Here is a 144,179-nt window from a genome sequence, read left to right as displayed (position 1 = left end):
AACTCTGTCACACAGAAGGGGAGAACACATTGACATTATTGGTTATCCAAGGAGATAGACAGATTACAAAGAGTAATCTTGGGCTAAAGGATATGCAAAGTTGTTTTAATATGATTGCTATCGAAACACAACAATCATTAGAAGGAACCTAATTCTAAAACTTACTTTACGGAAAAAGCGCCGAGGCTGAGTCCTGCTCCTACAATCACGCCCCCTGCAGGGTAGGTGGGTCGAAAGGAGTTTTTTGTTACCTCTCTCGCTGAGAGCGTCATCCCTGAAAACTATGCACTGCTTATACGATAGGCTGCAATTTGGACATAAGATGCATAAGAACACACAACTTGCATACACCCTCTGACACCTTAAGGAAAGTTCCCCAGTCCAACATGCTCAGGTTCTCTCTCTGGAATAATGCAAATCGGCTACGAAAGTTTTAACACATGTTTTGCTGGTGAGTCAGCCTGAGCCAAGGTGCTCTATCTCTCAGCTAACAAGTAACTAAGATGCTACTCAAATTAGTATTCATCATTTTTTCCATTGAACACTAAATTGCATCATGGCTATGAGCTACATGGGCTAAGAGACATTTGTCAGGCCAAAGGTAAGACCTAATCCACTGGCATTCTTGGGTGATTGTTTACAAGATCAAATAACTCTACCCAAGGGAGTACACATCGACATTATTGGTTAAGTAAGATTCTTGACAGTACGGAGGCCTAGGGTGTCATTTTCACACTAAAAGGTGCTCAAGTTGAGTTTTTGATACTCTTACACTCTATACCATGGGGTCTAGAGTCAGCAAATAGTTAAGATAGCATGGCTGTTGATACGAGCTAGGCATATCACTTGTGTGGTTTTCTTGCTCTCTCCGTTGCACTACGAGTGTCTATAACATCCCAGTTTTGGGGTATGACCCCGCGGGTGCTTACTAAATCATCACATGGTCATGGGGGATTCCAGTTTGATCTAGTTCCGTGATACTTTCAAGGAAAGACTTTAGCAATATACCATGCGGTAGCAGAACAAATCAACTTTTCAAGATGACTCTCATCATTTTGCACATGGTTAATTATGTTGGGTACGGTTACCTGTTAGTCGAGAAGTTTCTACCAAGGTCTTACCAAACGGTTTGACTATGTAGGGCCTAATCAAACCCATGCCAAGGGCATGTCAAAACAAGTATTTTGGGCCGTAGTGTCCAATGTACATTATGCTGTTATTAATCCACTTGTAGGATTCAATTTGGCACATGCTGTCACATGGGATATAACATGGTCTAGGAACTCAAGGAGTTCAGTTTAGCCAGTGTGGAGCAAGGATAATGAGGGTCCCTCTCACTTCCATCTTAGAGTGTTTGCAATTACCTCCACGCACAAGTACATCTTGTACGTGAAGACTGTTCTTTTTTAGACATTCTTACATGAGACATATTCCACATGTGGAGGATATGAGTCTCTGGGACTGACACGGGTGCCCACTATTTCACATTTGTGTCACGACAAAGTCCCTAAGTGCTGGTCCAATCAATTTTCTCGACCATTTGTAGCAAGACGTATCAGGAGCAATTTCAGTGGCTAGAAATTGTCGGATACTTGGAATGAAACAACATTATAGATGGTTGTTTACACATATAGAAAATAAAAAGGTTTCATTGTTTATACCTAGAAGTGATCACTGTTTCACCTTCTACTATGGTTCATACGCAAGGCTTACACAAGATTGCAACTGAAAGTAGTCAGTTTCTTTCTAGACTTTTTAATGTGTGCTAGGCGCATCACATTTTCCATAAGTATTGGCAAAGATCACCATGGATATACAGGTTCGGATATGTTCTTTTTGTTAAAGCATGCACACTAGGTGTTATGGGCCCTAGTGTTTAGTAGAGGCTGATTTGAAACGGCATGCACATTCCTAGAAACTAGTTTACTTTTTCGGTCTACCAATCACCATTCGAGATCATGGATTGGTTTGGGTGTTGGTGGACTTTTCACGTTAACCACGATGGTTATACAGCCAATTGTAGAATTCTCAGCAATATGGTACGATATTGTGATCCCCGTTTACTAGCCATCTAGAACGACTGGCTGTAAACCGTGGGGGAAACACTTTAGTACGGTCACTTGTCCAAGGGGACATGCACATTACAAAGTGTAATTTGGTGCTCAAGGATATGCGAGTGCGTACGTGTTGGGTTCAAGCCCTGTGGTCTAAGCCCGTGGGAAATTCCCCTTATGGCATGCAGAGGAAAGTCTAGTCTATGTAGAGTGTGCATGCAAAGTCTCCTTTATATAAGGCTTTTTGTTAATACAAGTATATACACAAGCGTTTTTATTTCTCTGTGTCGACTCCTTCTCTCTCGCTCTCTTTCTCGTTCTTTGCACCTGCACCCGTCTCCAAGCCATGGATTGCCTCAGGTTACACCCTCCATAGCACTCGTTCCAACAGTACGTGCAAATGATCTAATTAGTAAGCATTTATCGCTCTACTTGGAAATTGCTTACCATAGTTAAGCATGTTTGTGATTAGGTATAGTCCCTTCATGTTTAGATCAAGTTCTCAACCTTGAACACTAGTTACGGTGGGGTTGGCAACCGAAAAACTCAAATAGGTTAAGGATTTTCTCCAAGACCATATGGATATGCTGAATCTGGCTCGCCAGAATGTCCGGCAAGCACAGGATCGGTATAAGAAATACGCTGATGAGAAACGTCGGCAAGTTACCTTTGTAGAAGGGGAGGAAGTATTTTTATGTGTGCCAGAGCATTCAGAAAGTCTGAAAACTGGACCGACACCTAAATTATCTCCCCGATATTGTGGGCCTTTCAAAATACTCAAGCAAGTCGGTGATCGTGCCTACAAACTATTACTACCTTCACATTCTCGCATTCATCCGGTGTTTCATGTAAGCCATCTACGAAAGCGGTTACATGGGGACGACAATGTCATTGACCAACAGGTTTGGTTGATTACATTGAACCTCCTACATTACCGCATGACGTGAACGTGTTCTTGATTATCACGAGTTGCATACACGTCATCACGTACGACAACAAGCCTTAATCAAGTGGAAAGACCAACCTAAAGAAGTTGCCACTTGGGAAAACATTAGTGTTCTTAAGAAGAAGTTTCCCACTTTTGTTTTCAAGGACAAAAACTCTTCTTAAGGGGGGAGTAATGTCAGGATACCGGCAAGGCCGGACTAGATAAGGCAGGATCGGGCTAGGCGGTGTGGAACGGGGAGTCCATCTAGGGCAAAGGGCCAAGGGCATGCCTATATAAGTGTGGTTGGGTGGAGGACTCTCAGGCTCTAGTCACCCCTGTCTTACACTCAGTTTGAGGGGTTTGGAATGACTTTGGAAAGTAAAGCCTTAACTTGGTACCATACCATACCTCCTAATCAATCATTGATCTATCAACATTGGCCATGATATTTGTTGCTGCTTGTTCAAGAATGGGAATCAAACATAGCACAGAAGCACAAATCTAAAGCTTTAAACAGAACAAGGAGAGACTATGAGAGATTGCGTGAGTTGAATGAGGCAATACATGGACATATATTTGGAGTTGGAAATTCCAATTGAGGAGAGACTTGTTTCATTATTCCTAAAAGGTTTACTCAACAAAGATTTGCATGCCATTATGTATAGCAAGAAACATATAACCTGGGAAAGCGTGCAACCTAGATGTAATAGACTTGGGCGATAATTGTGAAATCTTCAATGAGGAGAGCACTGTTAAGGACACTTGAGTGAGCGTACCATATCAACTATACTAGCATAGGAAGGGCCAACTGTGACAACTCGTGCAAATGCTACTAAAGATATGCTTAAACACATGAATGATATGATGACTAACATGCAAAGGATATCAATGCGAGGTCCGAGATAGGGTCCACCACAAGGGCGACATATGGGACAACCTAGACCATCAAAATGGTGTGCCATTGAAGGAAAATGGACAAATTATGAAAGAATTGAGTGTTATTATGAGCTCAATTATGACAAAAATGTTCAGTATGTGCCGATGAGGCAACAGAGATAGAGAACCATTGTATAGGCTGAAAACAAAGGTTGGTGGTACCAAAAAAGGGCCAAATTCTTTTCCACCTATTTGGTATTGTGGAGGGAAAGTTCGGAGGCAAATGGAATTTCATATCTTTTTTCTTAATACATATGATGGTATTTCTAAGAACTCTTTGTACAATTTCACAATGGGCCACCATGTGTGAGAGTAGTGGTGTCATGAGTGGATGTAGCGGCTCCAAAATTTTTGCCCTTTGTGTGAACTCAAGGTGCTTTGCATGCTCTCTCACTCGTTGTGTTGCACAATCCTGAGCTCTCCCTCTCTCTCTCTCTCCTTACCATTGCATGCACTTGCAACAGCTCTACTCTCTCACGTCAGCTCTCCAATGATGAGAACCCCAAAGGCCAAGGGAGCTGCTGCTATAGCAGAGCGTCACCTTTAGCATGAAAACTGAAATCAGAGGTCAAGGAGAGAATTTCCTCCCTTGGAAGAAGCAATGACAAAGGTGTTACCACCCTATCCCCCTAAGAAATAGAGTCGGAGCACAAAACTAGTCCCAACACAAGGGCTAGTGAAAAATTGTGCAAGGTTGCAGATATCAACTCCACTCCTCTTTGATAAAGATGAATCAAAATTTTCCAACAAGTCAAGATGTGGTACACTATTCATTGAAATCAAGATTGTGTCCATTAAACGTTGTATGTTCATCCCTGTGCTTGATGTGACATTTGAAGTAATTTGGTAATGTAGGGCATCACAACACATTCAATCTCTATCTCAACAGCTTTCTTTGATGTTTTTCACATTTCAAGTAAGAATAAATGGAGGAGTACCCTCAACAAACCAAGTTTTGTTACACGTCAGAAGACCTACATGAGGAGTACGGCCTCAGTAAGGACCTGACTGATGAAGAATTGCCATCCGAGCAGTGGTTAACTATTTTCAAGTACAAGTACCAAAAGAATAGCAAGATCTATTTAAACAATTTGCAGCCACATCTGGTGGAAGACTGTAGATTTCTATTCTCCAAAGTTTATCAGGGGCCACCTTCATGTGGTGAATTGACCAACAAATTTTCCAGGTGCTACGCTTTCAAGAAATGCCATGCAACACAAAAAGATCCAGCAGGGCATAACATAGCTTGGTCCTGGTTTGGGGAAGGAGTGTTGAAGATGATAGCATCTAGGAATAGCGAGCTTGATCGTAAAATTGAGGAATGTAGGAGCCAAAATGATTCCTCCCTTGAAAGTGTCCTACATTCAAATAAGAAGACACGGAGAAGTGCAGGATATACTAAAAGACTTTGATGCCAGCACAATAGAAGGGACAGATGATGAGGGCACTATGGACTCAAGATTGGAAGAAGAGCAATTAAAAGTGATCCTATTGAGGAAGTTGCTGAAATGGAGATTGACCAAGGCAAGAAGATCAACAAAGAAATTCCCATTGAAGAGGTGGCAATTGAAGTTCTCTTGGCAGCAGAGTTTCTGGATGCGACATCGAAAGTTGCAGAGGAGAAGGTGGGTAGAAAGAGGAGGAAGAAGGCAAAGTGGACGGTAAAAGTGCACAAGAGGTTGTAGGTTATGAGGAGCCCAAAGATGCAGAGGAGGCCAAAGAGGCTAAACTTGCAGAGGCGGCTAAAGGCGTGGATGAGGCCAAAATTCTGGGGAGGGCAAAGGTGTGGATGAGACACCTGATACGATGCCCTTAGAAATAGGTGATATCATTGACTCATCCACTCTCTCCCAACTCTTCAATGTGAAATCTAGAAAGTGTCTTGTTGGTCGTTGCCTTAATCCGCGAACCTACAAGAATTAGCTGTTGTTGTGATAACATTTTGTACTTGCTTCTGGCTTAATATGAAATACAAGTCCATTTTTCTTATGTTAATGCGTTTGGTGTCATGTCACTCTACTCTTGAAAGATGTCAATGTGTTTGTAAACTATCATGTCCTAGTGTCAAAAATTGGTAAACTTTGATGGTGACTAATGTCCAATTTTGCTATTGCAAAAAGGCTGTGTTCTTCTACTCATATAGTTTAGTGGTACTACAACCAAGGATAATTGGTGGCTAAATGACGAAGGACCATATACATCAATGACGACAGATGTAATGGCAGGCAATAAGCACCTTGTTATTTTGGATGTCAATGGAGTGGTACTGAAGGATTGTGTTGAAGAACCCAGAGATTTGTGAAATATCCCATTCCCAATGGGATGTAGGCCCAGAGGTGTGCAAGTCTCCCAATACAAATATTGTGTGATTAGATTTGATGCGGAGGACTTCATCATCAACTTGAGGAAGCGATGCTAGGTGATGCTCTAGTCACCTAGCCAAAGGAAGAATTTGATGAATATAATGAATGCTTGCTTCTCTAAATTGATGAAGAGGAAAGACCTCTTTTTAGGTATTTATCCCTTAACTTTCAAACTGTCTTTACTGATTTTGGTACTATTTGCACTTTGCTACTAATTTGTACACATTCTAGTATTATATGGTACTTTGGTATTTTTGGTATTGTTTATTGTTGTGTACAAAATTTGCAACTATTTGTGTCTTTGGTTTTCTAGTTCTATGGTACTTTGGTACTATGTTTGGTACTATGTACACAATTTCCTACTATTTTGTACTTTGGTTCTTTGCTCATTTGGTACTATGTGTTTGCTGCTTTGGTAGTCTTATTTGTATAGCTGTTCTAACTGCTTAGTTTATCTATCACATATATTTTTGACCAGTCTCAATGTGAGATGTGGGCTCCCACACTCAAAGATGTGCCAACATTTTTGGAGGAGTTCGGTGACAAGCTTATTTTTTAAAATCTCGTAAAAAGAGTGTGGTGCAAGCATCTGCAGTTCAATGAAGCAAACACCCTCCTTGTGAACAACACGAGATACAAGTTTTTGAAGAATGATTACAACTCGTGCTGCTACATTCGTTCATATGAGTTATGACCCGAAAAAGCCAAAGTATCTTATGGAGGTCATTTTCCATTAATCTATGGGTGGCTAGATGAGAAATTCCCCATTGCTTACAACCACCACATACCCTTGTTTGATGTCGAGGATGACATTTTGTTGTACGTTGCAAACTACTTTGTAGCTTTGGAGGGGTATTTGTACCGCTTTAACCCCTTGATGTGTAAAGGATTGTGTAAGCTTGAACATTTCCTTTGGCATTTTCATGAAAATTATGAAAATTATCATTGCAAGTATATCTTGGAACCCTGAAAAGTTTTACTAGTGAAATTTATCTTTTGTACATGTACTTTTTCTTGCTACTGCTTTGGTACTTTTCTGCTACTACTTGGTGACAAGTGTGGCTTTGAAGTTAGTGACAAGGGGGCTTTGCCAGGTTAGTAGTTCCTCTTCAAGGCTAGATGAGAGGAGGGAAGAGAACAACAAGAAGCTAGGGGAGAGAGATGATAAGAGCTAGGGAGGCAACGATGAGAAATAAAGAGGAAGGGGATAGTTTTTGCAGAGTACCAAAAAGGGTTCTTATTACACAATAAGATTGGGCTTTATAACTCTGCCTGCCGCAAGAACTATGCACAAAAGTCAGCTAAAACCATTTAGCATAGTACCAAGATTTGATACTACAGTACCAAAAGTGGTGGCATATTACCATCAAAGATTGATACTGTATAACACAGTAGTAACTGAATGATTGTAAAGTGTAGCAGGATAGTACTAAAGGTGGGTAGTATAGAGTATCAAATTAGGTACTACATTACTATAGAGTATCAATTTTGGTATGGTAACATAGAGTATCAAATTTGGTACTACAACATTCAACTTAGCACAAAAAAACGCATTACCAAAATTTAGTGCTATAGTAACACAACTTTCAGCTAAAAACTATAAAGCATAGCATCAAAGTTTTGAACTGTAGAGTACTAGCCTTGGTACTATGGAGTACCAAAGTTTGGTACTGTAGAGTACCAAATTGATAACACAACAATGGCACTAGACAATGCTGATCTCAAGTAAAATTCTATTCAAGAGAATTACAAGTGTTGGTTGTGGTTAGAATTGTAGTTGGAGTAAACATTGTAAGGCTGCCCCCCCCTGCACACTTACTTCTTCATATGGAATACTATTGTAGATATTTTCATATATCTATGAGGATAGTTTGAAGTGGTTATGCAAGCTAGGGATAGCCTCCATGGGGAACCATATGGCTCTAGCTAGATGGGAGTAGATCATCACCGGTGGTTTCATATTTAATTGGGTATATGTATCAACTTTGCCCTCAACCTGGGCATAGTACAAAACCTCAACTAGAGTTCCACCTTTTATGATCTTGTTATGCCAAAGGTACTTCAATACTCTTGGTGCTTGGTACATGATTTTTGTGCAATTTAGAAGGTAGAAGTCTACTTTCTCCTTGGCTTCCTTCATTGTAAATTTATTCCCAATGGACAATAATTGGCTCAACACCTGAGGGTCTCCTTCATACATAGGCATGCTTAAATCCTGACTCATTTGAGAGGAGAACATATAATTGTAGTTTTGCTCACATCCTCATCCTCATCACTATCTTCTTGCATCGACTCTGTCAATGGCTCGATGGAGACATATTTCCATTCTTCAATGTGATGCTTATTATTGCGTCTCCTCCACTACCCATTTACAAATGGATCACAAAAGCATGACACCGTCCAAAAACGCACATCAAATGGATTCTGCATTGAGTAGATGTCAAGACAATGGAATGCGTGAGAGCTTGCAACTAGTTTACAGTCCCATAGTGGAGAATGCAACACCTCATTCGGTGAAACCAACCAAAACACCCTCTTTGTGCAAACACTCCCACCTTCCCTTATTTGTTGAAACCTTGCGTTCAAAAAATTGACCACATACACTTCATCGTCCAACCATCGGGTTTTAGCTCTTCATGTGTAATAGTTCTCTTGATAACAATATCTGCACCATCATGCTCTTCTTTTCCATGTCCCGAAGCAAAGAAGTTATGCATCATATGCAATCCTATCAACTAATAATACCTAGCTACAAAATAATGTGGTCACGGTGCCTTGAATTGCAATGAGGCACCACTGACCACACCCAATGATAACGCAAATTGTGTCCTTTTGTTTCATCCAACATAAAACAATGCTGAAAAAAGAGCGTGTCATGGATCTTATCATTCGATATGTAAAAATGCAGACTCTTCTCAGTAGCTCCTACTAAATTCGTGATATAAGAGATGTGCACCAGTATTGTTACCTATGTTGACCACCAATGCATGGACTGGATCTTGTTTCGCACTTTAAAACTGTAATTCTCTGCAAAATCAACAACAAAAACCACAACGTCTCTGGGAAACTTAAGCAAGCAAACTTTAAATTTTTGGGCCTGCCACCTAAACAGAAAGTTATGCTTAATGAAGCTTATTAGATGATTTGAAAAAAGATGAATGAAAGTTTCACTTTTCATCCTTTCCACGACCAAGTCCTCTCTCTTATTCTATTTTCCTTTGGCATTAACCTGTCAAATACCCACATCCTTAAATACCTTAACAATCACCTCCTTGCTATCTGTTGCAATCTCGTATGGGCAAAATGACAACTTTCTTACACCACATCTAGGGCACTCTCCAAGCAAGAGTCTCTTTGCATAATATTCATGATCCGTAGGGAAAGGGCACAATATGGAATTTAACAAGTTACTTATGTGCTGAAAAACTACCTAGCTTGCAGAGCACTGACCTGCGGAACTATGTGTACCACAAATGGAGTATGCACATGGATGTTATTTTGCATGATGCCCAAACTTGTTCTGGCACATTTGATTTTGAAACAATCCTTGAAGTATACCGTCTGGATGTGGTAAACACAACAACAAGTATAACGCTCTTTCAATTTTTGGACAAAGAATGGTTGGAGTGTCTCAAAGGACCTAAGTGACAACTTCGCCGCAGGATATGTGCTCTTGAATCTTTTGTAGAGCTCCACCAGTAAACAAAAAATAATTCACGTTAGAGCTCATAATATTACAGAAAAAGAGTAAAGCACCAAAGCAGTTTACAGTACCAAATTTGGTACTGTAAAACATTAACTCATTCTAGAATACCAAATTTGGCATTGTACTGCAAAAAAATCAACATATAGTACGAAATCGGGTGCAATAAAGCACCAAATTTGATTCTATGTGACCTATGAAAGGGCCTCTTAAAGCACATATGCTGTTTTTTGAACTATACTATCTTCAATGACTGGTGCCCAAAAGAATTAAATTGCATATAATCTTTGTTACTATGCTGCTTAAAAGCACCAATTTTGGTACTATGGATCCCCCATACTGGTAACCAATTTCGTACTTTTCTATGAACTCCATAGTACCAAACTGGATCCCTAGTACCAAGATGGATATTCTGGGTAGAGAAATGCGCCAATGTTGGTAATATGTATCCAGTTTGGTACTTTTTGCAGCATACTTTGAAGGCACAAAATTTGTTTCCAAACCCAGTTTGGTATTATAATACTAAGTGTGAGTGATGCCCAAAAGTACCAAATTGAAACTGTTATCTACAGGCACTCAAAGCACCTTGCATAGTACAAAATTGGGTACATTTCCTTACACTTCATAGTACCAAATTGAATTTAGAGCACCAAACCAAAACTTTTCTGCATACTTCATAGTGCTAATGTAATTCACTAGTACGAAATGGGATAATTTTCATTTTCCAAGAAGCAGCAAAACTGGTGTTATGTGTCCAAAGCACCAAAAGTCCAATTTGGTACTATACATTTGAGTGTAATAAGCTCCCAAAAGTATCAAATTGGTATTGTGGATACCTTTAGGTAGTATGTAGACACACCTAAAGTAGCTTGCATAGTACCAAGTTGGGTACTTTTTTGTATATCGCATAATTAAAAACTAGATCCAGAGCACCAAATTGGAAACTTTTCTAGATACAAAAAAGAGCCAAAATTGGTACAATCTCTCTAGTTTGGTACTTTGCAGGATATACTAAAGGCACCAAATTTATTTCCAAAATTTGATTCAATATTACACTATAGTTTGGGTGGAAATCAAAAGTACCACTTTGAGTATGTTCATCCATACCTTTGGGCATTGCAACCAAATAACTGTACTGTGCATTCTCTTGGGAACAATGCAAAATCCAAAGAAGCACCAAATTGGTAAAGCTGGGAAATAGCACCTACAATGACTGTTGCCCAAAAAGTACCAAGATGGTACTGTTTGGCCTAGAGTGATTGTTGGAAAAAAACTACCAATTTGGTACTGTACAGTCAAACCTGAATGCCGCCTAAAGACTACAAATTTTGTGAGCAACACTAATCCAACTGAAACCAAGGCCACAAGAATTGCATTGTAGGAAAAACATATTATCTGAGAGTCATCTAGAAGATGTATGGGATGTTTGATGACGCATTTTACCTCGATTTTGTGCTTGAAAATATCCTTTTTGTCAGGTGACACTCTCGTCTCAGATTTCCAGAAGGTGGTCACCAAATCTCTAGTTTCCCTTGTGATACTTGTATGCAGAGGCAATAGTTTGTGAAAGTAGTAAGAGGCAACACTTTATGCTCATCTTTCATTTCCAATTGACTGCTTACTACCGCTATATTCCATCGATGAACACCCAAGACAACATCAATTTTGGACTGGTTCATTAATGTTGTCCTCTGATCGCCATTGTTTAGTATCATCGTCAAGGAGATTCTCTTCACAAAAAGCTTACTTGAAGAGTTGGGTAATTTTAACCGAGTCAATGTTTTGCAAACAACAGAAAGAAGACTCGATTTCACATCCAAACTCCTCAACGTGGAAATGGATGATGCATGAGCTGGTCTAGAATTTCCTATTTTTGTACTGTTGTTAGCCCAAGGTCTAGCCCAAGGTCTATCGACGCCAACATCTATCCATGGCTTTGCATATATTGTTTCTTAACCTAGTCGTAGAAATTTCATCCATCTTAGCAGGATTGTTCTCCTTGCGTCCTTGGTCACGTTTCTTTTGCGCCCACTGGCCCCAAAAAATTCTTCGTTGTTGTTGTGACTGTTTCATGAAGGTTCATGGTTCCCATTACAGTACCCTCTGTAAATGCAGGTATCCCTGACTTGAGATTGCTAAAGGGATTGTGACCGGCTTCCAACATTGTCTCTGTGGATATGGTACTGGCCTCAACTGCCATGGAGATAGATAGATAGATAGATAGATAGATAGATAGATAGATAGATAGATAGAGATAGAGAGAGAGAGAGAGAGAGAGAGCTCGGTGGAATTTGAATCCCACCCACGTCTTGTAGCCCACCCACGTCAATGTGTTACGAGACATTTCAAAAAATAAGATTAAAGTAATTTCTCATTTATTTCCCATTTTCCCTCTTTTACTTTAGTCTTGTTCTACTCAGGAACCCACCAAGCCTAGGTGGTGTCAAGGACAACAAATCTTGTACCACCATCCCTTGCTTTTAGGCTATATGTATCTTCCTAACATGGGGCCGATACAAAAACCACCTATGGCTATGGAGAGACCACAACCGGTATTAGGTTAGCAACCATCTCTACTAGGAAATAATGTTATGTTGGTTAAGTACATGCTTCCTGAAGAACAAGTGGACCAGCAGGCCCTAGTACCAAGTATGCCATATAGTTAAGCAAGCTTGTAACCTTGGGAGTAGAGGACAAGTGGTACACTTAGTCAACTCCTACCATGTTAGAAAAAGTTTATCAAGCACCTCCAGATGCATCACCAATTTACTTTATTGCAAATCAAGGAGAAAAACCACCAAAGTCTTGAAGAGGACCAAGTGCAAAAACAATTCAAGTAGGCCAAAACCAATTCAAATTAGGGCTAAGGGTTACTCACTAGGCCTATAAGACAAGTGCATAGCATTGTAAGTTAAAAAAATAGAATTTTTGCAAGTCAAGATAGTAAGTGTGCTTATTATCTCTTAAATTGAAACTGGCCCATTTTTGCATTTTCACCTCATGCACTCTATCCTCATGATGCATCAAGGTCCTAAATCCCCTCACATGTCAAAAGTCACCCACATCATGCTCACATCATCCAAAAACGCACCTGAACTTCCAAATTTCAAAAATTAGCCCAAGGGAATTACTTTCCAATCCAAAAAGTACAAAAACACATTCAGAACATGGGTACACCATGTACAACCTGCACAAGCCAAGAAAACACAAAAAAGTTGAAAAAATGGCATAATAGATAATGAGTACGCTTATTCACCTATTGCCAAATGGATTCAATTTTGTTAGTTTTTGTTCCCATTAGCTTTATCATGCTATCACAAGCCAAATGTAAAAGTTGTCCTAGGATCGCCTTCTGTTGATGGGACATTAAGTGGGGTCAATCCTGAGATGCTGGGGAGCGTTCCTGTAATAGGTTTCATCTGTTGGCCTCAGATAAAATCATTTCTTCTGCCAGAGGGGTTGATTATCAATGATTGTCTGAATCTGAAGTGCCGTGACAGGAACCTCCCTGTAGTCCCCTCTGTTGTTTGGTTCAAGTTCGGGGAGCATTTTTTGTTGCCATAATTTAACCTCTTGGCGCATCAGTGGTAGGGTGATCATCTCATGCCCGAGATTCTTTACTACCTCATCTGGAGTAATCAAGAGGAGGGCACCCAATTCCAGCACCTTCAGTTCATACTGCATATATAAGCTTTGTGCGAGGGGTCCTTTACTTCTAAGATCTAGCACTGAATTTCGTCCTTTGCCGACTCCAAAGTGGATGTCGTGGTTGGATCTGCAGATCCCTGCATTCCTTTCTCCATGTTGGTAGTAGGCACCTGTGCTTGATGGGTATCAGATGTGGAAGGTTCAAATCCTCCTTCATGCTCAAATTCAACAGGGCCTTGTTGATGCTTTGGTTGACTGGCCCTCAAACCTCTTGCCTCAGCCAACGCTTCCTTAATTCTTTGATTTCTTTATTCTTGGCTCGTTGTAGGTCCCTATGACCTACTGTCATGATCTGTCTATAATATTTTTCTTGAGCCAGGGCTTCTCTCTATGTACTGCTTGAAACAAAGTGATTCTTACTTCACTTTCTCATTCTCCTTTTGCCTAAATGCATAGATCTAGGAGACAATGTTATACTTGATCCCCCTCTTTGAGAAATCCTCAGCGAATTCTCGGAGAAGTTTCTCAATACTTGGGAATTCCAAGTTGTTTAATGGTTGGAACCAAGCCAAGGCAGTACCTTCTAATGTCAACCCAAAACCTTCATATTGATTATGGGAATCAGTTACCTATTCTACTCTCAAAACTTGTTTGAAGATCAAAACATGGGCATATGGATCTCCGGATCCATTATACTTTTTGGGTACACATTTTGCCACCTGAGATGGTCCCATACGTCTGGCCTCTACAACCATTCTAACAACACCTGGTCCGCCTGGTGTGGCTTCTCTAGGTTCATAATCTCCTCTTGGTACTACCAGTGGTATTCTATCTTCTATACATTCATCAAGTTGATCTCCTGTAATAGTCGGAGGGATTCTAGTGGTGTAAGTGACATCAGGAACAGTGCTGCCTCTATGCGTGTTCATGGAAGCTCTAGACATCATTGATCCTAAAGGCCCTGTGTTTGGGACTTGTTCATGTCCAAAAGACTCCTCCACTCTGGTTCTTAAGGGGCTTACATGCACAATCTCAGGTCTTGTGTGAGTAGTCGTGGTTTTTACCTCTTCCAGATTTACATAGTATTGGTGGAGTGGTCCTCCAAAATATGTATATCTCTCTAATTCCTTATGATCCATTGGAGAGTACTTTGGCCATACTTGTCTACTATGACCACCTGAATACTTCTCCCCTCCGTGTATATATTAACATACAAGTTTTTTTGGCCAGTCAATTCCTTGATGCGGGGCTCGTCAAATCTATAATAGAGTGTGTGTTCTCCATTATTGAACTTATAAAGCCCCACATACGTGTTGTCTGTATTAAGGCGTTCTGTCTCAGTGGTGCATCTGACTACCGCGTTTTGTTTCTCCATTTTGGGTGGTTCATCAGTCAGCTCATTATCTACCTTGTCCTTAGTGCCAGTCATTCCCCATTTATCCACAATAAAAGGGTTATGAACCACTAGGTACATCATTCCCTCTCGATCGAACTATCTATCCCCGTCATAATCAACATCTACAAGGTCTCTGAACTCGCTTGGCTTATTCTCCAACTTAACATAGTAGCGGTCCATTCCATCATTTATAGATTTTGGCCTTGAGCACATTTTCAAATTGAAACTTCAAATACAGCAATTTTACATCAAATGCAGGCTCAGAAGGACCTGTCCCCATCGAAGCTGTTCCCTTAGGGTTTGACTTGTTAGAATCTTTAGTCAAGAGGCTGTATGATCTCTCTGACAAAGTGTCAGAAAATCTCTCCTCTAAAATGGGTTCTAAAGGCGGCAATGGTCTCTCATTCACACTTTCCTCCGTCGAGTGATTGCTCCCTTGGTCAAAGATGCTTGGATTCCTATTCTGGTACAATCTTCTTGATCGTAAATTAATGAAGAATTGGTAATACAAAATCCAAACCGAATAACCTCATTAAATAGTTTGAATCTCTCGTTTGATCTTGCTTGCAGGGTAGTATCCTCTAGTACCTGCAACCTGTCAAAAATTTGCTTGATAGCTGTGAGCTTACAGTCGTTCTTGTTAGTTCTTGCTTTTAATCGACAAAATTTAGCTAGGTTCTTCAGTAGCACACAATTCCTCAACCTCAAAAATTTAGGTCCAATTTAAATTTTGAAAGAACCACCAGGATACTGTGGACTAGCTCTTTATGTGGTAAAATTATGTTTCTGTTTTGACTCAGAGGTACATGAAGCACGATCTATGCTAGGAAGCCAAATGAACTTTTGTTGATACCATAAGACCTCTTAATCATGCTGATACCATCAGGTTCAGCATGATTAAGAGGTCTTATGGTATCAAAATTTCTAGAAATGAACCTTTGGATTGGAAGCTAGGTTGATTCTGTCACTTTGCTTGAGCTTCTGCCAGTTCTGGGATTTTGGGATGGTTTTTTGCATCCAAATTCAACTCTGAAAAGACCACTATACTCTTTGTGATGCCCTCTAACTATGGTGCCAATTTGGTGTCAATATGTGTCAAGGGAATATGGGTCGCGATCTATGTTCCTTAGTGTCAGTATGCACTGAAACTCGACCCACATCTAGTCCTTGGCCTAGTGATGCTAGCTATATGGTTTTTGAATGTTTAGAGTTTTTTAGGTCAGCGAATAGTCAGTTTTAGGGCTTGTTTCAGTGGTTTCCCCCTTGATCTAATTTTTGCCCCCCCTTTTGCCCTCTTTGAGAACTTCTTTGATAAGGGTCCTTTGGGAGAAAGTGTTTCAATTGCTATCACTCTTCTACCTGCCCATTATGAGCTCAAAATTCCAAAAAGGTACATGGATCACGATCCACGTTCGGCAAGATTTTGGACTGATACTTTGTGAGCTGGTCACACAAGGTATGGTGATGCTATTCCCCAAATCTTTTTGGATTTGATCAATTTTTTCCAAGTGAAAAGCAAGATTTTGTGTCTGTTTTGCGATTTTTTGCAAACAACTCCTTTTTTGGTATTTTGATTAGATTTTTTCACTTTTTGTCTATGGCTCCTTTTGGAAAAGTTGTTCAACTAGTCATTAGGAGTACACTGGTCAAATCATACTGTCAGATGTCTACCTAGAACATGGATCGCAATCCATGTTGGGAAGTAGCTGGACATGAAATTTGGTTCTGTTGGTTTCCTGCTTCTAGTTGATCCCAATTCTCATCCCTTTTTGAATTTGGACAAGTAAAGGTTCAATTTTTTCCCTGTTTTCCCCATTTTCCAAGGTTTTGCTCTGCTCACCCCAATCTTTTGATTTTTGTGATCTTCTAGCACTCTATTTCTGACCAAACTCAAGGTTCTGATGTGTGAGAACCTGTTCTAAGCAAAGGAAATATTTTTAGTACATTTTGCCAAAAAGGTACATGGATCGCGATCCATGTTGGACAAGCAATTTGGAAGTTTCCTGCACAATCTGTTTTTAGCCAGTGTTTTTATCCCCTTTTTAAAGGTTTTGCTGGGTTTGGTTCAGATTTGAAGCTCTGACCATCACTTCTTCAACTTTTCAGAGTTATGGTCCTCAACACCAAAATAAGATTTTTGACAATTTTTTCCTTGATCCTTTTGGCCCCAAATGATGGTGTAATTTTTTTCCTAACCTACTCCTATAAACTATAATAAATTTGCAAACATAAATGAACTTAACAATACAAAAATAACAACGAAGTGTGTGGTGGAACAATCCTTTCCAAGCATGGAAAAATCAAAGAACAAAATACTATCTTGTACTTCACTCACAGCTTTCTTTGCCCTTAAGAAGTAGCACTGGCTAGTCTCGGACTCTAGTCTCTACCAAGCACTAAACCTACGTGTAGCTGCTTCACTGTCTATGTGTAAGCGGAATAGGTGTCAAAATCTTTAAAGGGAGATTTTTTATTTTTTTTTGTACACTGAGTCACTCACCACCTAAGGATCGGTTTCCCCGGCAACGACGCCAATGTTAGCGGGTTGCCGCGACGGACGTCTGTAGCATAGGTCTTTTGTACTAACATAATGTCAATATGCAAGGAAGCGACTCGGGATGGAACATGGAAACTTAATGAGAGTGTTAAACTCATCAAAGTGAACTCAGAGGGCTACTCATTTTATGACAAAAGCAAATCAACCACTTCCTAGTCAGACAATCAATATGTGTCCAATCTCACCGCTCTAGGTCATCACGCGTTTTCGGCATCCAAACGAATCCGGAATGCAATGAAACTTAAGGAGAGGTATCACAACACCTAAGGGCACAACCCTACCAAGTTCTGTCACCATCTGGGAAGGTACATAAATCACGATCCATCACAAAAAATGTGCAAAAACTGAAAGAGAAGTACCTGAAAAAGTCCTCCTTAAGCATAGAAACACTTATCCATGGTCAAAACATTTAAAAAAAACCATTTTAACCTCCAAATCAATGCATTTAGCTCACAAGCAAAGCATCGCGAACCACAGCAGGATTGAAAATGATTACACTTAGATTGTAGAGCAAGAGACAAGGAACGCAATGTGTTATTCAAAAATGAGTTCTGATTACCAGTCCAAGAGAAAAGAGGATTACAATTTGTAGCAGTAAGACGCTCCCACAATGCACGTTTTTAAAATCTTCCAACTAATGATATCTCTTTGGTCCAAACTAAGGGTTTTGACTTAAAAGTTAAGGGAGCTTTTCCACGGCCATCTGGCCACTTACAAGGGTGTAGACTCAGAGAGGTTGAGATAGTATTGTCAGATTACATCATAATTAAAAATCATCATAGGTTGAATTACATGGCTTTCTTCGAAAAATCAAGTGAGTGTTTACAGGGTTTGGTGTGCATACGCCTATATCCATCGTATCCACCAACCAGTGACAAGGATCTGAAGGCCCTTTTCAAAGGTGTTCAACCACATCCATTTCTAGGCACGGATGATGATGTGCCTACTTTACTAGAAGAATGGATAATTTAGATGGAAGACTACTTTGCTCTTGCTGGTCCTTCTAGTTTGGCTCTTCCCATTATGCCTTGAGCTACTAAATTATCAGTCTCGGCAAGTAGAAGAGGTGACCCAGTCTTGGGATGAGCTACAACATCATCTCAAGGAGAGATATCTCCCCCTCAACTACTCCACTACTAGGATGAATGAGTTTCTTTCTTGCAAGTTAAGGAAGAAGATAACCTTGGGCTTGGAGAATATTTGGCTCCTGATATAGAGTCCCTTCGACCTCTCACTTGTAGACGCTCTAATCCGGTCCAAGTCAAAGCATAAAATCCTTTTCAAGAGAGGCACTACAACCAATAGTAAGCGAGAATTTCCTTTGTACTCCAGTCAGCTCAACCAAGCAATGATATTACCCTTTATACCAAATCCCACTTCCCAACCCCAATCATCACCGCGTTTTGTTCGTGTGAATGCCCTTATCGTCACTCAGAGTGGAAGGAAAATCTATAGCTATAAGTGCCTGGAATTTGGTCATAAGATGGCCCAATGCACTAAAGGAGATAAACCTAGTAATCCGAGCCCCCATGTTAACCTTCAGACTCCACCTAACAGGAGGGACAATTCAGAAACCTTGGGACAAGAGGAAGAAATGTAGCACAAGCAAGATCTCCTCCTACAACTCATTCTTGCGGTCAAAAGCTAGCTAGCAACCCACCTAGAACATCAATTGTGAACTTTGTTACAATAAAGGATGAGATAGAGGAGCAAGCTCACAACTATGCTGCCTTGGATCCCAGTGGCCAAAATCGACAATTCTCCATTCTTGAGACCAAGGAAGAATCTGAGGTTAAACCTCTTTCCTTTCTTATTGATTATCGTAGCTCATATTTGTTTTTGTAACCTAACATTTTAAAAAGATTGCAAGTCACCTCTCAACCCACATGACATAAGCTACAGGTTTCTTTAGCAATGGGATCCACCATCTTAACATATGAACAAACGGTAGATCTATCCTTTCAACTAGAAGGCCGTTCAACCCAACAAATATTTAGAATCATAAAGATTGGCCAATTTGAATGAATTGTAGGGATGGATTGGCTAAGTAGAAATAATACAAACATACATTGCAGTGAAGGAAGCATCTCATTTTCAAATTCAAAGGGCGAACAAGTTTTGGTGCCAGGCAGAGCAAGAAAATCTCCCTTGAAGGTGGTTAAAGCCAGTCATTTAGTTAATGGATTAAAGAAAGGATTTCTGATCTATGTTATATAGATCAATAAACCAAAAATAGAATCAGAAGGATTGGAACTTGAATGGTTAAATGAGTATAAAGATATTTTCCCTGAAGAATTGACAAATCTTTCCCCGCTTAGAGAACTAGAGCACGAGATCGAGCTAATTCCTAGTGCCCAACCAATAGCCAGGGCCCCCTACAAGATGTCACCTTCTAAATCCATAGAGCTAAAGAGAAAGCTAACTTAGATTTAGAACAAGGCTTCAGACCCCCAGTGTCTCTCCTTGGGAAGCTCCGGTGCTCTTCCAAAGGAAGAAAGATGGGACTTTCAGACTTTGCATAGATTTTCAAGGTTTGAATCAAGGTAACGTCAAGAACGCAATTGGGCTAGGGAGCTGACATGTGTCCCATATTCCCTTTGTGTAAAGGGAGCTTGCTAGAGTGTGTGTCTCTGTCTCTCTCATCTCCTACTAAAAGGGCTCGCCCCCTCCAAGATAGGGATGTGGGAATACTTTTGAGTCTTTCCACAAGCATCAATTTTACCTAGAGTTTGACCATTGAACTTAACCTTTGAATTTTGGAACCTTAGCATTTTGGAAGTCTTAATGGGCTGAACCTTAGGGTCTTTGAAGCCCGTTGTTGCACATTGCTCTTTTGCAAATGGCCCCTCCTTTGGATCCCTATTTTCCCTCCTTTGGATCCCTATTTTCCCTCCTTTGGATCCCTACTGTGAGCATACAATTGGCCGTTCTCTTGAGCCCACTATATGTGCTTGATAGACTATAACCCCGGACATGGCAAAGTGGTTTTTGAAGAAATCCTCAATAAAAATGGCATTAGAAGGAGACGTCTCTAACTTCTCTTTAGGAATTCCACGAATAACAATGTTCATTATCTATCCGATAGTGTTATTGTTGCTCACTTGAATCTACAGCGACATGCAAGGTTGCGATGTCGTGGTAGCGAGGTAGCAGGTACAAATTGGGTAGCCGCTGGTTTTTAGCCGAGAAGGAAAGTCACCAAGCGACAGGTGTAAAGTCCTCGGTAAATTCATGCGTAAAGTCCCGTGTAAAGTTTTGAGTAATACACCCGCCATAAATCCCAATCTTTTAGTGTTTATTCAAGTAAGCTTCAATGGAATTTTTGAATAGATCTTTGTCTAAAGTGACCAAGTCTCTTGCAATCTCTCAATAGCAGTAGAAAAAGCCGAACCATTAGCTCAATGAAAAATACCACAGTTAAAACTTGAACAAGTTTATCAACAAAAACATTTGTTTAAACCTCATGCATCAATCGTATCTTGAGTAAATAGACCTTTTACATATATCCCTTTTGACATTCTAATAAATTCATTCACTCCCTAAGATCCTCCAAAATAACAAAATGGAAGCCATCTGGGGAGGCAATCATTTTGCACAATTTGGTTGTTTAGATACTATAGAGTTCTTAGAATTTGTCAATAGAATTCATAAATTAGAATTCGTAAATATAATTCTTAGATATAATTCTCCGATCTAGAACTCATAAATATAACTCTTAGATTAGAGTTAGAAAATAGAGTTTTTAGCATAGATAAGTTAGAACTCAAAATTCCTAGATTAGTATTTATTAACAGAATTCTCATATTACTAATTGTAAGTAGAATTCTCATATTAGATTTCGTAGATAGATTTCTTTGCACAAATTTTTGTATCACTAATATAGATTCTTAATTATATGATTAGTCCACAAAAGGTGGTTAACAATATGCAAAAGCAATTTATATCCAATCCTTCTTCTTTGCATACGGAACTCGTTGTTCCTTACTCTTCTCCCATTATACCATGCTTCTTATCACCAAACCATCCGTGTATAAAACTCCTAGTCACTCTGACAAACGTTTATTCTCAAATATTTTGGAGTTTACTAATAAACATAAGAATTCTTCAGACGAAGAATCGGGGTGGGAAGACTCGAAAGCCGAGCAACAGCTTGTTAACAAGCAACAAAGCAACTTGCCTAATTTTGTGTTCGAGGCAAAAAAAGATTATATACTATTACACGTTGTCACAAAAAATACAACAACCTCATTGACAACACATGCAAAACTCCCTCCAAAGTCTCAGCAGGTGTATCGTTTGCAACGATTGATTACGCCTGGAACGAAGAATCAGATTAACCAAGATGGGATATAACCAATGTAGAATGCAGATCAAGTATAAAAGACTATGAAGTTGTATTTCATGAAGACCGGAATCAATTTGAGTATTTCTATGAAGAAATAGTCTACAATGACCTTCTAGAAAAATATATCCCAGCTCAACTTTCATCTCCTCCTTACGACTACAATTTTGGCATAGAAGATGCCAGTGGAAGTGAAATTGATGATTCACAAGTATTTATTCCTTTAATACCAAATAATTCAAAGCGTGTGCATAACTGAAGTGCCTCTACATATGAAAAAGGATGTGCCTATGGGAGAATCTTCTAGTAGTGCTCCACTCATTCTACCAACCCCCCAATTTGTGGTAGGCATTAGAAAAGTAGGTGATATCACATTCTACAACATTGACAATTTGGAACATGTCGATATCATCCTTGTTTTAGACTATATGCACAATTGGATCTATCAACAAATACTGTTTGGAAGAATTAGGCAACAAACTGCTATGGAAGCGACAATTAACGAATTCACTGGCATTCTAAAATCATGGTGGGAAATGCTTCCTCAAAAAGTTAAAAATACCATCTTACGACCTCCTGATAACAGATCCACAATGCTCGTATTAATTGAAGGAATCTATAAAGAGTTCATTGGACATGAGGAAGATCAATCAAATGTAGCTCTCCAAGATTTTCATGAAGCACAAATATGTAATCTCTCTTCAATTTGAGATTCTTTACATTACTGCAAAAAATTAATTTATAAAGCAAGTAAATATCATTATAGAGAAATCAAAGCAGAATTCCTCTACAAATTGTCAAAAGCAATCACAAAATTTCTTTTGGAGAAATTAGAAAATCAAAATCTTGGTCTTCAGTCAGCAACACTAGGTGACATGAGTCAAGCTCTCCAAATAGTGATACAGGAACTTTGCATCCAAAAAGAAAGCACAGCAAGAGTTGAAAAACTCTAAACCTTCAAAGAAGTTCTACAAGTAGAATTACTATAGTAAAGACTTTGGCTGTGTTGATTCAAAGAAGAAATGTGTCTGCAAGGACAGAAAGAAAGAACCCAAGAAGAAGAAATTTAGAAGAAAACCTAAATATCGTCTTTTCAGGAAGTGTAAGTCCACTTCTCCTAAAATTGATAACAATTGCTTCATCTATGGCAAAATGGGTCATTGGGCTTCTGAATACCCCAAAAAGAAAAAATCAATGGCATTCAACAATATAAACCTTGAAATGGTTATAGCTATTGAGAACTATCCTCTAATGAAATCTCAAATTTGGAATTCAGTATTACCCAGTTCAAAAGCGAAGCCTCTTCTACAACAGAAGATTCTTCAATTTTAGAATCGAGATTCGAAGATTGTCCTATAGCGCTCAATATGATAACTATAGAAGATTTCATGACAATACCCTTCAATCCTCATAGATGGAAAGAGTCTTCTAAACACAAACATTCTTCATGGAGATACAGGATTGAAGAATCTGAAGCAAGTGGTTCCAGCTCTACTTCAATGTTTGTAAAATCAGGTAAGAAACATCAATCTGAAATATCATTCACGAGCAGCTAAAAGCAGCTCTTAAAGAAGCAGAACAAGCCAATGCACCACATCAGAAAGAATGGTAATACCAGCCTTGGCTAATAAAATGAAGATAAAGAAAGTCAAATAAAGTAAACCTTTCTTTGATGGTAGTTTTATCAGTAATCTTGCAAGTGGAAAAGTCAAAGCTAAATCTGTCTATGATCTACCACTAGGAAGAGGACTTTCTTCTTCGACAGAATATGAAGATCTCTCCACCATGGCATCAATATCCAAGCAACCTATTCCTTTCTCTTATGATGCATTCCTCCAAAAAAAAAAAGAGCTTAAGCAAAGGGAGGAACTTCTTGCAAAACAAGAATCACTACTCAAAATGGGAAGTTGATCTTCAAATTAAAGAGCACACTCTTCACTCTTTACGGTGGAGTGAAGTAAGGAAAATATTTCCTACAACAAGAAATCAACTCTCACCCGCAATCATAACACTGCACCTACAATCGGCTTATATGCATCATCTACAACAGATACAACTGCACTAATAGAAAACCAGTCACCAAAAGGTAACCTCTTTACCCTTGAAGAAATTCAAAGGCTTAAAGAGTCACTAGCTTTGCCTAATAAACCAAAAGAACAGTCAAAAAGAAGTGCAAAGCCCGAAAGAATTATTAACTCTGTTTAAGCAATAAAAGGATCAACCACCTAATGAAAAGTTTACAGAGTTGCAACAGGCCAATCCTACAGAACTACCAGTGGCCAACGAATGCCAAATTGGCAATAAAAATATCCTACCACCAAAGACAAATATCATGGTAATTGGAAAAACTCCTCATAAGAAGATCACATCCAACTTCTTCGACAAGAGAATCATGTCCAAGCTCTTCAGCCAATAAAGGTAAAGAGTCTCAAACTAAAGATCATGTCTCCATTACAGTAAAAGAAATCACTGAAGCAGAGAAACAAGATATCTTACAATCTTCAACTATTAGTATTGATGGTACTCCTACAGAAGATCTACCATTTCTTACCCCTGAAGAAAAGAAAATTCTTCTAATTATTATTTTTAGCAGAAAGAGAAAACCATTTAAAATCCAAAATATCCTCTTAGAAGATAGACTGATAAAGATAAGGTTAAATGGATTAATATTAACATCTAAACACAAAGAGTATCAAGATATAGGACTGGAGAAGGTTCTACATCAAGTGTGCAAACTCTGATTCAGAATCAAAAATATATGAGGAAGCTAACTCTCCTAAGCAATTGGATGTTAAACAAATCAACTCAATCAATCTTGAAGCCATAAAGAAAGCATAGATTAATCCAATAAATAGACAGATTCAACAATGGATTAATGATCCTATAGAGCTTTAAGTGCTTGCGCGAATAATAGAGGAAGACCAATCCCAAAATCAAATCCCAGAAGTGTCATCTACACAGAGCAAGAGAAAAGGTAAGCAACCAATAAAAGAAAGGTTCTACCCGACGACCACCCAATCAAGAACACAAAAAGACAGAAGACTAATTCTAACTAAACCTAGCAGACTTTATCAAAAGATTGATCACATCCAAACAAGAGTATATCACAATACAAAGTTGATTATCAATAATCAAAAAAGCCTTGCAAAACAGATAGAGGAATTCATTCTATCACAATGAGAAGAAACTCACGAATCAATTAATGAAGATAATAATCTCTCACTCTTAAAAGGAGTTTCCACACTATAATCTTGAATACTAAATTTTAAAATTCCTTGAATGCTATATTGGATTCAGGGAGCCAGCTTCACACTGCCCAACAAAAGGTTTGTTCCTGAAAATTTTTGAAAAAAATTAGAAGAATTATTACTTATCAAATGTGCTAACAAATCAGAAGAAACGAGAAAATATCAAACTAAATTATGACTAATACTTGAAAAAATCAAAATTCCTATCTTTGTCTATCTTTCTTTTCAACCAAGCTATGATATGATCATCGACAATGATATTCTCGACAAATATAGTCAATCACATTCGACAATGGATATTTTAAATTCAGATGAAAAGAATAGATTACTTTGTTGCAATCTTACATCACATTCAATATACCATTCTATCACATGAATGGCAAAATACATATGTAAAAGAATTTAACCTAACCAATGCGATCATTCAACAGGAAGATGCAAATCTAATCCAAGCAGATTTCTATCCAGCAAACAGGAGCACATTCCTCAAAAATAAAAAATAAAAAAATTAAGAGAAGAAACCGTCGGACCGAAGCCAACAAAGATCTCAAATTCCGATGCCCCGACGGACGGAATCAACTCACTCTAGAGGCGGGGTGGGATGATATCATCGCTTACCCAAGCGTGAGGAATCTTATAGGTGACATAATCACTTATATCATAACCCACACGATTGTGCTAGCAAGTGTTTAGAACAAAGCGTGTGTAATAACATTCTCCACCTACCACTATCTTTTGACATGTCCACTTTGTAAAGCAATAAACCACCTTGGATAGTGACACTCACTAGTGTAAAAAGATACCCACTCATGTAAAGTGATATCCACTACTTTACCAACCAAGACGTTGGCTTGATCCTCAAACTAAGCCCTTCCTATAAAAAGGAGGCCACGCCTCATTGTACATTCATCTCGGGTTTGAGTTCTAGTTTCAATTTCCTCTCTCTTCCCAAACACCTTTAGTCGAGCGCTCCAACATCTCATAATAAGCTTAGCCTAACCCTTATATAAAGCTTTATTAATATAACCTTTCTCCTTTGTATAACGATCCACTACACTGTGTATTTACCTTCCTCCTATGATAATAAAAATACTCTAATTTCGTCTACAAATTCCTTGTGTGCGTTTCTTCTCTCTCTTTCTCTCTCTCTCTCTCTCTCTCTCTCTCTCTCTCTCACACACACACACACACACTCTCTCTCTCTCTCTCTCTCTCTCTCTCTCTCTCTCTCTCACACACACACACACACACACACACAGCGAGCTAAGGGCTCAAATACACATTAATATTCTTTCCTTCAAACTCTTGTGCCCCCATTGATGACACAATAATGAGAAAATTACCACTAGTTGATACCAATGACATGACTTTTAACATCGGATACATATAAAGGTGAAAAAGGTTCATATTTGGATCCTCTAGCTAGCACAAGAAATTATAATGTGGTATTCATAGAGTGAATAGCAGAAGAAACATGTTAAACGAAATCATCGGACAATCCAATGAAAAACGATCTATGGGCAAGTTGACTCACTGCATGCATTCTTGAAGGCAAAGGTATAACAAGTCTCAAAAGCAAATGTACATCAAAGGTATGACAATAATAATTGTTTCTTCAATCTCAAGCATTCTTTCTATCAGCATCACAAGAAGAAGCAAAACACTCTGGGCATAGTGACATGACAAAATGCACCAAAATCAAGAATCAAATCTTCACTCAAACCATTCTTCTCTGGCAAGTAGTATCCAATAGGAACCATGGAAGAACACAAGCAAACTCAATGTCCGTTGTATTTAATTTTTTTATCAAAATGATCTCAACATCAGAACTAGTTAAGCCAACAATAGATAATGAGCTACTTATGGCAATATGGAAAGTATCCCAACTTTTGCCAACATGATCTTTTGAACTTTAAATAGGTAGACATCGTTGTTCCACTTTCATACCTAAACTACACATTGTTTCTAACCAACACACTTGGCTTACATCACTTTGCTTCCTATAGCTTCTATCATATCGAATGGGCACCCTTGGATGTACTTTGAAGCGCACAGTCGTAGACAAGAAAAGCACAATTGTAGAAACACCAACCTCATCAACCTCTTCCCAATTATTGGCATCCAAACGCTCTGGCTTGACACCCTTGCATTTAATACCCTACTAAGATATGAAAGCGTAGGCAAAGCATTCAATGTAGTCAGCAATTCTACCTTTTCCACGAGAAAAGATTGGATGCACAAATGGAGTATAATTTAGGTGGGCACACTCATTAAAACAGTAAATGTCTAATCCAAAACTCTCAACTCTCGATGAATTTTTGATAACTTTGATTTGAATACCTATTCAAAGCTTTAAGAACGCCCACTATGGTTCAACCCCTACGACATGCAGGTGTGGGTGTGGGCACAATCCCATTAAAACTGGCTGATGCAAAGCATCACTGCCAAAGGGGGAAAAAAAAGATCAGACTTACTGCTTCAAACACCTCAAATAGTTGACAGATTACTGGCTGAAAATAATGAATGAACGTTAGAAAGAAACAAATGAGAATTTCCTGAGAGCACAAGACACAATGTTCCCTATGGTTGCACGAATGAGGTGGGGCAGTTTAGCTACATGCACATGTTAGTATAGAATTGAGACTTCATATTCTAGTGCCAAGGAAACTGCATCCATCGCTATGTTGACGAGAGAACAATTGTAGATGGCTTCGAATAATAATGAGCAAAATTACAGACAACGTAATAAAGAGGCACTAACCTTTGCCAAGGAGAACCCCTTGAATGGTATAATCCCCTTACTAATGATTGTCCAACTAACACAATACATATTGAGGCTTGATTTTCTATCCCAAGCATTTCTCAACGTGTGGTGCAAACCTAAAAACAAATAGCAAGGAGCTTAATTATTTATCATTCAAGTTTTCAGTCTTTTTGCTCAGCAAATAAGGTGAAGATGGTTGGAGCCTCTATTCAAAGACTACTGACAGGGTGAAACAAACCATATTGAAACACCACTTTTGTAATGCTTTTCTGCAAATTATATGATCAACTAGCAGCTTCCATTTCCATGCAAAACTTGTTCGATGCCTGCTTGATCGATGGGAGCTTGCATGAAAATGTTACAAAAAACCACTACTTAAGACTTGAAATTATCGGTCCCCACAGAGTTGGTCTTAACGGTAAGGCTTTGGCTTCTCAAACTACGGGTTGTGGGTTCAAATTCCCCGTTGGATCCCCTGTAGAGGGACACCTTGTGCTCACCTGGTGTTCACGTTGCTAGGGCTCTTGCCCTTGAACATTGGAGTGCATCCTCCTTCTGGGGTGGGTTACCTGAGGAGGAGGTTCCTAGCTGGTTGCAACGAGTTCTCTCCGTCGTTCCCAGCACGTGGTGCATCAATTAGGTGGCCATGGTGATGCCTACGCGAGGCTCTTGCCCGATTGTACACAGCCCTTGCAAACCATGTTTCATGGCGAATATTTGGAAGGGATAAGCACCTCCTCTTGTGGGCCCTCTGGTGTGTAAAAAAAAAGACTTGAAAGTATCAACAATTGTATCATGTTGCCCTAACCAGTCCAGAATAAGTTGACATAAAAGCTTTTTTATTATTGCAGAACATAAGGTTAGCCAAGTTAGACACTGTCTGTGCATGCAAACAAGTCACACGATGCACAATACTAACTATAATATGACCAACCTATCAACACACAGTTGCTTCACTTCTAATGTGACTCACACATGCCTCCAAAAACACAAAATGAGGATAACACAAACAGTAAGACTACTTGTCATATGCAACTTCCACTCTTTCCTACCCATGATAGTACCTACCCTAGCCAAAAAATCAACATTTGTACCATTTCAAAGCTGATACATAATCTGTCAAGGGGATTGAAGGTAGCCCAAGCGCAGAAAGACCTTGAATGAACCTTTTGCAAATCCATGTATAAACCCTCGTGAACCTTGGCTTATGATATGCTTGTGCTCTTTCAGTTCCAGGATGATTGTCCTCCCCCTCCAACTTCGGCCTCCCCCATATAGATAGAGAATGCAGAGCTTTTCTTTGCAATGTGTTTGTTCTCTCTCTTCTTTGCAACCTTTGATTGATTATCCATGACGGAAACCAACCCACTGTCTTCTTTTTTCCATCCATGATGAGAGCGATCTTTTGACCTCTGCGTATCTGGTTTCGGTTTGCCAATTAATTCAATGAATGGCTCACTGTCATTTTTGTCACTTGCTGAACTGTGAGAGGCTTTTTCCTTTTCCCGCATGCTAATGCCTTCATCGATAGATGCATCAAATTTTCGACGCTTTTTCGGCTTTTTCAACTTCTCTTGCTCCTCTTCAGATGTCTGGCCCTCTTGAACTCCAACAACTTCAACTAAATTACCCTTAGATGCCTTCTTTTGATGCTTCTCGATTATATGGGAGATGTCTTCAGATGTATGGCCCTCTTGGACTCCATCAGCTTTAACTGATTTCTTCTTAGCCGCCTTTTCAGAATTTGGAAGCTTCTTAATCCTCTGTTTGGAGGCCTCTCTCAAGGGATGACCATCAAGAACTCGCAAAGCTGGTAGCAAAGCCTTTAGCTGCTCAAAGATTAGTGAATAGGGGTAAACATCTTATTGACGAGCCTTGACAACAGTAAGAAGCAAAAGAAGTGGAGCTAATGGAAGTTACTTATTTTAAGTGTGGTCAATTAGAAGGTGAGGACCCTACATATCCAAACAAGCGAGAGCATGGGCAAGTTATATTATCTGTACAAGGTTTTATAATGATATACAATAAAACGTCCTTCTAGTTGCACCAGTGAGAGGTTGAGCCCATAACCTTGGGACAACCCCTCATACATCCCGGATGAAAATTTCAGGTATTTTACTGTTGTGCATTTGAATTTATGAACTAGTTTGGACCCTCTAAAGATTTTTAATGGGAAAATCCCAGTGCAGTGCACCACCTCAAGTTCTGGTCTAAAACAGAAGTACCCGGTCGCAGTGTAGTGCACGCAAGGACAAGCACATAGATGTAGATGGGTTCAAATGACCACAGAATGAAATACTTTTCAAAGCTCCGCAAGTTCCTTTAAATTTTGTTTATACCCGGGACACCAAGTAAACTCAGTAAAATAAACTCTCGTTTGGAATTGCTCTCTGGGAAAAGGAACATTCATTAAGGATTCTAATTGTGCCAAACTAATTTCTATCGCGTCCAATTTCTCTTTGCTGAATCTGACACACACACCACACACAAACACACGAGCGTGTGCTGAGAACGTCGGTTTACAGGCCGCAATGAAAAGCTTACTCACCTTTTCTTCGTAATCAGCTTGTATACAAAAGGGATTTTCTCGCACATTGAGGTTTCTCAAGTATGGGAGGGCACTCAACACCTGTAAATCCAAATTTGAGAAAATAAATAGATTTAAGCAAAAGTGCAAAGCATGACTTGGTTAGATTATGAAAGTGGGGTTGCTTACTTCAACATCTGATATATTCTTCAAGCAGTTACTTCCCACATCTATAATCTGCAGCCTACTATTCTTTGCTAGATCTTTGCTTAGATACTGGATGAAGCTATGAACAAGCTAACTAAGTTAGGCACAACATAATTCACATAAAATATTTGAATCCTTTTATTAAAATTCAAAGCCAATAAAGGTAGAATCACCTTGAGATTGTTGTGCGCGAGCCGCAACTCTTTCAATGCAACAAGGTTTTTTATTGAGCCCAACTCTTGCAACTTGCATTGTGAAAGTGAAAGCTATGTGAAAAACAAAAAATCCAGTTATGTAAAAAATGCATCATATATTGCAGCTATGTGGCATGTGCAAGATCAGGTAAGAAACAAGAGCACGAGGAGTCAGAACCACTTCAGCACTCATAATGAGCCTTGTAAGCTCACCAAAAATAAATGAATCCTCCACACCGAATTACAAGGGATCTGTACACTAGCATCTTAAACCTCAATCACTGTCATGAACTGGCCATGGACCACATGTGCATGAGGAAAACAAACACCTGGAACATACTTCAAAAGACAATTCTCAACCGAATCATATGTCTAAAAAGCAAAGCCCACAGAGGTACAGGGTTCTCGACCTTGCCTATAAGGGTAGTTGCAATAATTTTGCTTGTCTTCCACAACTCATAGTAATACAGCATACTGCTCTAATTACGCTCACAAATTACATCAAAACACATTGCAAAGGCAAGGTGCATGGGACAAAACAACCAAAATAAAAGCTGTGTTTACTCTTCAAATTTGCATATCACTTTATGAAACTTAGACCACCTTTACCAAACAAAATACACTAACCACAAGAAACCCACATGTGAAACTTTCTAAAGGAGTGGGTTGCGCTAGATAGGTGTATATAAGAAGATTTCAACGAACCTTGCTCAAAGAAGGAACACCCTCTAGGGCTGCTCCAAAACTTGAAATTGGATTCTTTGAGAGTACTACAGACATAAAGCATCAAGATTATAAGAACCTTTCCCCAAACTCAATTTCAAAAAGGAAATCAAGGTTAATATCATTACCAAGAGTACTGAGAGCTGTAAGATTTTGAAGGTTGCATAATGTGCTAATTTCATTGTCTAAGCATAAATGACAAAAAGATTAACATAAACCGTGTTGAAAGGTGATCGGTGATCCACCAGAAACATACTATCAATAACTCATGTTGAAAGGGGATCCACCGCATACCATTAACAATCAATGCTTTTAATCCGAATAGACCTTCTACCTCTCTGATACTGGCTAACTTATTGCAGCTGCAATTCAGCACCTAAACCCAACAAACACTACTAAACATCAAAAAACCCGTAAATTGTTTTTGAATCCTTAAGCAAATATCAGCACCTATATATTGTTTGTTGGGTTTAGGTGCTGCAATTCAGCACCTAAACCCAACAAACACTACTAAACATCAAAAAACCCATAAATTGTTTTTGAATTCTTAAGCAAATATACAAATAGGATTTCAGTAAATCTCACAAAGCATCAAAACACTCCTGACCTGAAGATTAAAAAGTGCCTTGATACCATTTAGACTTCGTAGCTCATTGCTTGCAACTGAAAGCCATTTTAGATTTCTGCAATTTGATAATGCCTGTGCACCAATAGAATGTTGAGACTCGACAATGCACTCAGATAAAGGGGCAACGTTCCAGTAATCAGCAATTCAGACACTTAACAGTTCAGTGTTCATGGTTCGAGTGCTAATCACCACTACAATGTTACATCAAAAACCCTTGCTAACAGTCAGATCATTACCACGGCACCAAGAACAGATCTGTGAAAAATACTCCCAAACATTCAAGATTCCAAGTGCTCAGCCTCATGGAGTCCCTATATTGAAGCCATGGTGTTACTACTTCACGAAGGTGGGAAGCCCTTCGTGGAAAGCCCTCATGCATAGCTCAAACGAACATAAGAGTCATAGCTGCTAGGATCACATACACCGAATGCCTTATGGATAGGCTTTCATGAGGCAATGACCATCATGATTGTTTGGTTTAGCCCAACTTGTTATCTATGAGTGGTGCCTAGCTATAAGGCTGGCATAAATTGGCTAGACAAAAAGGTCCCTAATACCTTAAGCTTCTAGAATCCAGAGGGCTATAACAGTTTGTGGAAATAGTAAAGCGCACATGTGCAGGAACGGTACTTGGACAGGTGACCTTCTAGAATTGGTGACCCCATGCCATATCGGCTGGTATCAGAGTCAAGTTCAAAGTCTAACCTCTGAGTCACTAAGAAGGGCCAAGTTGAACCTCTAAGACGGACAAGTTTAAATTCTGAGCCATAAAAAGTGCCAAGTTGAAACTTTGAGCCAGTGGACATGTTTGACCTCCAAGCCAGAAAAAGTGCCAAGTTTAAACTCTGAGCCAGTGTGACATGAAAACTGGTTTCATAGGTATGAAGCTCCGAAACCTCAAAACTTGCAAAACATTTCCGTGAACTTATGAAAGGTGCAATCTCCATGAAATTGAAAAATCACTCTCTATATGGAGTCTAGAGTCAGTCATTCAACCATACATCCATATATATGTATGTATGTATATAAATATGTGTGTATGTGTGTGTGCGCGCGCACGCGTGTTTGTGTGTATTTATTTATTTATAAAACCTGTTTCGCTTTTTCTATAACCTGAAACGAAATGTTTCAAAACCTCGAAAGTTTGAAACAGCCGAAGCCACAAAACATTTTCATGTCACACTGCTCTGAGCCCGTGGACAACTTCAACCTCTGAGCCAGTAAAATGGACCAAGTTAGAGACAAAAAAGTTTTTCTTCCCGAGTTTGACTTCAATGGGGAGGTTGCTGGAGCAAGCCCAACTTGCAAACTTCGAACTATGAGTGGTACCTAACTGTGAGGTTTTTATAAATTGGCAGGACCTAAGGTCCCTAATACCTTAAGGTTTTGGGGTCTCGATGGTTGGACCAGTTAGTGGAAACCTTGCACTTAAGCACGGTGTGCAGGAAAAGTATCAGGATGGGTGACCCTTCGGGAAGTGATCTTTGCTGCTACTTTTCTTTTGTAAAAAGTTGATGGCATACAAAAAAGCCCCTTTAACATGGCTAGGTAATAATACAGCCTTCCTCGATAACATCAAGGGTTTTAGCTAGACAATGATAAAGAGTGTTCTATTGCATTCCTCCCCTTCATAGGTGTGAGTTCCTCGTTTTTGGGTTATGGTTTTTGTGTCTAGACAGGAAGCACATCTGGTCAATACATAATTCTATCTAGTTACATAATTCCTCGCTCTAGATAGGTGGTTCCTAGCAAACTCTAAGTCATAGTAAGGATCTTCTGACCCACGCAATGACTCTCTCTCTGTAAACTCTCTCTTACTTGATATTCTCTCTCTAAACCTGAAATTTACAGTGCTCTCTCTCTAGAAAAGTGCAGTTTTCTCTCTAATAGCCAGGAGTTGTTTTCTCTCCTTGCAAAATTTTCTCTCTAGAATCTGCTGTTTATCTCTCTAGATTTACTCGCACGTTCTCTCTCTCTAGAACAAGGAAGATTTTCTCTTGTTGTTTTATCTCTCCTTTACTCTGTCGAGAGAACAGATCCAAAGTAGTTTATGTACGACGTATTGATTCAATCTGTACATTTTTTGTACGAACATTTTTCAATGCATATTGAGCGTTTAGTACGAGATCTCTTTCTAGCTTACTTTTTTTTCTATTTGGGCTACAATTTCACCGATTTACCTCTATTGATTTACTGGTTGTAAGCCTATAATCTGGGTTATTAGAGTAGTATCTTCCTTCAATGATTTGCTGGTTATTAGAATAGTTTGTCATTGTAAATTTGTAAAAATTAAAGGGGACTGCTTTTTGGAGCGCCTTATATGTATTGAAGTTTTTGTGTGCTGCTTTTAGGAGAGCCCTTGCTTTTGGGGGCCTCTATAAGTGAACATAGGTGCATTATTTTACAAAAAGAATGCACACAAGCTATGGTGCATGAAGTTTGACGCATGTATGAAGATGACTTTCTGCCATTTATTGTATACACACACACACACACACACACACACACACAAGCAGTAAACAAATACCCCAACTGGGGTTCTGACAATGGCGATTCAAGGCCACTGACTCGTGTACAAGGGCATCCCACTCTGAAACTTCTCCATCTTCTTTCACTCTCTTGTTTTGTTCAATTATCAGTTGCTTTGAAGTATATAAGTGTATCAAGTCTGCAGATTGTGGTAGTTCACAAAATTCCCTCAGAACCCTTGTAAGAAGTGGTTACAGTGGTATCAGAGCTCCCTCCGCAAAACCCAAGCACATTCCTTTTTATGAACTACCATGGTCGTCATGCATAAAGGACAACGAGGAGGACCTCAGCAAAATGTGAACCCACCAACGAGCCCCGCTCAACAAAATATTCCCGACGAAACTCGTGCACAGTAAGTGATTCGACAACTCTTGCACTTGGTTGATTGTCAACAATAGAACCCGAAAAATGACTATTGATTTGTAGAGTTTAGGAGGGATAAATTAGAGAACCATTCATAGTGTTAACATGCAATGATAATGCTAATTGCACAAAGGAAAGTGGAATAGAATGTAGACACAAACTTCATTGATTGATTAAGAAAAAGTGTGTACAAGGAGGCTCATTATATAGAGCTAGTGTAGGCATCTCATATGGCATCATGCATGACATCACATAGGGGCCCCAAATCAGCGTAACCAACTTGCAAACTCGTGGGTGACCTTTCGAGGCTCTTAAGTATCTCTAGGTGAGTCCACACCCACTAGTAATGACCTCCATGGATAACCACACCCCTAAGGTGCCTTTATCACATGCTACCACATGGTTCTATGCCACCTATGTATCCCAATAGACAAAAAGTGTCACACAAGCATAGGCTAAAGCCCAAAACCCTAACAATTGTCAAGGGGTTAGGCACCACGTGCCAACGGAAAAGAACAGATTGAACAACTTTAAGCACTTCAAATAACAACTGAACCGAAAGAGACGCACGACATACGAGACGGGGAGTGGCGGAGTTCCACCCCAAGAGAGCACTAGCCCCAAACCTTGGCGCCCCTTTCGATATTTCTTTATATTGCTTAAACAAGGTACAACTCCTATAGCTCTGCTCTGCATCCCCGAGGGTAGACTGCCAGAGTGAGAGCCCATGGGTCATATTTAAAGGCCCTTGGCCTCTAAAAACAGTTTACATGAAAAGCAGTCAAACTCAAAAGCTTATGGTCCAAAAGCAGGTGTCCGAAAGCAGCCAGCCCCAATTGCGGAAATCTGTACAACTGCGACGTCAGCACCTACAATGTAAAACGCGGAAATCCGTACTGTCTGCCACGTCAACATGTCAGTGCAAATTGCGAGGGTTCCGTACAACTACCACGTCATCAACTTCTACGCAAGAGATTGTGTGTGCGTGTGATCCTGCTTTATTTTAATGCCTTCAGGTCACTTGGACCCCATCGAATGGAGTCCCATAAGTTAGTGGGAACTCCTCTTTAAAAATACGCCACTCGGCAAGACTTTGCAAGTCAATAAAACTTCTTCTGCTGCTTCTTCTTCTTAGGGTTTAGGCCCCTCGGCCGGGATCTGCAAGTTGGCTCCGTTCTTCAGTGGCTTGACGTTTCAGCAATTTGTGACATCCCCCCCTTCTTGAAAGAAAGTAATCGTCCGCAATTACCGTATATCTGCAAAACAGCTCAAGTTAGCTCAAAAAATTACGAGCATTCGAAGGGATAATCCGAGAGACAATCAGTTTTCTTAATCCAGATCAAGGCTCTTGATATCTTGAATCATTGGCTTCCCAAAAAAATCTCATTCAATAAGGAGTCTCCTTCCAGATCGGAGCTTTTGATATCCCAGGTTGTTGGTTTCCAAGAAAAATCTCATCCAATAAGGAGTATTCAGTGGTTGGCACATCACAGTGCAACAAATCCAGATCCGGGCCATGAGCTGTTCAAAATCCCTCATCACTCCTCCCGCATAACCTCAAAAGGTCCGGGCCGGCGGGAGATATAGAGGCCTTTTACAACCAAACGCTCCCCAGACCGCAGCCTACGTCGTTTGGAGGTTCAAGCATACAACGAAACGCTCCCCAGACATCCCGTCTACGTTCTTCCGAGGTTCAGACAATCCAAAACAACATTTTCCACTACTCCACCTGGGAGTATCTCACCAAGGATTGAAACCAGTATTAAACCAGAGTTAAACAATTCAAATCGGCCCACCACGACAGGTTCAAAACACATACCATCCATTTCAAACAAATATCAAACAGGATCACCAAACAAGTTCTCAAACAGACTCAAACTTAAAAAGCAATCTCAACATCAATCGAGCTCAAAAAGACAACTTGTCACAAATTGCTGACGTGTCAAAGCCTTGAAGAATGGAGCCAATTTGCAGATCTTGGCCGAGGGGCCTAAACCCTAAGAAGAACAAGTAACAGAAGAAGAAGTCCTACCAACTTATGGGGACCCCGTCCGATGGGACCCCAATGACATAAAGGAAGTAAAATAAAACTGGACCCACACACACACACGCACAAAAACTGATGACGTGGCAGCTGTACGGACGCTCCACGTTTTGCGCTGAATGCTGACGTGGCAGTTGTACGGAATTCCGCAAAACGCGCTGGCAGCTTTTTGGCATTGCTTTTGGACCAGAAGCTTTTGAGTTTTGAAGGCTTTTCGCTGCTTTCCATGCCAAGGGCCTTTAAATATGAGGTTAGGGCTCATTCTCGGGCATGCTTCCTAGAGAAGGTGCAAAGTCTGGAGTATTGATTTGTACTGTATTGATGCAATATAAAGAAACACCGATGATTGACCTTGGCATGCGTATGCCGAGGTCCCACTGCCTCAAAGAAAGCACCAATCACTCTGGCACCCACCTGTGTCCACTGAGATGCCTGTCGATGGAAAGCAAACTCATGGTGCCGCTCCTCTGTGCTAACAAGCTCCTGGCGAGCCTGCTGTAACTGCTCCTCCAACCAAGGACTGTCTGAATGCTGCTCTTGCATCCTCTGCAAGGAAGCAACGCCCCGTCTGAGACGCTGCTGCTCCTCTCTCGTTGCAGCTAGGCGAGCCAAAGACTCATGGAGAAAGAAACGACTAATCTGAGCTAGTCCTGAGGCCACTCTGTCAGCAAGAGAATCCTGCATGTCCAAGCTCTCTGTCCAGAGAGCCTCTACTCGCTCCCTGAGTGCATAGTCCAACAAGACCCTCTCAGGGATGCGAAGCATCGTGCTCCTCCTCTGCCTATCTGCCACTATGAGGATCACTGGAGCATGGTCCGAGAAGGAAGTCCCTGCCAGAATGTCCAACTGTCCCACCCAAGTCACAAAAATGGTCACTAGTGTAGAAGCGATCTATCCGCGATAGATTCACACCTCCCACTTGGGGCCTCACAAAGCTAGAGTGCTGCCACACATCCGAAACCCTCAGTCATACAAAATCTCTCCCAAGCTGCCAGCTCAACTCCATGCACAGTAGCATGGCTACCACCAATCCTGTCAGAAGGGTCGTCCAACATGTTGAAGTCACCCCCTATGCACCACTCCTCTGCCTGCGGCAGAGACTCAACAAAATGTGACCAAAACTCTGCTCGTGCACTAGCCACATTGGGCGCATGTATGTTCAAGAAGCCCACAAGGCAACCCTGAACCTGCATAGTGATCCATTGAGCCCTGCTTGGCACAATAATCCCTCTGCCCACAATGGCCTGCTGCAAAGAATCCGCAATAGTCATACATACCCCACCCTGGATGCCTCCAGTTCCAAAAGCAGCTGACCAAAAAGTATCATATCGTCCACGCAAGAGCTGGCCACATCGTCTAATGCGGCTCTCACACAGATGATGCTCCTGAAGCATAAGGAGATCAATCTCTCCTCCCACAAGGCAACGTTGAAGCTCCTGACGCAGTCGGCCCTTCTGACGCTGAAATTGGGGCCCACCTAATCCCTGCACGTTCCATGAGACAATCCTCATGGGGAGCAGATGCTGCCGTAGCAGCTAAACGTGCTATCTTCGAGGCTGGCTTGGATGGGGAGTAATCCGCATCCGAGCGTCCTCTAGATAGGCGTGACTACAAAGAGTGCCTGGCCCAAGCACAAGTAGACCGAGCCGTACGTAAAGCAACCTCCTCTGTCCAGGAGTCCTCATGAATGTGTACATAGCATGGCGAGCACTGCGTATCAGCAAAGAAGTGAACCACAATGTGCCTACATCCTGCTGCATCTGGAGGAGTCACAGCAAACTTGGCCAATGGCCACAGAGTCTGAAGCATGTCTATAACTCCTAGGTCTCCCATGTGGTGAGAGAACTCTAGGGCCTGTGTGTCGAGCCACTCCAACAATGAGTCGAGAGTCCACTCAGTCTGGTCCCTGCCACAAAGGGGAAAAGAGAAGCCAACCGCTGAGTCCAAGGCCTCTATCCCCCTAGCTGCAAGGAACAGAACATGAACCTTGAACCAGGCTGCCTCAAGGTCTAAAGAGGAGTCGCCGAGAAAGCGTGTAAAGTCGTAGGCAAAGAAGTCCCATCGGCGCCGAATGTCGAAGCTCGTCAGACCACGAGGAACTGCTGCAAAGGGAGACATTTGTACCTGTAGAGGGCGTCGCAAGAAAGGTTGTCCCTCTCTTGCCAAGCGACTCGTGGCAAAGGCGTTGCCAGGAGATCTCCTAGCAACCGGAGATGGCCCTGCCCCCTGGGTCGACACTGGAACTGGAGCAAGGGGGGGGAGGGGGGGGGGGGGGGGGGGGGGGGGGGGGGGGATAGGGGAGGTGGGGGAGAAGAGGGGCGGGGGGGACCGGCAAAGGTAGAGGGGCGAGGGGCAGAGGCGGCAGGAGCAGGAGGCGGGGGGGGAGGTTGATGAGGGGGGGAACTCGGGGGGAGGGAGGACTGTCGAGGGTGAAGCTAAGGTGGGGGCTGGAGCAAGGACCGAATTGGTTCCCCGTGGGAACCCACTGCTGCTGGGTAGGCGCCTGAGGACCACTCTGAGTACCAGGCTGTCGTTGTGGCCCTTACCGTCGTCAACCACGAACCTGCTGCCATCCCTCCTCCGTTGGAGCCCCAGGCTCGGAGGGTGGCTCAGCCTGTGTGCTCTGTGTCTCTTGTGGCTGCTGGCCAACCCTTGCAAGCTGGGGCTGAGTCTGTGGTGTAGGTCGGGGCCTCCTCCGTGGACAGGCCTTCGCAAGATGGCCCATCTGTCGACAAATGAAGCACTGATTCAGGAGGCCCGAATACTCCACGCTCTGTCTAAACCAACCCCCACTCACCCGAGGAAGGAGGATGACCTTTGCGAGAGTGTGAGTGTCCCTAACCAGAACGCGAACTGAGGGAATGCCGACCGCCTCGGCAGCTACTGAGGCTGCCGTGCGAGGTGTCTCCAAGACAGTCCCAATCGCTAAGCCTATCCTGGATAAAAGTGGCAGGTACTCCCTCCGCAAACCAGGAAAGCAGACGGAGATGGAAATGTCTGCCTCCTCTACCAAAACATCTTAAGCAGGGCCAAAACCATGTCTCCATTGTCGAAAGTGGGCTCGAACTGCTCGGATGGTCAAGGGGCTCATGGCGATGACCTTGGACGCCATCTCGGAGGTCTCAAACTCGATCTGATAGTAGCCTCGTTCGAGGATCTGAACGTCCAAGATCTTGCCCACCTCTGCGAGAAGGCGGGCTGGAGAAGGTCACGTAGCTCTCCTCTGCTAGGTCTGGTGCCGAGAATCTTGTAGATGATGGAGGTCGCCTGAAGGCGCTCCACCTCTATTGCAAGGCTTGCTTGCTCTGTCGGTGAAAGAGCAAGTCTGATGGTGGGCTCTGCAAGGTCGGGCAAGGGGGCTTCCTGAGAGTCCCTCTGAGGTGGAGCATGAGCCTCCATCAGTGTCTGCTACCATGAAGAAAGGGCGAAGAGTCGTTGACGAGTGGAGGCCATCTACGATCAAGTACGTCGAATGAGATGACGACTTCAACCGAGCAGAAAACAGGGGTGGAGGGGAGAATGGCGATGCGGAGTGAGTGGGATTGCGAGGCGGGGCTAGCGGGTTGAGGCGGGGCGAAATGGGGGGCGGGGGGGGGAGGGGGGGGGGGGGGGGGGGGGAGGCAGTACGTGCGCAGGGGGAGAGGGCGAGGGCAGCAGCAAGCTCGCAGTGTCGATCGAAGCTGATCCACCCATCAGGAGCATTTTTACAGTGCACATACCTATTTTCCCTATTTTAGCCATTTTTCACTTTATTTTTAAGTGACTATTGTTGGGAACTAGGTAGGGCAATTTTGATAAGCAAGTACATAAGAAACCTAGCGCTAACACTTTCTGGCAGAAGAGGTAGCAGGAACACAAAGTTCGACAGTGCACCTTCTCAGCAAGACCCCCCGGCAGGAGACATAGCGTTTTCAGCCATCCAGAAGGCCTAGCGTTTTCAACATTTGTAGAACAGCCAACGTTTTGCAGTTGCAGATCAAGCCCGGCAGCAGTACTCAACAAATACCTAGCATTTCTGCATCAGCATGTCAACCTAGCGTTTTGCAGTTTCCGGTGACATTCAGCCCCTCTGCATCAGCATTTTCAGTTTTCAGCACCTAGACACCGTAGAAGAAGTCCCAAACCTCGCAGATCTCACCTTTCCACAGCAGATCCTCGCCGCACGGTCAGATCAGCCACAGTTTGCAGTTTCAGCCCGGAAAACACAGATTTCAGCATCTGCATTTTCAGTGCGTTGTCATTGCATCGTCATCATCGACATAGAGTCAGAATTCAGCAGATAAAGATTTGCACATTTCAGCCATTAGCGTTTTCAGATTTCAGCCCGTCTCGTCGTCATCCTCATCGTCATCAACATCGTCAACAAGTCCATAGCATTGTAGAGATTTTCGCAGTCAATAGTAGAACGCTCTCGCCATAAAGAGTGGGGCCTTCTGACGAGGGTTTGACAACATTCTGGTGTCGTATTCTTCTCACTTTGTTTGTGTCCATTGCACTCTCTCACTAAAGGAACGGAAGGCTCTCCCTTTTATAAGTAAAAGGAACCTTGAGCACAGTTCGGAGCACTCATCTTGAGCAAAGTTCAACTTTCACTTCCGCTGCACCTTACATTGGTATCAGAGCTTTGGCAGTGTTCTGTATCACTCTAGGAAAGAACCACAAGAATTTTTTTGCTTGTTGCGGTCGCACGTAACCCAAGTCCACTTGGGCATGTCGATTCCTAATCGTGTTTTTGAAGAGTGACAGGAAACCCAAGAAAGAAGGGCTTGTCCAGCCTCCCCTTGTTTCTCTTTTCACTCACTTAGCGGCCGGCCAATCGACGTTAGGTGGGAAAAAGCAACCTTGGTGTGAGCGCAAGGCCGCCAAGGGGTGCGCCCGCAAGAAAGAGAAGAGTTCGGGTGAAGAGAAGATCCTTCTCTAACACAGATTGCAAGCCAAAGAAGAACCTCAAGAACCTCAAGAACTCAAAAACCTTAAGAACCCAAGACCCACAAGAACCCAAGTTCCTCGTGCACTTAAGAACCCAAGACTTCAGTCGATGGTCATCACCTGAAGCGGAATGGATACTTCGCATGGAGGTGGTGAGCATGGGAGTGGCGAAGAAGAGTTTTCCCCACCAGGAGGTTTTTCCGACCCTCCCCCTTCCCCATCTACGCAAACGATTGCACTAACTTCTATGGAGGCTTTCGACAAGATGATGATGGACACGAAGTTAGAACATGAAGCAAGGAACGCAAAGAAAGAAAGGCAGCTATTACGCGTGAGCGTGAGCAATTGTGCTTGGCGGCCGAAGAAAGAAAGGCAGCTATTGCGCATGACCGTGAGCAAGCGCGCTTGGCGGCCGAAGAAAGAATGGTAGCCATAGATCGTGAATACGAAGAAAGAATGGCAGCCATAGAGCGTGAGCATGAGCAAGCGCCCTTGGCAGCCGAACAGAGAAACCGACCCATGCAAGAGTTGTTGCGACTCTTTTCTAATGTGCAAGCACAAATTGAACAGAATCAGGAAAAGGAGACTCTCTCAATCTCTTCTTTTCCAAAGCATGACACACATGATTTGCATGATAATGATAAGCATGATGATTTGCATGATCAAGATGTGATTATTCACGAGCATGCTGATTTGCATGATCAAGATGTGATTCTTCACGAGCATAATGATTTGCAAGATAGTGATGTGATTGTTCACAAGGATGATTGTTCACTTGTGTCATAGATCCCGACCGGGTAAATCTTGAGTCAGGACACTGGCGGCTTTGGGCTTGGGAGAGCCAACCTTTGGTACGAGTACAGTAGCCTGTAGGACCCGGAAGAATGGTTCTTGCGAGATCCTTTCTCTTGACCCAATCACCTAGGGACCCCCTTCTTCCCGTACACAACTCGTCTGGGGCGCCACATACTGGCAACACGGAGCGAGGCTGGCACTGCTGCAGCTCTTCACTGGTAGGAGGAGGGTCTCACAGCCGAGTTCTTGTCAGGGTTCTCGGAGCGGTTGTGAAACAGCACAAGAGTTACCATGTTTCAGTGGCTAGTTGCACATAGAGAGCTACTGTAGTTGGGAGTTGGTTGGTACACAATGGCTTCTCATCAGCTTGTGTGCCTGTGGCTACCCGTTGGAGAGTCAGCGTCACTCTCTGTGGGACTGCCCCAAGGCACAGCTGATTTGGCTTCAGATCCTTTGGCTCATGCCAGCACTTTCAACAGCCAGACGGTACGCTTTGGGTGTTGTAGCTCGGTCCACACTCACAGCCCTGCGATTTGAGATGGCTTTTGCCAACAAGATGATAGTGATTCAGGGAGGTCGACCTACACTCCAACCAACCACAGAACTCATTCCCCAAGAGAGTGGTGTTGGGACCTCATCTGCGGCCTAACACTTTGGTTCATCTAGCGGGCCCACTACTTTCGCATCTTCAAGGCTCGTCCTGTCCCACCGGCAGAGACTGTTCGTGACATTTGGCTAGAGCTTATCCATACACTCAGGGGCCAGTTTGAGAGACCTCAGAGCAACTCCAGCCGCATAAGGGAGCGCAGCGAGGCTTTCTTGCGACTTTGGCGCCCAGGGCCTTTCTTTACTATGGTTCAGGGCGTGCCTAGATGGAATACCGGCCACCAGTGTGGTTGTTCCCCCCTCCCATCTCGTAATTTTACATACTTTGTCTTCTCACTGGGAGAGTCTCCCCATGTTTTTGATGTAGCCCTCTCTAGCAGAGGTCGGGTGTAGCAATTTTATCAACTAATGGAAGGATCTTTTCTCGGGGGGGGGAAAAAAAAAGTTTGCCTATGACAGGTGTAATGTCGACATCCCGTCCTGGCGCCGCTAGATCTGCCTTAGTCGATGTACCCATTTCCTCTGGTGTGATTCCAAGTCGAGCCACCAATTTAGCCGAGACGACGTTGGCCTTGGCTCCTCCGTTCGAAGACGATTAGGGCTTCTTGATCTTGTACTTTGCCCCACGCACCGCACAGCTCCGTACTTTCGTCCATTTGTTCAGGGTCGGTCCCCAAAAAATCTACTAACAGTCCTGCTTTTGTCTTTCCTTTCTTTGCTCGCTCTTCCGTTGCTTTGACACTCTCTGGCTTGTCCTCTAATTGTTCTTTAGGTGCTTTGTTGAGGCACCAAGTAAATACATGCCCTTGTTCCCCACAACCGTAACATTTACCCTCTTTGAAGTATTCGCCGCGTTGCTCTGCTGACAATCGAGTTTCCCTTCCTTTTGTTACTGTTGTTCGATTCTTGTCCGGTCCGAACTGTGACGAATCTGTCTGTATGGTACGTAAGAGTGCCCCGGTGCATTGCAAACCCTTGCTTTGTGTGTGCTCTTCATCTCCTTGAAGTCTGGTAGTCGGTGAAACACTTTCCTCTTTGTCGGATTCACTGCTAGAACCCATGTGTGTTGCAGAGAAAAGCATCGGACCACAGAAGAATTGTTTGGGCTCTGATACCATTGTAACAGGGTTGGACACTCCAAGCGAGAAATTTATAGCAACACACGTGAGAAACTACCACAACAAAACTTGAAATAGCGATAGAGAAGAGGAGAGTCGACACAAAAGAGCGGAGTTCCGCTCCCAAATGCACTCGCCCCAAAGACTGATGCCCCTTTCGGTATTTCTTTCTTATTGATGCTTCACAAAGTACAACGTCCGAGGGTCCTCTCTCTGCAGAGTTTCCAAGCTAATCTGCTTGAGAGAGAGGCCCTAGTACACTTATAAAGGTTTACAAGAGGCCCTAAAAACAAGTGCCCCAAAAAGCTATGCCCTGAAAAGCTATGCTTCGAAAAGCCCTGCTCTGAAAAGCCCTACCGGCTGGCCATACAGCTGTTCGTACACCTCCGTCTTCTATGCTGCTGCCATATCGGTTTTTACACCTTTCTTTATTTGGGGTTTAGGCCCCTCAGCCAAGGTCTTCAAAGTGGTTAGGGTTACGGTTTTTAATCCTAACTCCCTAGGACACTTGTGCCACGTCACTAACTTATGACAGCCACTACCCAGAAAGCAACTGATATAAAAAGCTCACACATTTTTCCAAAAGCAACTACTTAACTTGGCACCCAAAAAGCATCTTTTGTAGTGGGGCGGAAGTGCCATGTCATCAGCCCTAAAACCGCATTGCGATTCCCGAAGGCTAATATATAGTAGTGTCACATCATCACTTTACCATGAAATCACATGCAAGCTCTTTTGCAACTCTCCCCTTCTAGTAGAGGTTGCCACGTCATCACTTTTGTGACGACGGGTGAAGAATCAATCTGAGAGTGGAAGTGCAGACGGTGCACCCTCACTCAGCACAACCCCAAGGATATTGCAAATCTCTGTAATATGTCGATGAAACTCTAACAATAATCCTCGAAGTCATGTCATACGAGTCCAGATAGCCAAACGGTTTGTTGAGGTGTTCCAATCGTTGTTGCTGCCCTGCAGAGATCCTATCAGACAAGGGGGTGGACATGGCCAGAGGGAGCTAATGTGTCCCTCCAGCTCATGGCCGCCTTCTCAAGTTTCACACCCAAGGGGTAAACCCCGCCCACGCAGATTTCCTCTGCGCTGATTGGACGTGAGCTTTTAACCTACGACACAAGTGCCGCATTGTGTGACAAGCAACACGGACATCCTTCACTCTCTCAGAATCTGTGTGCACAGGCTACACAGACACACCACGCCAGCTCACTTATGGGCGGCAGTCGTGTGTGACAGTGGCCTAGCTTTAGCTGCAAGACCCTCGCCAAGACTAGCTATATCCATCCCCTGCCTCCATATATACAAATAGCAATAAGATCAATTGAAACTCAGGGGACTATACGCCAATGCTAGAATAGCCTCATCTGATGTCTCAAACTAAACCCTACAGCAAATTCCCCCCCCCCCCCCCTCTCTCTCTCTCTCTCTCTCTCTCTCTCTCTCTCTCTCTCTCTCTCTCTCTCTCTCTCTCTCTCTCAGGTTTCTGACTACATTGAGAGAGATGGTGATAGAGGTGCACAGCTGGCAGGGACATGGATTCCACTATTGTTATATGCTGATGATATTGTGTTGATCTCCGACTCTCCGGAGGGGATGCAACGTCACTTGGATGCTTTGCATAGGTTTGCGCAGGAAAGTGGTTTGTCCGTCAACCTTGGTAAAACCAAGGTCATGGTATTTAATACCACCCCATAGTGGATCAGGAGGTCAGCGCCAGCATTCACATACAGCCAGGAGACAGTGGAGTATACAGATGCTTACACTTACCTCGGAGTGGTTTTTAGTGGGCCAGCATTGTCATTGAGGAGGGCAGCAGAGACTAGATTGACCAGAGCCCACGCAGCATTGGGTAGATTGGAAAGGATGTGTTCACAGGTTCAGTTTCAGGAGCCTCGGACGAAGCTCTGGCTCTTTGACACTTTGGTGGCTTCTGCATTGCTTTATGGAACTGAGATTTGGGGACCTTCATTGGATCATCACGGGATGACAGGCCGCAGTGATGGATGGGGGGACATGGAGAAGCCTCTGGTCTCTATGATCTCGCGGCTCATTAGAGCCAAGGCTTCAGTACCACGTGCTATTGTCCGAGCAGAGCTAGCTGCCCCCCCACTAGTGGTTGAGGCACTCACCAGATCTGTCTCCTTCATACACCGCATGTGGGAACTTCCCAGAGACAGATATGCCCGCCTTGCACTTGAGTCCTCTCGACAGTTAGCCATGCAGGGAGATACAGCATGCTAGTATGGGGAGATGACATCATGGTTTCAGGCGAATGGGTTCAACATAGACAGATTGCCTCCCTTCCAGTACTCACTGGATGCACCCTCTCTGACTCTTACACAGTCCGAGATCACCAGGCTCATCCACCAGGACTTGACTCAGCTAGACACCAGGGGCACGAAGATGGCTTTCTACAGAGAGCATCTCCTCCAGCTTACGGTGGATGGTTTTGTGATGAGGCCCAGATACATGGACAACCACTTGCCTCATGGTTTACGATGTGCTATTGGCCAGATACGCACATCTTCACACCAGGTGCGGATCGAGACTGGGAGATACAGCAGCAGAGGCCAAGACATGCCCCCTGTGTGACATCGAGCCTGAGACAGAGTTGCACTACACATGCCACTGCCCCGTCTACTACGAGATACGAGGCCGCTTCCATTGCTTGTTCAGAGAGGGCTTTGACCATTCTCCAAAGTCATGCAGTACGAGGATCAGAGATGCTTGGGTTTGTTTTTGCTCGAGCTGCGCAGACACAGAGAGAGCCTGATGAGAGGAGAGGCTAGCCAATCTCAGAGACAGATCACAGACTTCTTTAGAGCTGCCACTGGACACCCGGAGGAGTTACTACCACAGCAGAGCTTGTTGCCTTACACCAAAGGCACATTGATCGACCGAGCGACTGAGCTGGGGAGATCCAGACGCCCACGACTACGGAGGACTACACAACATCGACGGAGGCTGCATCAGAGGATTCGGATCACTTTGGCCCAACATGCACGACGCCCGGTCAGACTGCTGACCATGGAGGAGATTGATGAGATCCGCCAGCGACCGATGCTGGATCTCTTGTGATCTAGATATCCCAGCTAGTTGCTTAGTTCACACCTAGCAGTTAAGGATTCCATAGTATTTTATTTTTTCATTTCATTTTTGTCATCTTGTTACTCTGACTTTGTATCAGATCCACCACATTGTAACTTTCTGGTCTCATAGGTCACTTTGGCCTTTTGAAGACGTTAATATAACATTTCATTTCATTTCTCTCTCTCTCTCTCTCTCTCTCTCTCTCTCTCTCTCTCTCTCTCTCTCTCTCTCTCTCTCTCTCTCTCTCTCTCTCTCATCTACCTTTTTCTTTATCTCCTTGTCTTTAGCTTTGCTTTGGTCTTTGTCCTTGTCTTAAAGTGGCGCTAATACATAGATGGTTCTCTCTCCAACAATACACACAGGGGTGTATTGTGGTAGAAACATGCATGGCACTTCTTGTTGTATGCCACCATATGCATCTCCCTAAGATATGCATAAGAACAGAAAAGTTGATTACGACAAAGAAAGAGCCCCAACATATAGACAAAATTATAAGGTCCTACTTCACTTCTAGATCTCTCTCTCTCTCTATATGTTCCATAACGGTGAAGGAACATTCTTATGGAGAAGCAGCCACTTAAAGGACATCAGTTATGTTGCTCAATAAATAATATCATATTGTGTCAAATCTTCTGTCATACACATAACACACACACACACTCGCACATAATTAGATTCGTGTGTGTGTGTGTGTGTGTGTGTGTGTGTGTGTGAGAGAGAGAGAGAGACACTTTTATCTTGAGGACTGTGCCCTTGAGATGTTCATTTTGATATGAGAGAGAGAGAGAGAGAAGGGGGGGGGGGGGGGGGGGGGTTGTTCGGTTTGCACAAATCTCACCTCTACACTTCCAAGGCGATTATAGCTCAGATCAAGTCTCACAAGGTTTTTGAGGGCCTTCAAGGAAGAAATCTGCAACCATTGGTGAAAAACTCTCTCTCTCTCTCTCTCTCTCTCTCTCTCTCTCTCTCTCTCTCTCTCTCTCTCTCTCTCTCTCTCTCTCTCTCTCTCTCTCTCTCTCTGCAAAAAAATGGGGCTTGACCCTTTGCATTACATAAAAATCGACCATCGGTACATATACAACAAATATGGAAAAAACTCTAACAGATGTACAATGAGATCATGGGGAGAAATCCCATCACAAACTACAAGAAATATCTAGGGATAAAGATACTTTCACCAGGTTGTGAAGTGTAGCTATCTGGATAGTGATCAAGTCTACATAAATTTGCCCAAAGCTCTGTCCACCTTGGGCAATGTAGCCAATATCACCAAGTCCAGTGCTATTTAACTGACTGATATAAAGCATCCACTGTAAAACCCTCCTGTAGCAGCTCACAAAAGCCAAGGGACTATGAAACCCCTAGGCCGTGCCTCTCTCTCTCTCTCTCTCTCTGGAAAAAGCAGGGCTGTATATTAGTGAGGATGTAGTGTCCCCTGAGCATCGCACAGAGTCCGAAGGGTGGTGCCAGGAGGGCGCTATTTATGCGCAGCAAAGAAGTCTTTATTCATCCGATCAGCTTTAGCTATCCAATGAGATATTGAAGCAGATGAGTGAACTCAGACCTAGCCTCCTATACGCGACGAATCTCCTCTGTGAGCTATGTCTGTCTACCAGAAAGATAAGCATCCTAAGGCCACTCCTCTAGTAACCGCTGAGTGGAACCAAGAGGGATGTGAAGATCAGACTCGCGTACCCTCAACTGAGGATGAAAAATAGCGGTCTGAGCACAACAGTAAATACTAGACTGAGTAATGCAATGAGCAAGAAACTCTCCAGGGGGTCCACAATAAGAAGCATCCGTGGACCATAAGTCATGAATCTGCTGCTGCAATACCGGAGTGGTGAGAACACTGTCAGGGATGCGGCAGCCTCTCCTCTGTGCAGAGGATCTAGTGAAGGAGATAAACATTGAGATGGGTAAATGATCTGAGAGGCTGGTCCCTCTCCATATAGTAGTGAATCCGCCTAGAGCTGCTGCCCAAGGGCCAATGTAAAAACGATCAAGACGCTCTAATAATCTCCCCTGCTGTCTCTAAAACCCCCAAAGAGTAATGAAGTGTAGCAGGGTGGTGACCAAAAGAGGGTATATGCCAAGCGTCAACGCCTTGAATAGCTAGAAGAAATCGATCCCAAGCTGGCTCCTCATCGGAGAGATGGATGATAGAACTGGAGGTGTGGTGGCTCGCCAATCAGAATCGCTCTCAATGTTGTTGAAGTCGCCTCCAACAACCCAAGAGTCTACAGCAGGTAGAACAGCAGACAAAGAGGACCAAAATGTAGCCCTCTCCCGAGGAGTAGTGGGTGCGGACTGACATAAAACCAATGATAGATTCCTGAATCCGAAGAGAAACATAAACTGCTCTTCCAGCGACAAGGGTGCCATGCTGCTGAACTGAGGCCAAGTAACGTGGTCCCACTGAGATGCATACACCGCAACTCTGTCCATGAAGGCCCAGAGCAGGCTCCCAAAAAGTGCGGGCGCCCGAGAGCATGAGATTGCCAAAGGGAGTGGCAATCTTATGCTCCTGTACTAGCAATATCAGTGCCCACTACATGAGAGTGTACATCTCTGCGAAGTAAAAGCTTACGGGAACCTTTTACCCGAGAAGTCTGTAAACCATTAGCATTCCAAGAAACTACATGTAAATCCATAGGCTGCATGAAAGAGTATGAATAGCATCTGACTAACTGCGCATCTTCTTGGAGGCAGCGGGGCCATCCAAGGGGTGGGCTTGAGGTGGTAGGAAAGCTACCCGACAGCCCTCTCTAAGATATGGTGTCTCATTGCACCAACTGCGGACCTCAGCTTGTTTACATTGCATTACCGATGCTGCAGCTTTGACACGCCAAATGCGCATAGACATAGGAAGCACCACATCTGAGGATACATGAATGACCATAGGCAGTGAATTGCAAGCATAAACATCACTCCACTCCATAGATAGCACCAATACATGAAGGGTAGTGAGGAGACAAAACATCAGGAGCGGAAGGAGACAACCATGAATGAATCTGAGCCATAGTCTGTGAGTGCACAAAATGTAGAACCCGATCCTCGGACCATTCCTGATCAGCGTTGAATGGAAGGAAAAAGGAATGGGTAGGCTGAGAGTGACTGCCTACTAAAGAGGGAACACAACCCGTCTTGTGATGCAGAAGATAGAGCTGCACCCGCAATGGTCCTTCTGAGTCACCGCACATCTCAGCCCAATGAGTGCCCCAGGAAAAAGGGCAACAGCTGAGAAAACTGCGTGAGACGTATGTATGAGCTGCTGAGGGAGGAGGAGGACCAAGAGGCGGAGGGGGGAGAGTGAGGGCGAGAGGAAGAGGAGGAGGAGGGAGAGGAAGGAGCGGTGGATGATCCATCTGCATAGGAACAGGGACCTCGGGAAGAGGGGAAGGAGCGGGCGGAGGAACTGCAGGTGAGAAGGAGCAGCTGCTAGCAGAGGCAACTGGTCCTGTCGCGAAGAAGAAGAATGGTGAGGAGATGCAGGGGGTAAGGGGGTGGCGGAAACCTGAGAGGGAGCTGGAGAGGTAACACTAGGAGCTGGCTGCGCTGCTGGTTGCTGACGAGAACGAAAGGAATGATTACGACCCACTGTCTGCCATGCTATCTCATTGTGAGCTGAAGCGAAGGGAGGAACACGAGGGGCTGGAGCTCGAGGAGCGCCTGAAGACTGCTGAGGTGCTGGAGTAGTAGATGGGTGAGAAGCAGGAACCAGCTGTTGGCGCTGACCACGTGGCTGAGCATGACTGCCGCGGGCCGGCTGTTGCTGCCGCCGATGTCGTGGCTGGGTGGGGCAATCTCGTGCCAAGTGTCCCATCTCGTGACAGCGTAAGCACTGTCCTGGGCGGCCAGTGACTACCATCCGGAGAGAGTAGTCTCGATCGCGCACAGCCACAGTAACTCTATCTGGTAATGAAGTATCCCCAAACACCAAGACCTAAATGCGAGGTGGGCCAGACGAGAAGATGCAGGATCCTGGAACTACCGTGCCAAAATGAGCAACAATCATCTGGAGGAGATGATCATCGATAAAATGGAGAGGCATATCCGGGAAGGAGAGCGTCAGAGGGAATATGGGAATAAGGTGTCGACTGTCAAACTCTTTGGTGGAAAATTCGGAATACCACCTTGTCAAGTATAACATCCTGCGATCAGAGAGTAACGGAGAGCGAGCCAGGAGAGCTGAGGCGGTGGCGGGATCTGAAAGACGTACCATGAATATGCCTCTGCCAAGGAGTGTAAGCTCCGAGATCCTTCCCTGAGTAGTGCCCAATGCAGTCTGACACCAATCACGTATAGAATATCGGGGTGGAGACTGTCCAATCATCCGGCCAACTAAGGCATGCTGAGCCAAGTGTTGTACTTTCGAGTCAATGCGTGATAATAGGTCGCCAGTGCAGTCCACGCGACAGGCAAGTGGTGATGGAGCGCCGTGAGGAGCACTCGAGACCGGCATAGCCGCCATGAAGAATGGGCGAGACTCGCAAATGCTAAAAAACAAGACCCAAAGTGTAGCTTGGACTGACAATGGAAAGATGGAGGCCGAGGTTGAAGGGCAGGAGGGAGGCACGTCGAGGAAGAAAAGTCGATGGAGTAATTGCAAGGTGCTGAGAAAACAGGGCAGGGGGACTGGCTGCTTCAGCGAGGAATACTCCAAAGAAAAAAGAAAGAGGTGGCGGGAGCAAACTGTCTGAGAAGAAAGTAGCTCCGCGCGAACTGAAGGCAGCTCTCTGCCTTTGATGACATAGCGGGCTGCTCCTCCCCTCCCTCTGCACGAAGTGAAGACCTCTCTGCGCACGACCTGAAGGCAGCAGGCAGATTCGCGTAGGCAGCACGTTTCGCGCAGGCAGCAGTTAGGGTGCGCGCAAGGCAGCAGGTTTAGGGTTCGCGACGCTGGTCTGCTGCGTGCACTGGTCTGCGTCTTCCCCTGCACGTCGCCAGCCTCCTGCCTTGCACCGCCGCCGCTCCTCCCTGCCCATCACCAGCCTCTGCCCGTCGCGCCACACACACACACCACACACACACACACATATACTCGCAGACACACACACATACATCCATAACACACCCCGTTCATCACCATGACGCCTTCGGGCACTTGACCTTGAGCTTGCCCCACATTGACGGCCCCCCTACCATGCCAAAAGGCGCCACCAAAGAAGAAGTGGCCAAGATGGATGACAAGTTACACGCCATGATCAAAGAAAAGATGAACGACTCCGTCATCAACAACATCATCAACCAAGCTTGAGAAAGAAGTAGAAGCTTTGCACAAGGAGAAAAAAGAGTGGTCAACAGAGAGAGAAGCTAAAGAAGAGGAGAAGAGGAAGGAGCTCGAGGCATGGAAGAAGGCCCAAGAAGAATGGACAAAGGAGAAAGAGGAGATGCACGAGCAAATGGCCATCCTCAAGGCCTCAATCGCATCCCTCACCCCCGAGGAAGGCGAAATCAACAATGAAACAAAAGAGGCCATTAAAAGGAGCTTACTAAAGCCCTTACCGAGAACTTGGAAGACAAGCTCGAGGCTACGAAAGAAGGGTGGGTAGAAGTGGTCAAGAAGAATCTCAAAAAGGAAGCAAAAGAGGACGGTCACAAGGAAGAAGCTCTTCTTGTACACACCACACTTGAAGAGGAAAAGATGCGGCATGCTCGCCGCCTAAATGGACGAGTCACAGTATGGAAGAAGGGAAAGCATCTACCCCCGAGAAAGATGGCAAAGCCCTATGCACCAAACTTGGGTACAAGATAGAAGACCAAACCCCCTTCACCAAAGCTTGGCGAGCCGGTAAAGAAGAGGCCTCTTATCCTTCAATTTTCATCGGAGGAGGCACTCACCCTTTTCATCCGCAAGAGAATTATCCTACGAGGTCTCACGGGGCCACCCATCTACCTTGATGATGATCTCACAAAGATGCAAGTAGAACATAGAAGAGCATGCATGCCTCAAGTACAACAAGCGCACAAAGAGGGGAAACGGGCCTTACCGTGACGGTCGAGTCATCATCAATGGCAAGGTTGTAGCATAGGGACTCGCGGCCTATGGGACAGTACACAAGGAGATACATATAGCACTTTGGAACTGCAATGGCTCTCTATGGACACACCCGGGGAGATTGGAGGAGGTGATGCATGACCGAGATCTCATACACACGAGAGCCTAGAGAGAGGCCTACCCTGAGTACAAAACTATCAATGGGAGTCTATACACAGGAAGTGCACATGGCACAACACCTCTAGAGGATCTGGTGGAGTTGCAGTTCTCTATCGCCGCTCACTCCACAGCAGGATACGGATAGTAGTCCACAATCTAGAGGCCCGCTACATCTGGATACGGATTGAGCTATCTAAGGAGCACGTTCTCTACATTGCCATTTGCTACTTTGCACCCAGCGGGTCCAGATTTGCACAAAAAGGAGGAGGAGAGTGTCACGTGACACATCCAACCCTATGTGTTCGTGGACAAGCTACACCATAGCAGGGTTCCCGTCAATCCAGTCAGTTTAGATTAGAAGTGATCTGGCACTTTTGTGAGTCTATTCGTAGACCGTGCATGCCGAGTCACTTAGTGTAGATGCATATCCTCTGGTTGCAAACCGCATAAGCATAAGCATTTCCATCAGAATCCATCAAAGTGAGTTTGGGGATTTTTCAAGTGACTTTACCCTATTTTTCCCTATATTTAACATTTTTCACTTATTTATTAAGTGACTTTTGTTGGGTACTCAATAGGGCAAATTGGGTAAGTTAATATCTAAGCAAAACCCAAGTTAGCACAAATTGGCAGATGAGCCAAGGAGCACAGCAGGCTACCAAGCAGCAGGTGTTCCCTCCCTCTCTCAGCAACACCCTCTCCAAGCCCACTGGGTGAGGCCTCTTCACCCGCAGCCATCAGCATTTTGGGATCGCCCCCTCTTCTTGCAGATCCTGGCATTTCCATTCCCAGTAGCCATCGCCAGCACACCCCAGTTCTTGGCGTTTTCCCCTTACCCCCAAGGCAGCCATTTCAGCCCATTCACTAACGCCAGCAAGCCAGACCTTCCAACGTTTTTGTTCAGCATTGGAACCCCTTTCATTCCAACGTTTTCCAGCATGGGATATGCCTGCATGACCAGCGTTTTCAGCCTACAACAGTGACAGAAAAACGCAGCCAGATCAGGGAAGAGATTGAGCGTTTTTCATCTTCTCCTAAGCCCCGACAAGAGCAGTCATTTTCAGCCATAAATCAGCAGTAAAAACCAGTCATTTCAGCCCCCCAAAGTGGCACAGATTCTCAGCCTTTGCCCCTTTGTGGACAGCAGTTAGAAGAGCATCAGATTCAGCCCTAAAGCTTTCATCGTCATCATCGACATAGTCCCCGTTTGCATCAGTCCATTGCATACGCATTGTACACCTTTGTGCAATCAAAGTAGACCACTCTCGCCGACGAGAGTGGGGCCTTCGGAGGAGGGTTTTACAACCTCAAGGGTGTCGTATCTCTTTTCTCTCCTCTCAATCTCATTCACTTGCACACACAATATCCACTCACTTTGTTTGTGATCATAGCACTCTCCATAAAGACAGAAGGCTTTCTCCTTCCCTAAGAACTAAAAGGAACGTTGAGCAAATATAGATCACTAATCTTGAGAAAATACAACATTCATTCCGCTGCACCTTACATTGGTATCAGAGCTTTGGAAGTGTTCTGTACTACTCAAGGGAAGAACCACAAGAATTTTTCTTTTGCTTGTTGCGCTCGCACGAACCCAAGTTCGCTTGGGCGTGTCGATTCCTAATCGTGTTTTGTTGAAGCGTGACAGGAATCCCAAGAAAGAAGGGTTTGTCTAACCTCCCCTTGTGTCTCTTTTCACTCATTGAGAGCGGACCGTGCACTTAGCGGCCGGCCAATCGACGTGAGGTGGGAAAAAGCAACGTTGGTGCGAGCGCAAGGCCGCCAAGGGGTGCGCCCGCAGAAAGGAGTAGAACTCGGGTGAAGAGAAGATCCTTCTCCAACGCGATTTGCAAGCAAAAGAACACCTCAAGAACCCAAGATTCTCACGAATCAAGGACCTCAAGAACCTCAAGACCCTCAAGAACCCAACTTCCTCGCGAGCTTAAGACCCCAAGATCATAGTGCATGGTCGTCACCCGAAGCGGAATGGATACTTCGCATACAAGTGACAAGCATGAGAGAGGCGACGAAGACTCGTCCCCACCCGGAGATGATTTCTTCAACCCTCCCCCTTCACCATCTACGCCACCAAGTGCACCCGACCCTATGGAGGCAATGGTCAAGCAGATGATGTCCATGATGGATAGACAAGAAGACAAGCGCCTTGCTTTAGAACGCAAGCGCGACGCAAGAAAAGAAAGAAAAGAACTCAGGAAGGAGGAAGCGGCAGCACGAGCCGCGGCCTTGGAGGCCGAGCGTGAAGCTCGACGAGAGCTACACACTCAAGAATTGCTTGCCCAAGTCCTAGCCTCGAAGACCGAACCACCCAAAGATCGCGGGAGTTCGTCAAGTGGCGCAAGCCACAATGCGGATTCCAACCATCCAGTCACAGAGAAGTTAACTTTCAGTAAGTATGATGGTAAGATGGATGCTACTGTTATTCATTCTTGGTTGCATCAATTTAATGCTTATTTTGCAACAACTAAGAAAACAGGCAATAGCAAAGTTTTGACGGAAGCTATTTACCTTGCCGGTGATGCCATTAATTGGTACTAGGCATGGCAAGAGGCACAGCTAGCCGCGCACCTAGAGACAACCGACGATTTCACGTCCCTCTCTTTTAGTTGGGCTGATTTCCAAGACAAGCTCAAGGCACGGTTTATGCCACCTCAGTACCTTGCACGATTGAAGGACGATTGGCGAGCTCTCAAGCAAAACGGTATGCCGGTTATGTCTTTCTCTAATCGTGTTTTGCAGCTCCGCACTCAATTACGCAAATCGGATGCGAAGCGCAAGGAGGCATTTCTTTACGGATTGGACGAGTATATCAAGTATGATGTCGAGGTACTCGATCCAATCGATCTCAACAAAGCGGTAGCAATTGCTCTCGCCCACGAGATGAAGCACAACAAAGGAAAGCCCAAGGAAAACAAGACTTCTCAAGGAACCCCGCAGAATTCTCAAAACACACAGAATGGTAAAAACAGAAAGAATGGTAAGAATGGTAATTCTTCTAGCCCTTCTTCCTCTAATTCCTTGGAAAAGAACTCTAACAATGAATCTAAGGGTAAAGCTAAGACACCTGCAAAACCTAAGCTAACCCCTGATGAGAAAGCTTCACAAGGAATTATAGGAGGATACATCACGGTTGAAGAACAAGTGATTTATGCTAAAGAAGGTAGATGTTTTCAATGTCACGTCAAGGGGCACATTAAGAAGGCCTGTCCTAAGACAGTCCCACCTAAAGAACCAAAGGCAACCACAGCTACCACAAACTCTGTCACAACACAATCTGCATCTGCTCAGGAATCTTACACACATTGATGAATCTCTCATGAAGTGTTATGGTCATGTAAAAGGACAGCGTTTTATCATATTGTTGATCTAGGCAGTATACATGATGTGATTAGTCCCCCTCTTGATGAGAGAGCCCGCCTAGAGGTTAAATCTCCTCTCGAGGTTTCTTCGCTCCTGGTATGGACTCTTTCATCACGAAGGAGTGCCTTGATGTGATGTTTACCGTTCAGCAAGCTTCTTTTCGTAGGAAATTTTGTGTGTCTCCTCTCTCAGGATGTGATATGATTTTAGGCATTAAATGGTTTCGTGAACTGAACCCTCTCATTGATTGGGAGGCTAACACTCTCACTTTACATGCCAAAACTGATTCCCCCCTCATCATTCGTGCTGAGGAGAGCTTGCATTCTTTGCCTCTCATCTCTCATGTGCAGGTAAAGCGTGAATTACGCCGAGGAGCGCAAGCGGCATTCATTTATGCTGCTCCAATTTCCCAGAGCATTCAGGCTCCAGGTAAGTATTCGGAGTTGTTTACGAAATTTAAACATCTCTTTTTGCAGGATGATCTTCCACCTTGTCTCCCACCCGAGCGGCCGGAGGACCATCGCATCGAGCTTATGAAGGGAGCGCAGCTTGTCAGTAAGACTCCCTACCGTTTGAATAAGTAACAAGAGGAAGAATTAGAGCGACAACTCACGGAGTTAGTGGCTAGAGGATTCATACGTCCTAGTGTAAGTCCTTTTGCTGCCCCTATTTTGTTTGTTCGCAAGAAGGATGGTTCGTCTCGTTTGTGTGTTGATTACAGGGCATTAAACAAGATGACCGTTAAAACAAGTTTCCGATGCCTCGCATTGAGTATATCCTTGATAGGCTCAATGGGGCAAAGGTTTTCAGCAAAGTTGATCTCAAAAGTGGATACCATCTGGTACGGGTATTCAAAGGCGATATTTTCAAGACCGCCTTTCGCACCGAGCGAGGGCAATGGGAGCATATTGTTATGCCTTTTGGATTGACAGGAGCCGTGGGTACGTTCAATCGTCTCATGGTAGGTCGTTTCGGTGATATGGTAGGCGTATGTGTGTTCATCTTCTTAGATGATATTCTCATTTTTTCTGCATCGTGGGAGCAACATGAATTAGATGTTGAAAGGGTACTAACTCGTTTGGATGAGTGTCAGTTGTACATTGCAGCTAAGAAGTCTGAATTTTTTCTTACTGAAGTCACTTATCTGGGTTATATCATTTCTGCAGAAGGAGTCGAGCTAGACCCTGCGAAGGTGGAACAGGTTCGTAATTGGGATTTGCCCAAAACTACATATGATGTGCGCTCTTTTCGGGGTTTATGTCAAGCACATAGTTCGCACATAGAGAATTTTGCACGCATTGTTGCACCTATGACTGATGTTTTGAAAGGGGTAAAGACTTGCCGTCAGCGCGTAGACTTGCCCGAAGCAGCCATTGAGGCTTTCGCAGCTCTCAAGGTTGCGGTGACAGAAGCACCGTGTCTTATCCTTGCCTCTTGGGATGATCCCTTTGAGATATGGACGGATGCGAGCAATGTCGCCATAGGCGCTGTGCTCCAACAGTATGGTCGCCCAGTAGCTTTCCTTAGCCGGAAGCTCAATAGTGCGGAAAAGAATTATTCAGTTTATGATAAAGAACTTTTGTTTGTCATTCACTCTCTTAAGCAGTGGAAGCATTTTTTGTATGGAAGAGAGTTTACAGTGCGCACAGATCATCAAGCCCTCAAGTGGCTCCAGTCTATGCCTAGTGCACATTGGAGTGATCGCCAAGCGCAGTGGTCACAATTTCTTGAGCCGAATGCATATGGTGAGTGTGTATCCTCCTCCTCCTCCCCTCCATGTGTATGAGTCACACTCTCGACCCGAACACACCACCATCTACACTCACCAGCCATCCCTTCGCAGTTTTACACACATCAGCCCTCAGTTGTTTCACACACACCCACAGTGGCCGACCCCCACCCTTTGGGGCGATGCCCCAGAATCGATGGTACCACAGGGAGTGCAGAGACCTATATAGACAGCTACGGGCTCGACAAGCCTTGGAGGAGATCACCGAGAGCGAGGTCAGGCGACAAATGAAGGCCATCACCCACCGCAAACGGCGGGCCTTTGAGGAGGCGCAGGAGCTTGAGCTATACCACCTCCTCATGAGTACAGACTATGCCACAGCATGGAGGAATCTTAAGAGATCCACGCCCCGCCACCCCCCTGAGGACCCTCATATATGACATGATTATGCCGACGCCTATACCACATACTTGGACAGCTATTGATCCCAGAGCCACCCGATCCTCGACCCACCACCTCGACCTTCTTCACATCTAGTATAGTGAAGAAGGCTATTCGACGTCTACAGCATGGCCGCTTAGCACATCATACCCGGCTACAGAGTGAGCACCTGATCTATGCAGCAAACACTCTCTCCCCCCTGATAGCACGTCTCTTCAACCGCGCTTTGGTTGAGGGACTACCAGAGGAGTGGACTATGCAAATTATTGTGCCTATCCACAAATCTGGCGACACCCTCGATCCAAGGAACTACAAGACTATCATGATTGGTCATACGATGGCCAAACTATATAGGCAGTTCTTGAGGAAGAGCTTAGCACATATGTTGAGGCATCGGGGCTACGCGTACCAGGACAAGCGGACTTTAGACGCACCTTCTCGACTATCGACCACATCTTTGTGCTTTGTTGTCCAATCGACGAAGCGAAAGCACAGAAGAGGAAGCTCTACTACTGCTTTGTGGATTTCCGCAAGGCCTTTGATATTGTCCCCAAAGAGAGCCTCTTGCAGCGCCTTCACGAGCTACAGATACCATCTGAGATGATATGGGCCATTCATTCCTTGTTTGCACAAGTCACAGGAAAAGCGCGATGCCCAGGTGGAATATTGGATCCCATTGCTAGCACCATTCATGTGAAGCAAGGATGCGCCCTCTCCCTGACTCTTTTTGGTCTCCACATCGACGAGATATCAGATTACATCCTACGAGCAGGATGAGTGGGATCAAACTTGGCAGGTATACCAATCCATATTATGCTTTATGCTAATGACATCATTCTAGTTTCTGAGACATAAGAGGGACTCCACAGCCACCTACGAGCTTTGGATGATGTATGCATACACAGAGGGCTCACAATGAACCTTGGCAAGACCAAGGTCATGATCTTCCATACCTCAAGGACGGTCCGGAGTAGGCAATAGTTCTCACTGCAGCAGGTGAAACGGCAAAGGTAGTCGACTCATATGTATATTTGTGGGTGACTTTTACCGGCACCATGGGCACATTTTCCATGACTCAGGCAGCCAGAGACCAGCTCACACGAGGATATGCAACGCTAGCCACTTTAGAGCGCAGATGCCACCAAGCCCACTTCCAGGAGCCCTGCACCAAGGGATGGCTTTTGGACACTTTAGTCACACCTGTCATGATGTATGCTTTCGCAGTATGGGCACCAGGGTTATCAGCATCCCTATGGACACAGATAGAGCACCCACAGATCATTATGATCTCTCGTTTTCTCCACAGCAAACCCTCAGTACCACATGACATTATCAAAGCAAAGCTAGCTGCACCGTTTCATCCAGTGTATGTAAGAGCTCCCACCAAACAGCGTCACAGGAAGGGCTTTTGAGGCATCAATACAGCTGCATCAGGAGGGGGACACGAGAGCATGGTACTTGCAGGTCATAGAGTGGTTTACATACCATGGCTTGGACATCATGGACCAGCCCCCTTTCTAGTATGACCCCAATTCTCCCCACGCACACCTCTCACACAATGAGAGGAATAGAGTTCTCAGAAAAAATCTCTGGCAGCTATATATTTGGAGACATGGATCACACCCAAGGAGCCTCTCCCCACGAAGAGGAAATACTACAGAGACCACTTCCTGACCATTCTAGCAAATGGTTTCATCCACAGACCGCGATACATGGATGTCTTGATGCCACATAGAGCACGGGCTGCCATTGGACAGCTCAGAGTATCCTCAAACCAGCTAGAGATTGAGGCAGGGAGAGTTGCACAAGAGCAAAGAGGATATGTCGCCTTTGCACAGTAGAGATTGAGAACGAGGAGCACTATGTATGCAGATGTAGGGCATATGAGGAGATCAGAGGTAGATCAGAGGCATATGAGGAGATCAGAGGCAGATACCCGACCTTGTTCGTAGGACAGCCCACTCTACCTCAGATCTTTTGAGTCTAGAGACTAGCGACAGTTGGGACGCTTCCTCCTAGAGGCACAACAGCATCGGTGTAACAGACTTGGACACTCCAAGTCGAGTTTCTACTGCGACACGACAAGAATTCACTTCAAAACTGTTCACAGTTCACAATTGATTCGGCACGGCCCGGCGGAGTTCCGTTCCTAGAGATATTGGCCCCAAAGACTGGCGCCCCTTTCAGTATTTCTTTTTGTATTAATCTGCAACTCAAAAGTACAAGTGAAGACTCTGCGTCTAGATGCTCTGAATAGTGAGAGCCCAACAACTCTTATAAAGAGGTTACAAGGGATGCCAAAAGCACAGCCCCAAAAGCTGTCCATAGAAAGCTGCCCCAAAAATCATGTAATTTATCTCACAAGCTTTGCAAATAAAGCAACTTAAATAAAAGCTCTCTCTCTCTCTCTCTCCTTGCGTAAAATAAAGCAAGGCAATTTGCGTAAAAAACAGCCCACACTTGAGTAGCCAAAAGCTGTCGTACGTTGCTGCCACGTCATCAACCCTGTACGGTCCTACGTTTTTCGGTGGATTCTGCGCCGCATTTCACGGGCCTGTGCGTACGCTACGTTGCTTGCATTTTCGGGAGTTCCCACAAGGGAGGGTGTGTGTGTGTGTATGAGTGTACCGGGCAACCACGTCACCAATTTGTGACATACCCCCCTCTTGAAAGCATTGTAATCGCCCTCTATTACGCCTACAAAATAGACAGAAGCCATAAACTATCTTAGCAGACACTGACTGTTAGTACCGACGCACTAGGAACACACATCTAGCACATGTACCAATCGAATTCGGATCTCAGACCATGATTTATCGGCAATGCAATTAGCAATCGCATCTAGATCCACTCAGGACCTCATAGATGCCTGATTGACTAATCCCTATTACAACCATGTCTATCGAAATCATTCATACCAAAATGTTGCAGTCATTTCTTCTATCACTTCCTGCACTTAAACAAGTCAAGAACAAATCAATATCATATTATCAGGAATTCCAATTCATAAAGTCTTGTCAGCTCTCAGTATCCCTGAAGCTCAAAGAGACATCAGTGACTCTAGTATCAAAAAATTGAGGCATCTGTTGACAAAGAAGCGGAGTAACTCCCCTCTTATGCATACCCGTTGCACCAAATATCCGGCCAAGCTGAATTCGGGGTTCCATTTGGAAGAGACTATGCTAAACCAAAAGCTTCAAGGTAAAGATTCACAATCTGAGGAGTATCTGCTAGGTCCTCCTCCTCCTTCCACTTCGCCTCAAGTGCCCAAGTTGGCAAATCAAGCTCTCTCTCTCTCTCTCTCTCTCTCTCTCTCTCTCTCTCTCTCTCTCTCTCTCTCTCTCTCTCTCTCTCTCTCTCTCTCTCTCTCTCTCTCTCTCTCTCTCTCTCTCTCTCTCTCACGTCAGGCCCTTCTCCCTCGAGCGCAGGCCAATGCCTGCTGCTCGCGCGCAGGCTATCTCATTTTCAATAGTAGAGCATCCCTCTCTTCATGTATGAGTGAGGCCGTCAATTTGCGAGTCTCAAGAAGTGGCCTATCAGTACGATCATCACCAATACGCACAATGGCGAACACGAAAGAAAAACTAGCTACTCCACCCAAAACAGAAATAGGTACAGGTACAACTACAGGTACAGGGACAAGTACAAGTAGAGGGAAAAACACAGGTAGAATCACAAGAATGGACGGTCCGGTTGTATGCTCTATGCAAGACATATGGGGTCTCATTACATCTATGCAAGAAATGATGATGAGGCAGAGTGAGGACATTAAGAAACTTGCTCTCAAAAACCAGGAGTTAGAGCACACAATCAAGATGCAGGACCTGAAAATCACGCAACAAGAAGAGAAATTTCAAGCATTACAAGACACTTTAAACAAGCAGGTAACTACCTAGAGGAGAAGCTTGCAAATGTATGCAAATGTACAGGGACAAGTACAGGTACGGGGAAAAACACAGGTACAATCACAAGAAAGGACGGTCCGGTTGTATGCTCTATGCAAGACATATGGGGTCTCATTACATCTATGCAAGAAATGATGATGAGGCAGAGTGAGGACATTAAGAAACTTGCTCTCAAAAACCAGGAGTTAGAGCACACAATCAAGATGCAGGACCTAAAAATCACGCAACAAGAAGAGAAATTTCAAGCATTACAAGACACTTTAAACAAGCAAGTAACTACCTAGAGGAGAAGCTTGCAAATGTATGCGACACACAACAAAATGTACTTGGGCATGCAAACTCATGGGCAAATGTAGTAAGGAATGGCCATGCGAATTCACATGCTATATCACATGCGACAGATAGGTATGTAAATGTGGATGAGACAGAATACCATGAACGCGAGAAACGCAATATGAACATTGTGATTTGTGGTGTACCCGAATCTGACAATGAAAAAGTGCTCACATTGAACACGGATGTAAAGATATCATCACATACAAGTTTGGAATGCAAGACGTGGTCGTATACGGGGCACACCGTGTGGGCAAAAAAAGAGCCGAGGGCAATCGTGCGATTGTATGCACATTGTTAGATGCACGCAAACGAGCCATCATCCTTGAGAATGCACGGATTTTCTTGAAAGATAGCACAATCTACATTAGTGAGGACAGGACGCCCATGCAACAAAAAGAACGGAGACAGGCATATGAAGAACGCATAAAGAAGAATGCATCCCCTAATACGGGGACATCACAGGAGGCATGACAGGTAGGGAGGGACCCATGGGATCACAGATATACACGTAACAAGTTGGAATTGTCGGGGTTTCCCCTGGCACAAAGGAGATGGTCTGCAAGAAGTTTTGCCTAAAGCAGATGTACTTTTTTTGCTTGAAACATGGGAACATGATGCATGCCGTATCCCTTGCATTGAGGGATACATGACACAATCCATATGGATGCCAAGTATGAAAATGAGGGGTTGATGTACAAGGAGGAATTGCACAAGGTGATCAAAATAAGCAAGGTTGATGAATATAAAAGATATATCTGGATCAAAATTGACACAAAGGATAAGCCAATATTCCTTGCTGGATGCTACATACCGCATAGAGAGTTGTCATTCTATAATGCCTTCAAAATAGACAAAGGAGATCCTTTTGGAGAATTGTATGCAGATATTGAAACCTACACACAAGAGGGCATAGTCATGCTTATGGGAGACTTGAATGCTCGTATAGCACACACTCAAATGCAAGTTGTGGATTTCACACTACATCCTGCCAATAAGGAGGGATATGACACCCCCGATCCTATGTGGGAGAGGTGCTCTCATGACCAAATAACAAATCCACAAGGATCAGCCTTGATTAGCATGATGAACTCCATGCAAATGTTAGTCATAAATGGATCGCAGAAATTTGCAAACTCGGGTAAATACACATGCTACACGGCCAATAAAGGGATGAGCACCGTTGAGTACATTACGATGGATCACACATAATACATGATTTTGCGGTGGGAGAACGATCCCCAAACTCGGACCACACACCCATTCACGTATGGTTACGAGTGCCCACACAAAGGAAGGAAAAGATAGCAGCAGAGCCGACTTGGTCATACAAAATGCAAATAGAAAAGAAAAGGAATATGCGACTTTTCTTGATAGCATACTCATGGTACATGACATGCCCTGCAATGATGAAGACACGTGGCTAATTTTCAAACAAGCAATGATCACAACCCTTGAAGTTGTAATGGGTAGAGCTCGCAAACAGAAGAAAGATGCAAAAGGCATGCCACATAATTCATGGTTTGATGAAGAATGTAAGGCAGCCAAACACAGGTTGAGAATGACACTCAAGTCAGAGGAGGAATGGACACCTTTAGTCAAAGAATATAATGCACTCCTTCGAAAGAAAAGAAGAAGATATGAGCTGGAAAAAGAACAAAAAGAGATCAAGCATTTCAAAGAGAACCCGAAAGGGGCATGGCGGAAAATGAAAGGGAAACGACAGGATATCATGGGAGACATCAGCCAAGAAGACATGTATGCTTATGTGGAACAACTTTATGTACACAAAGATGCTAAGGAAATGATTGGAAATCAACCCGAGTTGCAAACAAAAGAACCCTTGACTATGAAGGCAACTATAAAAGGTATTCAAAAGCTTGAGAATGGGAAAGCACTAGACACCAATAACATGAGCTCGGAAATGCTGAAATGGTCAGGCAAGGTGGCCAAGGAATGGATCCATAGACTCCTAAATCAAGCAGCCACGCAAGATCTACCCGCAGATTGGCAAGAAAACTAGATTAAGGCCTTATTCAAAAGTGGAGACAGAAATCAGCCAGAAAACTATCGCACTATTATGGTTGGTTCATGCATGGCAAAACTCTTGGGTAGCATTTTGGAAAAAGAGATCAGTGTATGGGCTGAATGTAATGACAAACGTGCAATTGGTCAAGCAGGCTTTAGATGTCAATACAGCACTATAGATCACCTCATGTCGCTCAAAGTATTGATGGAAGAAAGCCGATTGAAGGGCAAAACTTTGTATTGTTGTTTTGTGGACTTCAAAAAAGCGTTCGACACAGTTTGCAAAGATAGTTTGTGGAAAAGAATGGAAAACATTGGAGTACCGATACACCTTAGAGCGGCGGTGGCTCGTCTCTACAAAAAGGTGAGATGCATGTTGAAAATGCAAACGGGTTTCTCCCAAGAGTTCGAAAGTATGGGAGTGAAACAAGGCTGCCCTCTGTCCCCAACACTTTTTGGATTACGCATAGATCAACTTGAGGACTTCATACAACAAGCACTCGCACAAGAAGAAGATAGACCAAGTATTGGAGCTTTCATACTTTGGCTTCTCATATATGCGGATGATGTAGTCCTTTTTGCATATAACCTCAGGTCATTACAAAGATCAATGGATGCCGTGCATGCTTTCTGTGAAGCTACGGGCTTAGCTGTCAATGTGAAAAAGACGAAGATTATGTCCATAAGAACACACAAAATAGAAAATCAGCCCAAGGTGATGTACCTAGACCAAGCAATCGAAGTGGTGGATAGTTTTAAATATTTGGGAGTGGATATTCCTTCCAATCATGCATGGGGAAGCTATGTAAGAAGCAGACTTGATGCGGGCAAGGCCAAATACTACCAATTTGAGAATATGTGTACACAAAGCAATATCCGAAGATGGGAGATCAAAGCAATGGTATTTGAAACATGCGTAGTACAAACCATACTATACGGGGTGGAAGTTTGGCGTGCTAGCATATCGGCCAGTACATGGAACGAAATAGAAAAGATACAAAAGAAGTTCTTATGTAGACATCTTGGGGTCAAAATGACGACACCATACTCCGTGATGATGTTGGAAACAGGCAACAAGCCATTAGAAATGAAAGCATTGCAGAGAATGTACAAATACATTATGAAAGTGAAGAAGATGTCTCCCAATAGAATACCACAAGTGGCATGGGGAGTCCGTTGTGCACCACAAAAAACCAACAAGAGAAAAATCCTCTCCTCAAGTCTGGTACAAGACATCAAGAGATGGTTTGCAAGATGGAATGTGGAAGCATATGTAGACATGCCTATCGAAGAAGGAAAAGAAGGAGATTATATGCTGAATTTTGAGCAGACAGCGCTAGACAGTATCCACAACAAATGGAAGACGGCTACACACAGATCTAAATTTGAATACTACTGCAAACATGTACACACAATACAAAATGTCAGAAACACAAGTTCACATAAGAACTCCTATGTGTCACCGAGCAAGAAGAGCCATCACTATGGTGCGTATGAGAGCTCACAGGCTGAAAGTAGAGACAGGAGGATGGCTGAAAATTGATGCAAGCCAAAGAGAATGCACCCAATGCAATTTACAAAAGATTGAGGATGAGACACATGTGACTCTAGAATGCCCCGCATACACCGACATACGCGCTGATTTTCAGCAGCTTACAAGGGGATGCACTACTCTTGAGGAATTGCTCTCTAAAACCGACCCATCTCCTACACCTCTAGGCATATACCTAGCCAGTATTCTAGAACATCACACACTACTCATGGAAAAGGCAAAGGGTGCTACACACCACACACCCCCGCAAGGGGAGTTTGCTTAGAGTTTTCGAGGGTCCCATGGGTCATTTTGGCCCCCCGAGGACGTAAATATCAAATCAAATCAAATCCAATGCAGGATAGTTCTTGCATTTAACCAAAACCACCTTATCACTTTACCCTTAATCTTTCTATCTTTATGTGCCAATATCTGTTCTAGAACAAGAATCTCCTCGTTTTCTTCCACTTCGGGTTGCTCATCAGGCTTCCCCATCTTTGGGCACATCGCCTTTAAAAGGCTTCAGGAGACTCACATGAAAAGCATTGTGAATCCTCCAAGTGTCGGGCAGCTTCAGTCGGAAGGAGACATCATTTCTCTTTTCAGAGATCTGGAAAGGTCCGTAGTATCGCATACTAAGCTTTGGAAAAAGCCTCTCCTTTCCCTTTTTCTTTCTCAGGCATGCCTTCTCAAAACGTAAGAGCACAGTGGACCTTGGCAAAAGCCATGTCCAAGTCACGTGTGTACTCATCGGCTTCAAAAATCTTATCTTTTGTGCTTAGGAAGGATGGAACCTTCGTAGCACCTTTAATAATCTCAAACGGTGCCTTCCCCGTCGAAGAGTGTATCGTGTTATTGTAGGCAAATTCCACCAAAGGTAAATACTTTTCCTATTGAGTCTTCTAATCCGAGATGCAAGACTTCAATAAATCTAGTACCACTAAATTGGCAATCTCACATTGCCCGTCAGTCTGCGGGTGGAAAGATGAGTAGAACTGCAACCGCGTGCCAATGTTTTCCCAAATAGCCTTCCAAAACAAACTGGTGAATTTGGGGTCCCTGTCGGAGACAATCGTCTCGGGCATGCCATGTAATCTGAAGATCTGGGCCACAAACAGTCTCGCTAAGTGATCCGGCTTGATTGTTTTCTTCACAGGAATGAAATAAGCTTGCTTGCTAATCTGTCAATAACAATCCAGATATCATCGTGACCACTCTGTGTTCTCGGGAGATCAAAAATGAAATCCATTGCAATACTTTCCCAAGGGCGGGTGGGTATGGGCAAAGGCTGTAACAATTTCTGTGCTTCTTGCATGTCAAACTTGACTTTTTGGCATACCAAGCAGCTGTGCACAAACTCGTCCACATCCTTCTTGAGTCTCGGCCAAAAGAAGTATCTCTCTACCCCTTTTAAGGTGGTAGCAATGCCGCGTTGACCCGTAAAAGGTGGTCAGTGGCATTTGGTCATAATCTTTTTCCTCAACGGCTGTGTAACACACAACATGGTTTTCCTCATCAAGTAGCCATCCTGAATGGAATATCCCGCTACTGTCTCCCCATCCCGTATCCGTATGAAAATGTCTCCAAAATCTGTATCTGTGGCATACTGATCGACCATATCCTCGAAGCTCCTATGATGTATCGCGGAAATAGCCAGAACTAACGGCTTCCGAGACAAAGCATCTGCCACCAAATTCTTTTGACCCTACACATGGACAATCTAGAAGTGAAACTGTGACAAGATGTTCACCCACCACATTTGCTTTTCTGATAGCTGCTTCTGTGACAAGAAGTAGCCTAAACTCTGATGGTCTATGAAGACAGTAAAATCCGCTCCGAGTAGGTAATGCCGCCACTGAGTAAGAGCATGGATAACTCCCAAAAGCTCTTTATCATAAATCTGTGCTGTCAATTCCGGCCTTGAGAACAATCGGCTCTCATAGGCAATGACATGGCCTTCTTGCATTAAGACCGCACCCAAACTACGACCACAAGCATCACACTAAATGACTTCTGCAAGTCCGGCAAAGTCAAAACTGGTCCTGTAGTCAATTTCTCTTTTAATGTCTGAAAGGCAGTCACCTCTGTGGGTCCCCATGAGAAAGGGACTCCTTTCTGTGTCAAGATATGCAAAGGAGAAGCAGCCTCTACAAACTTTCTAATAAACCGCCTGTAATACGAACACAAGCCCAAGAAGCTTCTAACTTCATGAACATTCTTCAAATCGGGCCAATCATTGATAGTCTCTATCTTGGCCGGGTCCATCTACACTCCTGCTGTGCTGAGACAATGTGTCCCAAAAAGTGTATCTCTGGTAGGAAAAATTCACTTTTCTTCGCATTAATCACCAGCTTGTGACCTCGTAATGTCTGAAAGACTTGAAGCAGATGTTCTCTATGTTCTACCTCATCCTTGGAGAAAACAATGATGTCGTCAAAGAAAGTGCCAACAAATAGTCTGTACTCTCGAAAAATCTTGTCCATCATCCGGTTAAATGTCCCAAGAGCATTGGTTAGGCCAAAAGGCATTACCAAAAACTCAAATAACCCAAAAGCCGTCCGAAAAGCTGTCTTGTAGACATCTCCCAGCGCGATTCGGATCTTATGATATCCACTTTTCAAGTCGATCCTGCTAAACCACGAGGATCCCTGTAGTCGGTCAAGTATATCATCCATCCTAGGAATCGGAAATCTGTTCTTGATGGTGATTTTGTTGAGAGCTCTATAATCGATGCACATTCTCCAAGATTCGTCTTTCTTCAAAACCAACAACACTGGAGAGAAGTACGCTGAAGTACTAGGCTAGACAAGACCCTTTTCCAAGAGGTCTTTCACTTGGTTCATAATTTCTTCGTTCTGAGCTCGGCTCACACGGTAAGGTGGCTGGTTCGGTGGTGTGCTTCCACGTATTAGATCAATGGTATAATCCTCACGACGAGCAGGTGGTAACTCGACTAGCAGGCCCTCTGAAAAGCAATCGGCATGAGTGTGGAGAAAATCTTGGCGTTCTTTATCAAGTTCAGACATATTTGTCCTATTCTCATCATTCATCTCTCTCAAAAAGATCGAGTAAACATACAGACTGGATTTCATTAATTTTGAAACGGCCGAAGCCAATACAATAGGGACAGACTCGCCCTTAAGTTTTACATCTAGTACAATGGTTCTGCCCTTCTCTGTAGTCAAAGTCGCTTTTCTCGCCCGGTATTCGACCACGGTGTTGTTCTTGTGGTACCAGGGAATTCCGAAGAGGACATCACAACCTTCCAAAGGCATTATGTAGAAGTCCTCATGCCCCAAATACCCCTGACAATGCAACCGAAGTTTGGCAATGACACGTGTAATGGCTACGTCCCTGCAGGGTGCCGCTAGAACTGCCTCTGCTAGTGGTCCCATCCGATCGGGTGTGATCTCGAGCCGCACAGCCAATTCAGGTGAAATGAAGTTGGCCCTCGCTCCTCCATCAAAGAAGATCAAGGCTTCTTGGTATTTCACTTTGCCTCATGCTCGGCAAAGTTCTGTACTCTCGTGCATCGTGCTTGGGTCAGTACCCACACAATCTGGAACCAGTCTTGTTTTCATCTTGCCTGATCGTCCACGTTTCTCAACTGCTTTTGAACCCTTTGGCCTGTCTTCATCCCTTTCATTTTGTTCTTTCGGTGCCTGTTTAGGGCACTTCGCGGAGATATGCCCAGTTTCCCCGCATCCAAAGCACTTCCTCTCTTTGATGTAGAGAGCTCTCTCTCGAGGAGTGAGTTTGGGTCATGCATCCTTTTCTTTCTTTTCTGGGTTGCTCTTCCTCTTCCTACTTTCATAGTTCGAAGTCTCTTCGGTCCTTTACGTCATGATTTCATCTGTGGGGTAAGTCAAACTGCCTGAGTGAATGGCAAAACCCCGTTTCACATGACTCATCAGTTCCTGAATGGAATCTGACTTTTGCTCTAGTGATCTCGGATCTCCGTAGGAAGACCCAAGGTAAACCGCTCAATCTATTATTTGAATGAGATCTTAAATGAAGAGGCTGGTAGAAAAGAGCTCCAAAATCTCTCGCAATATGCGTCCAGTGTATCCTTCTTGGTCATCCGAAGATGGTTCCAAGCAGTTCGTATGTTGCGTTCATACTCTCGGGTCAACCAAGAAGCAATAAAAAGCCTTTTAAATTTCAGCCATTTAACTGGCGCTGTCTTGTTCAATAGAAGTATGGACCACCAAGTTCCAGCATTTCCCTTGAAGTAAGAGGTAGCCCGCCGAATCTTGGAGTGCTCTGAGTAACGCCCTCGAGAGAAAGCTATATCAAACTGCTGTATGAAAGCCAACGCCTTTGAAGCATCTCTATAACCAGAAAACGTGTCAAATTTAATTGACTGTCCACCTTCCTTAAACTCTCGAGCTTTCTTGCTTTTATCTTCCAGAAAATCATACTGGTTGGCTTTATAGAAATTCTTCTTCTTTGCATAAAAGCTGCTGTCGTCAGAGTCCGAACTATCCGAAGACCAGTCCTCAGTAGAACTGTCAACCACTGGGCGAGATTTAGGCTTCTTTGCCTTTTTCTTGCCGTTTCCAAAGCTTTGCTTTTTGCCTTTTCTGTCTTCTTCACTCGAGTCAGAGAAGCTAGAAGAACTCTCAGAAGAAGAAGAAGAAGAAGAACTGGGTACTCCTTCAAATCGAACACGCTTCTTTTGCTTTCTTGCCAATACAAATGTAGACTGACGACCCAAATAACCCGGGAAGTCAGTTCCTTTCTTCTACTTTTTGTCGTGCTTTTCTACTTTGTTCTGCGCATCAAAAAGCTGAGAAATTCGTGCATCAACCACCTCTTCTAATTCTTCCTCTGTATTTATCCTTGGAGTAGGAGGTTTCTTCAGTGCCGGTTTGAGGGGTGGTTCAGTGGTTTGCCGCCCCTGTGAGTGCACCTCGTCAAAGGAGGTCGGGCTCATAAATTTCACAAATTTCGGGTCCTTCGCAAAATTTAGCATCATCTTTGTTGCATCGCCGATCAATCGTCGACGCTCCATCTCTTCAAACTCCGCCTGAGTAGGCTAAGGCGGGCCGTACTCCTCGCGTGTAAGGTGCAGCGGAATGAATGTTGATCTTTGCTACAGATGAGTGCTCCGAACTGTGCTCAAGGTTCCTTTTACTGACAGAAGGGAGAGCCTTCCGCTCCTTTAGTGAGAGTGCAATGGGCACAAACAAAGTGAATGGACACTGTGAACGGAAGTGCATGAGACTGAGAGATAGAGAAGAGAATACGACACCAGAGACGTAAAACCCTCCTCCGAAGGCCCCACTCTCTATGGCGAGAGTGGTCTACTTATGATTGCACAAATCTCTACAATGCTTGGACTTGCCGACGATGAGGACGACGAGACGGGCTGAAATCTGAAAACTCTAACGGCTGAAATCTACAAATCTTTATCTGCTGAATTCTGACTCTATGTCGGGGATGATGTCGATGGCGACGATGCGACGACGACGCGCTGAAAACACAGATGCTGAAATCTGCGTTTTCCGGGCTGAATCCGTAAACCTTGCAGAATCTGACCGTGCGGCGAGGATCTGTTGCAGGAAGGTGAGACCTGCGAGGTTCGGGACTTGTTCTGCAATGTCTAACTGCTGAAAACTGAAAACGCTGGTCCTATGGCTGATTCTGTCGCGATGATCTGCAAAAACGCCAAAAACGCTAGGGCTGAATTCTGCTGTCTTGCGAAATCTGCCATGGTATGCTGGTGCAACTGCTAACGCTAGGGGATTTGCTGTCTTGGGGTCACCGAGGCTACTCTGCAATGCAAAAACGCCAAGGCTGATCTGGTGCAAAAACGCTAGGCCTTCTGTCGAGAGAAAACGCTAGCCTGCTGAACTGAGTTCCTGCTACTTCTTCTGCCAAAAAGTGCTAGCGCTAGGTTTCTATATATACAAACTTAGCAAAATTGCCATACCTACTTTCCAACAAAAGCCACTTAAAAATAATAAGTGAAAAATGTCAAAAATAGGGAAAATAGGCCTATGCACAGTAAAAATGCTACTGATGGGATCTGACTAGAATCTGATGGTGATGTTGTGTGCAACCAGAGGATATTCATCTAATCTAAGTATCTGGACATGCACGGTCTGCGAACAGACTCACAAAAGTGCCAGATCACTTCCTATTCTAGACTGACTTGACTAAACTGAACCCTGATCATGTTGTAGCTTGTCCACGGACACATAGGGTTGGATGTGTCACGTGACATCGCGTGAATCCTCTTCGTGATCTCTTCCCGCATATCCGGATGCAGAGGAAGTCGACTGATCTCTCTCTGAAGCCATAAGTGCCGCGTAAAACGGATCGGATTTCCCGGTAGGAGAGAAATCGGCTGCACTCTAATACCACTGTAACAGACTTGGACACTCCAAGTCGAGTTTCTACCACGACACGACAAGAATTCACTTCAAAACAGTTCACAATTCACAATTGATTCGACACGGCCCGGCGGAGTGCCGTGCCTAGAGATAATGGCCCTAAAGACCGGCGCCCCTTTCAGTATTTCTTTTTGTATTAATCTGCAACTCAAAGTACAAGGGAGTGGTCGGGACTCACTCTCAGACTCTGCATCCAGATGCTCTAAGAAGTGAGAGCCCAACAACTCTTATAAAGAGGTTACAAGGGATGCCAAAAACAGAGCCCCAAAAGCTGTCCATAAAAAGCTGCCCCAAAAACCATGTAATTTATCTCACAAGCTTTGCAAATAAGCAACTTAAATAAAAGCTCTCTCTCTCTCTCTCTCTCCTTGCATAAAATAAAGCAAGGCAATTTGAGTAGCAAACAACCCACGCTTGCGTAGCCAAAAGCTGCCGTACGTTGTTGCCACGTGATCAGCCCTGTACGGTTCCGCGTTTTCCGACGGATTCTGTGCCGCATTTCACGGGCCTGTCCGTATGGTGCGTTGCCTGCATTTCCGAGAGTTCCCACAAGGGAGGGTGTGTGTGTATGAGTGTACCAAAGCCACGTCACCAATTTGTGACAATCGGGACTCCCCCCTCCAGACATCATCAGCTGTGAGAGACGAGCGCTAGACAAACCTCAGATTTTTTCTAGAGGGCCACAACAGTACCACCCCCAACCACTCAGAGAGGGGTAACTCTACAGCAGGACGAGGACATACCCATGGACATAGAGCACCTCGATTACATCAGAGAGAGATTCAAGAGATCCAGGAGCACTACTACAGATCTCTGGAGGAGAGACGCACTCGGGCTTTTGCAGTTCCAACTGCCATCTTACGCGGACTATTCACACCCTACCCACCCATGCATTATGTCTTACACCTTGATTATGGGACTGGATGGAGCTAGAAATATGATAGCATTTTCCATGCTTGTATTTACCCCAACATGTTGCGCGTCCACCTAGGGACTGCCTATAGAGAAACGAGAGCAGAGGAGAGACAGATGGTCCGAGAGGGAGAAAATCTATGCGCGCATGAGAGAGAGAGAGAGAGAGAGAGAGAGAGAGAGAGAGAGAGAGAGAGAGAGAGAGAGAGAGAGATTGCAATTGTCGCTCTCCAAGTGAGGCCATTATTTGCCCTTTCTGCTCTCTCTGAAGCCTGCATCTCCCCTGCAGATCGACTAAAGCATCTGCGCATCTCGTTGTCTTTCTCTCTCTGTGCTCGCAATGGAGATGACCATCTATGGCAACTCGGACATCATCAAATCCACTCGGTGTTGCAGACAAACGACACACACACCCTTGCCTGCCGTGTAGCGAGAAAACGCAAGATACTTCTTCCTTCTCTTCTCCCGCCACCTGTAAACAGCCCCCCCCCCCCCAAACTAGATAATAGGACTGCATCTTTCCCCTAGATTTAGCGCTCCACCCTTGTATCACTCCCCTCCTCCCCAGCCATCACACGGGACAATACATTTTACTTTTGTACCTTTTATCCTTCACGGCTACACAGAGGACATCCACCTCATGTACTTTGATTTGTCTCATAGGCCGATTTCGGCCTCCAATAGACGTTAAAAATATCTCTCTCTCTCTCTCTCTCTCTCTCTCTCTCTCTCTCTCTCTCTCTCTCTCTCTCTCTCTCTCTCTCTCTCTCTCTCTCTCTCTCCGCACCAAGAGCAGCAGAGCGTGGGCTCTAAGGGCAGCGAGCAGGCCCTCTCTCTCTCTCTCTCAGGAGGCAGCACGCAGGGCGATTCTCTCTCTCTGCAGGTGACGCAACAGGTACAACACAGGTATTGCAGTCACGAATTTTCAGAATACAGGACCTTCACTAAACAGCAGACAGACAGTCAAAGTATAATTGGATATGCAGACAATAATGTACACATGACTGTGGTTACTGTGGTGGTTAATGCAGACAAGAATGTTCACATGAATGGTCAAACATATGATGTATGCATAATGTGGAATTGATGTATGCATAATGTGGTAGTGTGGAGCCCTTGAGCTCGCTTTCGTTACATACCTGCAATAACAACAATGACGAGTGCTTTAGGAACTCAACTTAAAAGACTGATTACTGATGCAAAAAAAGAACTTGACAAAAGCCTAAACATTGTTGAAAAGTCTCTCTTGGATCGCATCAACCGCCTAGAGGAAGAGAATGCGCATCTCAAAGTAGAGATTAAATCCATTCAGGGATCAGAAGAACACTTGAAAAACGAAGTACAGAACTTGAAAATTGAATTAAAAAAGATTCAAGAACAGGGCTGGGAGGAAGGAGAATTCTCACCGGAGGTGATTTCAGATTTAGCAGATCTAAAGAGAGCTCATGAGGAACTCAAGCTGACGACGACGACTTGCGGTTGCAGAAACAGTGGAGAAGATTGAGGCCTCACATAAGACATGGGTAGATAGGGTAAAGAATGAAGTGAAACAAGAGGAGGAGGAGAAATGGACAATAGTGAATGGGAAAGCAAAGGCGGTTGCTATAAAAGAAATAGATCTCGTTATTGCTACACTAACGGAGGAGAGGATGCGTCAAGCCCGGAGGCTTAATGTCAGGATCACGGGAATCAAGTAAGGAGAGGGTACTTCGCCAGAAGAGGATGGCGCTGCCCTATGTAAAACGTTGGGTTACAATGCTGATGAACCGGTCCCCTTTAATAAGGTATGGAGAGCAGGCAAAGACCTCACAAAGGAACGTGCCCTTATCCTTCAGTTTGAGAATGATGCAAAGAGGATTGCTTTTCTCAAGAAGCGAGTCATCTTGAGGGATCTAAAGGATAAGACCATATATATGGATGATGACCTTACCCAGGCACAAATAGCCCATCGTAAACGACTTATGCCTAAAGTGACAGCAGCAAGGGAAGCAGGCCAGAAAGCATTCTATAGGGATGGACACGTCTTCATTGAAGGAACGATGGTCGCATAGCGCCAGGCGACCTATGGGACACATGAGCCACCAGGATCAGGCATACATATTGCAGTTTGGAACTGCAATGGAGCTTTATGGACACACCCAGGACGCTTAGAGGAAGTAATGCAAGGGCATGACATCATATTACTCACAGAGACACATCAGAGTCCAGAGCGAGGCCTACCCAGAATGGAGGGATACCAGTGGGAGTCAGCTTACAGGAGGACCACGAAACAGAGTACTGCACGAGGATCAGGAGGTATAGCCATGCTTGTCAAGAGAGAGATGCGGGGGCAAGTCCAGATAGTGGCTCGGGACCCAGATACGAGATGCATGTGGGTTTGCTTACACCTATCTGCGGGACGAGTATTATACATTGCATTATGCTACTTCTCACCTAGAGGGTCAACATATGCCACTTCTAAAGGAGAGGAGAATACTGAGAGTAGTGATAAGGAGGAGGAGGAGACTATACCAATAGGCGACTCACCCTACTCGGCTCTCTCTGAGGATATTATGCACTATTCCACTATGGGTGAGGTCCTCTTGATGGGGAACTTCAATGCCAGGACCCAGAGTAGGCAGTGTGAGATGTATGATATGGAGGACCCAGAGATGATGCTTGTTATGGAGACAGAGGATACAGGCGCCACCCGGATTTCTAATGACACTGGGCCAGACAGCACTAGATATGGGCACCACTTACTAGAGCTTGGCGCCCGTCACCATCTCGTTATATATAACGGGATGTTACGGTGGCCTGGCTCCGGCGCATTGACATGCTTTCCATTTGGGGGGGGAGGGAGCACAGTGGATTATGTACTTGGATCCAGAGAGGCAGCACAGGCGGTGACCTCCTTCACTATACCACAGTGCCCGATTGGGGCAGATCACACATACCTATCTCTATCCTTTGCAGGTTCATCATGTACACCTACCACACCCAGAGCCACGCATCACACCACGGTCTACTTCACACATGACCTGGCTGACATATATGAGCACCATGTCTATGATGGGCTACTCCAGATGGATCCGTCGCCACCCATGAGTACACTTACCGCTCAGCTCTCTTCATTGTTAAACACATCCGCCATTAGCAGTTTCCCCCACCACATGCATACAGGACATACGATGAGATCTGGGACCATGCCCCAGAACCGTTGGTATGATGATGAGTGTAGGGAGCTTTACAGACGTCTTCGCAGACTGCAGGCTTTGGGAGAGATCACTCAGGAGTCAGAGAGAGGCCAGACAGCAGATGCGGTCCCTTGCACGCCGCAAACGGCGAGCATACGAGGAGGCACAGTATTGGGATATGTATCATCTACTTATGAGCCGAGATGCCGCCACAGCGTGGCGAAGAATTAGAGAGCCTCACTCTCCTACCCCGATAGAGGATCCGCATACATGGCACACATATGCTAAGAGTCTTTACCATGTACCTCATCAGCCTCCGATCCCCCAGCCATCAGTATCCCGTCCTACCACATCGACTTTCTTTACAGAAAGTATGGTACAGAGAGCCATTAGACGTCTACAGCATGGGAGATCAACAGATCATACAGGCATGCAGAGTGAGCACCTTATATATGAAGTTGATACACTTGCACCTTTTATTGCTTACTTGTTTAGCAGGGTACTAGCAGAGGGCTTCCAAGCAGAGTGGACCATGCACACCATAGCTCCTATTCACAAAGCTGGGGACATGACAGACCCCGGGAACTGCAGGACGATCATGATTGGTCATACATTGGCCAAACTATATGGGGCAGTACTAGAGGCAGAGCTGAGTACACTTGCAGAGAGGGAGGGACTATGCACTCCAGGGCAGGCAGGTTTCAGACAGGCTTTCTCTACTAATGATCATATCTTCACTCTCCGTTGTCTGATTGACCAGGCAAAGGCGAGGAAGAAGAGGCTATATTGCTGCTTTGTGGATTTTCGCAAAGCCTTTGACACAGTACCACGGGAGCGCCTCTTTCATCGGCTTCAGTCTTTAGGGATACCCACGGAGATGATATGGGGCATCTATGCATTGTATGAGAAGGTACTGGGTCGAGTACGTTGTCCAGGAGGTCTATCTGAGACCCTTGCTAGCACTATTGGTGTGAAGCAAGGATGCCCACTATCTCCCACTCTCTTTGGGCTCTACATCGACAAGGTAGCTGACTTCATCATACACAGAGGAGGAGGAGGAGTTGACATCTCAAGTACACTTGTCCATGTTATGCTATATGCTTATGACATCATTCTAGTGTCTGAGTCACAGGCGGGACTCCAGTTACACCTACAGGCTCTAGATGATTTCTGTACACGGAGAGGGCTGTCAGTGAACCTTGGGAAAACCAAGGTTATGATATTTCACACATCTGGACACAATAGATGACAGGCGATCTTCACCCTTACAGGAGGCCAGATTGAGGTGGTGGATTCATATGTATACTTGGGTATCACATTTGCTAGCACAGCGGGACGCTTCTCTATGACAAGAGCAGCAAGCGATAGATTGACACGAGGATATGCTGCTCTGGCCATGCTTGAGCAACAGTGTCATCAGGCACACTTTCAAGAACCCCGCACAAAGGAGTGGCTTTTTGATACTTTGGTCACACCAGCATTGATGTATGCAACGGCAGTTTGGGCACCTGGGCTCTCTACTTCCTTTTGGACACAGATTGAGAGACCACAGATCTTGATGTTCTCACGGGTGATTCGCAGTAGACCTTCAGTACCACATGACATTATCAGAGCAGAGTTTGCTGCCCCGCCCATGCTAGTAGAGGCTCTCTTCCAAATGGTCTGCTTTATTCACCAAGTACAAGATATGGACCCTGATAGACTATCTCGCAGAGCTTTTGAGGCATCTAGACAGCTAGCGGAGGATGGTGACACAGGATCATGGTTTGCACAGATGATACAGTTATTGACTCGATGTGGGTGGGACATAGACCACTTACCACCTCTTCAGTACGATCCAGATGCCCCACATATACGGCTCTCACATAGTGAGAGGAATAGAGTTATGAGACATGACCTATTACAGCGATACACAACACGGACCTGGATCACACCCCACCAGCCCCTGCCCACGAAGATGCTATACTACAGAGACTCCTTTTTGAGCATCTCCGAGGATGGGTTTATCCAGAGGCCCAGATATATGGATGTACACATGACCCACAGGCCCGAGTGGCAATTGGCCAGCTCAGAGTATCATCACACCAGCTTGAGATTGAGGCAGACAGAGCGACACGAGTCATTAGAGCAAAGAGGATCTGCACACTATGTCAGGAGGAGGTTGAGAGGGAGGAGCATTACGTATGCAGGTGCAGAGCATACAGTGATATCAGAGACAGATACACTTCCTTGTTCAGTGGACACCCCACACTACGCCAGATCGTGGAGTCTACAACCCAGCGCCGATTTGGCCAGTTCTTGACGGAGATACAGCGTCATAGGGAGATGCTACTACAGGATCCTATTACAAGGAGGGAGAGACGGCAGCTCCAGCTCACTGACTTCTTTCAGAGATCTACTACAGTGCATATGCCGGCACAGGAGGGGGTTACCCTTCAACGAGCTGAGGACCTCCGAGCCAAACGGAGACCGAGAGCATCTGGTTACCAAACACCTGTACTACATGAGAGGGAGATTACAGAGATTCGGGCTCGTCATCAGCGCCGTATCCAGGAGCAGATCGCTCATTTACATCTACATCCGGAGATCATGCTACAGGGGATTTTTACTTCGCCATCGCCTATGTATCACATAATACATCCTCATTATGGGACTAGATGGAGCTAGCTAGTTTGCATTGCATTCTTGTACACCCCTACGCATATATTTCACATACCCTTAGTGTTAGTGCTCCATCTCCCACTCCACTCCACTTATCACTCCTATCCTACTACTTCAGTCCTATTTTATTTTATTTCATGTTATATTTTGTCTTTTTTCTGGTCACCCAGAGGGCATTGACAGTTGTACATCGATTTTGTCTCATAGGTCGAGTTCGGCCTCTAGTAGACGTTAATAAAGCTCTCTCTCTCTCTCTCTCTCTCTCTCTCTCTCTCTCTCTCTCTCTCTCTCTCACAATAAAGAGAGCCATTGACAGGATGAGGACCAGGAGGGCTTACGATCATGACGGTCTAGTAGCGGAGCACTTTATACATGCTAGGGATATGCTGATGGAGGTTCTTGCAGTGTTGTTCAATCGTGCCATGTGTGAGGGATTACCTGAGACTTGGAGGTTGTCTACTATTGTGCCTATATTCAAGGCAGGTGATCCTACAGAGCCTGGAAATTACCGCACTATTATGGTTGGACACACACTGGCACGATTGTATGCATCCATTATTGAGCAGCAGTTGAGTAACTGGGCAGAGGGTGAGGGTGTACGGGCAAAGGGACAGGCAGGTTTCAGGAGGGGTTTCTCCACTCTTGACCATATTCTGACACTCAGAGCTATCATTGAGGAGGGCAGGTCACATGGGAGACGGATTTATTGTAGCTTTGTGGATTTCCGCAAAGCATTTGACATGGTACCGAGAGCTCGACTGATGCGCAGACTGCAGGAGATGGGGGTGCCCACAGTGTTGATTTGGGGGATTATGGCTTTATACAGATCAGTGATGGGACATGTACGCACCCCAGAGGGGATATCTGACTTAGTTCACTCCACTATCGGGGTGAAACAGGGTTGCCCATTGTCTCCTACTCTATTTGGTATGTATGTTGATGAGGTGTCTGATGACATTGACAGAGAGGGTGATAGAGGTGCCCAGCTGGCAGGGACGTGGATCCCATTGTTGTTATATGTTGATGATATTGTCTTGATCTCTGACTCACCAGAGGGTATGCAGCGACAGTTGGATGCATTACACAGTTTTGCAGAGGATAGTGGATTGTCTGTAAACCTTGGTAAAACCAAGGTCATGGTGTTTAACACCACACCGCAGTGGATCAGGAGATCGGCACCGACCTTCACGTATGGTCAAGAGATTGAGTATACAGATGCATACACTTACCTTGGGATAGTCTTCACTGGGCCGAGGTTTTCTTTGGGGAGAGCAGCAGAGACTAGACTGACCAGTGCTTATGCGGCCTTGGGAGGCTTGGAGAGGATTTGTTCGCAGGTTCAGTTCCAGGAACCTCGGACAAAGTTATGGCTCTTTGATACTTTAGTAGCCTCAGCTATGATGTATGGGGTACAGGTTTGGGGACCTTCTGTAGGCCAGGATGGTTGGAGACGTATGGAGAGGCCCTTGGTATCTATGATCTCCCGATTGATTAGAGCCAAGGCCTCCGTACCTCACGCGATCATTCGAGCAGAGCTAGCTGCCCCCCCCATGGAGATTGAGGCGCTTACCAGATCAGTGTCCTTTGTGCACAGCCTATGGGATACTACTAGAGACAGATATGCTAGACTGGCCCTTGAGTCTTCCAGACAGTTAGCTCTACAGGGGGACACTTCATGCTGGTATGCACAGATGACTTCATGGTTTCAGACGCATGGCTTCACCATGGACAGGTTGCCCCCTTTCCAGTATTCTCTTCAGGCACCCTCGCTGTCTCTTACACGGGTGGAGATCACTAGACTCATTCGTCAGGACCTGATCCAGCTCGACACCAGGAGGACATGGATAGAGCCGCCTCAGGAGTTGAACACGAAGATGGCTTTCTATAGAGAGCATCTTCTCCACCTCACAGGAGATGGGTTTGTGATTCGACCCAGCTACATGGACACACATATGTCTCATGGTTTGCGTTGTGCCATTGGTCAGATACGCACATCCTCACATCAGCTCGAGATTGAGACTGGTAGATTCAGAGGGATACCAGCAGACAGCAGGATATGCCGATTATGCCAGAGAGAGCCAGAGACAGAGTTGCACTACATATGTCATTGCACAGTGTTCTATGAGATACGGGGGCGTTTCCACTGCTTATTCAGAGAGGGTTTTGGTCCTCTATCTAGGGTCATGAGTTATGAGGATCAGAGATGTCTTGGACTATATCTACTTGAGTTACACAGGTATAGAGACACTTTACTGGGGAGAGCTAGAGAGAGGCAGTCCCAGAGACACATTACAGATTTCTTTTCACTAGATATGGGACAGCCAGAGGAGCAGCCACCACTGCAGAGCTCGTCCCACACTCATTCGACCACTACTGGCACTCTCATCGACGGAGCTTTGGAGCTACAGAGATACAGACGACCGCGACTGAGGAGAGGAGCTACACAGCATCGACGGAGACTACAACAGAAGATTCGAGCCATACTCTCTCGACATCCAGAGTGCAGATGAGGATGGATCCTCACCATTTCTTCCATCTTTGTTTCACACACTGTTACATCCAGTTTACCGGGTACCTATTGTATCAGCTGCTACACCCACGTAGTTTTAGATTGTAGTAGTAGTAGTAGTATTTTGTTCCACTTCTAGTTCTTTTCTAGTTCTTTTGTACCCAGACATGGTATTCGATTCACTATTTTGTAGCTGATTGGTCTCATAGGTCATTTTGGCCTTTTGAAGACGTTAATATAACATTTCATTTCATTTCATTTCTCTCTCTCTCTCTCTCTCTCTCTCTCTCTCTCTCTCTCTCTCTCTCTCTCTCTCTCTCTCTCTCTCTCTCTCTCTCTCTCTCTCTCTCTCTCTCTCTCTCTCTCTCTCTCTCTCAAGCCCGCAAAGAAGGGAAGAAGGCAGTATATCGAGATGGTAGGGTTATCATTGATGGCAAGACCATCGCATAGGGACTCGCGGCCTGTGGGACACTCATGTCACGGTTTGGAATTGCAATGGAGACCTATGGACACACCCAGAGAGACTTGAGGAGGTGATGAGAGGTCGAGACATGATTCTACTTACAGAGACACACGAGAGCCCAGAGAGAGGGTTACCACGGATACATGGATTCCAGTGGGAGTCTCTACATCGGGGATGTATGCGCCAGCACACCACTCGCGGTTCAGGAGGAGTGGCCATACTCTTTAGACAGGGGCTTCACAGCAGACTACAGATTGTTGCCCGGGACCCACAGGCCCGCTACATGTGGATTCGCCTCGAGCTCTCACGAGACAGGATCGTCTACATTGCCCTTTGCTACTTTGCTCCCACAGGCTCCAGATTCGCCCCTGTTGAGCAAGAGTCACCGTACGCATGCCTCACGGAGGAGATTATGGAGTACTCCACACTGGGTGAAGTCTTCCTTATGGGAGACTTCAATGCTCGTACGCACAGTGAGCAGTGTGAGGCATATGACCACGAGGACCCAGAGGCACTACACACTCTAGATGAGGAGGCTACTATGAGAGATACAGCAGACAGAGCTCCAGTCACAGCCTACGGACGACATCTACTTCGCCTTGGCTCCTAGCACCGTCTCGTTATTTATAACGGGATGGCCCAGTGGCCCACCTCAGGGGGCCTGACTTGTATGCCACATGGAGTTACAGAGGGAGGGGGGAGTACAGTCGACTATATTCTGGGACCCAGGGAGGCTACACACCTTATCACATCCTTCACCATTCCACCCATACCCATCGGAGCCGACCACACATACCTCTCTTTCTCCATCACCGGAGATACCATCCCACACAGCTCCACAGCACACACTCCACACACCACCATCCATTTCACACATGAGCTAGCCTCTCTTTACTCGGCCGAGGTCGAGCATGGCCTATGCCTCCTCCACCCATCCACACCACTCTCAGTTCTCACATCACATATCTCTTCCGTTCTCCACACTTCAGCTATTAGCTCTTTTCCACACACCACTCACACAGGACGCACTCTCCCCCCCCGGGACTATGCCTCAGAACCGTTGGTATGATGATGAGTGCAGAGAGCTATACCGACACCTCCGTGCACGGCGAGCCTTAGGAGAGATCACAGAGAGAGAGGCCAGACGACATATGAAGACGCTGACACACCAAAAGCGGCGAGCATTCGAAGAGGCACAGGAGCTTGAGCTATACCGCCTATTCATGAGCATAGATAGCGCGACGGCATGGCGCACCCTGCGCGAGCCACGTCCGACTACAGCTATTGAGGATCCACAGATATGGCATGATTATGCAGAGCGACTTTATGAGGTGCCAGGGCAGCCTCCTATCCCACAGCCACACGGGCCACGCCCCACGTGCTCCTCCTTCTTTACAGCAGAGATGGTAGAGAGGGCCATACGCCGCATGCAGCACAGACGATCAGCTGACCATACTGGATTACAGAGTGAGCACATCATTTATGCGGCCTCCACTATAGCCCCGTTGATTGCACATGTCTTCAACCAGGCTATAGGGGAGGGCTTCCCAGAGGAGTGGACACAGCACACCATAGTGCGTATCCACAAATCTGGCGACACCCTGGACCCAGGGAACTACAGGACTATCATGATTGGCCACACGATGGCCAAGCTATATGGAGCAGTACTTGAGGCACAGCTCAGCTGCTACGCAGAGACCGAGGGTTTACGAGCTCCAGGCCAGGCAGGTTTCAGACGAGCTTTCTCCACCACTGATCACATCTTCGTTCTGCGCTGCCTCATTGATGGGGCAAAGGCGCGGAAGAAGAGGCTTTACTGCTGCTTTGTGGATTTCCGCAAGGCCTTTGACACAGTCCCACGCGAGAGACTCTTCCAGCGCCTTCACAGCATTGGGGTACCAACAGAGATGATTTGGGCCATATATACTCTCTACGAGAGGGTGACGGGTCGAGTTCGTTGCCCAGGCGGTTTTTCAGAGACCATTGCTAGCACCATTGGTGTTAAGCAAGGATGCCCACTCTCCCCGACACTCTTTGGGCTCTACATCGACGAGATCCCCGACTACATACTGCGAGCAGGGGGAGAGGGGAGCGACTTGGCAGGTACTCCGGTCCACATCATGTTATATGCTGATGATATTGTGTTGATTTCAGAGTCACCCGAGGGCTTGGACGAATTCAGCACACACAGGGGGTTGACTGTGAACCTTGGCAAAACCAAGGTCATGATCTTTCACACATCCAGTGCAGTGAGGAGCGCTGCCACCTTCACAGCAGCAGGAGGACAGGTTGATGTAGTCACCTCCTATGTCTACCTTGGCATCACATTCACCAGCCTACCAGGACCCTTCGCTATGAGGCAGGCTGCTGCTGACAGGCTCACCCGAGGATATGCAGCTCTGACCATGCTAGAGCGGAGATGCCACCAAGCACACTTTCAGGAGCCCAGCACGAAGGGGTGGCTTTTCGACACCTTAGTCACCCCGGCCCTGATGTACTCGGCGGCAGTATGGGCACCAGGATTGACAGCTGACCAGTGGACACAGCTTGAGAGGCCACAGGTATGTATGATCTCACGCTTGCTCCGCAGCAAGAAGACAGTGCCACATGACATTATTAGAGCCGAGCTCGCCACACCACCTATGGTTGTAGAGGCATTATTCCAGACAGTCTGCTTCATCTAGAGGATGAGAGAGCTATCTCCTGACAGACTTACTCGTAGAGCATTTGAGGCAGCTATACAGCTATCAGAGAGTGGGCATGAGAGAGCATGGTACTCACAGGTCAGAGCATGGTTTGAGGGACACGGTCTTGACATGGAGAGCCTACCACCATTCCAGTACGACCCCCACTCACCATCTGTTCACCTCTCTCGCAGTGAGAGGAACTTGGTATTGAGACAGGATCTGTGGCAGCTATACACTAGGAGAGTCTGGGAGTCACCTGGCTTGGGGACGAGGATGTCAGATTACAGAGACCAGTTTCTCACCATATTGTCTGGGGGGTTCATACAGAGACCACGCTATATGGACACATATATGCCACATAGCTCACGGGTGGCGATTGGTCAGCTGAGAGTGGCTTCACACAGGTTAGAGATTGAGATCGGGAGACATACTGGTGTTCCCAGGGAGGAGCGAGTCTGCAGAGCCTGCACAGAGGAGGTGGAGAGTGAGGAGCACTTTGTATGTAGATGCAGAGCATACACTGAGATCAGAGGCAGGTATGAGGCCTTATTCAGAGGACAGCCCACTCTCCGAGAGATCATGGACTCTCGAGATCAGAGACAGCTCGGACGTTTCTTACTAGAGATACAGAGCCATCGGGACACACTACTACAGCCACGCACAGCTACACAGACAGAGGGGAGACAGTCGCAGCTCACAGACTTCTTTCAGAGGATTGCCGCCCCTCCCTCACCAGACACTCAGAGGGGAGTGACACTCCCACAGGCGGAGGTGAGCCGATCTAGACGACGACCACGAGTCACAGGCTACAGGGGCGCGAGCTCCCACCACCGACAGATCGAGGAGATCCGAGCCCGGGAGCGCCGTGCCACTGAGGAGCGAGTAGCTCAGATGAGGGCCGACCCGACAGCTTTCATCCGGGTAGCCTTGGCACCAGCCCCGCCCATGTACCACATCTTACACCCCCCCATTAGTACAAGATGGAGCTAGATAGCTTGGTGCATTCTCATGATTGTACTACCTTGAGCATATAGACATGCATATACCCCTAGAGATAGAGCTCCATCCCTCCTCAGATACTCCACTACCTACATTCAGTTCAGTTTTGTATCAGTTTTGTTTCATTTGTCTTTCCGATAGACGGACGACATACACACCATGTACATTTGATTTGTCTCATAGGCCGATTTCGGCCTGACATAGACGTTAAAAATCTTTCTTTCTTTCTTTTCTTTCTGTGTGTGTGTGTGTGTGTGTGTGTGTGTGTGTGTGTGTGTGTGAAGAAAAGCATAGCTGATATATATTACTTGACCCCCTTTGGCGCGCCGAAGATGGTGCCTACCCCACGAGGAAGTAAAAACTGTTACATGAGAGGCCTGAAAGCAATTACAAGGCCAATGGCTGAAGCCATAAAATTGGAAAAAGAAAAAGGCAAGAAAAAAAGCCCCTCCTACTGAGGTAAAAAGCACCCTGGCAACTACACTAGGAGAGAGGGTATCAACCGAAGCCTATGAAAGAAAGGCACGTCCAAAGTGCTGCAGAGAGGACAACCACCCAGGCATGTATGGGGCATAACTGACAAGCCGTAGATAGCATCAAAAGACGCACTAAGAAGTGAACCCCTCCTAGTGAGGGTAAAAAGTGCCCTAGAAACTACTCTAGGAGGGAGGAGGAGGGAGAGAGGGAGAGGGGGAGGGAGAGGGAGAGCATATTAACCAAAGCCACTGAAAGATGAGCACCTCCAAACTGCTGCAAAGAGGAGAACCACCCAGGCAAGTATGGGCCATAACTGAGAAGCCCTAGACAACATCAAAAGACGCAAGTGAGGCTGAAGAGGATAACCAAGACTTCTGCCACCTAAGGCGTGCATTCGTGAAGAATAGAAATCACCAGTGAAATGCCATGAAGGAAATCGAGAAGATCTCCCTCTTGTGCCCTTGCCCTGCCTATATACCTCCATAAGCCTGGGTCGGCCAACTGTCCACCAGCCCCACGACCTCTAAAATAGGAGAAAATAGCAGGCACTGGCACTAGATGCCCAAAAGGGCTTTGGGAAAAAACAGAGACGGCTAGGAAAAACACTCCCAACCTGCAAGAGCCTAATGGCCATGGAACCAAGCCAAAACCCCAAGGCTAAACATGGCTAAACACAACCCCAACATGAGAAAACAACCTTACACTGGCCAGGCATAGCCACAAAACAGCCTCACTCCCTAGCACTTTGTCCTTGGGAGAAATTGGGACCGACTGGACAAACCTAGAGAGATGCCTCAACACTAAATCCCCCCCCCCCCCCCCTTCACCCCTTCTCTTGCTTCGTCCCTTTTTTGTTTGGTTGTTCTTGAGTTTTCTTTCCTTCTTTTAGCGCGTTTGTTTTTTGTGTTTTTTTGCTTGTAGTTTGGGCGAGTGTGTGGGCTTGTGTGCACGTGGTAGTCCTTTTGCATCTCTTTCTAGCATACTGGTCGGATGTGTGTGTGCGTGCCTATGCACGAGAATGTTTATTAGTTCTTTCTTTTCTTCTCTTGTTTTCCAAGGGAGTGGCTGCAGTGAGTCTACAATGTGGCCTTTTCCTCCCAACGACGGAAGTTTGATGGGTTTGGCCAGAATGAGATCCTCCTCTCCTACCTGTGAACTGGTGGGCTTCAGTCATCCTCTTTGCTGGAGATTTCTCTGTTGGCTTTCGACACCGACTTGCTGGCTTCCTCTCGTGGTGGATCTTTTGTGGCTACTTGACGGTTGAATCGCAGTCTTCTCAGTTTAGTGGTTCCTTTGCTTTTGTTGGTGTTTGCTTTGCTGGCTTTTAAAACCAACCTTGCCGGCCCTCTTGCGGTGGCTACCTAGTGGTTCCCCATGGCGGTGTGTGCACAGAGCCCTTGGGTGCAAGGCGCCCCTAGGGGGCAGTCCTAGGAGGGGCGGCAGGCAGAGGGTGCAGATCAGCCTAGCGTTTGGCTACAGATCAGCCCCAACGTTTTCCCATTCAGTTCTAGCGTTTTTCATCCCCACCAATAGGGCAGCACCGCCGAGCAGATAATGGGCAGCAAGGGGATTTCTCCTTGCGTTTTTCTTCTCAGAGCACCCACATGGAGACAATGATAATCATGATGCAAAGCACCACATCAAGGGTGCATGCAGCGGAGTGGAGATGTCCTATGCTCTCTAGTTGGAACCCTTACCATGAGGCATGTCCGTCTCCTTCTAGATTAGTTCTCTTGCTAAGAGGAGATCCTGCCAGAGCCTCGCTTTCTCAAGAGGCTAGGGCAGCCACGTGGTCTTGTGCGCACGAGTAGTTGGCAGTGCCAGTAGCAGGAGTAGTTGTGTGTACCTCGGGTCTATCCATTGGGCATGTCAGTTCTATGCTGGACCCACTTTGGTCACTTGTATGAGCAGATTCTTATCAACATAAGAGCATTTCCCAGATCTCTCTCTCTCTCTCTCTCTCTCTCTCTCTCTCTCTCTCTCTCTCTCTCTCTCTCTCTCTCTCTCTCTCTCTCTCAGATGTCCTGTCTCTTTCTACCTGAGTGATCTCTCCTCTCCACATGTCCCTTGTTCATACATGTGACATTGCAGGTGTTCTACATCGGAGTCGAGGTGTCCACCGGATCGCGAGCCAATTCTTGTCCTCATTGCATCTTCCACTGCCACCTTTGACAGGGGGGGCATGGGGATCGGTCAGTGTAACGGGATGGGCACCACATGCCAACAGAAAAGAACACACTTAACAACATTAAGCACTTCAAATAACAACTAAACTGAAAGAGATGCACGACACACGAGACAGGGGGTGGCGGAGTTCCACCCCAAGAGAGCACTTGCGCCCCTTTCAGTATGTCTTTATATTGCTTCAACAAGGTACAACTCCCATGGGTCTGCTCTACATCTCCCACGGGCAAGACTGCCAGAGTGAGAGCCCATTGGTCATGTTTAAAGACACTTGGCCTCTAAAAGCAGTTTACATGAAAAGCATTCAAGTTCTAAAAGCATTTGGTCCCAAAAGCTACCATCAGCATAAAACGCGGAAATACGTATCGATGCCACGTCAACAGCCTGCAACGCGATTCACGGACGTCCATACAACTGCCACATCATCAGTTGAGTAGCACAATTTGTGGAGCATTCGTACAGCAATTGCTACGTCATCAATTAGGCACGTTGGGTCATTGTGAGGGTGTCCTGATTTATTTTAACCCTAGTGACTAGGAGCCCCATCGGATGGGGTCCCATAAGTTGGACAGACTTTAAAATTGTTGGCCCAACTTGGCGAGGATCCGTAAGTGGGTGAGAACTCCTACTGCTTTTATTTCTTCTGCTTCTTCTTCTTAGGGTTTAGGTCCCTCGGTCGGGATCTGCAAGTCAGCTTAAGTCTTCAATGGCTTGACACGTCAGCAGTTTGTAACGTCCCCCCTTCTTGAAGGAAGAGTAATTGTCCGCGGTTACCGTATATCTGCGAAACAACTCAAATTAGTTCAAAAATTTCCGAGCGTCATTCCAAGGGACATTCCATTCTCTCATTCCAAATCGGAGCTCTTGATATCCTGGGTCGTTGGCTTCCCAAAAAAATCTCATCCAATAAGGAGTATATTCTCATTCCAAATCAGAGCTCTTCATATTCTCGCAAAGCAAAATTAGCCACCACATCCAGACCGCGTTGATCTATAACGGGTATCTTGATACACTAAAATTACATACCCAGGCAATCTCACCCACTTAGGAATATTCAGCAAAGTTACCTGCAACGGGAACGGGAACGGGGAGGGGGGAGGGAGAGGAACGGGAAAGGGACTGGAGCGGTCGACTAAAGTAAAGCTTGAATTACCTCCATTCAGCTTCACCCCAAATCAACTCCTAAACAACCCCAAAAGTGCCCCCAAACCTACCCCAAATATGTCCATCAAACAACCCCAAATCTGCCCCCAAATGCCTACTTTTGCCTGTTCCGCCATTCCGCCTCGTTTCCCCCTGTTCCGGAACTGCGTTCCGTTCCCGACCCGTTTCGGGAGCGAGACTCTTGCAAAACGCCGCATCGGAACATTTGGGTTGCGTTTCGCCTATTCCATGTTGCACTAATATTCAAGGGTTGCCCCAACACAAATGCTCACATATGCATGTCACAAGACATAGAAACATACAGTCGCCAATCAACACTCCCCCCGCAAATAAACATCTCGGTTCGGGCCATGAGTTGTTCAATGACTCCCTCATCAGTCCTCCCACAAATAACCTAAAGAGGTCCGCGCCATGAGATATAGAGGCCTTTTACAACCAAACGCTCCCCAGACCACAGTTTGCGTCGCTTGGAGATGCTGAGAGTAACCACTGCTCACACTTCTTAATACTCCTCCGTAAATAACCATCCAAGTCCGTGCCATGAGTAACAACAACAATACTCCCTCCGTAAATAACTGTCAAACCGATGACGTGGCATGTCCATAAGTTGTCCTAACTTATAGGGCACTTGCCGACAGGGCCCTAGGGACACTAGAATCAATAAAAAGAAAAGCGCTAACTGGCTGTACGGATCACCGTGATTTGCGCTGACAAGTTGTACGTACGATCGGGCTTTGCACTAGCTACGATGACGTGGCAAACAGTACAGATTTCCACGTTTTGCACTGACAACTGCTGTACGGAATTTCTTAATTTGCGCCGACAACCTTTTGGGCCATTAGTTTTTGAGTTTGAAGCTTTTGGACTAGTTCTTTTGAGGCTCTGCTTTTGGCATTTATAAGAGCCCCTCGGGCCTCACTTTGCGGAGCATCTGGAGACAGAGTCTGAGAGCAGAGGTCCCTCGGGAGTTGTACTTTGTAATGATTAATGAAAAAGAAATTTCTCTCTCTCTCTCTCTCTCTCTCTCTCTCTCTCTCTCTCTCTCTCTCTCTCTCTCTCTCTCTCTCTCTCTCTCTCTATTAAAGTTTAGTGATTATGAAGTTTTTGTTCGTGTGTTGCTATAGTGAAAGCGCGAAGTAGAGGGTACCGGTAGGTGCGCGTCGCGATGTAGTGCAAAATTGGGGCAAGCACGAGGTGCGTGCAGCAGAGAGGAAGCGCTAGGGATCGAAGCAAGATGAAAGGGCGGTGGTAATGCGTGTGCTAGTTTCCACCCAACCGTGCTATCTTATAGCCTCCCCCTAGCGTACACACTGTCCGGCCGTGCCGATGGCCTTGCCCATAGGACCCATGTCCTTACATTACCCCCCCCCCCTGGAGAATCGTTTTCGAGAAGAAAACGAACCTAGGAAAACGTTTCTTAAGTGCGGAGACATTCTCCCATGTAGAACCTTCTTCAGGTCCATCTAGCCATTTGACCGACACCTGTCGTCTGACATGATGTCTGGTGCGAAGCTCATGAGAATCCAAAATCTTTTCGGGCTCATCAAGAATGCTTAGCGGTTCAATAAGGTCAACTAACACACCTGTGTCAATGACATTATCATTCTGTCCTAGCTGTTTTCGTAAACGGCTAACATGAAAAACAGGATGAACTCGTGAGTGCTCTGGAAGAGATAACTTATAGGCCACTTGACCTATACGTTTGAGAATGGTAAATGGTCCACAATAGCGTGGTGAAAGTTTAGCAACTTTTCCCGTCTTCAGACTTTCTGAATGCTCCGGAACTTTGAGGAAAACCTTGTCTCCTTCTTCGAAAGTAGCAAGACGACGATGCTCATATGCGTACTTCTTATATCGATCTTGAGCTTGCTTAACATTCTGTCGAGCAACTCGAAGCATGTCAAAATAGTCTTGGAGAAAATCCTTCGCTTGTTGTATCTTCTCCTTAGCCAACCCCACCGTAACGGGTGATCTAGATTGAAATCCATACAAAAGCATAAATGGACTAAACCCTATAGTCACATGCTTTGAACTATTGTAAGCAAATTCCAATATAGGTAAGTAGTCTTCCCAATTGGTTTGCTTCTTGCTAACGTACGCTCGTAGCATATCCTCTAGCACTTGATTAACTCTTTCTGTTTGACCATCTGTTTCTGGATGATCAGCGGTACTTAGATTAAGTTTAGTTTCCAACTTTTGGAACACAGCTCTCCATAAGTGATTATCGAACTTTCGATCTCTGTCACCAATGATACTAGCTGGAAGACCGTAGAGTTTATAAATATACTTTACAAATAGCCGTGCTAATTCCGATGTCTTAACTGTAGTCTTAGTGGGAATGAATCAACCCATCTTTGTGAGACGGTCACAATTATCCGTATGGCATCATGGCCACGATTTGTAGTAGGTAGCCCTACTACAAAATCCATAGAGATACTCTCCCACTTACCTTGTGGAATTTCTAAAGAATGTAAAAGGCCACCTACCTTGAGGCGCTCTGCCTTATTAACTTGGCATTGTTGGCAGTTTAGTACGTACTCTTGAACATCATGATGTAAGACCGGCCAATAAAATTGCCGTCGAGCAAGGCATACGTCTTACGAATACCTGGATGACCAGCACTTGGACTATCGTGACACTCAAATAAGATTTGGCGCCTAGTCTAAGTCCTTTGGCACACATACTCTATCCTTGTGGAGTAAGTAGCCATCATCAATAGAAAAATTCTTCCATCGCTTAAGCTCTTCCTGAGTAGGGGTGGAGCTCTGTGTGTTGGAGTTTTTATATGTGCGTGCAGAGACATGTTGATCTGGCTGTACAGAGATATGTGAGTGTGAGGGATCCCTTTTTAAAACTGCACTCCACACTTTAGCATATGATTGATCTTGTGCACACTTGCCACGTAATGAATCCAAAAATCCACTTTTATTTCCGTGAAAGCAAGTGAATTAATCTGAGGCATCCGACTTAGTGCATCCGCTACCACATTATATCGCCCCTTGCGATATCGTAGCTTACAATCATAATCTTAAAGGATTTCTACCCGTCTAGCTTTACGGCCCTTCACGTCGTTTGAGTAGTAAACCATTTGATACTCTCATGGTCAGAAACTACTTCAAACTCGGCACCATATAAATAGTATCGCCACTTTCGTAAAGCGTGAATTATGACATAGAGCTCTCTCTCATAGACAGAATAATTTTGTTGATCTCTATCTAACTTTTTACTTTCAAAGGCTATAGGTACTCCCTTCTCGAGAAGTACCGCACCAATTGCTTTATCACTAGCATCAATCTCTACCACAAACGGCTTAAGTAGGTCAACGATTGCTAGGATGGAGCAGCGACTATAGCTACCTTGAGCTGTTCAAAATTGCGTTTTTGGGCTTCTTCCCAAGAAAAGGTCTTACCTTTTGCTTTAAGTTGATCCGTCATAGGAACAACGATTTTGGCATAATCACGGATATACTATCGATAAAATCCAACCATGCCTAAAATATTTGAAGCTCCTCAATCGTGTTGGGTGAGGCCATCGAAGAATGATAGCGACCTTGTCAGTGTCCATTTTGATGCCAGAATAAGAGATCACATGACCGAGGTAGTGTATCTCTGTTTTAAAGAAATCGCACTTGCTTTGCTTAGCATATAGCGCATGAGCTCGTAGCTGTTCGAACACTAATCGTAAGTGTTCTATGTGTTCATCTTCAGTCTTACTGTAAATGAGAATGTCATCCAAGAAAACCACAACAAATTTTCCAAGGTAGGGACGTAAGACACTATCCATGAGTGTCATAAATGTAGCTGGAGCATTGATTAACCAAAAATTCAAAAAGTCCGAACCGTGTTCTAAAGGCAGTTTTGGAGATATTTTGCAAAAGGATACGCACCTGGTGGTATCCTGAACGAAGATCTATCTTTGTATAGTATCTTGCCCCATGGAGTTGATCAAACAACTCATCCACTCTTAACAGAGGATACTTGTTCTTGACGGTTATGGCGTTTAATCCGCGATAATCTACGAACATGCGCATAGTACCATCTTTCTTTTTTTCCAATAGAACTGGTGATGCCCAAGGCGAAGTGCTAGGTCTAATGAAACCACGGGCGAGGTAGTCAGCCAACTGACTCTCAACCTCCTTGGCTTCTTTAGCACTCATACGATAAGATGATTTACTCACCGATTTAGTGACTGGCAAGACATCTAAGCCATGTTGCACATCACGTGTAGGGGGTAAACCCTCAATAAATCACTTGAGAATACATCACTATACTCCGGGAGTAAGTGAGTCAGCTTTTGCCGTGCAAAAGGAGAAAGTAAACTAGAGTTATGCTGGGATGGAGAATCTTGTAATTCCTGTAATGTTTGTTTTACAACAGTTGCACGTTGCTCTATAGAATTAAAGTTGAGAGCACTTTGCTCATTAGATTTGTTAACACTTTGTTTATCATTAGAATTCATTGCACTTTGCATACCATTACTAGAATTCACCGCACTTTGCTCTTGAGAATTCACAAGACTTAAAGACAAGCAGTAACACAAAAAGACTTCATCTATTAAATCTGCTTTCTGCAAAATAGAAAGCTCGGCTGTACATATAGACGGAAGACGAGCATCTATTGGAAATGTCATCCACCACTTATAGGCCTTGCCTTTAAGAGATAATCTTATTTCCACAACCGTCTTTATATCCGGGGTGTGTCTCAATCTATGAATATCACTCCATTTGTGTAGGAACCTATTGACCGCATCCTTGTTGCGATCACGCTCTTCCCCGTGAAACTCAGGAATGGTGATATTTTTAAGTAATGCATTGCTACCTTATGCATCTTCTAAAGCACTTGTCTCTTGGACTCCTTGAGTTGTGCGAGCTTGGTTCCCTTGAACCGTGCCACTTATGGCTCCTTGAGCCGTCTGTGAATTCATAAATTTCACAAGTAACTCCGTAAGATTGGTAACATTTGCATTGAATGCAGAGAGGTTGCGTTCAAGTACGCTTTGGCGATCTTCCAAAGTCTTGAAAGCAGCCATATCTACAAGATCATGATCTCCTAGATCATCATCGTCATGCATATTAGTGTCAGCATCACCCGTGGTGCCCTGATCTTGATCTACGTGCTCAACATCAAACGTGTGTGTAGATGGGATATCCTCACTGGCCATGGTAAACACACACTAATGTAAAGAAAGAGAAAAAAACGTCAACTTGTACCTTGTGAAATTGAAGTCTTTGTGTTTTGTATGCTCCGCGATTTGCGTTGCATGCGAACCTCCCCTTGCGAGAATTGTAGCACTTCACGTGTGTAAGAACACCTTTGTTGATTCTTCACAAAAACTCGTCGTTTTTGTGAAGGCTTTTATTCACTTTGAAGCTACCTCCTTGAGGGAAAAAAAAAATTGGAGGAAAACTTGTCTTCCTCCAAGAAGTGAAAAGGAAGGGTGAAACTAATTCCTTGAAGTTTGAAGCTTTCTGTTGCTAAATTGGCTTTATCTAAGAGAAAATAATTCTAAATGAATTATTGGATTTATAAGTGAGAGGGTTTTCTCGCTTGGAACATCAAGGAAAAATAATTCTAAATGAATTATTGGAATTTTAAGTGAGAGGGTGTTTCTCACTGGAGACATCCGAGTACGGAGTATTCCTAGTGCGTCATTCAAAGTAATGACAGGAGCACTGTGAAAGGAAATATCTGTAAGGCCACCAGGAACGGGTACTTCTGATGCGTCACATCGGATGGGTGACAGGGAGCATCGGAAAGAAGTATCCGACCATCCGGGAACGGACATCTCTGATGCGTCATAGGATGGGTGACATAGAGCATCGGGAAGGAGATTGTACCGTAAGTTCGGTAGGAAAGGACTAGGTGATGGGTATTCCTGATGCATCACAAGGTGGGTGACGGGTGCATCGAAAAGGGAATATCCATAGTCGGGAGGAAATTCCGAACTGTGTTAGAATTGTGCACAAGGAAAAAGCAAGCACTTGAATGAAGATGGGTTCAGAGGAAACTTTGAGGAAAAACAGATGCTTTTTGAGAAAGCAGGATTGCTTTCCGGGAAAGCAGATGCTTTCCCGCGAGGAAGTCTATGTCTGCATTGCAACTGTGCATGTGATTGCATCTAGGGACGCCTAGGAAGTGCTGTGAAAGCATTGTTTTTAACTTATAAGGTTTTATTGAGTTTTTGGGCAAGTTCAAACTATTTTTAAAATACGCCGGCCGCCCACTTAATAAGTGGGCAGCCATCTGATAAATAAGGCAACAGACCAGCCAACGTTTTCTCTCTCTCTTTTTCTGGCAGAACAAAAAATATATATATATATTTAAAAAAAAAAAAACGGCCACGATCTCTACGCGAGCAACTATTCGTGCCCGTGGCTAGGAGCTATAAGAGCATCACATGCCCTCACTCAGAGCGGAGGACCAGTCTTTGCAAGGAGGAGATGCTGCTGCAGATTTCAGCCGTAAAGAAGACGTTGCCGGTGATGCCCATGGCTGCCCCAAGTGTACCAAATGTCGCCAAGACCCAGTGCGCGAGTTCCCTCACGAAGAAGTGCCTACGAAGCGTGTTTCCATCGCGACAAGTTGCTGTTTTTCTCTGTTTTCAGCCCATACACGTCGTAGACGGGGCTGATTTACGAGAAGGAACCCGAGAACACACCTCTTTTGTGTGTAGGATTGGAAGAGAGGATTTTCTATGGAGAGATCTCTTCCAGGGAATTGCTTTTCGAGAACGGAGTTGCGTTTCGAGCGTCGAGACTTTGAAGGTAACGATTTTCATGTTATGAACTCTGAGTATTTGTTTGCAGGTGTACTTCCTCTTAGTGAGGGAGTACGAGCAAAGGAAGGTATGAGCCTATGCAGGAGAAAAGTGCTCTGAGGAACTAGAGCCAGATCAGCCCAGGGGTTTCGTACCCGAGTTTGGGAAGTAGATCCACGGATCGGAGAGAGGTAGTCTCTCAAGTTGTGATTCGGAAGTTGGGATTCCCAAGTAAGGACTTCGTGTCCGGCAAAGCAGAGTTGTTCTGCTGGAAGAGGACTCTGGAAAGAGAGTTGGAAAAGATTTGCACGAATGCCATGCCCTGAGTCTGGAAGGTGAGATCCAGAGGCGAGAACCTTGATTCTCGAGGAATTGGAATAAGGAACGAATGTTCCTTGGAATAGGGTTTTGCCCTAGGAATCGGAAGCTGAGGCCTCCGGGAACCATCAAGTCTTCTCCTCAGTAATAAAGATACTATTACGAGGGGGGGGGGGGGGGGGACCAGCCCATCTTCTAGTCCCCAATACTGTGTCCATCTTCTCACTCTCTTATCTCTCTCTCTATTTATTTCTCTCTATATCCTCTGGCTTCAATAATAAGTGATAAATCCTATTTATCCGAATGTATTTTATATTGTTATGCGCTCCCGTTTGTGACAGTGGTATCAGAGCATGGTCTCCTCTCTTTCTCTGTAAAGGAGGACGACTCTGGGAAGATACGGGAAGAAGCCATGACAAGCCAAGAGAGAAGTAAGCAGGCGGAAACCTAAGTCCTGCAGGAAAAGCTCGCAGAGTTGGAAAAAAAAATTTCTCTCTGCAAGAAGTCGACACAAGACTTGGGATTCTCTAAGAAGGCGACAAGAGCATGATGCTCAAGAACTTAGAGAATCCAAGGAGCGGAATGCTCGAGATGCTTCAGAATCCAGAAAATATCCATGAACGTCAATCCAGAACTATAGCCATGAAATCCCGTCATTTCGGGAAGGATATGAAAAAGGTCTCTAGACCTAGAAACACTCCAGTGACCAATCAAGTTTGATACTTTTGACGGAAGGGAAGATGTCCTGAAAGCTACTGCTCTCATTCGACAGTTTGAAGTTGCCTTTGCAAACGGCAATTTCTGAGAAGCGTCGAAGGTGAGGCATGTGACCAAACACCTCAAGGGGATTGCTAGTACTTGGTGGTATACCAAAGCTCTGCAAGGAACTTACAACAAGACTTGGATTCAATTCAAGGCTGAATATTCTGACAAAAAAAAATTTCCTCTACACTTTGAGGAAGGCATCTAAGAAGATTGGGATCGGTTTGCCCAATACGAACACGAGCGAGTCAAAGCAAGCAGTGGTTCACTCTTGCCAAGGTAGCTTCATTCTTGATCCTCTCTAAGGAAGGAAAGATGAACAAATTTAACCAGACTTGTGCCCAAATTTTGTAAACCCATCTGCAAAATACTTTGCAGTAGATGGTGGAGACAGCAATACAAGCTGAAAGTGTACACCTTAGTGTACATAGAATCTAATCCCCACAGTGGGACGGGAACCATTGAACACAGAAACAATGAATTTTTGTTACCTCTCCTCGAAGGATACGTTGCTATCCGGAGAAAGTTTGGAGTAAGGGAATTCAATCTAACTCCTGAGTTTTTTTTGAATAGAAGACCCTCAAACTTTAAGTGAGAGGGCAGGTCTGATCAAAGTTACGTCTTTGAGGAAGTTACAAAGCGCGTTTTCTTTTTCGCACGAGGATTGCATAAGTCTAGCCAAGACTGATCACTCTTGAGTGCTTATGAGAGTAGGGTTGAGTCAGAACATTGTTTTATACGATGAACTACTTTGCTTAACCATCCGGAAGGTCCATAATTGATCTGGTATCCGGTAATTCTCGAACAGATTACCTGCTACTGCGGGTAGGAAATTATGAAGGAACCATTCTAAGCTTTCAAGCAAAGAAAATCTTTCATGAAGCTTGAGTACTCTTTAAGCCCACACCCCCTACACGGTCAGGGAAGATATGGTAGTGCTTTTTGCACAAGTGAATGAACACTCTCTTTAGGAGGGAAGGAACAAACGACGACTACGGCCTGTGCTTGAGGAATCCAAGGATTAATATCCTAGATTATTTGATGAGTGGGTTTTGCTCTAAAGATCGAGCCAAGGGATCGTCAAGTTGAGCGTCTTCGCTCTAAGGATCTTACGAAGGGAAGGTAATTTCCCAGGTTCATTGAAACTCTAACACAGCTTCAGAATTATGCATACTTTTGAGTACATGGATAACACACGAAGATGCAGACCTATGCCAAGGAACTGGATGAGAGTGTGTTATACTCTCTTGAGCGCCTTTTTGCGCGCAAGGATATTCAGACACGAGAATCTCTATTTGAGATGTCGGTAGAAGGAATTTGAGTTTCTCTACGGAGAAGAGGTTTACTGATGGTCGTTGATCATTGAGTACGCTATGTGCTTTTACCATTACAGTAGCAACTTTTGGTTGCGGTATATGTTTCTCCATGAGCAAGTCAAGTAGCATTTACACGCTGCTATAATAAATTCGAACTATTATGTTCGTAAGAATATAGTTCGCCAACCGTTTCAAAATGGTAAGAATTACATATGGGAGAACATCCCTGAGAATCAAAGAGGGTTCGCTCTATTGTGAACCGGATTTGAACATACGTTCAGAAAATGCTATGGCTAGAATCGTATCTGCCTGAGATTTTACAGTCGTCGTTGATGCTCGTAAGGTGAATCATTTTTGATGATTTTGTAAGGAAGAGACGCTAATGGGCGTCGGGAAAACATTGCTGGTGGTAATAACTCGTAGGAGGAAAAGATTGGAAGAAAGTGCCACCGTGCACAGAGAATCTTCGGATTGGAACCGTCCACCTACGTTGAGCGACGGCCTCGAACAAGAACCTTCTCTAAGGTGATCGCAAACTTTGTTTGTGAAAGAAAGACATCGAGCTTAATGCTCTATGACTTGGGCATTCCCTATGTGGGAGGACACAAGAGGTTTAATACCCTCTGGACTAACAGCGCAGGATTATACGCAAGGACAGATACTTAGATTGATTTCTAGGAAGATTATTCTTCTCGAATTTGAGAAGACGGAATCAAGTTAACAGAGTCTCGGATAAGGAAACTTTGGATCAAAACAATTGGCCTACTCAAAGCAAAGGCTCCGGAATAAGAACTTACTTTGGTAAGATAGCACACTTTGTCTGCCACAGGAAGATTCACATGAGCTTAATGCTCTCAACATGCCCTATGTGAGAGGACACAAGAGGTTTAATATCCTCAGGACTAATAGCGCAAGGTTATGTGCAAGGGAAAAGACCTAGATTGATTTCTAGGAGGATTATTCTTCTCGGGATTGAGAAGGTGGAATTGAGTTAACAGATTCTCGGATGAGGAAACTTCCGATCTGTTGGAAAGACGCGAATGACAAGTTCTTACCTGACTCGTAAGTTTAATGAAAGGTGAAGGATATTCGAGGTACTAGAAAAAGACATGATCCGGTAAGGTAAGTATTGAATTTTTGAATTTTGTTTAATTTCATTTTTAAGTTCTCTACTGAGAAAGGACCAGCTCAACTCACCATTCAGCGAGATCTGGAATTTTTCCAGTTTCTTCCCGACAGTTCAGTTGGACCTCTACAATTGAGGACAACTGTTTATAAGTGAGAGGAATGTTGCTAAATTGGCTTTATCTAGCAGAAAATAACTCTAAATGAATTATTGGATTTATAAGTGAGAGGGTTTTCTCGCTTGGAACATCAAGGAAAAATAATTCTAAATGAATTATTAGAATTTTTAAGTGAGAGGGTTTTTCTCACTGGAGACATTCGAGTACGGAGTATTCCTAGTGCGTCATTCAAAGTAATGACAGGAGCACTGTGAAAGGAAATATCTGTAAGGCCACCAAGAACGGGTACTTCTGATACGTCACATCGGATGGGTGACAGGGAGCATCGGAAAGAAGTATCCGACCATCCGGGAACGGACATCTCTGATGCATCATAGGATGGGTGACATAGAGCATCGGAAAGGAGATTGTACCGTAAGTTCGATAGGAAAGGACTAGGTGATGGGTATTCCTGATGCGTCACAAGGTGGGTGACGGGTGCATCGAAAAGGGAATATCCATAGTCAGGAGGAAATTCCGAACTGTGTTAGAATTGTGCACAAGGAAAAAGCAAGCACTTGAATGAAGATGGGTTCAGAGGAAACTTTGAGGAAAAACAGATGCTTTTTGAGAAAGCGGGATTGCTTTTCGGGAAAGCAGATGCTTTCCCGCGAGGAAGTCTATGTCTGCATTGCAACTGTGCATGTGATTGCATCCAGGGACGCCTGGGAAGTGCTGTGAAAGCATTGTTTTTTACTTATAAGGTTTTATTGAGTTTTTGGGCAGGTTCAGACTATTTTTAAAATACGCCAGCCGCCCACTTAATAAGTGGGCAGCCATCTGATAAATAAGGCAACATATCAGCCAACGTTTTCTCTCTCTCTTTTTCTGGCAGAACAGAAACAAAAAAAATTGAAAAAAAAAAAAGATCCAGAGGCGAGAACCTTGAATTGTGAGGAATTGGAATAAGGAACAGAAGTTCCTTGGAATAGGGTTTTGCCCTAGGAATCGGAAGCTGAGGCCTCCAGGAACCATCAAGTCTTATTCTAGAACGAACGTGGTAATACGTTCGGTTCAAGTGCTTGTATAGACTTCTCCTCAGTAATAAAGATACTATTACGGGGGGGGGGACCAGCCCATCTTCTGGTCCCCAGTACTGTGTCGATCTTCTCACTCTCTTATCTCTCTCTATTTATTTCTCTCTATATCCTCTGGCTTCAGTAATAAGTGATAAATACTATTTATCCGAATGTATTTTATATTGTTATGCGCTCCCGTTTGTGACACTTTCCCTTTCCTTCTAGTTTTCTTTTCAACATAAGTATGCTATCTTTCTTTGTTATACACAACAAAGGTCAATAGTTTGATGGTAAAGTGTTGGCCTCTTATCCTCATGGGGTGGGTTTAATCCTCCATACAAGGGTTAAGCGGGCCTTCCTACGAGCGCAACCAACGGCGCCAACGGAAGCCTTCGGTGCCTCGGTGCCGTCGAGTTGCCGATTGAGTTTGCCTTGGTCACCCGCCTTGGTCGTGCTCTGTGGAGGGTGTAGGTGGGGCGGCTGCGGTCAGCTGTCGCTGTCTGGTCTGTCTACGCGCACAATAAATTGTGTCTGACTTCTTTTTGTTGCACAGCGGAGACGTCACTGTCAGCGGAACGTGGGAGAGAAGCAACGCCTCACATGCACATGCCACCCCCTATTTTCCTATTTCCCAAAAATAGCTCGGATACCAGTGAAAGGGCAATGGTAATGCGTGTGCTAGTCTCCACCCAACTGTGCTATCTTATAGCCTCCCCCTAGCGTACACATTGTCCAGCCGTGCCGGTGGCCTTGCCCATAGGACCCATGTCCTTACACAGGAAGAGAGAGAGAGAGAGAGAGAGAGAGAGAGAGAGCACGTACGATTTGGGGAAAACTCACATTAGTGAGTTTGTGGGTTTTCCCACTTTTATTATAAGTGACTTTAAGAATTGGTCCAGGTTCAATGACAAAGTTTATAATGTACATTACATATTGATTTCTCGCTTGGAGTGTCCAAGCATGTTACAATAACCCTCCGGGCCACGAGTAAAAACAACACTTGTCAAACATTCAATACTCCCCCCGCAAATAACCACAAGGGTCCGGGCCATGAGTATATACTACAAGTATTCTCAAACATCAGTTCTCTTCGGTATTCCGCTCGGAAGCAAGTCACCAATCATTGAGATCAGTGTTAAAACTAGAGTCGAACAATTTAAATCAGCTAAAACAGATACCATCCATTTCAAACAAATTTCAAACAGTATCAAAGCTCAAAAAGATCTAAATACAAACGAAAAATCATTCGGGTTTCTGTTCGGACAACCGAACTTTGAGGACGACTGGCTTGTCTTTCTGCATCAAGATAATTGTACGGTTTCGGATCAAGAGTGTCGTGTCAATCTTGCTATGCCAAGGCATAAAAGAGAACATCACAGCAACCCAACTTCATAATGTAGAAATTGGCTTTTCCATGATATCCTTGGATGTTCAGAGGAAGGAGACTAATGAGAGGTACTACCTTCTGGGTCTGACTAGGGAGGAGCAACTGGAGGTGCGTATGGAGTGCAATGATGATGCAATGGATATAGGCCTTTTGGATCAGGTATGCTATGAAAGTGAGTCTAATTGGGGTTTTGATGATGCCGAGGATTCTGTGGATGAAGGTGTGCAAGTGCTTGTGGATAGAGCTTTGCCCAAGATACAGGTGATGGGAGGGTTAGCCTCTCCAAAAGAGGAGATTTTGTTGGTTGATGAGCAATGTGCTCTGGATAAGCCAACAGAGGCCGAGGCGGAAGAGTGCTTGGATCAACCGCAGTGTGATTTGGAGGAGGTTTCTTGTATGGAGAGCCTCACTTATATGGTTGGGAGGAAGGGTCAGGCTCAGTTTTTGCCTGCCTTGATTCACAGGATGAGGTTGTGGTTGAAGGCGGTTGGAGAAAGCGGGTTGGTGGCTGGGAGAAGCACTATGGTAAGCTATTGCATGTGAAGGGTGAGGACCAAATTGTCCTATTTGACCCAGAAGGTGTTGGCGGTTATTTGTGCGATGCAGCAAGTGGCTGGCCATTTGATCCAGGTGGAGTACATGCTATGATGCAGGGGCTGGGGCAACCCACTTGAGGTTTGCCAGTTGCAAGCAATATGCAGGGCCTTGTACATACGGTAGTGTTTTATTGGTTTGTTGATAGTATTTGTTAGTTTTTGCAGCTGGTAGAAGAATAAAGCAATTTTGTGGTTGAACATTGAATGTCCAACAAGGGGGATGGGCAATGATGGTGCAGCCAAAGTGTGTCGACCCTAGCAAAGGGCACAACAAGTGATGTGTATGCTAACACGTGCATGGCTGAGTGCTAGAGCAAGTATGGAAGGCCCGGAAAGGCAAGTGGCAACAGAGATGTATGCTTTATGTGGTTTTTTAGACCAGACAGGCTCCAGAAAGGGCCCGACAAGGTGACAGGTGAAGGGTGTCCAAAGTGTTGGTTTTTGGCTTGGGAATGTAGAACTTGAGGTGCTAAAGGAGTAAGTCCAGACGGCTCGTCAAACGGAGCTAAGGTGTGCAAGATATGGCAGTTTGAAGCTGGAGTGCATTGCAGATCTGAGACGGGCAGGGCAAATGGAGACAAGTGATCAAAGGTGATGTGTCTGCATGGGCCTGAAGTGCTCATTTTGTGGAGCGTCTCGATCTTTTCAAATCGTCATTCAGAGTCCTACATGTCAAGATATTGCCAATCGACGTTTCACCAGGGGCCAATTCTGTGCCAGGTTGGTCGCCTCAGTCAATGTGGCATTTGAGGTTTTTGGAGCCTCGCCAAGGTTTGTATGTATTCTATGCGTGAAGGCCGCAAGAAGTGACAGTGTGTCAATCGGAGCCTGGATCAGGAAGATATAGCAAATTGAAGCGTGTACCAGTTGTTGACAGTGTGGCGACCGATGACTTTTGTCGAATTGGGGCGCGTCATTCGAGGACCTAGCAAAGTCGAAAAGCGTCCAAGTTGATACGAGTTGAAGCGGGGAACCTCATCTATAGGCTGGACTTTACGGCTTGTCAAGTGGATCTTCAAGCCTCAGAGGGCGGTCAATGAAAAGAGGGGAAGCAAAAGTTCTTTTTAAGTTCTGATGATCAAAGAAAATGGAGTTTGGAGGACTTTGGGGTGGATTACTCTTGGAGCGCCACGTGGCGGGGCACATAAGCCACATGCAAGAAGGTCGTCTGGAATCTCACACTTTATATAGTGGAGAAGGAAGGCCAATAAGCATCAAATGAGGCGTGGATCTTTGGTGTGGCTAGGCGATGGCGGTTGACCATGGGACGCTGCTCACGCATTGTGCAGCCGGCATTGTGGCGGTTTTGGACGCACGGCAGGCGGCACTATGGCCAATGCTGGCGAACAGCGGAGGCCGACTAACGGGTGGCGTATCATCAACGATGATGTGGCGGTCACCAGGAGGCCGATTCACACGCACCACAAAGCCCTAATTTTGAAGGCAAGGGCTGAGGGCACCGATGGCTCTCCTAAGGGATGGGCCATGCGCGACTTGGAGGTGAAAGGAAGCCGAAATTAGCAAAGCGAGGCTTCACATGCAAGCAAGGCCGAGAATAGCTTAGTGGAGCTAAAGAAAGGGGCAGTGCCCATGCCCAGACAAGGGGTAACATTTTTGGAAAAGGGAGGCTTTCTTTGGAGAAGAAGGAGCTCTCAAGAGCCGTTTTTTGGCAAAGGAGGAGCTCAACGAGGAGCTTCTAGGGTCGGTTCTTTTGGGAGTTCTCAAAGGTGGAGAGCCTGCATTGCTTGGCGCCAATGAAGGCACCAACAAAAGGGTCTTTCTTGCCGCACTCTCAGCGAGGAGAGCCACACGACGAATCAGACCTCAATTCACGTGAGAAATTACAGCCCGCGTGCTCCTCTTCCACAACAGCAAAATTTGCGTCAAAATTGCAAATTTCATGCACATCTTTGAGAAATCTCGCAGCTCACAAAATCCTTGATTCTTCTTTGTAGTTCCCCAAAGCATAGATGTTGTCAAATTTTTGAGGAATTGCAAGGCTTTCTTCCTATCCTTCACTCCTAAAAAAGTGAAAAATTTTAATGTCGTCCCACAATCCTTGAAATCATTGTTTGGTTCGGTGCAAACCCCAGGGCTATCCATAAGGGCTCCAACCATTGTACCCACGTGGCAGTGGTGGTGGGGGAGGTGATGGCAACGGCTGATGGAATCTTGCACATGCGGTGACTGTTGTCGCCGACGACGACGACTGAAAACTGAAAAACACTATCTAACCTGCTGGCTGAAAACTTATCCACTATCTTGGCTGCGACTGCGACAAGGGAATGCTGGTCTGCTCTGATACTGCGGCGGGAAGCTGGGAAAAGCAAAACGTTGCTGTTGGATGAAAATGTTGATGCCAAAAAACCATAGTTACCGGGGATGCCACCCTGTGGGCTGGGAACGCCGGAACATTCTAAAGGGGTTTCATGGCCTGGAACAGCCGAGAACGGCCAGACGTTCCGGACAGGCATTTGGTACTGGAACGGCTGGGAATGGGCAGATTTTCAGGTTTATGTGCTTTATCTTGTGAGGCTCCCCCTTATTAAATGCCGTTCCCCCGACCCCTCAATGCACACAAGCTTTCAAGGGCCAAAGCTCAAGCTCAAGCTCTCGAGTCTCGAGTCTTGATTCTCAAGCTCTAGCCTCGTTAGTCTAGACTCTAGACTCTAGAGTCTACAAGGCTCTCTCCCTCTCCCCCTCTCTCTCAAGCTCTTTCCCACTCTCTCTCAACTTTCAAGCTCTCTCTCTCTCTCCGCGTCCCCCCCCCCCCCCCCCTCTTAATCTCTCAAGTCTATACGACACACGTTTGCCATAGTAAGGTTGAATGGTCTTCAAATCAAGTTTTTTGTGAGTATTAGAGCCAAATAACTCTGACACTACTATTATTCAATCACAAGAGCTTAAAATTGCATTATTTGGGTGTTTTTATGCCTCCCATTCCGCGCCGTTCCCGCTCCGAACCCCTCGTCGTTCCCTCGTTCCGCGGCGGATCCCGTCGCCGTTCCCGTTCCACCTTCCGAGTAACTATGGCCAAAATGCTAGGTATTGCTTGAGAAAACGTTGGTGATGTTCATGATCACCGGTACTTAGTGATGCGGGTTCTGAGACTTCTTTCTGCTCCTTTATTGATCTCTAGCGCCCAATGAGTCGCTTATATGGGTGCAATTGACTGGGTCGAGCAACCTCCTTGATGCTCCACGATTCTGATAATTGAAAAGTTACTTTATTAATAAAATGCACTTTAGGAGGTGGTTCACGCGCAGTTGGGGAAAAAGGTTATGTGCGGTGAAAATGCTTATGCTTGGTGTAGGGTACTGATGCTCGTGCCAATGGGATGTGCAATCACAGGGTACACAGCTACTCTTAAGTGCCTAGCCATGCACGTCCTGCATACAGGCTCACAAAGGTGCCAGAACACTTCCTAGGCTACCTGAACCTTAGAAGTAAGTACAGCTTGTCCACATGCACATAGGGTTAGATGTGCACGTCACAACTCGGCAAGAATCTGTAAGTTGGTGAGAATTTTGTCTTCTTCTGCTTCTACTAGAGATTAGGCCCCTCGATCGAGATCTGCAGGTCGGCTAGGGTTAGGCCTAGGAGGCCCTACCCTCTTGGTCTTCAATGGCTGTTACCATATACATGTGGTAGTGATGTGTTTGAACACACTAGGACCGCCGGGGCATTTTTCTCCTCTTTAGGAGGTTTTTTTCCCCGAGCATTGTATATACACCCATCACTCTAGGGCTATCTATCCTTCCATTGCATACTAAGTAACACACTCTCTATTGTGTGCCTTGAGCTTCCTTCGTCTTCTCCAAGCTGTGTGCGTTTCTCTGCAACCCTAATTCCAACAATTGGTATCAGAGCAGGTTGCATCCTCCCGGGCTTAGTCGCCAGCTACTAGAACACACGCCTGCTCACTTTCTCCGATTTCAGTGAGTTTTCGTAGGTCGACAAAAATTTCGGGAAGGCTCGAAGAGCTCAATCTGCTGAGCTTTTTGATTCAAGCTCATTTCGGCCTCCATTTCCACTACAGGCAGTACTACACAGGCTATTTCGTCATTTTGTGCAAAATTTCTGTCAGTGCCGTTTTCTGCATAACAGGTGTCTCATAGTCTTCTACGGTTTGTGCTATATAGCACGTGTTGTCTCCCGGTCCGTTTCTCCTATTTTCGAGCAGTTTTCACATCAGGTGCAGCATTTACCATGGCTAACAACAACACAGATGTGTTCAAGATGTTTGTTGTTGAGGACAGGTTGGATAGGGACAACTACCCTATGTGGGCTTATATGATGCAACATGTTCTTGTGTCAGAGGGCGTCTGGAACATTGTGCAGGGCATTGATGTACGTCCTCGTTCTGAGGATGTAGGCGATGTTAAGGATGTTGCAGGTCTTGCTGCAAGGATTGCTGCTATTAGAGTTGTTTTGCTTACGGCAGAACAAGCTCGTTGGGATGTAAAGGATGCGCAGGCTCATGCATTGATTGCGTTGTCTATGAAGCGCACCATTGTTCCTCACATTCGTTCAACAAAATCCGCAAAACAGGCTTGGGATATTCTAGCAGGTCTTTATGCAAGCCGCAATGAGGCTTAAATTGCTTTGCTGCGTAAAGAGCTGGAGTCGAAGATTATGCATGAAGAAGACGATATGGACACTTTTCTTGCTGGTGTCAAGGATATCAATGAGCAACTTATTTCTGCAAGTGAAGTCATTTCAGACAGTTTCCTTGTGCAGACTGTTCTTGATGCCTTACCAGATTCTTACCAGACTTTTGCTAGTACTTGGAGACTTATGACCCAAGGAAATCCTAAAGTTGTCAAGTTTGATGCATTATGCACATTGCTGCTGCAAGGGTCACTTTCCAGAAAAAACAGGACTAGGCAGCGTGCACTTGAACAGGCTTTTATTGCTTCTCAAAGAAAGGGTGGTAACAGCTGTCACAAACGGGAGCGCATAACAATATAAAATATACTCGGATAAATAGAATTGATCACTTAATACTGAAGCCAAAGGATATAGAGAGAAATAAATAGAGAGAGAGAAGATCGCCACAGTACTGGGGACCAGAAGATGGGCTGGTCCCTCCCCTTAAAGAGTATTCTTTATTAGGGAGAATCTTTTTACAAGCACGAAAACCCCTCCGTTCTAAATCTCTGACTCGATGGTCGTTCCTTCCCATAAGGGAAATCCGAGAGACAAGCTCTCAATCCTTTTTCCGTCTGTACTCGGAGTTGAGACTGCGCAGACAGTTTCCGAATTCCGTTTTCGGAATTCCAAAGCGTAGGCCGAAACCTTCTCGCTTCTCCTTCGCGATGAAGTACCTGCAAACACACACGCAAACACACGACAACAATTCGTATGGCGAATCCACAATAGGTACCTGTCGCTCTTGTGTGAGAAAAGCGACTTCCGTGCTTCGTAGTCTCGCGATCTCTCGCGTCTTCTGGCAGCAGAGTCTTCTCTTGCTGGCGCTGGCAACCTCCCTTCAATGAGGGCATGTGGTGCTTTTATAGCTCCTTCACCACGGCACGAGTAGCTACTCGCGGAGAGATGGCGGCCGTTTTTTTTTTTTTTTCTGTTCTACCCGAAATAGGGAGAGAGAATTCGCTGGCTGCTTTTGTTGCTTTATTTTCTAAGTGGCAACCCGCTTATTAAGTGGACGGCCAGCATATTTTTAAAATTGGTCTGAACCTGCCCAAAAACTCGATAAAACCTTATAAGTTAAAAACAATGCTTTCACAGCACTTCCCAGGCGTCCCTGGATGCAACCCTAGCACGAATGCAATGCAAACATAGATTCCTCGCGGGAAAGCGTCTGCTCTTCCCAAGAACTCGTTAAAATATTCCGCTTTTTAAGAAAAGCTTCTCAGAACCGATCTTTATTCTTGTGCTTGCATCTTTACGCGTATTCCTCTTTCCAGTTCGGATTTCCTCTCAACTATGGATATCCCCTTTCTGATGCACCCGTCACCCACCTTGTGACGCATCAGGAATACCCATCACCTAGTCCTTTCCTACCGAGCTTACGGTACAATCCCCTTCACGATGCTCTATGTCACCCATCCTATGACGCATCAGAGATGTCCGTTCTCGGATGGTCGGATACTTCTTCCCGATGCTCCCTGTCACCCATCCGATGTGACGCATCAGAAGTACCCGTTCTTGGTGGCCTTTCAGATATTCCCATTCACAGTGCTCCCGTCATTACTTTGAATGACGCACTAGGAATACTCTGGACTCGGATGTCTCCAGTGAGAAAAACCCTCTCACTTAAAATTCCAATAATTCATTTAGAATTAGTTTCTTGGTGTTCCAAGCGAGAAAACCCTCTCACTTATAAATCCAATATTTCATTTAGAATTATTTTTCTGCCAAATAAAGCCGATTTAGCAACATCCCTCTCACTTATAAACAGTTGTCCTCAACTGTAGAGGTCCAACTGAACTGCCGGGGAGAAACCGAAAAATCAAATCTTGCTCAATGGTGAGTTGAGCCAATCTTTTCTCAAAAGAGAACTTAGAAATTAAATTAAACAAAATTTCAATAATTCAATACTTACCTTACCAGTTCATGTCCCTCCTCTAGTCCCTCGAGGATATCCTTCACCATTCATTGTACTTACGAGCCATGTAAGAACTCGTCATTCGCGTCTTTCCGAGAATCTGTTAACTCAATTTCACCTTCTCAATCCGGAGAAGAATCATCCTCCTAAAAATAAATTTAGGTCTATGTCCTTGCGCATAACCTTGCGCTATTAGTCCTGAGGATATTAAACCTCTTGTGTCCTCCCACATAGGGAATGCCCAAATCATAAGAGTATTAATCTTGATGTCTTCCTTCACAAACAAAGTGTGTGATCACCTTAAAGAAGGATCTTGTTTCGGGCCGTCGCTCAACGTAGGCGGACGGTTCCAATCCGAAGATTCCTTGTGCACAGCACACTTCCTTCCAATCTTTTCCTCCTTGCAAGCATCAATGACGCCTTGCAAAATCTCAGGCAGATAGGATTCTAGCCATAGCATTTTCTGAACGTACGTTCAAACCTAGTTCACAATAGAGCGAACCCGCTTTGATTCTCAAGGATGTTCTCCCATATGTAATTCTTACCATTTTGAAACGGTTGGTGAATTATATTCTTACGAACAAAATAGTTCGAATTTATTCCAGCAACGTATAAATGCTACTTGATCTGCTCATGGAGAAACATATACCACAACCAAAAGTTGCTGCTACTGTAATGGTAAAAGCACATAGCGTACTCAATGATCAACGACCATCAGAAAACCTCTTCTCCATAGAGAAACTCAAATTCCTTCTACCGAACAAATCTCAAATAGAGATTCTCGTGTCGGAGTATCCTTGCGCACAAAAAGGCGCTCAAGAGAGTATAACAAACTCTCATCCAGTTCCTAAGCATAGGTGTGTTATCCATGTACCCAAAGGTGTACATAAGTTTCAGTGAGCCTGGGAATTTACCTTCCCTTTGTAAGATCCTTAGAGCGAAGACGCTTAACCTGACGATCCCTTGGCTCAATCTTAGAGCAAAACCCGCTCATCAAATAAACTAGGATTTCAATCCTTGGATTCCTCGAGCACAGGCGGTAGTCGTCACTTGTTCCTTCCCTCGTAAAGAGAGTATTCCTTCACTTGTGCGAAAAGCACTACCATGTCTTCCCTTACCAGGTAGGGGATGTGGGCTTAAAGAGTATTCAAGCTTAATGAAAGCTTTTCTTTGCTTGAAAGCTCAGAATGGTTCCTTCATAATTTCCTACCCGCAATAACAGGTAATTTGTTGAAGAACTACCAGATACCAGATCAATAGTTGACCTTCCGGCTAGTTAAGCAAACCAATTCATTTCAGAAAACAATGTTTCAATTTGATCCTGCTCTCATAAACACTCAAGAGTGAGTAGTCCCAGTTAGACATAACCATACCTCGTGCAAAAGAGCAAATAAGCACGATGCACTTTCTGATTTCCGCAAAGATGTAACTTTGATCGAAAACCTGCCCTCTCACTTAAAGTTCGAGGGTCTTTTATTCCAGAACTCGAGAGTTAGATTGAATTCCCTTACTCCAAACTTTCTATGTTCAATGGTTCCCGTCCCACTACAGGGATTGGATTCTATGTATCCTAAGGTGTACACTTTCAGCTTTTATTGCTGACTCCACCATCTGCTGCAAAATATTTTGCAGATGCGTCTACAGAATTCGGACAAAAGTCCTTCGTTGAATTTCTTCATCTTTCCTTCCTCGAAGAGGGTCAAGAGTGGAGCTACCTTGGCAAGAGTGAACCACTACTTGCTTGGAATAACTCGTGTTCCTATTGGGCAAACCGACCCCAATCTTCTTGGATGCCTTCCTCAAAGCGTAGAGAAAAAAAATTTGTCAAAAAATTCAGCCTTGAATTGAATCCAAGTCTTGTTGTAAGTTCCTTGCAGAGCTTTGGTATACCACCAAGTACTTGCAATCCCCTTGAAGTGTTTGGTCACATGTCTCACCTTCAACGCTTTTCAGAAATTGCCACTGCAAAGGCAACTTCAAACTGTCGAATGAAAGCGGTAGCTTTTGGGACATCTTCCCATCCGTCAAAAGTATCAAGCTTGACCAGAGTGTTCTGAGGTCTAGAGACCTTCTTCACATCCTTCCCGAAATGACGGGATTTCTTGGCTATGGTTTTGGATTGATGTTCATGGATATTTTCTAGATTCTGAAGGATCTTGAGCATTCCGCTCCTTGGATTCTCTAGGATCTTGAGCATCATGCTCTCGTCGCCTTCTCAGAGAATCCCAAGTCTTGTGTCGACTTCTTGCAAAGAGAAAAAAAAATTCCAACTCTGAAAGCTTTATTTTCCTACGGGAATTAGGTTTCCGCCTGCTTACTTCTCTCTTGGCTTGTCATGGCTTCTTCCCGTATCTTCCCAGAGTCGTCCTCCTTTACAGAGAAAGAGAGGAGACCATGCTCTGATACCACTGTCACAAACGGGAGCGCATAAAAATATAAAATATACACGGATAAATAGAATTTATCACTTAATACTGAAGCCAAAGGATATAGAGAGAAATAAATAGAGAGAGAGAGAGAGAAGATCGACACAGTACTGGGGACTAGAAGATGGGCTGGTCCCCCCCCTTAAAGAGTATTCTTTATTAGGGAGAATGTTTTTACAAACACAAGAACCGGAGAAAACCCCTCCGTTCTAAATCTCTGACTCGATGGTCGTTCCTTCCCGTAAGGGAAATCCGAGAGACAAGCTCTCAATCCTTTTTCCGTCTGTACTCGAAGTTGAGACTCTGCAGACAATTTTCGAATTCCGTTTCCGTCTGTACTCGAAGATGGGTTGGTCCCCCCCCTTAAAGAGTATTCTTTATTAGAGAGAATCTTTTTATAAGCACAAGAACCGGAGAAAACCCCTCCGTTCTAAATCTCTCACTCGATGGTCGTTCCTTCCCGTAAGGGAAATCCGAGAGACAAGCTCTCAATCCTTTTTCCGTCTATACTCGAAGCTGAGACTCTGCAGACTGTGATGCTGATGTTGATGCAGAATGGGCTTTTAGCGCAGAGTGCACTTACAATCCTGCTGTCCATGATGCATGCTTGTCAGTTGCTGCAAATTCACATGTATGGTATTTCGACAGTGGTGCTACAAAGAACATTACCTCACATCGTGAATTGTTTACCTCTCTCGAGTCTGTCCCTCATGGGAATTCAGTCACTTGTGCCAACAATGCCTCTTATCCGGTTCAAGGAGTTGGAAAAATGGTGCTTACTGCTGCAAATGGCAGTTCCTTCACACTTGTTGATGGACTTTATGTACCTGCGATCAAGAAGAATCTCTTTTCTGTATCCACACTTGCTAGACTTGGACTTGTAGTCAAATTTGTGGATGACAAATGTACAGTTCATGATCTCAGTTTTGGAGATGAAATTGTTGCATCTGGCCTTTTTTGTCGTAGGCTGTATACCGTCACTTTGTATGACAAGTGTGGACAAAATTTTGCAAATGCTGTTGCAGATTCAAGGGCTATTTCAGATGCAAAACTTTGGCATGCACGTTTTGGTCATCTGAATTTTGCCAGTTTGCTGCGTTTGCAAAAATCTGATATGGTTGCTTCTTTGCTGCCTCTTGAAGCACCTGTGAAACATGTTTGTGAAGGCTCTATTTTAGGTTAGATGCAGCGTTCTAAGTTTCCACAAGATGGTTCAGTTCGGGCCACATGCAGGTTACAGCTTGTGCATAGTGATGTTTGTGGGCCCATGCAAACTCCGTCCTTGGGCAACTACCTGTACTTCGTAACTTTCATTGATGATTACTCCAGGCATGCATGGATATTTCCGCTTAGAGCGAAGTCCGAAGTTTTTATGTGCCCCAAACAATTTCTGGCTATGGCTGAAAATGTCTCGAAATGTGCTATGGGCACCCTTCGTTCCGATCGAGGGGGAGAGTATATGTCTCATGAATTTAATGCATTTCGGGCTAGTCGTGGGATAAAAGACCAATGTATAGTTCCTTATACACCTTAGCAAAATGGTGTTGCTGAGAGGAAAAACAGATCACTGACAGAAATGGCACGATATATGGTCAAAAGTCAAGCTTTTTGCCACATTCTTTTTGGCTTGAGGCCATCATGTGTGCCACTTATGTACTTAACAGGTGTCCTACAAAAGCTTTGCAGTCTATTACTCTATATGAAGCATGGCATCATAGAAAACCTTCTATTGAGCACATGCGTGTTTTTGGTTGTTTGGCATATGCTTTGGTGCCACAAACACAGCGCAAAAAATTGGATGATAAAGCTGTCAAATGTATTTTTGTTCGTTATAGTGCTAAAAGCAAAGGTTACAGGTTATATCATCCGCAAACAAAGCGTATTCTCGTTTCACGGGATGTAGTGTTTGTGGAAGATTCTATTCAACCCTTGTTGTCATGTACTAGAGACAGTAATGTAAGCTCACAAGACATTTATGACACTTTGTTGCCTCTTTTCAGTGGTGGAAATACGAATGTAAGTTCCAATGAGGCAAATGTACAGCCTACAGGGGTTTCTGAAAATGTTACAGATCAGCCAATTACTAATGCAGATGTACATGATGTACTTGATGAGGAAAGGGCTGAAAATAAGCAGGCTAGAGGTATGCCAAAATGGCTGGTGCACACTTTGCGTCACAGTAAATTGGATGCACCTTTGTCTAGTCGTACTCGTTCAGACTCTCGCCATGCATCTTATGCATCAGATTATTATGCTTTGGTTGTGTCTAGGTTACATGATGTTGAGGAACCTCTGTCTTTTGATGAAGCACAGAATTGAGAAAATTGGATTGCTGCCATGCAATCAGAATATGATGCACTTATAGAAAATGACACATGGACTTTATGTGATTTGCCTCCTGGCAAGAAGGCCATTGGTACGAAGTGGGTTTACAAATTGAAACGCAAGCCGGATGGTGAGATCGATCGCTATAAGGCTCGACTTGTTGCAAAGGGTTATGCACAGCAAAAAGGCATAGATTATGAAGAGACTTTTGCTCCCACTTGTCGTATGACTACTATGTGCATTGACAGCTCATTTTGGTTGGGATGTACATCAATCAGACATTGTTACTGCTTTCTTGAATGGTGACATATTTGAGGAAGTTTATGTAACGCAGCCTCGCGGTTTTGTCATAAAAGGACAAGAGGACAAAGTGTAAGATGTACGAAAGCTTTGTATGGGTTGAAGCAATCTCCTCGTGCTTGGTATGAGAAAGCTGACACTCATTTGGTTAAACGAGGCTTTCGTAACAATCCAACAGAAAGCACATTGTATGTAAAGCGTGAGGGTGATGTACTTCTCATTGTGGTTCTTTATGTCGATGATTTACTGATCATTGGACCAAATGAGAGACGTATAGCTGAATTTAAGGCTGATTTGAATGCTACTTTCAAGATGAAAGATTTGGGGCTGTTGCATCATTACTTGGGTATACAGTTTAAGCAGTGTGATGGTGGTATTGCCTTGTGTTAGGAAAGTCACATAGAGACATTGCTATGTAAGTTTGGACATGAGGATTGCAAACCTATAGCCACTCCCATGGAAACAGGTTTGAAGTTAGTCTACATGATGCTGTTGGCGCTCCTGCTGATGTTACTCTTTACCAAACTGCTGTTGGCTGCCTCATTTGTGTACACAACACGAGGCCAGATATCCAGTTTGCAGTCTCACAGGTCGGTACATTTATGCATAGTCCAGGGTCTAAGCATTGGCAGGCTGTGAAGAGGATTTTCCGCTACCTTAGTGGCACTTTACATCTTGGCTTGTTTTATCCCAAGGGGGGATCATTGCCGCCAGACTTACATGCTTTTTCGGACTCAGATTAGGTTGGTTGTTTTGACACGCGAGTATCCACAAGTGGTTTTTGTTTCATGCTTGGCAATTCATGCATATCATGGTTGAGCAAGAAGCAACCTACTGTGGCCACTTCGAGTTGTGAGGCTGAGTACAGGGCAGTCTTCACAACTACGGTTGAGTGTGTATGGCTCTGACGCCTTATGGCTGATTTGGGTGTTGGACAGGACACTGCCAAGTTGCCAACACTATCTACACTGACAGTCAGAGCACATTGGCAGGTGCGAGGAACCCAATTTTTCATGCTCGCACAAAGCACATTGAAGTGCATTACCACTATGTCAGGGAGAGACTCTCAGCAGGAAGAATCAGCTTGGCTTATGTACCAACAAAGGACAACCTTGCAGATCTTTTCACAAAGGCATTGTCTCATGAGAAGCTTGAAGCTTTCCGCAAAGCTTTGGGCTTAATCCCCTTTGTGGACTGGTCATGTCCTCAGGGCATGACACTTCCCTTTACTCATGTACCAGCTCTCGTTCACCCCATCACTCCAGGGGGGATTTGTTACCATATACAGGTGGTAGTGATGTGTGTGAACACACTAGGACCGCCAGGGCATTTTTTCCCTCTTTAGGAGGTTTTTTCCCCCGAGCATTGTATATACGCCCATCACTCTAGGGCTATCTATCTTTCCATTGCATACTAAGTAACACACTCTCTATTGTGTGCCTTCAGCTTCCTTCGTCTTCTCCAAGATGTGTGCGTTTCTCTGCAACCCTAATTCCAACAATGGCTTGACACGTCAGTAGTTTGTGACAACATCTAACCCTTTGTGCACGTGGACAAGTTGTAACTCCTACTTCAAGGGTGTAGGTAAGCCTAAGAAGTGTTCTGGCACCCTTGTGAGCCTGTACGCAAGACATGCATGTCCAGAGACTTTAGTTAGTTGCATACCCTCTGATTTACACAGGGTCATCTTTGGTGTCTGCTAGGTGTAGGCACTTGGGAGTGGTCGCACATAGTACTTTAGAATGGCCTAGGTAGCTTTTAAAAGCATGTGTAGCACCTCTTATCACTAAGTTAATTTATTGATAAGTGACCTTTAAATAAACCTTCAAAAATGCCACTCGTGGGGTTTCTTGTGCTGCTCGAACTCCTCTCTCTCTCTCTCTGCACTAAAGTATTCATCGCCAGCATTCAGCCATACCAGCGTTTTTTCCTCATCCACATCCTCCCCAAGCACCCTCAGACACTAGCATTTGCGGATTCAACAACCCTTAGCATTTTCAGCCTCCCCTTATTAGCATTTTCAGTTTTCAACATTCACCATCGTTGGATCAGCCCGAGTGTCGATATCCTCGCCAGGTCCCAAACCCCCCTCCAAGGCCCCCCCTCTCTATTGCTAGAGAGGTATTTGCTTTAGATTGCACAAATGCTGATACAATAGATCTAGATGTTGAGATGCTGATGGGATCATGCACTTTAATGCGGGAGGCTGACATTATGGAAGAGGCTAAATGCTGAAATCTGAAAGTGCTAAAGGAACCCATCTAGTGTTAGTCTTCTTTCTCTCTCTCTCACTTAGACCTTCACTCACAGTATCTCTCTCTTGGGATATTTTCCTACTACATTAAAATACTCTTCATCTTCTTCTTCTTCTTCTTCCTCGTCTACTGCACAATCTCTCATGAGATAAATGGAACCTTGTGTACGTACTCATCATAACCTATCCAGCTGGTAAACGAGTCACATTCTAGCACGTTGAAATTGTTTGAAGTCTTCAACAGATAGGTCTATTCGATGAAACATCTGGGGGTGGAGGGGAAAGAGGCCCGTGCCCAGGTCCCGGGCTGCTTATCATGTAGGTGGGCAGTCATACTTTTTATCATCCACCAATCGGCCCGGTCCATACTGCAAGAACAGAGCTCTCTCTCTCTCTCTCTCTCTCTCTCTCTCTCTCTCTCTCTCTCTCTCTCTTATATACACATTTTAACAAGTGGGTGTCCGTCCTCTACTCTCTGAAGTGAGTATGTGCGTGTGTTCTCACCTCCTGCAAATTCTTGTTAGAAAGCGAGAGGTTGGTTACGGAGGAAGGTGGCGTTCCTTCGCATGCGCGCGTTATGACCTCCTCCGTCACCTTCATTTTGTCGCGATGGTACTGCAACGAGTCATAAGCAACCGTGCCAGTGAAAACTGTGAATGTGAGGGGAGGTATTCCCTCGTCACTAGGGTAGAGGAGCCAGTAAAAAGACGCCAGAGACGAGTCTACCCCGTTTAAAATATCTCTTCTGGTTCCAGTTTAGAGGCATGCGACGATGGGTGCCTTTGTGGTTAGCTCAGTCGTGGTAGCATCCTCGCCATCCGATATGAAGTCCGAGCCTTGTTGACGCAATGACTCTAAATTCCCCTTTGGCAGTCCTGAAAGTGGTACCCTTTTTTTTTACACACGGTTTCGAACTTCGCTTCGTACTGCGTCATTGAAATGCCGATCGCGCTCAGATTTCTTTTGGACAGAGGGATCTTCCATTTGCGCCTTTCCATGATCGAAATGGTGTTGTAGAAGATCGGGAATCCGTCGCCCAAGTTCGGTGCCTCTAAACTGGCTCCTCTACTCTATATGGCACGGCTCTGTGCCAGAGGGGATCTAGGGCCCAAATTTGGGACGCGAGGCGGCTTTAATCTCCGTCGTCGGATCACGAAGTGAACTAGGGGTGGGTGAACTAGGGGTGAACTAGGGGCGGGTAAGCTAGGGGTGGGTGAACTGGGGGTGAACTAGGGGCGCCTAAACTAGGGTATGATCATCTACCATGCCAACATGGACAGCGACGTGCGCTAGCGTGGTGGTAGGGCATTCGTGTGGCAACCGAGACGTCCCAGGTTCGACCCACACCCCGCGAGACGGGTGAACTAGGAGTGAACTTGGGGCGCCATTTTTGCCCCAAGTTCACCCCTAGTTCACCCTCAGTTCACTGCGTGATCCGACGCCTGAGATTAAAGCCGCCTCGCGGCCCCAAATTTGGGCCCTAGATCCAGAGCCGTGCCATATAGTGACGAGGGAGGTATTCCACAACTTTAGTTTTGTCCTTAGCTCCATATAAAACTAAAATTCCCAAATTACCCCTCAAATTTCAAACATTCCCTATATACCCTTGCATCATTTTGAGATGGATTTGCCCCAATTTTTGCATAGTCTAATGGTCATGACAATGGAGATCTATCTTTTAGTGTCTTATACAAAAGTGAGCTCATAGATAGAGGCGTTTGTGTTTAAAAATGAAGAATGACTTCATCCGAAGAGCCCTCAATACCATCTTAACTCTTAGTTCTATCATCTTCTATTGAGGAGAACCAATCTTCCTATGAAGAGTTGCATAAAAAATTGTTTTTAGAGATGTTTGTGGGGTTAATCAAGGGTAATTTGGGAATTTTGGAAAAATTGAAGGGCATTTTGGGAAATTTTGGCCAAATATGAGGGTGCAGTGGGATTTTTTCAATTCAAATTTGAGGGGTATTTTGAAACTTTCCACAAATTACAGGGGTATATTGGTAACTTTTTCAACAATTTTCATTAACCAAGTAGGTTGATTTCCTAACAATAAGGATTGATTCTCTTCATTTACTGTATAAGGAAAAAATAAAAATCTTTACCATTCAGAACATAACCCAACTCACTAGACATCCCACCAAATTTCTATGTTTATTCATAGCAATAATTTGTGATTATTTTGAAAGCCCAAGAATTACTATTCGTAGGCTCTTACTCATACTGCAGAGTTTTGATTTTATAAGTGACAGTCGTGGTTCCATCCACTCTAACAGTATGGTCAAAATAGCATAGGATAAGCACACTATAATACTAGTTTTTTCCCCCAAAAAAACAGTGTTGAATTATTCAGAATCAGGTTTAGCCATAGAAACTTGATAGGTTGTCCATCAATAAAACAACTTAGACTTCTTTTAGTATTGGGGCATGCATATCAATGCAAGCTTCTTATTGGTTTGCTCTATAGTTCATTTTCAACTAAAAGGCACCACCAATAAGTCCTCTATGCATGTTCCTACTTTATTATGCCACACAAAGGGAGCATTCTTAGGCAAGCAAACTCAAAATGAACCTTCCATCCCTGGTAGGTTTCTTATCTAAATAGAAAAGCCATCGTACTTTTTTCAAAAATTATCAACCAGAAGCACAAACACAACAAGTACCTTGTCGGCCTAGATGTGTGTGTTTCTCTGCAACCCTAATCCCAACAATTGGTATCAGAACAGGTTACGTCCTCCTGAGCTTAGTAGCCAGCTGCTCCAGCACACACCTGCTCACTTTCTCTGATTATAGTGAGGTTTGGCGAGCGTTTGCAAGTTGACACATATTTCGGGTGAGCTCGTACAGCTCAGTCTCCTCAGATTTCTGAGTCGGGCTCATTTCGGCCTCCATTTCCACTACAAGCAGTGCTGCACATGCTATTTTGTCATTTTGTGCGAGTTTCTATCAGTGTCGTTTTCTACATAACAGGTGCCTTAGAGTCTTCTACGGTTTGTGATATATAGCACGTGTTGTTCCCGCTCCATTTCTCCCATTTTCGAGCAGTTTCACATCAGGTGCAGCATTTAACATGGCTGACAACAACACAGATGTCTTCAAGATGTTTGCTGCTCAGGACAGGTTGGATGGGGACAACTACCCTATGTGGGCTTAAATGATGCAACACGTTCTTGTGTCAAAGGGAATCTAGAATATTGTGCAGGGCATTGATGTACGTCCTGGTTCTGAGGATGTAGGCGGTGTTGAGGATGTTGCAGGTCTTGCTACAAGGATTGCTGCTATTAGAATTGTTTTGCCTACGGAAGAACAAGCTCGTTGGGATGTAAAGGATGCACAGGCTCATGCATTGATTGCGTTGTCTGTGAAGCGCACTATTGTTCCTCACATCCGTTCAGCAAAATTCGCAAAACAAGCTTGGGATATTCTAGCAGGTCTTTATGCAAGCCGCAATGAGGCTAAAATTGCTTTGCTACGTAAAGAGCTGGAGTCGAAGATTATGCATGAGGAAGATGATATGGACTCTTTCCTTGCTAGTGTCAAGGATATCAATGAGCAACTTATTTATGTAGGTGAAGTCCTTTCAGACAGTTCCCTTGTGCAGACTATTCTTGATGCCTTACCAGATTCTTACCAGACTTTTGCTAGTACTTCAAGACTTATGACCCAAGGAAATCAAGAAGTTGTCAAGTTTGATGCATTATGCACATTGTTGTTGCAAGCGTCACTTTCCAGAAAAACAGGACTAGACAGCGTGTAGTTGAACAGGCTTTTATTGCTTCTCAAAGAAAGGGTGGTAACAGCAATGCAACCACTTCTTATGGTTCTGCTGCGAGTGGCAAAATTATGTTCCTAATGCTTCTGTTGGCAGCAATTCGTCTGGAAATTCTAGTGATAAGGGCAAAAAGAAGATGTGTTTCCATTATTGTAAAGCTACTGATCATTTAATCAAGTCGTGTCCTAAGTTGAAGGCCAAAGAGGCTAAGAAGAAAGTGGGTGGTTCCACTGCAAATGTTGGTTCCACTACAAATGCAGGCATTGTTGAGTCTTCTGTGAAAGGAGACTGTGATGCTGATGTTGATGCAGAATGGGCTTTTAGCGCATAGTGCACTTACAATCCTGCTGTCCATGATGCATGCTTGTCAGTTGCTACAAATTCACATGTGTGGTATTTCGACAGTGGTGCTACAAAGCACATTACCTCACATCGTGAATTGTTTACCTCTCTCGAGTCTGTCCCTCATGGGAATTCAGTCACTTATGCCAACAATGCCTCTTATCCGGTTCAGGGAGTTGGAAATATTGTGCTTACTGCTATAAATGGAAGTTCCTTCACATTTGTTGATGCACTTTATGTACCTGGGATCAAGAAGAATCTTTGTCTGTATCCGCACTTGCTAGGCTTGGACTTGTAGTCAAATTTGTGGATGACAGATGTACAGTTTATGATCTCAGTTTTGGTGATGAAATTGTTGCATCTGGCCTTTGTGCCGTGGGCTTTATAAGTTCACTTTGTATGACAAGTGTGGACAAAATTTTGCAAATGTTGTTGAAGATTCAAGGACTATTTCAGATGCAAAACTTTGGCATGCACGTTTTGGTCATCTGAATTTTGCTAGTTTGCTGCGTTTGCAGAAATCTAATATGGTTGCTTCTTTGCCGCCTCTTGAACCACCTGTCAAACAAGTTTGTGAAGGCTGTATTTTAGGTAAGATGCAGCGTTCTAAGTTTCCAAAGGATGGTTCACTTCGGGCCACATGCAGGTTGCAGCTTGTGCATAGTGATGTTTGTGGGCCCATGGAAACTCCGTCCTTGGGCAACTACCTGCACTTCGTGACTTTCGTTGATGATTACTCCAGGCATGCATGGGTATTTCCGCTAAAGCGAAGTCCGAAGTTTTTATGTGCTTCAAACAATTTCTGGCTATGGCTGAAAATGTCTCGAAATGTACTATGGGCACCCTCCCTTCCGATCGAGGGGGGGGAGTATATGTCTCATGAATTCAATGCATTTCTCGCTAGTCGTGGGATAAAACACTAATGTACAGTGCCTTATACACCTCGGCAAAATGGTGTTGTTGAGAGGAAAAATAGGTCACTGACAGAAATGGCACGATGTATGGTCAAAAGTCAAGCTTTCCCGCATTCTTTTTCGCTGGAGGCCATCATGTGTGCCACTTATGTACTTAACAGGTGTCCTACGAAAGCTTTGCAGTCTATTACTCCATCTAAAGCATGGCATGATAGAAAGCCTTCTATTGAGCACATGCGTGTTTTTGGTTGTTTGGCATATGCTTTGGTGCCACAAACACAGCGCAGAAAATTGGATGATAAGGCTGTCAAATGTATTTTTGTTGGTTATAAAGCTGAAAGCAAAGGTTACAGGTTATATCGTCCGCAAACAAAGCGTTTTCTAATTTATCGGGATGTAGTGTTTGTGGAAGATTCTGTTCAGCCCTTGGTGTCATGTACTAGAGACAGTAATGTAAGCTCACAGGACATTTATGACACTTTGTTGCCTCTTTTCAGTGGTGGAAATACGAATGTAATTTTCAATGAGGCAAATGAACAGCCTATGGGGGTTCCTGAAAATGTTACAGATCGGCCTATTACTGATGCAGATGTACATGATGTACTTGATGAGGAAAGGGCTGAAAATGAGCAGGCTAGAGGTACGCCAAAATGGCTGGTGCACACTTTGCATGACAGTAAATTGGATGCACCTTTGTCTAGTCGTACTCGTTCATGCTCTCGCCATGCATCTTATGCATCAGATTGTTATGCTTTGGCTGTGTCTAGCTTACATGATGTTGAGGAGCCTCTGTCTTTTGATGAAGCACAGAATTCAGAAAATTGGTTGGCTTCCATGCAATCAGAATATGATGCACTTATAGAAAATGACACATGGACTTTATGTGATTTGCCTCCTGGCAAAAAGGCCATTGGTACGAAGTAGGTTTACAAGTTGAAATGCAAGCCGGATGGTGAGATCGAGATTGCTTCAACCCATACAAAGCCTTCTTACATCTGCACACTTTGTCCTCTTGTCCTTTTATGACAAAACCGTGAGGCTGCGTTACATAAACTTCCTCAAATATGTCACCATTTAAGAAAGCAGTAACAATGTCTGATTGATGTACATCCCAACCAAAATGAGCTGCTAAGGCACATAGAAAACGCACAATAGTCATACGACAAGTGGGAGCAAAAGTCTCTTCATAATCTATGCCTTTTTGTTGTGCATAACCCTTTGCAACAAGTCGAGCCTTATGGCGATCCTCATGCTTGGTATGAGAAAGCTGACACTCATTTGGTGAAACGAGGCTTTTGTAGCAGTCCAACGGAAAGCACATTGTATGTAAAGCATGTGGGTGATGTACTTCTCATTGTGGTTCTTTATGTGGATGATTTGCTGATCACTGGACCAAATGCGAGACATATTGTTGAATTTAAGGCTGATTTGAATGCTACTTTCAAGATGGAAGATTTGGGGTTGTTGCATCATTACTTGGGTATACAGTTTAAGCAGTGTGATGGTGGTATTGCCTTGTGTCATAAAAGTTACATAGAGACATTGCTATGTAAGTTTGGACTTGAGGATTGCAAACCTATTGCCACTCCCATGGAAACAGGTTTGAAGTTGAGTCTACATGATGTTGGCGATCCTGTTGATGTCACTCTTTACCAAATTCCTGTTGGCTGCCTCATTTATGTATGAAACACGAGGCCAGATATCCAGTTTGCAGTCTCGAAGGTCAGCAGATTTATGCATAGCCCAGGGTCTAAGCATTGGCAGGCTGTCAAGAGGATTTTCCGCTACCTTAGTGGCACTTTACATGTTGGCTTGTTTTATCCCAAGGGGGGATCATTGCCGCCAGATTTACATGCTTTTTCGGACTCAGATTGGGCTGGTTGTTTTGACACAAGAGTGTCCACAAGTGGTTTTTGTTTTTTGCTTAGCAGTTCATGTATATCATGGTTGAGCAAGAAGCAACCTACTGTGGCCACTTCGAGTTGTGAGGCTAAGTACAGGGCAGTCTTCACAGCTACGGTTGAGTGTGTATGGCTCTGACGCCTTATGGCTGATTTGGGAGTTGTACAGGACACTGCCAACACTATCTACACTGACAGTCAGAGTGCATTGGCAGTTCCTAGGAACCCAGTTTTTCATGCTCGCACAAAGCACATTGAGGTGCATTACCACTATGTCAGGGAGAGGCTCTCAGCAGGAGAGATCGGATTGGCTTATGTGCCAACACAGGACAACCTTGCAGATCTTTTCACAAAGGCATTGTCTCGTGAGAAGCTTGAAATTTTCTGCAAAGCTTTGGGCTTACTCCCCTTTGTGGACTGATCATGTCCTCAGGGCATGGCACTTCACTTTACTCATGTGCCAGCTCTCGTTCACCGCATCACTCCAGGGGGGATTTGTTACCATATACAGGTGGTAGTGATGTGTGTGAACACACTAGGACCACCCGGGCATTTTTTCCCTCTTTAGGAGGTTTTTTCCCCCGAGCATTGTATATATGCTCATCACTCTAGGGCTATCTATCTTTCCATTGCACACTAAGTAATACACTCTCTATTGTGTGCCTTGAGCTTCCTTCGTCTTCTCCAAGCTGTGTGTGTTTCTCTGCAACCCTAATTCCAACAATTCACACCATTAATATAGGTCCCTAAATAGGAGAGGTATCCATATAGTACGTTCAATCCATTTTTTCCAGTAAAAGAGGTATAGTTAGAACTTCCAAAACATAACCAAAGTAGTGTGCACTCCATTGGTCATTGAAACCATCATGGTAAGAGACTTAAACTCCTAAACTCTATGTTATGCATGTAGGCCCAAAAGGTGAGAAAACAATCTCACGCATCCCAACAATGCACTCTCATGTTGAACAGTCTCCTTTAAAGATAGATGCAAAGAATCCAAAAATGTAGAACAAACCAACTTAGGAGTAATAAATTTATCAGATTGAGGGTACGTAAAGGAGCCTCATATTGATAGCCAATATGTATAGGTCCAAAGTCTCCTCACAAAAGTAGAGACACACAAAGTAGGTGTATCCAACTAAACCTCAAAGGAGGTTTGTTCTTCTATTGTTGCAAAGTTTCAAAGAAAGTCATGAAGAGGGTCAAAAGCCTATCATACCTTAGTAAAACAATCAAGATGGTTGATTTTTACAACAAACTCTTAGAGAAACAGTTTTCTTTATATCCAACCTGCATGTCACCTATTGACAATATAGATCCCCTTTGTTTTTCAAGAACTAGAACCCTACCCCAAAAGCAACCCATAGATTCCCTTGTATTGTCAATGGTTCTTCCCATCATTATCACCTCGCAAAAGAAACCAATATAATAGGTACAATAAGGATTCTAAATGAGTAATGGTTTTCAAATCATCAATCAAGCAGAGGAGAGATAGGGATTTATATATGTAATAATGGAAAAAAATGCCTTTACCTTATTTGTTGCTAGCTGAGGATCAACGACAATTAATAGGTCCATGTCCTCATCTCTTAGTAAAAAATTTAAGATAACAAAAAACACTTGTTGTCCCTTGTAGGTCGTGCCTCGGAGCCATCGATGATATCCCATTATATTTTTTGCAAAAACTAGAGCCACATGTTCAGGTTCCTGTTACCATATACATGTGGTAGTGACGTGTGTGAACACACTTAGGATCGTCGGGGCATTTTTTACCTCACTAGGAGGTTTTCCCCCCCCGTGCATTGTATATACGCCCATCGCTCTAGGGCTATCTATCTTTCCATTGTAGACTAAGTAATACACTCTCTTTTGTGTGCCTTGAGCTTCTTTCATCTTCTCCAAGTTGTATGTGTTTTCCTACAACCCTGATTCCAACAATTGGTATCCAAGCAGGTTGCATCCTCATGGGCTTAGTTTCTAGCAGCTCCAGCATACGTCTGCTCACTTTCCCCGATTTTTGTGAGCTTTGGCGACTATCCGCAAGCTTGCGCAGTTGATTCGGGCTCATTTCGGCCTCCGTTTCCACTACAGACAGTACTGTGTAGGCTATTTTGTCATTTTGTGTAGAATTTTTGCTAGTGCCATTTTCTACATAACAGGTCCCCTACAGTCTTCTACGGGTTTCTATATAGCACGTGTTGTTTCCGCTTTGTTCTCCTCCTTTCGGGTAGTTTTCACATTAGGTGCAACATTCGCCATGACTGACAACAACACATATGTGTTCAAGATGTTTGTTGCTAAGGATAGATTGATGGGGACAATTAAAATGTTTGACAGGTGCTTCAAGAGGTGGCAAAGAAGCAATCATATCAGATTTTTGCAAACGCAACAAACTGGCAAAATTCAGATGCCCAAAACGTGCATGCTAAAGTTTTGCATTTGAACCAACCTTTGAATCCACAATAGCATTTGCAAAATTCTGCCACGCTTGTCATACAAAGTGAGCTTATACAACCCACGGCATAAAATTTCAAATGCAACAATTTCATCACCAAAACTAAGATCATGTACTGTACATCTGTCAGCCACAAATTTGACTACAAGACCAAGTCTAGCAAGTATAGATACAGACAAAAGATTCTTCTTGATCCCAGGTACATACAATGCATCAACAAGTGTGAAAGAACTACCATTGTTCGAACAAGTGACTAAATTCCCATGAGGGACATGCTCAAGAGAGGTAAACAAGTCACAATGAGAGGTAATGTGCTTTGTAGCACCATTGTCAAAGTACCACACATGAGCATATGCAAAAACTAACAAACATGCATCATGGACAAAAGGATCATAAGTGCACTCTGCACAAAAATCCATTCTGCATCAACATACAAATCATTAAATTTCATGTAAGACATTGAACATGAGAAGTTGGAAACTTTCCACAAAGCTTTGGGCTTACTCGCCTTTGTGAACTGATCATGTCCTCACAGGGCATGACACTTCCCTATACTCTATGTGCCAGCTCTCATTCACGATATCATTCCCAAGGGGGATTTGTTACCATATATGTGGTAGTGATGTGTGTGAACACGCTTAGGACAGCTGGGGAATTTTTTCCCTCAGTAGGAGTTTTTCCCCCCGTGCATTGTATATACACCCATCACTCTAGGGCTATCTATATTTCCATTGCACACTAAGTAATACACAATCTCTTGTGTTCCTTGAGCTTCCTTCGTCTTCTCCAACCTGTGTGTGATTTCCTGCAACCCTAATTCCAACAGTTCCAATGAGCATACTTATCTCGTTCAGTTTGTTGCTGACGCTTGAGCAAGGAGGACCAATTTCACGTGTACAAGGCCTGGAAAAAGTTGCAATTCCTCCTTGCAATCCCAAAAAGCTTCACAAAGTGTCCCCACGCCATGCCACAAGAGCAATTTCTCCAGTACCTTCCAAATAGAAAATATAGGGCTCCAGAATCCCTACCTCCCAAGCCAACCAAAATTTTATTTCCAAATATGGTTATTGGTTGGCATTTCCTTTGATTCATCAACATGAGAAGCAAATTATTATGTGAATGGAAAGGTGTCTCCACTCAAGCCCAGAGGGAAATCTTATGCCACTCCACCTGAATTTTTTGGATCTGTAAGTGAAGAAGCCCGTATAGGATGCCTCTTCAAAATTTTGCATGTAATAGGATGGTAGAAACATCACCCAAGCATAGAATCCATGGAAAACTTCCTTCAAAGGTTGGCCAGATAGATCATAGCACAATCCCTTTTTACCTTCAAGGAATGACATCCATGCTGCATCTATTTGCTCTGCACGATGGAAAGTCTGCAAGCATGTTAGGAGCATTTTAGAAATATTTATCAGCATGATGCATGCCAAGTCTTGAATCCCTCTAAATAGATGAATGGTTGAAGACAATGTATCCAACATATACATCTTTGTGGGTGGGTTATTTTGTGGTGGCGAGAACCTAGGGTAGAGTAGCCGGGTGGGTCTCTTTTGTTGGATGATTGAATGCTGCTTCCAGCTTCTGCTGACTCTCGTTATCGGGAACTAGACAGGATCTTGTTTGATATTTGATGGTGCATTTGTATACAAGATGGGATACCTGGGGTGCCTGTTTCGCCAGATCTCCCGCCATTTTGGATGTGGTATTATTGGGTTGGCCTCGAAGTCCTTGAGCAATCTGTCCTTTGTTTGGAGCACTTCAAACTCGTTTGTCTCATGATTTGTCCATTTTGCTTCAATAGCACACCATTTTAATTGTCAATTTTTGTCCTAATTTGGTCCCTATGTTCGGTCTCTCATCGGCATCCTTTGCATGTTGGTCATCATACCGTTCATGCGTTTAAGCATGTCCTCTATAGCATTGGTAGGAGTTGCAATAGTTGGTCTTACTTGTGTTGGTATTGTGGATGTTTTTTATATCTTTAGCTTTTCTTTCCTCATTGAAGATCTTGCAATTATTAAAAACAATGAGATAAGTCTTTTCTCGATTGGAATCTCCAACTTTGAAAATCTGTCTATGTATTGCCTCATGCGACTCCCGCTATCTCTCACAATTTCTCCTTGCTTTTGTTTGAAACTATAGATTTGTGCCATCGTACTATGCTTTATTCCCATTTTAGAACAAGCAGCAACAAATTGCATTGCCAAAGTTGGTAGATCAATTATCAACCAAGGAGGTATGGTATGAAACTAGGTTAAGGCTTTGTCCTCTAAGGTCATCCCAAATCCCTCAAATTGTGTATGGAAGTCGATCATGCAATCAGCTCTCAAAACATGTCTGAAGCTCGCTAAATGGTCATATGGATCCCTTGTTCTGCTATATTTTTTGACCCATTTTTGAAAGTCTACTTGTCTGACTCTACGGTTATGCTCAACACATGCTCTCTCTCTTCTAGTCGGTGTTTCTCCCATTAGACCTTCAAACCAGTTGTTCGGTAGATGTGACTCATGTGGAACTCTCCTTGTCCTAGTGTCACCCATTCTTTCCTTGCTATAGGTGGTTTTTGCATTTCTACCCTTGGTCCCATCATTGAGGTGGTTGTCCCTAGTTGTGGTTCCTTTTTTATTGAACACGTTATCATAGGCTCTATCATTTGGGCCTAAATTCTGTTCAGTTTCATGGATTGTTCCCATTATCGCTTCTCTGATCGAGTGTCCCTGGTACTTAGTATGCTCAATCTCCTTTGGAGTCATCATAACAAAATTATTGTTATAAAAATCCCTAAAGATATGGACCGATAATTATGCTAAGACCTTTTCTTTTATCTTGAAAATATACACTATCTTTAAGGGTGTCAATTGTCCTGGTTTGGCATGGGTTGTCCAGATCAAGTATGTGACATTGTTGGCTTCCCAACAATAGACTCCAAGCCTAGGGTTATCTGTGGGTATGCATTTCAAAGGTTTGGTATTTATCAAGTCGTGTCCTTATAATTTGAGTATAGTAGGTCCTTTCACAGCCTTATTAGGAATTAGGGAATCAACCTCAAATCCCATTTTTTTATTGAATCAGGATCATGTATCTTGAGGTATTGTACTCCGTTTTGGTCCATATAGAACTTGTCCTGTTTGTTGGCCCTAACCTCTTCTTCAAACTCGAATTGTATGGTCATCAATCTTCACTACAAACTCCTCATTAGGGTCTAGGTAAATCTGGGCTTCATAATTGTTGATTTTTAAGAAGGTCAAGATATGCTTGAACTTAAGAGAGGTCCCACTTCTTGATTGAGTTGAAAAGGAAGGCATCTCAGAGCTTGAGCTAGAAGTAGCGGGCAATTCTTATGCAATAGTTTCTAATGGCCCCCTTGGTTCACACTCTTTTCTGTGGACGCTCTACTCCTATTCTCCTCGAGGGTACCCAAGTTTCCTAAAACTCTACCAGATCTTAAGTTCATATATGGCTCATAGAACTTAATTGGACAGATACTTCAAACCTTGAAAGTTGTCCTTGGCTTCAGATGCAGTGCTTCACTCCTTGTCTCGCCTTTTTCACAAAGTCGTAATTTCTTGCACATCAGCACTTCAAACCGTATGTGATTCCACAATTGTCAATCTGATGTCACAAAATATCTAAAAATCCCTTTTTCCAAGCACTAGGCACACCCAATTTGCCCCAGCTATGAAAATTGGCTATGGCTATCTTAGGCGCGCCTAAGATGGATGCACCTATCTATAAGGGTAATTTCAATTTTTTTCACATAGATGGAGTCCCCACATCTTGACAAATATTTTCCTCGTGTCAAAACGACAAAATTGTCTTTTTGGTGAGAGATTTATCTTCGGCGGGCCTAAGATAGTCCTTCATTGTTTCGGCTTCTTTTTGCCCAATGTGAACGGGTTGGTTTGTAGTTGTTTTTTCAAGCTTGTACAATGAGTTTCACAGAGTGGACATTTTGTCAGTGTTTTATCACCCTTTTTATCATGTAGTCTGGTTTTCCAATTTTCTCGGTGTTTCTACCCTTGCACAGCTCCAAATTTGATGAAAGTTGCTTAGGAGCTATATTATGATTTAACTAGACCTTGTGAGTTGAAATTTTTGCAAAATACCCTTTTTGAAGAGATTTTTATCTTTGGCGCACCAAAGATAAATGTCTACCAGATTTTTACCTTTTTTATTTTTTCTTCACATATTGATTTTTCCCCAAGTTTTAGGATTTATCCATATCCTAGTTTCAACATTTAGTCAAATTTGACTATTTCTTGTTAATTTTCTCTGAAGTCTGCGATTTTTTCCAATTTTGAGCTCGACCAAGTGTTTTAGTGATCCAAATGTTTCCAAAATCAAAGGGAGTAGTCTACTCAAGTTAGTCTACCATTGTTTAACACTCTCATGTACTCAAATGTCATTTCTAACACTTAAAAAAAAATCGCGCATAAGATAAATAGCCTATTTTAGGTTAATTGATTTTGGCATTTGAAACACTTTACGGATTCCTCTAAACATGCTCTATCTATTCCTAAGGTCAAAAACCATTTTTGGTGCGTGTACTGTGCATATGGAGCGAGAACAGCTCGTAGGCGAGCACGACTAAAAACACAACTTTATTGAGAGAAACTTATGTTAATTGAAAGAGCTTTCACCTATGAACATGTTGGTATGCTTGGAATAGCAATGCAACACCGTACAAAAGAGACACAAAGAGTTGAAGAAACAATAGACCCCCAGTAAGCTTTTGCAGCGTACGCTCACTTCATTATCCAAAACTTAGGTCAATAGTTGCAAAAATTGGCTTTTATACCTTAGCCAAGTTTCAAAGAATGGATTCCTAACTAAGTGGGCTCAATAACAAGGCTTAAGAAACTTAAAAGCTCTCAACCCCTTTGGGCTCATTGACAAAATCAATATTATTTACAATGGCTTTGGACTTTGCAGGATTTCTCATTAATACAATGGGGCTTAATGCAATCAATTGGGATAAAAATGAGAGTGGTGTCCCTTTGATGCTCTTTTTTCTGGCTTTGTTAGCTGAGCAGCTAATAATCGGTTGATCTATCACAAATAATATGTGTAGCATACATGAGAGAGAGCCTAGAAGTAAGGCAATATAAGTGACCAAGCTCACACAAAAATTTAGCAATGGTGGAGATGTTAGAAAGCATATTGAGATATTTGAACACGTGTGTTATTCCCTGGAAGAGTACATTGAGCTACATAAGTGTAAGACCTTGAGCTTGATCCCGAGTGGAAAGGCTTGAGATTGGTATAGAACCTTAGGGTTTGAAGAGTGCACGCATTACGCTACTCTTGGAAGACTATTCTTGAAATAGTACATACAAGAGGGTGTGTACCAACTCAACTGCAAAAAGCTAAAAGGGAGGAAGGGGAGTCAGTGAGAGATTTTATTAGTTGTTTGAGCATTTGAATTCTTGTTGCACCCCAAATGAGTGTTTCAACAATAACCAATTGCTTGATAGATTCATTAGAGGATTGCAAAATGAGGGTATCTACAATGGCCTAGTCATTAGAGGTATCACTACTTGTGAAGCAGTCACTGCTACCAATGCAAGCCAACTAGAAGACAATTTAATGATCGTAGGAGCCAAGGTATCTTCTAAGCCCAATTCTACTAGCTCATAAGCATATGAGCATGAGACAATGACAATAAAGCCAATCGTGAAAGAGCAAAAGATATATGAGATCAGTTTGGCCGCTCTCACAAGGCTATCCAAGAAATCCTTAGGGGTAAACGTACTCCACAAAACACTCATATGTATCCAAGAAAGGAGCAACAATGGTGCTCTATTTGCTTGGGACCACATAGCACCAGTGAATGCCCTACCTTTAAAGTGAAGTTTAACACGAAGCTAAGGATTTTCTAGTGCTTAAACGCATAATGGAAAATAGACCACCCTTAGTCTGGATAGACTCGCCTTGAGTTCCTGCATTTTTGTCTCCCTCACCTATTGAGAAACCATCATAGCACATGGTCCATAGAACCCAGAATGTTGTCACTGCTGGCAATGCAATCCAACTAGAATACAATTCAATGATCGCAGGAGCCAGGGTATCTTCTAAGCCCAAGTCTACTAGCTCACAAGCATCTGAGCATGAGCCAATGATAATAAAGCCAATCGTGAAAGAGAAAAAGATATATGAGATCAATTTGGCCGCTCTCACCAAGGCTATCCAAGAAATCCTAAGGGATAATCGTACTCCACAAAACAATCATAGAAACAAGCAACAATGGTGCTCTGTTTGCTTGGGACCACATAGCACCAGTGAATGCCCTACCTTTAGAGTGAAGTTTAAGGCAAAGCTAAGGATTTCCTAGTGCTTAAACGCATAATGGAAAATAGACCACCCTTAGTCTGGATAGACTCACCTTGAGTTCCTGCATTTATGCCTCCCTCACCTATTGAGCAACCATCATAGCACATGGTCCATAGAACCCAAAATGTTGTCCAAACCAAACTATTACCCCCTCTAGTGCTAGGACCGCAGCCTTTACATTTGATAGTTACCCCTATGAACCAAGTAGGTTGTGAGCCATCTATTACTTATTTGGACTGTGAAGATGACAGAGACTCTGGTATCACCTATGGAGTTGATACGCTTGAGGATTTCTCCGATTTCAGTGAGCTTTGGCAACCGTTCGCAGGTCGACAAATATTTCAGGAAAGCTCCTTGAGCTAGGTCTACTCAGATTTTTGATTCGGGCTCATTTCGGCCTCTGTTTCCACTACATGCAGTACTCCACAGGCTATTTCGTCCTTTTGTGCAAAATTTTTGTCAGTGCCATTTTTTGCATAACAGGTGCCTCATAGTCTTCTACGGTTTGTGCTATATAGCACGTGTTGTTCCCACTCCGTTTCTCCTATTTTCGAGTAGTTTTCACATCAGGTGCAACATTTACCATGGCTGACAACAACACAGATGTGTTCAAGATGTTTGCTGCTGAGGACAGGTTGGATGGGGAAAACTACCCTATGTTGGCTTATATGATGCAAAATTCTCGTGTCAAAGAACGTCTAGAACATTGTGCAGGGCACTAATATACGTCCTGGTTCTGAGGATGTGGGCGATGTTAAGGATGTTGCAGGTCTTGCTGCAACGATTGGTGCTATTAGAGTTGTTTTGCCTACAATAGAACAAGCTCGTTGGGATGTAAAGGATGCGCAGACTCATGCATTGATTGCATTGCCTGCGAAGCGCACCATTGTTCCTCACATCCTTTCAACAAAATCTGCAAAACAGGCTTGGGATATTTTTGTTGATCTTTATGCAAGTAGCAATGAGGCTAAAATTGCTTTGCTGCGTAAAGAGCTGGAGTCGAAGATTATGCATGAGGAAGATGATATGGACACTTTTCTTGCTGGTGTCAGGGATATCAATGAGCAACTTATTTCTGCAGTGAAGTCATTTCAAACAGTTCCCTTGTGCAGATTGTTCTTGATGCCTTACCAGATTCTTACCAGACTGTGCGCTCCTTGCCGCACTGTCGAAGCAAGGGACTTGCCTAACACTGTGTGCGAGCCACAGACGGCTCCAAGCACACAACTAGCTTAACTAGTAAGCTCAAAAGAGGGCAATGGTGTGTCACTCACCGCTCTATGCTCCTGCCGTGGAGGATTCCTCGCCGCGAAGAAGAAGAAGACGCCGCTATGTCGCCCTCAACCGCTTCACCGCCGTCGTGCCGCCGCAATGCTCAATCGCACTCTCTCTCTCTCTCTCTCTCTCTCTCTCTCTCTCTCTCTCTCTCTCTCATATACACACACACACACACACACACACACACACACACAAGGAGGTGAAGAAGAAGAAGATGGAGATGGAGATGGAGCAAGAGCACTCTTCTATCGCACAAATGAGAGAATGAGTGAATTTTAGGTTTAGTTGGGTTTTATATGAGCTCACCCCATTCACACTTGGGCGCCCATGCTTAGCCAACTAATCCCTTGAATGTCCCAGTTAGAGTGCGCCTCTCATCGGCGATCACTCTTACGCTTTTCCTATTAGACCGACAAGCCCGGTACCTGACTCTACCAAATAAATAATACAATGTCCACCGTAGGTTACAACGTCCGTATCGTAGGTGATAGGGTGTCCGTGAGCCGTGAGGGTTAACATGCCCCCCTTCCTGATGTAGATTCCGTCCTCGGAAGCTATTGAGTTGAAGCTCGTTGGTCGAGGTGGAAGAGCATTTGAGATGAATGTCCTTAGCCTTCATTAGTCACTGCAAAATCAAACAACATTGCACAGTAATTGCATTCTCATAAGTGATTAAAAAGCATATGCAATTTTAGGCAGACACTTGATTGGTAGCAGAATTTTAAACAATTTGTCAACAATAAGCATTTAATTGCAATGTAATCAAATGCATAAACAGATGTAAAGGTAAAAAATTAAACAAGTCTGGGGTCGCTAATTTAACGGTCGAAAGGCACTAGAGATCGACTATTAATACCATGGGTAAGCTTCTTAATTTTCTTTGGTTAATTAAGTTGTTTAATCGCGAGAGCCAAGCATTTAATGTTCGAGGTCTGACTAGAGGCTATACCTAGAGGACCTTGTAGTTAAGCTACGATAAAAGGAATTTCTCATGAAATCATCGCCTGACTGATTACCTTTTCTTTGACCCCCCAAAGTCTTTTCGCAGTGATTCAATTTGATGTGTGTGCTTATTTTGTATGCCTTGGGTTTTTTGCTTTTCAAGGAAAAGCACCCACATTGGGAACCTCTAGGGCTCTAGTACCATAGGCAATACATGTGAGTGAAGTACCAAATCAAGCTGAGATTTCTCTTCCAGCTTAAGATTTTACATTGTGGCACTTTGATTTTTTGTTTGTTCATTTTCAGCATTTTAATTTTGTAACTTTGGGGGGTCATATAACACTGATACACCTCCCCAGGCTCATCACACTAGTAAACTCCCTTTATAATACTTAAGCTAAAGGTCAATAGGGTCAAGCCCACTAGAAAGCCCTAGTACATTTCACACAATGCTGCCTAAATCGGATTAAGAACCTAAGTAACCATTGATTATTAGGAAGGCATTCCCCATGGTATTAGGAGAAGATCTCTAACAGCTAACTTGGTCAAACTAGCTTAGTCGGACTGCTTGATTTTTAAACCTAGACAAGTGATTATGACAAAAAATTACATTGAATTAAATGTTTGATACTAAGCAAATGCGGTGAATATTAGGCTACCAATCACAATTAAAGTAGACAATCACAGATGCAAAAAAGATAAGGGGCAATGCTAATGGACAAGAAACACCTGTTTGTGTCGATGGTCGTGCTTGATTTGAAGAGTGAGTCGAGATAAAGATTCCATGAAGGTCCAAATCCTATCAATAGCAACACGCTCCTGTACACACTAGGAAACAAAAGGAATACCTCCAGGAGGCACATTAGTGGGAAAAGGTACCAACACTTATTGAACACAACAAAAAACATAAGGAACCCTAACCTAATTATTTGCACTCCCCCTAGAGAGTCAAGGGAATAGGATATTGTAGAGGTTGGGGGGAAACCCTAAGGCTAAACCCCTATCCTCGTCGTCGAGATAAACAAAGTCATCATCCATGAGACCATATGTGCCATCCGTGTAGTCCTGTAAATTTTCTTCTTCATCATAGGTGCCCATGTTTACTAAGAAGGTCACTAGACGCCTATAGTCGTCTTGGTCAAAAGGGTAGGCTTGTGCAATGGGAGAAACGCTCTCTACTAAGTATGGATAAGACGTGGTCAAGAGACGTATCAGCCATTCTAACTCCTCAAAATTCCTCTCACATGCTAGCGTACCTATCAAATCCCATTCACATGCAAGCACTGGAAAGACCATGTGAAATATTTGTGAAAAGTAACGAGGGTACCTCTCACCCAAGGCAGGAGTGGATGACTCTAGCATACTAGCCATATCTGTACACGCAAATAGATGATGGTTAGAGTGCAAATATTACAAGGGTCGTGTTCTTGTGCATAATTTTTTTTAATGATTTTGTGTTATGGCTCTTGCTCTTTTACTTTTTTATCTCGTTTTTGTGAGTATAAGGCTTTATATATACATTCCCTAAGATTGGAGATTAAGAGGTCAGGGAGAAAGGTTGAGAGGGAAGCAAGTGAATAATGGATGTCCACAAACACTCCCCCCTTCCCTGGGTAGATCATACCGTTTGAAATGATGTCGTCACCCTTTGAAACCAGTTGTTCCAAGTTGTTATAGGTGAAGATTTTTGCCAGTAGTTTTCTATTACCTTAGGTGCCTCGTTGAGTTGCAAGGGTGGTAAGGTACTCTCCCAGGATCGAACTTGAAGTGGTTCATCAGGTGATTCTTGAACACTGGAAGGTGTGGATTCCTTTGTAGCTTCATGGAGGTCCACTATTGTAGGTGGAGGTTGTGTAGAAGCTTTTACCTCTATGGATGTATTACATGAGGAGCTAGAAGCTTCATGGAACTCCCCCCTTCCTGAGCTAGGTGGAATAAATTGGTTTGGCCTTGGAGCCCAAACTAGCTCTGGACTAGGTGTGTAGCATTCTGTGATCTTTCCCTTCCCACGGTCTGCCATTGGCTTTAGCGTTACACTGTTTGACTCATATGGGTTTGTTGTCGATAGGGAAGGACACATTTTACGTTTAGGTACCCAAATTTGCTCATTTCCATCATAGTAGCCTTGGGCTTCTAATAGTCGTTTTGGAATCCATCGTGATTTGGTCTTGACTCTCCTAGAGCGCGCTCTTGGTTTTCCAGGGGAATTTTTTCTTGGAATGGATGGGAGGGTTGAGGTAGTTGGAAGTAAGGCCTTGGGGACCCATTGATATGTACTCTTAGGTCGTGCAGGTTGAGTACTTGCAATATTACTGCTTGCTGCAACTACAAGTGTTGAAGTGCTAGGTTCATGGGTAGCCGGCAAAGACGAGTTAACCACCTTGGCTTGTGAATGTTGGCTATCCTTCAACTTTGCTAGAGTTTGCAACGTAGGTGACTTTGCTTGAATGATAGGGGTAAGAGTCGGTGGTCGCGTCGTGACACTACCAGTATCCCAATCTGGTTGCCAACATCCACGTGCGTCCCAGGTTTACGTTGCCTTCCATAGCTCCCGCGGGCATGACTAGAAACCTCTACACTATGCTTCCATTCTCATAGACAACAGGGGTCTGAAGGACTCCAAGAATAGTAGTTTTCTTTTTATTAATGCCCTTGACTTGCATCGTACTCGGGGATAGGGTCGGTTTCCCTAATTGACACCAAACTCCATAGGACAACAAATTGTGTTTAGCTCCCGTATCTAATAAGGCATTGTATAGGACTTTCCCATAGGGGCTATTTACCTCAATTGGGTATCGTAGGGGTGGCTCAGATTCTAATGAGTCGTCATCTGTGTCCTCGAAAAATGCTTGCGTGATTCCCAGATTAGCCTCTCGTTGGCGTCTAAGACGTTGTTGTCGTTCTCGAGCCTCAACTCTTGCTTGGATTTTTTTAAGCTCTGCTTGTTCCTTGGCAGCCTTCTTTTGATGGATGGCTTGCAACTCTTCCTGGCTTGAAGGATCATAATATCTTTTGAATTTACTCCCATTAAGGAATCCAATGGTTTCAACTCCATCTAGAGTCTCCACACGAATGGTACCTTGCGGGGTAATTTCACACACTCGATATGGTCCCTTACCAGCGTATTTCAATTTCTTCTTTTCATTACGTACCCCGTACATAAGAACTTTATCACCAACCTTGATGTCTTTATCCTTTAAATGGCTATCAAACCACTTCTTTCTCCTATCCTTCTCCACTAGAGCATTTCGCACAGCTAATTGCCTTTCTTCATCTAGCCTTTCCAGGATATATAATCGCTCCACTAAGGGGTTACCATCCCAACCTTCTTGAGAAGCTACTCGAAGACTAGGAATGACAAACTCCCATGGCATAATTGCTTCTTGGCCATACACCATCTTAAACAGTGTGCAATTAATAGCAACTTTATACACAATACGATAAGCCCATAAAGCTGATGTAAGCTTTAGGTCCCAATCAGTGCGATGAGCCTCAACTGTCTTTGTCAAAATGGAGATGAGAGTTTTGTTGGTACTCTCAGCTTGGCCATTTGCTTGGGGATAATAGGGTGTAGACTTGTGGTGAGATATCATGAAGTTTGATGTGAGTTCTTTTATTACTTCATTTATAAAATGAGTTCCATTGTCACTCACAAGTTCAAAGGGGCATCCAAAACATGTGATAATGTTCTCAAAGAGGAACTTAGCTGTTGTTTTTGCATCCACCTTTCGTGTTGCTTTTGCTTCAGTCCATTTGGTTACATAGTCGGTAGCCACAATGATATATCGTGATTGCGTGTTACGTGCAGCCGGACTAATCGGTCCTACAAAGTCTAAGCCCCACTTTTCAAATGGTTGGGTTACCTTGATGGGATGTAGAGGCATCCTATCCCCTCTTTGTGGCTTCTTGAAGCATTGGCATTCATCACATGCCTTTGCAAAAAGTGATGCATCCTTAAACAGAGTGGGCCACCAATATCCTGACTGTAAGATCTTTCGGGCGGTCAACTTTCTTGACAAGTGACCACCAGCTACGCCCATGTGTGCCTCTTGTAGAATATATAAATACTCATCCTCGCGGGCACAGCGTCTAAGAACATCATCTTTTCCTCTCTTATAGAGAGTTCCAGCCAGTAAGCAATAGGGTTCGCGTTCCTTGATTAATTTTCGAGCTATATCTTTTCGCAGCTCTTTGGGTGGAAAACCATTAAATAAGAAGTTAACAATCTTTTCACTCCATTCAGGCATTGTCTCAACAATGAACAAAGGAGTATCAAGCAATTCATCATCAACCCCCGTAGGAGCTTCGCCATTAGGGATACGAGATAAATGATCCGCCATGATATGTTTCCTCCCAGGCCTCACAACAACGGTGAAGTCAAACTCAAGAAGAATTAACAACCATCGTGTAATTCAACCTGTGGAACACGGCTTGTTTACCAAATATAGCAATGCTTGATGATCAACATAAAACACAAACTTGGTAGCAAGAAGGTAATAGCAAAATTTTTTTACTGCGTAAATCATAGCTAGACCTTCGCGCTCTGTAGTAGTGTAGTTCATCTCGGCATCATTTAATTGGAGACTTGCAAAGCTAATAGGGTAGTCCAATTTATGTTCTCCCGGTTGAGTTAGAACACACCCAATAGCAAAATTTGATGCATCAATATGCACATGAAAAGGTACATTCCAATCAGGTGTTCGCAGGATTGGAGCACTTGTTAGGGCCTTCTTTAATAACTCATAAGATTGATGACATTCTTCCGTCCAGTGAAACTCGATAAAAAGCTTGTACAATGGACGCGCTATCTCGGGAAAGTTTAAAATAAACCTTCGATAATAACCAACATGGCCCATAAATCTTTGAACTCCTTTATAGTTAGTAGGTGGTGGCAAATCGGCAATGGCTTTAATCTTACTCTCATCTGTGGATATCCCGTTCTTGGACACTATATGCCCTAGAATGACTCCATGCTTAACCCAAAATTGGCATTTGAAAGGGTTCAATGAGATGCGATAAAATCTGCACCTTTCAAATATTTTTCGTAGATATAACAAATGCTTCTCCCAAGAAGAATAAACACAAAGGTCGTCTAGGAAAGCTTCACAAAACTCCCTTAGAAATTCTTTAAACGCAGTGTTTATTAATCGTTGGAATGTAGCAGGGGCATTTGTTAAGCCAAAAGCCATAACTCAAAATGCAAACACTCCAAACTCTGTGATAAAAGCAGTTTTAGCTTGGTCCTCTAATGCAATTGTGATTTGATTGTAACCAAAGTACCCATCTAAAAAGCTATAAGCTTCCTTGCCCGCAACTCTTTCAAGCACATGTTCTGAATATGGCAAGGGATAATGATCTCTCCTAGTAGCTGCATTAACTTTCTTGAGGTCCACACACACTCTTAGTTTCTCATTCTTTTTTGGCACAATGACTATTGGAGAAACCCATTCTGATAGCTCAATAGGGTATATGAATCCACATTGGATAAGTTTTTCAATCTCCTCTTGTACAATTTTGGCGTACTTAGGATTCATTGGATAGGGTCGTTGCTGGACGGTTTTAGCAATGTTGATCATGGGAATTGTATGTTGCACCACAGAAGGTGGAACGCCCTTCATGTCATGATATGTCCAAGCAAAGATATCCTTGTATTCCTTGAGGATCTCCTTAAGTACAACCTCTTCAGTTTCGGTAAGGTCTTGAGCAATAAAGACTGGTTTAGACTCCTCACCTGGTTCTGCTAATTATATCTCTTTAACTACCGCTGGACCATCATAGACTCCACTGCTTCCATTGGTAGGTATTCGTTGGGCTTTGGCATACACAACCTTTTGCTCTCCCGTGGTATAAGATTTAAAATGTTCAGGAGCCGTATGTAAGTCAGCAGGCTCTTGTCCTGATGGAGACCTTTCTTTTAGTTCTGCCACCTTTTGTTGTTGTGCTAACTCTCGGTTTTGACGTCTTCTTATAGTTCGACTCAATTTTGGCTCTGTAACCTCCAATTGAGCGAGGTCAATGGGTCGCGGGTTGCACCACATGACACTCTGGAGATGTTCACCCCAATTGTCTACTAGCTTTCAATGAGCATCACATGCCCCTAGATAGCTAAGCCATTCTGCAGTAGATCTTCCTTGTTTATCCTAGGTCTCACATTTGCTCGATATCGTCGTCTCTGATATGACCTTTGTTTCTTGTTAAGGTTTTGATTTTGGTAAATGTTTGAACTCGACTCACCTGATAGGTCTTCGCTTGTATCTTCTTCACTCTCATATAAATTACCATAGATGGTCGTACTAGGCCTTGAGTGTTCAGTTTCTATACTTGGTTCACTCGATGTTTCCTCAGGTTCTGAATCCATTTCTCCCTGAGATTCCGTTTCTGATGTGTATTGGCCTAAAGCCTTTGAGGAATCATCGGTTTCACTCTCAGGTAGGTGTGCCTCTTTCTTATCATCGGATGTTACATGCGCTACACCTAACATGTTTACTGGTGCAATGTGTGGTATCTCTTCCCCATCTAGTGTTACCCAGGTTGTTCCTCTAGCTCCCCATGTATCTATAGTTGCCGCTAGGTGCACCCAATCGACATTGTCTGACTCAGCCATTCCGGGTAGGATATCCATATAAGGAGAGTTCTCCCCAATATCTGTGTCTTCGCTACACGTGTAACAATACTGTAATGGAGCTGAGTGAATTGTTGTGTTTGATCGATTATCAATGATGAATTTATTTCCTAGAGGATGCGTTCGACCACTTAAAAGATCAACTCGAATGACAGAGTCTTGGAACTGTAAGTAGACGTGGTTTTTGGACCAGTCATGCACCATTTTTGCTTCCCTCATGAATGGACGCCCTAAGATCATCTCAAATGACATAGGATGCTTGGAAAAATCCATAACAATGAAAGTCTGCCTTACCTTGTGTCCCAAGACCTTGATCCTGAGATCCTTTAGCATTCCAATAGGCATAACAATAGATCCATTAGCCATTTTTACGACTACGCTTGTGGCTTCAAGGTGAGGTCTCCCCATAGACTCCCAACAACTCTTTGTCACCATGTTGACTCCCGCACCACCGTCAAGGACCCCCTTTACAGTTAATCCTTTAGTAGTGATTGGTAGAGTAGCATTAGATTCATCACCTTCAAAGTATTGCCCCAACTTGTTAACGGGTATTTCAATTACAGATTCATGTCCCGCTAGGTCAGATGGTGGTGCTAAATGTTCCTCATCATTCATTACCGAGTCAGGTTTGTTCATATGTGCAAACTGTGGTAATCCGGCCTGTAATTCTCCATTGAGGAAGGCTCGAAGAGCTGAGACTAGCTCGGGGTCTTTATATAGTTTGGACATGATGGTGGTTCTAACTTCTGAAGACATGAAATCCATCAATTTGGCAACATTTAATGGCATCTTGTGGGACGTAGGACCCTGACAAGAGAATGGTGAAGATGGAATCTCCACTTCCTCAAGGGGGTCAGGCATTCCCTCACCAAACATTCTCTATAGTAGGAAAGGTGTGTGTCCACTTTCAAATGTCCTACCCTCACTCTCTTCCCGAATGATACTGGGTATAGCTAACGGTCTGTAGTTCTTGTGAGGTTGAACTTGTGTGGGAAACACTGTGTCCGACATCTGGATATGTTTGGGTTCAGGTTCTAATGCTCGTTGAGTTTCTTCCACCAAACCCCTCAGTTGTTGGACTCGTTCAATTTCCACTGTTGGGTTTGGATAGGTTCCAATCTTTCTCTTGAAATCCTCATTTTTTGTCTCTCGTGGCTTATCTTGGGGGTTCGCAACTGGGTGGTTTAACTTTGAATACTCTTTTGGTGTTCGTCGTAATTCCCTCTCGTGATCCTCCTCACTGGCTTTTTCCTTTGTAGTAACAGTTTTGGTCTCCGTGGTCTCTATCGAATCTGAGTCATCCTCAAGGTCATTCATATACACGGGATCCTCTCCTGTCCCTATGTTAGTCTTTGAACTAGGTTTCGAGCTAGAAGCATTAAGGGATTTCTTTCTTCGTGTTTTCTTCTTTCTTGCTCGGCCAATGGATGCAGCATCTCTCTCTTCGAGGATGTAAATTTGCTTTTGGAGCATC

At 44.3% G+C, this 144,179-nt stretch overlaps 2 protein-coding genes across 4 annotated transcripts; one reads left to right on the top strand and one right to left on the bottom strand.

Moving 5' to 3' along the window:
- Window positions 1-27,869: 27,869 nt before the first annotated feature.
- On the bottom strand, window positions 27,870-118,876 carry LOC147445711 (uncharacterized). 3 transcript variants are annotated; one of them, XR_015189805.1, is made up of 11 exons: window positions 118,651-118,876; window positions 48,543-48,614; window positions 32,198-32,290; window positions 31,885-31,966; window positions 31,719-31,775; window positions 31,573-31,637; window positions 30,847-30,939; window positions 30,656-30,742; window positions 30,488-30,568; window positions 29,034-29,768; window positions 27,870-28,690 (listed from the first exon to the last, which is right to left on the bottom strand). XR_015189805.1 is itself a non-coding variant. In XM_086525150.1 (10 exons), exons 1-10 carry the CDS (start codon window positions 118,744-118,746, stop codon window positions 29,166-29,168), a joined length of 1,329 nt encoding a protein of 442 aa, XP_086381276.1. In that variant the 5' UTR covers window positions 118,747-118,876; the 3' UTR covers window positions 28,762-29,165. The 3 variants fall into 3 exon arrangements, 2 of the variants coding, with proteins under 2 accessions (XP_086381276.1, XP_086381277.1); XM_086525150.1 differs by lacking the exon at window positions 27,870-28,690 and having other exon boundaries at window positions 28,762-29,768; XM_086525151.1 differs by lacking the exons at window positions 27,870-28,690; window positions 48,543-48,614 and having other exon boundaries at window positions 28,762-29,768.
- LOC147445712 (uncharacterized) lies at window positions 79,600-80,620 on the top strand. The gene has a single exon (XM_086525152.1). It carries the CDS (start codon window positions 80,018-80,020, stop codon window positions 80,357-80,359), a length of 342 nt encoding a protein of 113 aa, XP_086381278.1. The 5' UTR covers window positions 79,600-80,017; the 3' UTR covers window positions 80,360-80,620.
- Window positions 118,877-144,179: the final 25,303 nt, after the last annotated feature.

The sequence above is a fragment of the Adiantum capillus-veneris genome, chromosome 12 (assembly GCF_014529385.1).
Source record: "Adiantum capillus-veneris isolate H3 chromosome 12, ASM1452938v2, whole genome shotgun sequence".
NCBI lineage: Eukaryota > Viridiplantae > Streptophyta > Polypodiopsida > Polypodiales > Pteridaceae > Adiantum > Adiantum capillus-veneris.
The sequence above is the reverse complement of the archived record's forward strand: the minus strand, read 5'-3'. Positions and strand labels throughout refer to the sequence as shown.

Coding starts and splice junctions, on each gene's coding strand:
- LOC147445712 (XM_086525152.1), top strand. CDS start 80,018: ATGCTACTACAGGATCCTATTACAAGGAGGGAGAGACGGCAGCTCCAG.
- LOC147445711 (XM_086525150.1), bottom strand. CDS start 118,746: ATGAAGGTGACGGAGGAGGTCATAACGCGCGCATGCGAAGGAACGCCA. Junction 30,940..31,572: donor GTGTTCCTTCTTTGAGCAAG/GTTCGTTGAAAT, acceptor TTTTTCACATAG/CTTTCACTTTCACAATGCAA. Junction 29,769..30,487: donor AAGCTGATTACGAAGAAAAG/GTGAGTAAGCTT, acceptor ATCTTTGAGCAG/CTAAAGGCTTTGCTACCAGC.